Source organism: Meriones unguiculatus, chromosome 8, assembly GCF_030254825.1.
Source record: "Meriones unguiculatus strain TT.TT164.6M chromosome 8, Bangor_MerUng_6.1, whole genome shotgun sequence".
NCBI lineage: Eukaryota > Metazoa > Chordata > Mammalia > Rodentia > Muridae > Meriones > Meriones unguiculatus.
Genome location: NC_083356.1, coordinates 57,342,946 through 57,487,124, shown reverse-complemented (window position 1 = coordinate 57,487,124; position 144,179 = coordinate 57,342,946).

Below are 144,179 nucleotides of genomic sequence, written 5' to 3'. Positions count from 1 at the left end.
CCAGAACCTGGAAACAACCCAGATGTCCATCAACAAAGGAATGGGTACAGAAATTGTGGTATTTTTACACAATGGAATACTACTCAGCAATCAAAAAAGAGGAAATCATGAAATTTGCAGGCAAATGGTGGGATCTAGAAAAGATCATTCTGAGTGAAATATCCCAGAAGGAGAAAGACAAACACGGGTATATACTCACTTATATAGACCTATAAGATATGACAAACATAATGAAATCTATACACCTAAAAAAGATAATCAAGAGAGTGGACATGGGGTAAGATGATCAATCCTCGTTTAGAAAGACAGATGGGATGTGCATTGAACGTATGACAAGAGTCTACTGAGGGCATCTGAAAGACTCTAACTAGCAGTGTTGTCAAAGCAAAGACTCATGACCAAACCTTTGGCAGAGTACAGGGAATCATAAGAAAGAGTTAGTCTGATGGGGAAAGGATAGGAGCTCCACAAGGACCAAATATATCTAGGCACAGGGTCTTTTCTGAGACTGACATTCAACCAAGGACCATGTATGGATATAACCTAGAATCTCTGCTCAGATGTAGCCTGTGATAGCTCAGTAACCAATTGGTTTCCCAAAGTGAGGGGAACAAGGACTAGTTCTAACAGGAACTCAATGACTAGCTCTTTGGCCTCCCCACCCCTCAAGGGAGGAGCAGTCCTGTTAGGCCACAGAGGAGGGCTTTGTAGCCAGTCCTGAAGATACCTGATAAAATAGGATCAGATGAATGGGGAGGAGGTCCCCCCATCAGTGGACTTGGAAAGGGGCACGGTGGAGATGAGGGAGGGAGGGAGGGACTGGAGGGAATAAGGGAGCGAGGCACGGCTGGGATACAGAGTTAATAAAATGTAACTGATAAGAAAAAAATAAAATTAAAAAAAGAAATAAAAAAGTTAATTTTAATGAAAAAAAACATGAATCTAAAAAAAGTGATAAAATCTTTAAAAAAAAATTCCACAGTAACTATGGTACCTAGGGTTGGAGCCCGTATTTCTACATCTTAAATAAGGAATGATGAGGTCAGCACTTCCACTTAAGAATCACTGTTGGCATTTTCATAATATCAGATTTAACAGCAAATATACTGCTTTGTGGGTATTTGTATATTCATTTAAGTATGATTTAACAAATCATTATAGCAAATATCTCTGGCACCAATTATAATAATAGCGTGTTTTCATCTAACACTGACACTCCTCTGTTCATTATAACTCTTTCCATCCCCTCAGAATTAACTTCTGTCACAATTTTTGTAGTAAGAACTTCTGGAATTTTTGTTCTAAATTCATAAATCAAATATGTATGTTTGGTCACTACAATTTAGTTGTAAGCATATGTTTTAAGTATGTGCTTTCAACCTTTCTCTAGTATACGAATATTTTATTTTTAAAAGTCTGGGTTGTTGAAGAATTTGGAATATTTTGTTATTTTTATTTCAGAAACAATATATGAGATGAACACACTTTTACAAAGAAATAAAAACATTGTAATATTATCCATATAATCAACCTATGTGGAAAAAACACATATTATTAAACAATGAGATTAATAATGATGTTTTGAGCAATGGTATTTAATTGGCTCTCAGGGTAGCTATTAGTAACAATTCTTTTCAGCCCATACTTGGTCAAGAATGATGTAATTATGTTAGCTATTTGAATATTGTGTTTTAAAAGTCTCAAATAAGATATAACAATGGCTTTTCCTTCAACCTTTTCTTTTTGTTCAATCTCATGATATTTTCCAATCAAATTATTTAAAAAAAATCAAATTCTGATCATTATGTAGGATCACAGAGCTATTGTTTGGGGTTAAATTTCTATCTCTTTCAATTCTGTACTCCAGCCAGAACAATTTTGAAAACCACATGTCTTAGGGTATGATAAAGAAATTAAACTTTTTATCCTTTTGAAGTTGGCAGGTGAGTTGATTGCCTGGAAATCTGAGTACTGCTCAAAACCCACTTATTTGATGATTATAATACCAATACATATTCATTAGAATGAACTTTGGTGAAAACAGAAAACTACAAAAACATCTACAGAATAAATGCCTTCCTTATCAATAGTCTATTTTAATTTACCTTCTCAGAATGTAGATTATGTGTCACTTTCAGGAACCACATACTGTCACCACTGTCTAAATTTGCTCGCTTTGCCCTAGCCAATGCTGTTTTTTTACTCTGTATATGTTTGTTTTCTTGTCTCTTACCATTTTATTATGTGTCATCATATTGTTTAGCCTATGTGATTATGCATCTATTGTGGTGGCTGAATGGGAATGGCCCCTGAAGGCTCATATATTTGAATGTTTTGCCCCCAGTTGGTGGAACTGTTTGGAAAGGATTAGTAGGTATTCTCTTGTTGTAGGATGTGTGTCACTGGGGGTAGGCTTTGAGGTTTCAAACATCCAGCCAGGCCCAGTTAGTTCTACCTCTCTTTGCCTGCACCTTGTGGATCGGGTGTGATGTTCCAGCACCATGCTTGTCTGCCTGGTACCATGATCTCAGCCAGGATGGTCATGGGCTAACCCACTGAAATTGCAAAGAGTCCTTCAACTAAATGCTTTCCTGGTAAGGTACCTCAGTCATGGTGTCTCTTCACAGCAATAGAACAGTGAACATGACATCCACAATAGGCTTTGGTCCATGTGAATGCAAGTTCCTGGGAAGAAATACGCTTTAGAGAGAATCTTCTGTTAGGCTCATTGACTAATCAGAATTTCAATGATGTGGAGAGGGTATGACACTGCAAGTCCAGACCCAAATGACCTTTGGCCATCTTTTACCCATTAATGGCCACTTATTGTCCTCTCTGTATTTGACCTAACATCTTTTTAAGGATTGGGTTAATCTGTGGAATGTACAGTAATCCCATTGTGAGAGAGCAAGACCACTCTCATATGATTCCTGCACTCTACCAAAGGTTTGGTTATGAGTCTTAGTATCTGCTTTGATACACTGCTAGGAAGAGTCTTTCAGAGGCCCTCTGCAGTAGGCTCCTATCCTGTTACTTGTATCTCCTACATCCAATACCCATCCCATTTGTATTTCTAACTGAGGATTGATCATCTTACCCAGGGTTCTCCTCCTTATCTCCTCTATTATCTTCTTTAGGTGTACAAATTTCAGTATGTTTATCCTATTTTGAACCAAAATTTTTGAACCAAAATTTTAAGCAAGCTTTAATTAACTACGGACCATGATGATGGGCTCTGGCCAAGTCCATTCTGGGGTTCCCATAAAATAAAGATGTTACATTTTGGAAAGGAGTATCAAGGCAAACCCATAAAACTACAAATTCCATATCAGATTCAATCAGGGGCAAGCATATATCCTGATATACTTTCTACCTGTGTACTTCCTGCCTATATATTCTAACATACTTCTTGCCTATGTACTTCTTGTCTACAAGTAATCAATCACAACTGATGCAGTTGAGTCAAACAAATTTGTTTAGGGGAGTGAAAATCTGTGGCTTGTTATCTCCAATAAACAATAGCCTTCAGTATTTCTGAAAGTATCTGTCTTGGGCAAGGGGCTTACAGACTAAAAGCACTTTTGTTTTATGGATTTCTTATACACAATGGTTGAAAGGTAAATTCAGTTAGGGCTTTCACAACAGAAACTCTAGTTTCTACCAACCAAGAAGCTAAGAATGTTGTCTGATAGTATATGAGACCTATGGTTGAGATTTCCTAACTTTTTTTCTCCCAATGTGTTTAATAATTTTTTCATTTATATTTTTCTTTGTTGTTACTGTATCACTTCACATAACTGTTTTCACATTGGAACATGGAATTTGGTATAACCAGAATCTGTGTTTCTGGACCACAGTCAATCATATTTGGCAACTACCTCTTGTCAACTTCTTGTCTACTTAGAAACAGAGTTTAGATTTTAAATGAACATTCTTAATCGTTGGGTTGTATTATTTGCATCGTTCCACAAGGGCTTTGAATTATGGTGACCATTCTTTCAAAGTGGGAAGACCTGTGATCACAACAATCTACATGGTCAAGAAGCAAAATAAGGTTACTGGACACAGGATCACAAACTATGTCCCAATAAGCCGAGGTTTCTACTGATCCTTGATACTTTTAAAAGCCAAATTAATAGTGAAAAGCAGAAATAAAATTTACTCAATATCACCACAAGAAGAGGGTCACTGAGATCCACACGTCCAAACTCTATCTTTAGCATCTAGATGAGGGTAAGGTTTAAATAGAAGTAAAACTTTTATTTTGTTTTATTTTTTATTTTTATTGTTAGTTACATTTTATTAACTTTATCCCAGCTGTATCCTGCTCCCTAGTCCCTCCCAAACCCATCCTCCTTCCCTTATCTCTTCCCTGCCCCTTTCCAAATCCACTGATAGAGGAGGGCCTTTCTGCCCTTTCATCTGACCCTGTTTTATCAGGTATCTTCAGGACTGGCTGAAAAGTCCTCCTCTGTGGCCAAGCAGGGCTGCTCCTTATTGGGGGGTGGGGAGGTCAAAGAGCATGCCATTGAGTTCATGTCAGAAATACTCCCTGTTCCCCTTACTAGGGAACCCAATTGGTTACTGAGCTACCACAGCTACATCTGTGCAGAGGTTCTAGATTATATCCACACATGGTCCTTGGTTAGAGTATCAGTCTGAGAAAAAGACTCCTGTGCCTAGATATATTTGGTCCTTGTGGAGCTCCTATCCTCTCCACATCATACTAACTCCCCCTTCTTTCATATGATTCCTGCACTCTACCAAAGGTTTGGTTATGAGTCTTAGTATCTACTTTGATACACCGCTAGGAAGAGTCTTTCAGAGGCCCTCTGCAGTAGGCTCCTATCCTGTTACTTGTATCTCCTACATCCAATACCCATCCCATTTGTATTTCTAACTGAGGATTGATCATCTTACCCAGGGTTCTCCTCCTTATCTCCTCTATTATCTTCTTTATTTATCTCCTATCCTGTTACTTGTATCTCCTACATCCAATACCCATCCCATTTGTATTTCTAACTGAGGATTGATCATCTTACCCAGGGTTCTCCTCCTTATCTCCTCTATTATCTTCTTTAGGTGTACAAATTTCAGTATGTTTATCCTATCTTTTAGGTCTATATAAGTGAGTATATGACGTGCATGTCTTTCTCCTTCTGGGATTCCTCACTTAGAATGATATTTTCTATATCCTGCCATTTGCCTGCAAATTTCATGATTTCCTTGTTTTTGATTGTTGAGTAGTATTCCACTGTTTAAAAATACCACAATTTCTGTATCCATTCCTCTGTTGATGGACATCTGGGTTGTTTCCAGGTTCTGGCTATTAAAAATAAAGCTGCTACAAACATGGTTGAGCAAATGTCCTTATTGTGTACTTGAGGATCTTTTGGATATATGCCTAGGAGTGGTATAGCTGGGTCTTGAGGAAGCACTATTCATAATTGTCTGAGAAAGAGCAAGATAGATTTCCAGAGTGGTTGTACCAGTTTACATTCCCACCACAATGGAGGAGGGTTCCCCTGTCTCCACAACCTCTCCAGCATGTGTTGTCATTTGAGTTTTTGATTTTAGCCATTTTGATAGGTGTAAGGTGAAATCTCAGGGTCGTTTTGATTTTCATCTCTCTGATGGCTAAGGACGTTGAGCATTTCTTTAAGTGTTTCTCTGCCATTCTATATTCCTCTACAGAGAATTCTCTGTTTAGCTTCATACCCCATTTTTTAATTTGCTTGATTTATTGCTTTTTAACTTCTTTAGTTTTTTATATATTCTGGGTATCAGACCTCTGTCAGATATAGGATTGGTGAAGATACTTTCCCTTTCTATAGGCTGTCATTTTGTTCTGACGACAGTGACTTTTGCTTTACAGAAGCTTTTCAGTTTCATGAGGTCCCATTTATTGATTGCTGCTCTTAGAGCCTGTACTATTGGTGTTCTGTTCAGGAAGCTGTCTCCTATGCCAATGAGTTCTAGGCTCTTCCCCACTTTTTCTTCTAACCAATTTAGAGTATCTGTTTTTATGTTGAGGTCTTTGATCAACTTGAACTTTAGTTTTGTGCAGGGTGATAAATGTGGATCTATTTTCATTTTTCTGCAAGTAGACATCCAGTTGGATCAGCACCATTTATTGAAGATGCTGTCTTTTTCCCATTGAATAGTTTTGGCTTCTTTGTCAAAAATCAAGTATTCCTAGATGTGTGGGTTTATTTCTAGGTCTTCTATTTGGTTCCATTGATCCTCCTTTTTGCTTCGATGGCAATACCATATAATTTTTATTACTATTGCTGTGTAGTACAGCTTGAGACCGGGATGGAGATACCTCCAGATGATCTGTTGTTGTACAGAATCGTTTTGGAGATTCTGGGTTTTTTTGTTTCTCCATTTGAAGCGGAGAATATTTCTTTCAAGATCTGTAAAGAATTGAGTTGGTATTTTGATGGGAATTGCATTGAATCTGTAGATTGCTTTTGGCAGGATGGCCATTTTTCACTATGTTAATCCTACCAATCCATGAGCATGGGAGATCTTTCCATCTTCTGATATCTTCTTCAATTTCTTCCTTCAGAGACTTGAAGTTTTTTTTCAAACAGATCTTTCTCTTGCTTGGTTAGAGTCACCCCAAGGTACTTTATGTTATTTGTGACTATTGTGAAGGGTGTTGTTTCCCTGATTTCTTTCTCAGCCTTTTTGTCTTGACTTTTTTGAGTTGATTTTGTATCCAGCCACTTTGCTGAAGGTGTTTATCAGCTGAAACACATCTCTGGTTGAATTTTTGGGGTTGCTCATGTATACTATCATATCATCTGTAAATAGTGACTCTTTGACCTCTTCCTTTCTGATTTGAATCCCCCTGATCTCCTTTAGTTGTCTTATTGCTTTAGTTAAGACTTCAAGTACTATGTGAAGAGATATGGAAAGAGCAGGCAGCCTTGTCTTGTCCCTGATTTCAGTGGTATTGATTTAAGTTTCTCTCCATTGAGTTTGATGTTGGCTATAGGCTTGCTGTATATTGCCTTTACTATGTTTAGGTATGTGCCTTGTATCCCTGGTCTTTCCAAGTCTTTAAATATGAATGGATGTTGGTGTTTGTTAAATACTTTTTCATCATTGAAGGAGATGATCATGTGGTTTTTCTCCTTCAGTTTGTTCATATGGTGGATTACATTGATGGATTTCTGTATGTTGAATCACCTTGCATGCCTGGGATGAAGCCTATTTGTTCATGGTGGATGATATCTTTTATGTGATCTTGGATTCAGTTTGCCAGTATTTTATTGAGTATTTATTGCATCAGTGCTCATAAGGGAGATAGTTCTGAAGCTCTTTCTTTGTTGGGTCTTTGTGTGGTTTAGGTATCAAGGTAACTGTGGCTTAATAGAATGAGTTTGGTAATGTTCCTTCTGTTTCTATTTTGTAGAATATTTTAGAGAGAATTGGAATTAGCCCTTCTTTGAAAGTCTGGTAGAATTCTGCACTGAATTCATCTGGCCCAGGGCTTTATTTGGAAGGGAGACTATTGATGACTGCTTCAATTTTCTTGGGGGATATAGGACTAGTCAATCTTTCTACCTGATCTTGACTTAATTTTGGTAGATGGAATCTATCAAGAAAATTGTCTATTTCTTTTAGAATTTCAAATTTTGTGGCATATATGCTTTTTAGTACGACCTAATGATTATTGGGAATTCCTCAGTGTCTGTAGTTATGTCCTCCTTTTCATTTCTTATTTTGCTGATTTGGATAGTTTCTCTCTTCCTTTTACTTTGGCTAAAGGTTTGTCTACCTTGTTGATTTTCTCAAAGAACCAGCTCTTGGTTCCATTGATTCTTTGAATAGTTTTATTTGTTTCTAATTGATTGATTTCAGCCCTGAGTTTGATTATTTTTCGCCATCTGTTCCTCTTGTGTGTATTTGAATCTTTTTTTTTTCCTACGGCTTTCATTTGGGCCATTAAGTTGTTTGTATGAGATGTCACAAATTTCTTCTTGAAGGCACTTAGTGCTATGAATTTTCCTCTGAGCACTGCTTTCATTGTGTCCCATAAATTACAGTATGTTGTACCTTCATTTTCATTGAATCATAGGAAGTTTTTAATTTTTTTGTTTATTTCTTCCTTAACTCAGCTGTCATTGAGCAGCAAGTTGTTCAGTTTCCATGTGCGTGTAAGATTTTTTTCTAATTTATTTGTTGTTGAGGTCCAGCTTTAGTCCATCGTGGTCAGATAGACTATAGCGGATTATTTCCATCTTCTTGTATGTGTTGAGGCTTGCTTTGTGACAAGCTATATGGTCTTTTGGAGAAGGTTCCATGAGGTGCTGAAAAGAAGGTATACTCTTTTGATTTTGGGTGGAAAGTTCTGTAGACATCTATTAGGTCCATTTGATTTAGGACCTCTGTAAGTGCCGTTATTTACCTATTTGGCTTCTGTCTAGATGATCTGTCCCTTTTTGAAAGTGGGGTGTTGAAGTCTCCCACTATTAAGGTGTTGGGATTGATGTATGATTTAAGTTTTAGTAATGTTTCATTTATGAATGTAGGCGCTCTTGTATTTGGGGCATAGATGTTCAGAATTGTGATGTCCTCTTGGTGGATTGTTCCTTTGATGAAAATGTAATGTCCTTCCTCATGTTTTTTTATTTATTTTGGTTGAAAGTCTATTTTATTAGATATTAGGATAGCTACCCCATCTTGTTTTCTGGGTCTGTTTGCTTGAAAGACATTTTTCCAGCCCTTTCCTTTGAGGTAGTGTTTATCTTTTTTGCAGAGGTGAGTTTCTTGGATGCAGCAGAATGTTGGATCCTGTTTCCGCACCCATTTTGTTAGTCTGTGTCTTTTTATTGGTGAGTTGAGTCCTTTGATATTGATGATAATAGTGACCAATGAATGTTAGTTCCTTTTATTGTGGATTTGGTGGTCATACTGTGTTTCATTGCTTGTTTTTTTTTTTTAATTTTTGTTGGGATATTATCTGTATGCTATGTTTTCTTGGGTGAAGTTGTTTTCATTGGATTGGCATTTTCCTTCTAGTATCTTTTGTAGGCCTGGTTTGCTCTGTAGGTATTGCATAAATTTAGTTTTGTCATGGAATATTTTGTTTTCTCCATCTATGTTCACTGAAAACTTGGCAGGGTATAGTAGTCTGGGTTGGCATCTGTGGTCTCTTAAAGTCTGTATGATACCTGCCCAGGCCCTTCTGCCTTTCATAGTTTCTGATGAGAAGTCTGATGTGATTCTAATAGGTCTACCTTCATATGTTACTTGGCCTTTTTCCCTTGCTGCTTTTAATCTTTTCTTTGTTCTATAGATTTAGTGTTTTGACTATGTTGTGATGTGATGCTTTTCTTTTCTGGTCTAGTCTATTTGGTGTTCTGTAGGCCTCTTGTATATTTATGGACATCTCTTTCTTTAAGTTGGGAAATTTTTCTTCTAGGATTTTCTTGAAAATATTTTCTGGTCCTTGGAGCCTGAAGTCTTCTTTTTCATCGATTTCTATTATTCTTAGATTTCGTCTTCTCATGGTGTCCTTGATTTCTTAAATATTTTGTCCTTAGGACTTTTCTGATTTTACTTTTTCTTTGAGAGAAGTATCAATTTCTGTGATTGAATCTTCAGCACCAGAGATTCTTTCTTCCATCTCTTGTATTCTGTTGGTGATGCTTACCTTTGTGGTTCCTGATCTTTTCTCAAGTTCTCCACCGCAAGGGTTTTCTCAGTTTGTGTTTTCTTTATTGATTCTAATTCTGTTTTCATGCCTTGCACCATTTCCTTCATGTGTTTGAATGTGGATTCCTGCCTTTCTGTGATGGTATCTATTTTTTTGTTCATTTCCTCTCTCTATACCACTAATTGTATCTCTACTTGTGCCTCTATTTGTTTGGCTATATTTGCCTGTGTTTCTTTGAGAATTTTGTTCATTTCCTCTTTCTTTGCCTCCAATTGACTGGACAAATCTTTGATAGATTTGTTCATTTCCTCTTTAACAGTCTGAATTTGCATGGCTATTGTTCTGAGAGATTTGTTTGTTTCCTCTTTATGAGCCTCAAATAATTGGGTAAGCATCGCTTTAAAGTAATTTTCCTGTGCTTCTGATGAATTGGAGTATCCATCAATTTTGGGGGGTGCTGGTGAAGCCATAATGTCCTGATTTATGTTGGCTGGATGTGTTCTTTCACCTACCCCTGGCCATTGGCTTATCTGAAACCTTCCCTGTTTGTTTCTGGATTCTGCACTTCAGACTGGTACTGTCTTTCTCTAGTGTCTGGAGAGTTCTTCAGGAAGCTGAAAGAGGTCCTGTGGCCTCAGCGTGTGCATTGGTGCTTTAGCTGTACCTGTGGAAGGAAAGTCCGCTGGCGAAAAAGGCAAATGCAGGCTCGTGAATGCATGTGCGTGTGCATGTGCATGTGTGTGTGTATGGTGTGTGTGTATGTGTGTGTGTGTGTGTGTGTGTGTGTGTAAGTGAGCGTGGAAGTGTGCCTCAAGCGACAGAGTGATAAAGAATGTTGAACCCTTGAGTGTGTGGGAGGGGCTCTGCCTTGCAGTCTTCTAGGGGCTTACTTGTGCATGCACTGTAGATGGAGCAGGCGCTGGTGATAGTTGCCTGCAATTTCCGTCATTATGCACCTTAACTCCTCAGTTGGACCTGCAGAGCAGGGCCTTCAATGTCCCAAGTGACCCTCTGTTTCCTACAGTGGGTATGTGTGTGGGAGGGGTCCGATGCCTGGCTTCTAGTTTAGAAGGACCCTGGATCTGGGGCTCTGCAGACACTCAATGGCACACTCACTCTCAAGCAGGTCACATCGGCAAGGATAGGGGTATCTGGGTTCTCTACTCTCTGGTTTGGTCCTGCTTGGTCTTATGCAGGAGGACTCACATACTCTGCCAGTTCAGTGCTGCTGCAGCCACCAGGTTAGGAAATCCAGCTACAGCTGGAGACTGGGATGCTGGTCCAGCTGCCTTCTGGGAAGTCCTGGGGGCCCTCCACTGTGCTCTCCAGGCCTGGGATGCCAGTGCCTGGTATACCTAGTTTGTATGGTGGGTCTGCTTGGCTTTGGTGGGCATATAGCATATTATTTGTCACCGAGAGTTTGGGCAGGCTGTACAGTCAGTGGCTAGGAGACCCTGTGGAGTCAGTATGGCAGCTAGCAGACCTGGTACCCTGGGAGGATGTTGCCGAGGATCTGGAACTCCAAGACAGGTACAGCTGGCAGTTGCGGCTAAGTTGTTAGGAGCCTCTGCCTCAGCCGATGCAGACCCCAGGCAGTGAGCTCTGAGCTGAGACTCTTGTTGAGCTGGCAGTGCCAAGGAGGAGGGAAGACTGAGAAAGGGAAGTGACAGGAGATCAAAGGATCGTCTCTCTCCTTCCCCAATCAAGTCCAAGGGTGAGCCAAGACCAAAGTTCTCACCTCGTGGGATGTTCCCTGTTGTTTAGGAAGCCTCACCGTCATTTCCGTCATTTCCCTGGCATCAGAAGTCCTTCCACTCACCAACTCCGGCATTCAGCTCCTCTGCAACTCAGAAACTGTGCATGCTAGTCGCTGTCTTGTCTTGGCTCTGTCCCTGAAGTAAAACTTTTAAACAACAACAAACAAAACAACCAACCAACAAAAAAGAAAAAAAACAACAACTAAGCAGTTTGGCCAAGATGTTTTTGTGCTCTAAGTCTCTCCAAGGTCATCTGACAAGTCAAGTTGTAAAGACTTTTCTAGGAGACATGTTCCTATTTTAGCTACAGATTCCTCCTCTGGCTGTTTTTGTTTGTTTGTTTGCTTGCTTTTTTTTTTTTTAATTCTGGCAAATATTCCTGTATAACTCAATTTTTTTTTTTTTTTTTTGGAAACCATTGTTTCAAAAGTCTGGTAACTAAAGGAAAAGACACAAGGTAGGACAGTTAAAATAGCACTAAGCTCATGAATCTGTAGCCCGGGTCAATAATCTTTTTTTTTTTTTTCTTAACCCTTTGTGCTTAAATGCAGGTTAAAAGAGATCTGAGTAGGAGTTCATTGTGTAAATGTACCACATTATCTTTATCCATTCTTCAGATGTGGGACATCTGGCTTGTTTCCAGAGTTTGGCTATTACAAATAAAGCTTCTATGAACATAGTTGAGCAAATGTCCTTGTTGTATGGTAAAGCATCTTTTGGGGATAGGTCCAGGAGTGGTATAAATAAGCATTGAGGTAGAGCTATTCCCAATTTTCTGAGAAAGTGCCAGATTGATTTCCAAAGTGGTTGTACAAGTTTGCATTCCTACAAGCAATGGAGTATTCCTCTTTCTCCACAGTCTCACCAGCATGTGCTGTCACTTGACTTTCTCTCCATTCTGATGGGAACTGGAGGGGACAAGAGCTCCACAGAAGACCAACAGAGCCAACTAACCTGAGATCAAGGGGTCTTACCCAGACTGATGCACCAATAAAAGACCATTGATGGACTTGATGCAGGGCCCTAAACATATGTACCTGGTGGGTAGCTTGGCCTTCAGGTGGGTCCCCCAGAAAGGGGGGAGGTGGCTGCTTCTGCCATGGATTATGTTGCCTACTCTTTGATCACTTCCTCCTGGAGGGGTTGCCTCCCCAAGCCACAGTGGAAGAGGACATTATCAGTCTTGATGCAACTTGATGTGCTGGGTTGTATTCAGGGGGGGCTCCCCTTATCTGAGGAGTAAGGGAGGGAGGATAGGAAGAAAAAGGAAGGCAAGTGAGCCTGGAAAGAGAGGAGGAAGGGCCTACAATCATGATGTAAAGTGAATAAATAAATAAATGGCAGAGCTGAAAGACAATGGATTTTCCAAACTTTACTACACAGTTGTGTCATTGAAGGAGCACTGAATTTCTCTTGTGAGAATGATGTTGGCTGGGTATAATGATGATATATAGCTTATATTATCTGGTCTAGTAAAAATGACATGAATGTTAGTTAATAAATACAATGACTTGTAGTTGAAAACGGAAAGAATCATGTATCATTCAAATGAATATGACTAACACACAATTAGAAATAAAAACTTATTGAGAAAAATCCAAGTATTTAACTACTCAAATGATAAATGGTCTGTCATCAATAGCTTACATCACACTTTAAGGCCATTGATAAAGCTGGAACATTCCAAGAGTCTGTTCAGTTTCATCCTGAGTCAGAATACATATAAAACTAAACTTGCTCATTTCCTAATAGTTTGTCATGCAGAACTGATTTGTGTAATGATTTAGAATTAATTTGATTCAGCTATTTAATGCATTTCTTCGGAATAAGAATGCACTTTACTTATTTAACAAGCTCCTAAAACACATAGCAGAAAATCCTACAAACAGGTAGGTTTTCAAGAAATGGTTACTGAATGAATAAACCCATAGCTGTCCAGTGGAACACTGCATGACATCTCTCCCCTTAGTTCCCATAAGAATGATTTGGGGCTCAAAGCAATACTAAATCTAAAGTTGTTGAATTCCTTTTAGGAATCATTACAAGTTCCCTACTCTAATCTGAATGATGACCTCTTGAAGCTGGAACAACAATCTGGAAGACAAAACATTTTTTTAATTTTTTATTAATTACACTTTATTCACTTTGTATCCCCCCTCTAGTTCCTTTCCTCCCCCTTCTCCATGCATGCCCTTCCCCAAGTCCACTGATAAAGGGGATTTTCTTCTTTTTCTTCCTTCTGATCCCAGTCAATCAGATCTCATCAGGAGTGGCTGCATTGTCTTTCTCTGTGGCCTGGTAAGGCTGTGCCCCCCTCAGAAGGAGGTGATCAAATAGCAGGCCAATCAGTTCAGATCAGAGACAGTCCCTATTCCTATTACTATGGAACACACTTGGAGACTGAACTGCCATGGGCTACATCTGTGCAGGGGTTCTGGTTATCTCCATGCATGGTACTTGGTTGGAGTATCAGTCTCAGGGAAGAGCCCTTTGCTCAGATTTTTTGGTTCTGTTGCTCTCCTTGTGGATCGGCTGTCCTCTCCAGATCTTACTATTTCCCACTTCTTTCATAAGATTCCCTGCATTCTGCCCAAAGTTTGCCCATAAGTCTTATCATCTGCTTTGATAGTCTGCAGGGCAGAGCCTTTCAGAGGCCCTCTGTGGCAAGCTCCTAACTTGTTCCCTGTTCTCTTTCTTCTGATGTCTATCCTCTTTACCTTTATGAATGGGGATGTAAACTTGCACAAACAGTATGGAAATCAATCTGGCGCTTTCTCAGATAACTAGGAATAGTGCTTCCTCAAGATCTAGCTATACCACTTCTAGGCATATATCCAAAAGAGGCTCAAGTACACAATAAGGACATTTACTCAACCATGTTTGTAGCAGCTTTATTTGTAATAGCCAGAAGCTGGAAACAACCAAGATGCCCCTCAACTGAGGAATGGATGCAGAAATCATGGTACATCTACACAATGGAATACTACTAAGCAATAAAAAACAAGGAAATCATGAAATTTGCAGGTAAATGATGGGAACTAGAAAAGATCATCCTGAGTGAGCTATCCCAGAAGCAGAAAGACACACACGGTATATACTCACTCATATAGACATATAATATAGGATAAACCTACTATAATCTGTACACCTAAAGAAACTAATAAAGAGGGAGGACTTTAATGAAACATTTCTTAATTCACTTATTTATTAATATACTCAAGAAATGTTCATGGTTGTTCTCTGTACTCCTATCACCATTTCTAATACTAATAATAAGTAATCAGAATATAAGGTAAAAAGCATAGCTTTTTTCTTATAGAAATTTTAATTCTATGGAGAAGACAAGATATTTAATTTGGGGAATATGCAAAGTATTATAGTTTGGGTCCTCACAAACTCATGTGTTGAAGGGTTGGTTGAGAGCAGACAGTACTGTAGAGAGAAGATGAGCTCAGGAGTGCCCTGACCTCCCCATTGGGTTACTTCATTGGGTTTTTAGATGCATGGATGTAGTTGGAGGAAGTGGTTTGTGGGTTGCACCCCCTTGAAGGGTGTGTTTTGCCTGTGTGATCTTTCTCTTTGCTTCCTGGCTGTGCGAAATGAGCAGCCTCTGCACCATATGTTCTATGAGTTTTAAGGGATAAGTCTAATTAAAGAACTTCAGGGACTGGCAACAACTTCAACAAATGCACTTGCTGTAAACCCAGACAAGCAGTAGTTAATCCCTAAAATCCTATAGTAGAAAAAACAAACTTCTATTAGTTGTCCTCTGATTACAGCCACACTGGGGCTTGCACAGGCATGCACATGCACACACAAAGATACATGTACATACACTCACACACTAAATAAATAAGTAAAAGAGATAAATAAATAGATAGATAAATGTAAAAGGAAAAGAATTTTAAAGTTTATACATAAGAAATATTTGTTAGGCTGGGCATGTCTAGTGAGTTCTGGTCTAGTGAGTTCTAATTCTTTATTAAATAAATGACTATCATGACATTGTCATACTATCTAAATACATGTGAGCTAAATACTCTCTTTAGCATTTGTGATACAGTGTACTCAGGAAGAACCAGTGCAATGCTCTGGTTGGTGAACAAGTTTCAGAAACAACCTAGTTAAATTCGAATATGAAATACCTGGTCCAATATCTGGACATTTTGTACCTAGTTTTGTATTTGGAAAGTGAACATAAAATCAGTTCCTATATCTTGGAGTTGTCCTGCAGATTTAATAAATTATTGCAGAGGCCTTCAGTGCCGAGATTCAACATTAGTGACAACATGAGCTTTAGCCACTTTGTGTGGGTGTGTATCAAAAGATTGAGTTTCAAGTAGACAAGACTGTCTTTTAGGGCATATTCCCCTATGAGCTTGGAGTTTTAAAAGAACCCCTAGAAGCCTAGAATGTGTTAAATAATGATCTCAGGGCTGACTACCTCAGAGTCTGTATACTGTTCACCAGCACTGGGAGCAACAGTTTTAACATTCATATAGAAATACTCTCAAGATATTTACACATTGGCTAATATCATTGCTCTTGGGGTTTAATGCTGTCTTTATTCATTTTTGTCCTTCATGTCTCAGACTATAAAAATAGTTTTATCTGACTTAAAAGAAATCACAGCATACCCACACCTCCCTCCTCCACTCAATTTGTGAACCACAGACTATATCTTGACAATAACACAGGGGTGGTTTTCCCCTGGCTTATTTCATCATATTAAACATATGTACATTTCATTTTAACTAGGATTATAGCTGACTTTCTTAGTTACAGCACACAGAATACACTTTTCTCCAAACAAGCTCTGTTTCTTGTAACTCACCATTTCCCTTTTGATTCTTTAATTCCACTGGCAATTTGGAGTGGTCTGCTTGCTCGTGTTGTATCTCAGTTTCAGTCTTCAGTACTGAGTCATCTAATTTCAGAAATCTTTGCCTTCGCCTTGTGTATTAGAAGCAATCAGTCAGCCCCAAAAGGCCTTCCTGGAAACATCCCAAAATATCTCAACTTTTATTTCGGTTTTAGTTTGAAAAAAAATTACAGGCAAATTGGCCTTGGGTTTGTAATTTTGACTGGACACCCAACTGAACACTGCCTTAGAGATCTGCTGGAGTTCTTGGCAACAATCTGTAAATACCTTATATTTCACACAATCAATTTGTCATATCAAGGTTTCTAAAATGCATCATGTTATTTAAAGAAAAAAAATTCTGTGACCAATATTTAGAGTGACTATTTTCTTTTGTTCCCTGTTTAACTTATCAATGAAATGTGGTTCCTAATGTGGAAAAACAAATAGGTATATGTGGTGGTTTGAATAGCTATGGCCACCAGAGATTCTCGTATTTGAATGCTTGCCCCCACTATTAGGAGATGTGGCCTTGTTAGAGAAAGTGTGTCACTGAGGGTGTTTAGTGATGCAGTCTCCTTCTGCTGTCTGAGGATAAAGATGTAGAAATCTCTTGGCTTCTCCAGCATCATGTCTGCTTGCATGTTGCCATGCTTCCCATCAAGATGATAATAGACTGAACCTCTAAAACTATAAGCCAGCCTCAATTAAATGTTTTCTTTTATAACAGTTGCCATGCTCATGATGTCTCTTCACAACAATAAAACCCAAAGTAAGACAGTATAGCACTGACAATTCATTAAGAAGGCATAGTAATTTGGAAGTTTATGGAATATTTGGCAGTATATTCATCATATTTGTACAGAGAGGATTTATTGTTACATCACAGAGAAAACAAGTCAACTGAGATCCATTTTTCCTCCATAAAAAGCTTACAATTGGGGTTGAAGGCATAGAAACAAATAGGAGGATTCAATGGTTTGTTAAGCACTGTGTTACACCTGAGTACTGAGCATACGAGGACGAAGAACAAACATCAGGAATATTACAATAGTCTTTGTGGCTAGAAGCAAATTCTTGGAGGAGGTAACATTTGAGCTAACATAAGGAGATAAATAATTTAGGCAGGAAGAGAAATGTACATTTTGATGATTTTAAATTGAGAAAACAGTTGGTCCAAAAGATGTCAATCATCACAACTATTTCTAGACTATTCTAAAGGTCTCACTCACATATTACTCTAGTTGTAGCAAATAACAAGAATCACAGTTAATCTTGACCTTATTAGATTCAGAGTGGTAGAGGCATATGTAGGTGTGTCATTAAGGGTCTTTCCAGAAAAAGTTAGATCATGAGAGATGAGATCTACTCAGAGGAGGAATACCTTGTGGATTTATTCTATGATGACATTATTGCAACGTGGCAAATGTTAGTACTTGAGGTTTAGTTGGAGGAGTAAGTAGCTGGGGTGTTTTTTTACGGGGCATATCTTCTCTTGCCCCTTCTCTGCTTCCTGAGTCTAAAAATAAATCTTTCTTCTTTTAGTTAGTCTTCTTGGGTATTTAGTCATAGTAAAAAACAAAACAAAACAAAACAAAAACTAACAATGTGCTGTTACACTTGTCCCATAAAGAGGTTGAGTGGATATCTGTTTCTCCAGAATCTGCGTTGTCAGTTTGACTTGTTTAGATCAAGGAGAACGAATGGGTCAGAGGACAGACACCTGTTTCCTAACCTTGGTCTAACCTGAAAGAACTAGCAAACAAGTTATTAAAAAGTATCTTTGGAAGGCAAAATAAGCTCCCCATTCGCCCAAACATATCCAGATCTTAATCTCAGAACCTGTAAATATCTTACTCAAAAGATGCTTTAGATTAAAGATTTTGAAAGATCATCTTGATTCCTCTCACTCAGTTTCTTAAAATCCACAAGGAGAGAGTCAGACTAAATGTTCACAATGTAGAATCTTCAACCCTTTCTCTCTTTCCGACTTCTTTAGCTTCCAGTAGACTTATGACTGCCATAACTGTAAGGTAATAAATTTGTGTGGTTTTAAGGCACTAAGTTTGTGGTAATAAATTACAGCAGCAATATGAAACTAATATACTATGCAAGATCACCAAGTTGTCAGAAAACTGGCCAAGTGACCACAGCACATGTCAGAAGCCAGTGTATATTAACTGTGTTGGCACAGACCAGAAGAACCAATCAGGCTGTCCACAGAAAACATGTACTATAATAATAAACAGCTTTTTATTATTGGAAGTGATTTTGAGGTTTGTTTTTTACATATAGGGATGGTTTCTTATACATGAACAGCCACCTACACATATCTCTTTAAGTTCAAATCAAAAAGTAAAATAAAATAGAATTCACATACTGTTACTTAGAAATAAATGTGGGGGCCAGTGACATTTGGGGACTCAGCAGGTAAAGGTGCCTATCCCCAAGCTTGATGATCTCAGATGGAGCCCTGGGACTCAAACAAAGACAACTGGGTCCTTCACGTTATTCTTTGACCTTGCACATGTACTGTGGCACATGTCCACTATATATTACAACACACACACAATGTAATAAAAAAAGAAAGAACAAAAAAAGAAAAGTTTAAGAATTCGTATGGACTCCTAGGTGGACTCTTCACATCTGAAATTATAAATGAAGGCTTATGCAGACTGACTGCTGCTACCTCTGTAGCAATGGCAAAGACCCCACAACAGGAGTCTGAGCTTACTGCCACTTTCAGTGTATATACAGTTCTTTACCTAGAAGGCCTCTCTTGAGCATATGATGAAATCACATTTCAGAATCCATGTTTTCAAAATAAAATGCAGATGAAAACACCTAGCTTAGAGGACTGCTTTGAGGTTGAGAAGTTTACAAGATTTTGATGTTAACATGACATTCATAAAGTATTCAGTCCCATGAACCAAATAGCAAGGAGAAGGGGGGAAAGTCAATGGTCAACGGCTATATGAAAATTGGTAGTAGCCCTATGGTGTAGATATTACAAAATATCACTATTTTGTAAGGGCCTATGTTGACATCTCAGGGGTAAATTCTATTTTTCCTCACACAAGCAGTCAATAGCTCTAGGTCTCTAATTCAGCATTCTCTGAATCTAAGGTCTTTCTAATCTTATGCACATTGATATTTTGCCTGCATATACATCTGTGTGAGGGCATTGGATCCTGGAATTACAGACAGTTTTGAGCTGCCATGTAGGTGCTGGGAACTGAACCTTCATCCTCTAGGAAGAGCAGCCAGTGCTCTTACCCTCTGAGCCATCTCTCCAGGTCCTCAAGACAGAATTTTTTTCCCTAAAAGATATCATTCATTAATTTTGTTCTTTTTAAACTATTGCTTATTTAAGTTGACTCATAGCAGTTGCATACAAGGACAAGGACATGGTACAGTATGTCATGGTCAGTCAGAGAATGCACACTTTTGAATTACAGCCTACGTGTGGGAAAAGGTCAGTGGTGGCTATCCATTGACTGAAGGTTTTTCTGAGCCATTTGTCTAATTTCTACTAGTTTGGGTCTCTGGAAGTGTTTTGTGTTAAAACGGGGAGGTGATCAAAGAACAGGCCAATCAGTTCATGTAAGAGACAGTCCCTCTTCCCATTACTATGAAACCCACTTGGACACTGAACTGCCATGGGCTACATCTGTGCAGGGGTTCTAGGTTATCTCCATGCATGGTACTTGGTTGGAGTTTGAGTCTCTGGAAAGACCCCTGTGCTCAAATTTTCTGGTTCTGTTGCTCTCCTTGTGGGGTTCCTGTCCTCTCAGATCTTACTATTTCCTACTTCTTACATAAGATTCCATACACACCGCCCAACAGTTGGCCATAAGTCTCAGCGTCTGCTTTGATAGTCAAGACATTTTTTAAAAGGCCAAATTTGGGGCCCTGGTGAGCCATCTCAGTGGTGGTGAGCATTTAGTGCTGTTACAGAGGACCTCTGTTCAGTTCCTCTCAGCTCGCAGGAATCTATAACTTCAGTTCATACCCTCTTATGGAGGTTTAGGGCACTCCATGCATACAGTACATGTACATACTGGCAGGTATATACACAATCACATAAAGAAAAATAAATGAAAATGATTTTTAACAATCCTCATCTAATTTCACCAGAAATTATTTTTATAGCTTCTACAAGTCACTTTCAAAATCTCAACATGGCTTGCATAGATTTTCAGTACATAGCTTTCTGACTTTTTACTGTTCTACTCAGACTATGACATCTACCTTTGTGGCCAATATGTTAGACTCTTAGCACTTCTGAAATCTTGGTGATGGCAGATCTCCCTCTTTGATGCTTTTTTTTTTTTTAACTTTCTTCGATTAGATAATTTTCATACATTCTTTCCTTCAGTTTTGTAACTCTTTTCTTACCTGAGGACTTATATTGCTTCTAATACATAGCTATCCTAGATGATGTGCTATTGCTGTGAGGAGGCAATTTATAAATATAAAATGTTTCTTCTTGGGCTTGTTTGCAGTTTCAGAAGATTAGTTCATGGTTATCATGGAATGGTGATGGGCTGTGGGCAAGCAGACAGGCATGGTACTGAGAGCTTATATCCATATCTGCAGGCACCAGAAAGAGAAAGTAAAACTGGACCCGGCGTGGGCAACTGAAACCTCCAAGCTTACCCATAGTGACACAGCTCCTTTAAAAAGGCCATAACTCCTAATCCTTCTCAAATAGTTTCACTAACTGAGGACCAAGTATTCAAACATTTGAGTTTATGGGGGCCACTATCAAACCACCACAGTATTTGATTTAACTTTCTCGTGTTTCTTCTCATTTCTCACCTTGGAAATTTCATGTAGTAGAATTTTCTTGTCTCTGATTTAAGACTTCCTCTTGGGCTGGAGAGATGGCTCAGCAATTAAGAGCACTGTCTGCTCTTCCAGAGGTCCTGAGTTTAATTCCCTGCAAACACATGGTGGCTCACAGCCTTCTATAATGTGATCTAATGCCCTCTTCTGGCATGTAGTTGTACATGAAGACAGAGCACTCATACATTAAGTAACTAAATAAATCAGTCTTTAAAAAAAAATAAGAGTTCCTCTTTTCTAGAAACTGTCCCCACTACAGGAATGATCCCTTACAGCTACATCACTACATCTCTATTTATAAACTTCATTACTACTACACACACACTGTCCGTTGTCACAGGGTAGGCATCTGATATAAGGTAAAAGAGTCCTTTTAATTCTGTCAGCAACTTGGAATTGTGTAAAACTAGGTGTAGACCCTGGAAGAAGATAGACTTGAAACATGTTGACAGTTCTATGGAGCAATAATTCAGTATTCTTTGGTGCCCTTTCAATGCACTCCACTTTCTCTCTAAACAAGTCAGATTTGGCTTCTGCTACTCCTAATATGTCAGCTCTGTGGATGTAGCTTAAGACTTCCTTACTCCTCATTCATTAACGTCTTGATATTTCAGAAGTGTTATAGGATAGACATTCATTTGTTCTAGCTTTGATTTCTTAAATCTTCTTTTATATAAAGTATTAATTAAAAATCTTAATGATTATGATTCCATTAAAACAAGTCTACATAAAGGCAGGTCTGCTTACAGGGACTCTCTATGGGTCAAGGCCACAACTTCTTTTGTGCTTCCATTTACTTAGGCTAAGTCATCTCTTTGGAATGTCATGAGAGGACATTCAATCCTTTGTTAAGAGACTTGACCAACCTCAATTATTTTATTCTGCCTATGTTTGCTGAAAAATTCCAGGGAACAACAGACAGAATCACATGGGATTTTGGCTTGAACCAAATAAAACCAGTGTGGAATGTAAAAAGCAAAGATATTTTGTCAGAGTGGTAAACTAAATGTCACAACTATGGAACATAATCATTTTACTATGAAGTTTGTTCTTATTTAAATGTCCTATGTATTGTTTATTCTATATATTACATGAACTTCTTTGGTTAGTGTGAATATGGATCTTTATGTCAAAAATTATGATTTCTGTTAATAATATGTATAAGTAATACATACTGTATGTATTATTAATAAATATATTATGATAATAATTACAATATTATGTATAATAATAGCATAATAATATGTAGTTCATTTGAGTTCTACTAACTACATCTGTTAGATAATTTTTTTGTTCAATTCGGGTTCTATAGCTATCAATTCTATAATACCCTCACTGGAACCATTCATTTCTACCACCCTTTACTTTTCCCACACCACTGCAGTAAATTTCTAAGCTTGAAATTTGGATTTTTCTTAGCTCATAAGGTATTAAAGATGGTAAGATCAAGACTTTATTTATATCCACAATATACTTAGAATGTTGAATTTTCAAGGCTGGCTGGGCTCTCAGTAGTGCCTGATAATCTTTCCATTTTGTAATGATTAACAGCTTTATAAACATTTGTCTCTAGGGAAATAACTTCAACATTGACAGGAAAATAGAGATCACCAGATGCATACATTTCCCTGTCCTAGAGCTTGAAAGTGCACACTGCAGCGCCACCTTTCCTTTCTGTGTATGTAAAGTTGGTCAATATCTACAAGCTGCATGCCATCTATGGATGAACCTTTTCTCAGATCCCTCAATCGTGGTTATACCTACTAAACATCTCTACTGCATATCCAGTAAGCTCTTAACATTTGACTGGAAATGATAACATTAAGTGAAATAAGTCAGTCTCAGAAAGACACATAGCGCAAGTTTTCTCTCATTTGGGCCCTTGATGTTATAAATGTATAACATCATATATGTGCTGGAGACATGAAGGTATACGTGAAATTGGGGAGTAAAGGGGATCAATGACAGGGGTGAGAAGGGGGTAGAAGGATATAGTGAGAATACTCTCAATGTGCTTTATATACTTGGATTATAAAAAAAATTAACATTCCAAACAAGCAACTACAAACACAAATCTCTCAACTTTTTGGACAGGGGATTTTCTGCACTATTGGTGAGAACAGGAGATAAACATTGTTCAGGAATGCATGGACCCCAAAGCAGCAGTTCTGAAAAAAAAAAATCTGTACTGGAGGCCAGGAATGGCTAAAGAAAGATCTGGTTCCTTGTCCCTGGTCCCTGGTCCTTGGTTATTTCTTTCCCTCGCCCAGAAGCTATGTGAGGATGTAACCAAAGCAGACAGTTGGAACTTCCAGGCTAGACCAACTGGTTGGATCATCTTTTCCATCGCTCACCCCAGTTTCTGCAATAAGTCTTTTTAAAATGCCCCTAGACCTGCACCTCACTGTCACCCTATTTCCTAGGATCTGTTCCTACTATTCCTGAACCCTTCCTCTTTCCTTATCTTAAACTGCTACTTATGAATTTATATGTTTCTTTCTAAAATTTACCTTATGTAATCTGAATTTTATTTTTTGAGTTCATGAGATAAACGCTCTGGAGGACACTGATTCTAGAAGATTTGTATGGCGTATCTGGAATCCCAATTCCTGCATTAAAGCCAAGCCAAGCACCAAGAAAGAGCCTGCCATGCTCAAACACACTTTCCATCGCTATCAGAATATTTACACCGATAAGCGTCAATTTCTTCTGTTTTAGGTTTCAATTTTGTAGTCATTCTTGCTAGCCAAGTCAGTAACATTTCTGGCTGAGATTATTTCAGTTCTCTTGGTTATCCCCTCTCTTCCATTGTTACTCTACAATCTATTTTCAAGACAGTATCTAGAATCATTCTGTCGAAATGATTGCATGCGGGTTGATGCCCCAGGTCCCGCCTCTGAGAAAAAGGTATCAGACGGGTCTGATGCTCTTTGGGTGGATGACACCTAAATGAACATCAGTACAAAGTCCCAATTTATATCTAATATCAGAGATCAGACCTCTACTCTTGCCTGATGCGTCTAAAACAAAAAGGGGGAACTGTAGAGAGCTGCGTAATGCCGCGCCTTAAAGATGGAGCTGGTTTCTGCCTTCCACCTTCCCGATGGTGAGTGCTCTCTGTCACGAACAACTCCACATTTGGCTAAGGCTGAGGATCTGGCTTGCTTCCATGTATGTGGACCTATCTGCATTGCCCACGTGGCATGCTGGGGCTGGCTACCCAGAGGCTATTTAAGCTGTGGGCTGGCTTTCCCCAGGGTCAGATGATTGTTCAAGGTTCCTGAATAAACTGCATTGAAAAAAAAATATGAATCAGATTATGCTCCCTGCTCTACATTTTCATTGTCCTTTCATCAAAGCCAGTGTAGGCTCTTTCCTGTGAACCCTGTGATCGTTGCGTCCAACTCCTCCTGGACCTCACAGCCTCTATTGTCTCTCCTCTCTCTTCCTGATATCACTGGAACATGTTGACCTTGTTTGCCCTTAAACCAAACCTGGAAGCGTATTGTTTATATTTGTCTACCTTGTCCCTTATTTATTTCAGGCTCAAATGTTTTGCTCTCTTTGAGTCTCCCTGATCTCTTTATTAAAGGTTGCTTGATACCATTGACTATTGTCTACCTTTTCTTTTCTCCTTTAGCTTTCTCATTAACACTTACCAGCATTGAAAATTTTGTATAACCACTTGATTCGCCCATTGTTTGCCTTCTCCCACAAGAATATAAATTTTAACAAAAAATGACTTTTTCTTCTTGAGTTCAGTGATGGTGTAAATTTTTTGAAAGTACTTAGCAAGTGGCATTGCAAAGAGAAAACCATTCTTGGAAAAAGAAATTGATGCACAGTCCTGAAAACTCACCTGCATGGAAATTTGTTCTTATTCCTCACCATCACCAAACACTACTTTGCATAACAGACAGCCCAGTTTAGGGGTAGGCTGGTAGTTTTGAGAGTGGTGGGAAATGGTCTTGTATCCTTCACCTTTATTTTTCTTTCATTGGATTTGTCTCCTTTCTGTCTCTTTGCCCTTTCTTCCCTAGAGTTGCAAAGTGACTGAAAAATTAGCAGGTTTTCCAGGGAAACCTGGCAAGTGTAATTATTCTCACTTGAAGTTGTCTGCCTGATTGCAGAGAATCTGCTCTGGTAGACCATGTGAAACTTGCTGGAGAAGGCATTGGATTGCCTTTCCCTCACAGACTGAGTGGGTGAGTGTGCTTCTTCACTCTAAGGCTCTGAACCAGGAAGTCCATTTATGCAGCTCTCTTGTTGCCCTCTTTTGAGCTCCATTTATGTTACTCTGCTGTGTTTCAGGGTTAGTTTATAATTAAAGAGGAGAAAATAGTTATCCTAAATTCCAGGGACAGAAAATTCTCACAGGACAAACCCTATCACCAAATGCAACTGCATAGTGTATGAGGCTGCACTTTAGAGCAGGAGTCATTATCTTACAGGAACAAGGTGAGGACCCTCAAACAATGTCAGCACAATAATTCGTTCTTACTATCCCATGGAATTGGAACCCAAATAGAGAGCTAATATACCATACTTTGATGCACACTGATTTATTGTGAGTGGTTTTTTCACCTTATCTAAACTATTCCTTTGTATAAACATTTAAACTTAAGACTGATGTCAGTATCCCAAAATGGACATGGGTTCACTAGATACCTTTGTTCACTTTTTCAAGGAGCTGAGCCTAGTGTTTTGGTCCTCCCAGACTAAAATTTTTGACCTAAAACTCTAGTAGCAACTCTTTTTAAAGATTTTTTTTAAGCTGAGTTTCTTTGTGTAGCTCTGGCTGCCATGGAACTTGCTATGTAGACCAGTGCACCTATGAACTCCAAGATCTACCTTCCTCTGCCTCCTGAGTGTCAGGATTAAAGGTGTGTGCCACCATGCCTGGCTTTTTACAGTAGTGTCAATTATCATTTTATAAGCATGTTGTTCTATGTGTGGTTGTTAGTTTCTGAAACCTTTGACTTGAGCGATGTAGCTACTCTTAGAATGATTGCATTGTCCTGAAAAGACAAATGGATACCCCTCTGGGATTACATTCACTACATCCATGACAAAGTGACATATTCAGCTGCAAATTCTGTGATTAAATATATGTGGGTCCTATTTTGAAGTGTAAATAACAAAGTAAAGAGCATGATACCATCTAAAAATATACAATTAAAACTAGAGACATAACCAAACTTTCTGCAGAGTGCAGGGAATCATATGAAAAAAGGGGGAGTTATTATGACCTGGAGAGGGTAGGAACTCCACAAGGACCAAATATATCTGGGTACAGGGGTCTTTTTTAGACTGTTTCTCCAACCAAGGACCATGTATGGATATAACCTACAACCCCTGCTCGGATGTAGCCTGTGGTAGCTCAGTAACCAAGTGGGTACCGTAGTAAGGGGAACAGGGACTCTTTTTGACATGAATTCAATGGCTGGTTCTTTGACCTACTCCCTCCCCCGAGGGAGGAAAAGCCTTGCTAGGCTGTAGAAGAGGACATTGCAACCAGTTCTGAAGACACCTGTTAAGCTAGGGTCAGATGGAAAGGGATGAGAACCTCCCCTACCAGTGGACTTGGAAAATAGCAGGGAGAAGATAAGTGAGGGAGGGGATGAGGGAGGGGGCTACGGCTGAGATACAAAGTAAATAACCTGTGATTAATATTAAAAAATGAAAATTATTTTTTAAAAAAAAAAGACTAGAGACAAGTACAACAGAAATCCCCATTTCTTCTCTGGAAAACCAAATTTATATAATATCAGATGGATGTCTACTATTTTAAATTTTTTTACAGATTCGGTTTAAATGAAAATCAATTCCCTCCAAACTCAAGAATTTTTTATTTTTTTTAGAAATCATTATAAAAATGGAATTAAGCTCGGAATCCATAACAAATGAAAACCTTTTTTTTTCTTTAGGGTTTTATGACTATGTAATAGCCATAAAATGCATTTTATAGTATTCACTTGAGACTATTAAATGTTACACTATTTTAAAGACAATTCCAATCAGTATACTGATTTACATGTAAAGGAAATGTTGACTCATTACAGTTTACAAGGAGAATGTCTGGCACAGCTAAAAGCTGAAACTCTAAGGTCTAGCCAGCTTTATTTTGTAAAGATTTACTAACTACTAAGCATGACGTATGGTGCTAAAACATGGAGACTTCCAAATGATAATCAGAATCAGTGTCCACGTCTCTTCCACTTAAGCTGGGAAGAAAGACATGAATTCAATTGACTAAGTATGTGCCTTTCTTCTGAGGGATGGGGGTAGATTGCCCAGGTATTGGCCACATGAATTAGAGATAAATTTGAATTGCAGAATCCTGAAGCTTGGGCTGGCAAATGCTCTTAACTATCTAGGAATGGGCCAAATTACATGGTAAGAAAAACCTAAAATATAACACAAAATGTCCTTGGAGAATACCAAGATCTATTATTTTGAGATGTGGATTTTAATCACCATAAATTAAAATTCCAGGGACCAGCAGTCTGGTAGTCACTAGGAGCAGGTATGGAATGAAATCAAGATGAAAGAATATGAGACTATCATATACATTACACAGAGCAGGATGGCCAGCTGGTGACTAATTTCTGGTGGCGGCTGGCCAGTTATGCTAAAAGTGTAATGTCTGAGATAGAAAGATACCAGCAAGCAGCAGATGATCAGAGTGCAGAGAAAGACATGGGTTCTATGAAATTATATATAAGGTTAATTACTATTTTCAGCAGTCTCATTTTGGTGAACAGGAATTCTCCCAGAAGCAGCAGACTGATATAAAAGGAGTGTCCTAAAAGAAGCTTAAACATACCCATACACACTTTAACTTACTTTATTTGCTCTTTTAATCTCAAAAACTTGTCTTTAGACCTGAGGGTAAAGCCAGATCTTCTGGACATTAAAATGAGGAAGAGGGGAGAATTTCCAAAGTCAAAACTAAGCCGGGCACTGTGGTGCACATCTGTAATCCCAGCACTCAGGGAGGCAAAAACAGGTGAATTTCTGTGAGTTTGAGGTCAGCCTGGTCTACAAGTGAGCCTAGGACAGTCAAGGCTACACAGAGAGGTCTTCACTTTGCTCAAGTTTTCTAAAGCAACTTATAACACCTATTCAGTTTCCTTTCCTAGAAAACTTTCTTCCTTTTATTCTCCTGAAATGATTCTCTCTAGATACTCAGCCTTACTTCATCTTTACAGATTTCCTTGTCTGGGCACCTCCTACCTGCTGGTGGTTGGCTTGGATCTTTTCTTCCCATATACTTCTTGAAGACTTTTTTATTCTCTTGGCTTCCATTTGCACTTAAATGTTGGTAAAGTCCAAGGAAGGTCTCTCGAAGGAAAGACTCTTCTAAGTCTACTCTAAAACTATGGCATCGGCTTGCTTAACTAACATCTAAGCTACATGATTTTTAGTCCTTCAATCTTAGTATAAGTATGTTATTCAGCTTTCCATTATTCTTATTATTTTTTTTTTAATTTTGTGACAGTTTTTTATATTACAATTTATTCACTTTGTATCCTGGCTATGACACCCTCCCTCATCTCTTCCCAATCCCACTCTCCCTCTCTTTTACCCCTCTATGCCCCTCCCCTGGACCACTGATAGGATTATACCTGCCCCTCTTCTGTCTGACCCTAGCCTATCAGGTCTCATCAGGACTGGCTGCATTGTCATCCTCTGTAGCCTGCACCACCCGCAGGGGAGGTGATCAAAGAGCATGCAACTGAGTTCATGCCAGAGACAGCCCCTACTCCCCTTACTAGGGAACCCACTTGTAGATTAAGTCTATGGGCTACATCTGAGCAGGTGTTTAGGTCCTCTCTATGCATTGTCCTTGGTTTGGGTATCAGTCTCTGTAGTGCTCCAAGGGCCATATATATATATATATATATATATATATATATATATATATATATAGGCTCTGTTGGTGTCCTTTTGGAGCTCCTGTCCCCTCCAGGTCTTTCCTTTTTTTTTTCTTTTCTATTCAACTTAAGGCTTTATTTGTTATTCTCAAATAAGGTTAAGGTTAGCTTTAACTGGTACAGAATTTTGTATATTGATGCAAAAATATGTTTATTTTTAATACATTGCTATAAATTTTAATATATTGATACAAATTCAAGATTATTTTCTTCTTTATATAATTTTTTTATTAATCACAGGTTATTTACTTTGTATCCCAGCCATCCCCTCTCTCATTCCCTCCCAATCCCACCCACCCTCCCTCATCTCTTCCCTGTTCCTTTTCAAGTCCACTGGTAGGGGAGGTCCTCCTCCCCTTCCATCTGACCCTAGATTATCAGGTATCTTCAGGACTGGCTGCACAGTCCTCTTCTGTGGCCTAGCAAGGCTGCTCCTTCCTCGGGGGGGGGGGGTGGTCAAAGAGCCAGCCAGTAAGTTCATGTCAGAAATAGTCAATATTCCCCCTACAGGTCTTTCTATCTCCCCCTACTTCATAAAATTTCATGCACTCTGCTCAATGCTTGGCTAAGAGTCTCAGACTCTGATTAGATACCTCCATCAGTAGAGTCTTTCAAATACCCTCTGTGGAAGGCTTCAGTCATCAGAACAAAATCACAACCAACAGATGGGGAAATGATCTTCACCAACCCTATATCTGACAGAGGGCTAATATCCAGAATATATAAAGAACTTCAGAGGTTAAACACCAACAAACCAAGTAATCAAAATTAAAAATGGGCTAGCAAGCTAAACAGAGAATTCTCAACAGAGGACTATCAAAGGGCAGAGAAACACTTAAAGAAATGTTCAACTGCTTAGTCACCAAGGAGATGGAAATCATAACAACCCTGAGATTTCACCATACATCCATCAGAATGGTTAAGATCAAACTCTGTTCAGTGTCTTCTCTTTCTTTCAATGTCTATTGCGTTTGACTTCTGAATGAGGAGTGAGCATCTTCCCTAGGGTCCTCCTTGTTGTTTAGCTTCTTTAGGAGTATAGACTTAAGTATGTTTATCCTATATTATATATCTAATAACCACTTATGAGTGAGTATATACCATGTGTGTCTTTCTGCTTCTGGGTCACCTCACTCAATATCATCAGTTCCCAATATTTGCCTGCAAGTTTCATGATTTCCTGTTTTTAATAGCTGAGTAGTATTCCGTTGTGTAAATGTACCACAATTTTTGTTTCTATTTCTCAACTGAGGGGCATCTGGGTTGTTTCCAGCTTCTGGCTATTACAAATAAAGCTGCTACAAACATGGTTGAGCAAATGTCCTTGCTGTGTACTTGAGCATCTTTTGGATATATGCCTAGGAGTGGTACAGCTGAATCTCAAGGAAGCACTATTCCTAATTGTCTGAGAAAGTACCAGATTGATTTCTAAAGTGGTTGTACAAGTTTACATTCCCACCAGAAATAGTGGAGATTCCCCTTTCTCCTCTCCAGCATGTGTTGTCCCTTGAGTTTTTATCTTAGCCATTCTGATGTTTATAAGTTAAAATCTCAGGGTTGTTTTGATTTGTGTCTTTCTGATGACTAAGGACATTGAACATTTCTTTAAATGTTTTCCTGCCATTCAATATTCCTTTATTGAGAATTCTCTGTACCTCATTTTTTAATTGGATTACTTAGATTGCTGGTTTTTAACTTCTTGGGTTCTTTGTATATTCTGGATATTAGCCCTCTGTCAGATATAGGGTTGGTGAAGATCCTTTCCCAATCTGTAGGCTGTTGTTTTGTTCTGATGACAGTGTCCTTTGCTTTACAGAAGATTTTTTAGTTTCATGAGGTCCCCTTTATTGATTGTTGCTCTTAGAACCTGTGTTGTTGGTGTTCTGTTCAGGAAACTGTTTCCTGTGCCAATGAGTTCTAGGCTCTTCCCCACTTGTACTTCTAACAGGTTTAGTGTTTTTGGTTTTATGTTGAGGTCTTTGATCCATTTGGACTTTAGTTTTGTGCAGGGTGATAAGCATGGATCTATTTCCATTTTTCTACCTGAAGACATCCAGTTAGACCAGCACCATTTGTTGAAGATGCTATCTTTTTTCTATTGTAAGGTTTTGGCTTCTTTGTCAAAAATCAGGTGTCCATGAGTGTGTGGGTCTTCTATTTGATTCCATTGATCCACCATCCTGTTTCTATGCCAGTACGATTCAGTTTTTACTACTGTTGTTCTATAGTACCGCTTGATAACAGGGATGGAAATACCTCCAGAAGATCTTTCATTGTAGAGGATTGTTTTGGTGATTCTGGGTTTCTTGTTATTCCATAAGAAATTGTGAATTTTTCTTTCAAAGTCTATAAAGAATTGTATTGGTAATTTGATAAGAATTGCATTGAATCTCTAGATTGCCTTTGGTAATTTGGCCATATTTTCTATGTTAATCCTGCCAAGCCATGAGTATGGGAGATCTTTCCATCTTCTGATAATTTCTAATTCTTTCTTAAGAGACTTAAAGTTTTGTGTTTTTGTTTGTTTGTTTGTTTTTTCATACAGATCTTTCACATGCTTGGTTAGGTTCACACCAAGGTACTTTATGCTATTTGTGGCTACTCTAAAGGGTGTTTCCCTAATTTCTTTCTCAGCCTTTTTGTCTTTTGTATACAAGAAAGCTACTGATTTTTTTTAGTTAATTTTTTATCTAGCCACTTTGCTGAAGGCATTTATCAGATGTAGGAGTTCTCTGGTACAATTTTGGGGGTCACTCAGGTATACTATCATATCATCTGTAAATAGTGATACACTAACTTCTTCCTTTCCAAACTGAATCCTTTGATCTCTTTTAAATGTCTTATTGCTCTAGCAAGGACTTCAGTTATCATATTGAAGAGATATGGAGAGAGTGAGTGGGTAACCTTGCCTTGTCCCTGATTTCAGTGGGATTGATATAAGTTTCTCTCTATTTAGTTTGGTGTTGGCTACAGGCTTGTTGTAGATTGTGTCTACTATGTTTAGGTAAGTGCCTTGTATCTCTGATCTCTCCCGGACTTTAAGCATGAACAAATGTTGGATTTTATCAAACACTTTTTCAGCATCTAAGGAGATGATCATATGGTTTTTCTTTCTGTGTGTTTATATGGTCGATTACATTGATGGATTTCCATATATTGAAGCACCCCTGCATGCCTGGGATGAAGCCTACTTGGTCATGTTGGATGATATCTTTTATGTGTTCTTGGATTCGGTTTGCAAGTATTTTAATTGAGTATTTTCGCATCAATGTTCATAACAGAGATAGATCTGAAGTTCTCTTTTTTTTGTTGGGTCTTTGTGTAGTTTAAGTATCAAGCTTACTGTAGTCTCCTTGATTGAGAGTTCGATAATGTTCCTTCTGTTTCTATTTTGTGGAAGTTTTTGAAGAGTATTGTCATTAGCTCTTCTTTAAAGGTCTGGTACTGAAACCATCAGGCCCTGGGCTTTTTTTTTGGCAGGGTGACTTTTGATGATTACTTCTATTTCCTTGGTAGACATAGGACTTTTTAATCTATTTACCTGATCTTGGTTTAACTTTGGTAAATATAATCTATCAAAAAAAATTGTCAGAGCTAGAGAGATAGTTCAGAGGTTAAGAGCACCAGCTGCTCTTCCAGAGATCTTAAGTTCTATTCCCACCAACCACATGGTAACATTCAACCATCTATAATGAGTTCTGGTACCCTCCTTTGGCACAGACATGTACATGCAAATACAACATTGCATACATAATAAATGAATAAATCTTTTAAAAAAAAGAAAAAAATTGTCCATTTCATATAAATTTTCAAATTTTGTGGTGTATTGGCATTTGAAGTAAGACTTAATGATTATTTGAATTTCCTCAGTGTCTGTTGTTATGTCCCTCTTTTCATTTCATATTTTTCTCTCTGCTTTTATCTAGTTTGTCTAAGGGTTTGTCTATCTTGTTGATTTTCTAAAACAACCAGCTCTTCGTTTCATTGATTCTTTGAACTGTTTGATTTGTTTCTAATTTATTAATTTCAGCCCTTTTTTAAATTATTTCCAACGTCTACTCTTCTTGGGTGTGTCTGCTTCTTTTTTTCTAAGGCTATCAGGAGTGCCATTAAGTTGTTTGTATGAGATGTGTCAAACTTCTTTCTGAAAGTACTTAGTGCTATGAACTTTCCTCTTAGCACTGCTTTCATTGTGCCCCATAAGTTGGGGTAAGGTGCACCTTCATTTTTGTTGAATTTTAGGAAGTCTCTAATTGTTTTTTGGTTTTTTTTTTTTCATTTCTTCCCTGATCAAGCTGTCATTGAGTAGAGATTTGTTCAGTTTTCATGTGTGTGTAGGCTTTTTGTTATTTCTGTTGTTGTTGAGGTCTAGTTTTAGGCCCTGGTGGTCTGATAGGATACAAGGGATTATTTCAAACTTCTTGTATCTGTTGAGGCTTGCTTTGTGTCTGACTATATGATCAATTTTGGAAAAGGTGGGGTACTGAGAAGAAAGTATACTCTTTTGAGTTTGGGTGAAAAGTTCTGTAAACATCTATTAGGTCCATCTGATTTATGACTTCTGTAAGTGTCATTTTTTCTCTATTTAGCTCTGTTTAGATGATCTGTCCCTTGATGAGAGTGGAGTGTTGAAGTCTCCCGCTATTAAGGTGTTGGGATCTATGTGTGATTTAAGCTTTAATAATGTTTCATTTATGAATGCAGGTACTCTTGTATTTGGGGTATAGATATCCAGGATTCTGATGTTCTCAAGGTAGATTTTTCTTTTGATGAGAATGAAGTGTTCCTCCTCATCTTTATTGATTAATTTTGGTTGAAAGTCTACTTTATTAGATATTAGGATAGCTAGTCCAACTTGTGTTCTGGCTCTGTTTGTTTGAAAACCCTTTTTCCATCCCTTTACTCTAAGAATGTCTATCTTTGTTACAGAAGTAAGTTTCTTGGATGCAGCAGAATATTGGATGCTGTTTCTGCAACCATTCTGCTAGTCTGTACCTTTTTTATTGGGGAGTTGAGTTCATTGATGTTGATAGATAATAGTGACCAATAAATATTATTTCCTTTTATTATGGAGTTGGTGGTGATATTATGTTTGTGTTCTTTTTTCTTTTTTCTTTTTTTTGTGAAGTTATTTATGTCCCATGTTTTCTTGGGTGTAGTTGATTTTATTAGATTGGAGTTTTCCTTCTAGTATCTTCTGTAGGTCTTGGTTGCTGTGTATTTATTGTATTAGTTTCATTTTGGCATGGAATATTTTCTTTTCTACATCTATGTTGACTGAAAGTTTTGTTGGGTGTACTAGTCTGTTTTGACATCTGTGTTCCCTTAGAGTCTGTATGACATCTGCCCAGACCCTGTTGGCTTTCATAGTTTCTGTTGAGAAGTCTGGTATGATTCTGATAGGTTTACCTTTGAATGTTACTTGGCCTTTGTCCCTTGCTGCTTTTTTTTTTTCTTTGTTCTGTAGATTTAGTGTTTTGAGTATTATATGACGTGAGGAGTTTCTTTTTTGGTCTAGTCTATTTGGTGTTCTGGAAGCCTCTCTTATGTTTAAGGTCATCTCTTTGCTTAAGATGGGAAATTTTTCTTCTATGGTTTTTTTGAAAATATTTTCTGGACCTTGGAGCCTGGAATCATCTATTTTGTCTATTCCTATTATTCTTAGATTTTTGACTTTTCATAGTTTCCTTGATTTCTTGGATGTTTTGTGTTTGGGACATTTCTGTTTTTACTTTTTCTTTGAGAGATGTATCAATTTCTGCAACTGTATATTCAGCGCCTGAATTCTCTCTTTTGTCTCTTGTATTCTGTCAGTGGTGCTTACCTATGTGGTTCCTGAACTTTTCTCTAAGTTCTCCAGCTCCAGGCTTTTCTCTGTTTGCGTTTTCTTTATTGATTCTGTTTTCATGTCTTGCACCATTTCCTTCATCTGTTTGAATGTGAATTCCTGTCTTTCCAGGATGGCTTCTATTTTTTTGTTTGTTTCTTCTGTATGTGCATCTAATAACTGCATAATCAAAGATTTAAGATCATTTTCTTGTGTGTTAGCTGCATCTATTATTTTGTTCATTTCCTGTCTATGTGCCTTTATTTGTTTGGATGTATTTGCCTTTATTTCTTTGAGAGCTTTGTTCACTTCCTCTTTTTTATTAAATTTATTTATATTTTTATTAATTGTAGTTTATTCCCTTTGTATCCCACCTGTAACACCTGTCCTCATCTCCTTCCAAACACATCCTCCCTTCCTCTTTTTCTCCTATGCCTCTTCCCCAGTCCACTCATAATGGAGGTCCTCCTCCCCTTCCATCTGACCCTAGTGTATTAGGTCTCATTAGGACTGGCTTCATTGTCTTCCTCTGTGGCCTGGTAAGGGGAGGTGATAAAAAAGCCAGCCCTGGAGTTCATGTCAAAAACAGTCCCTGTTCCCATTCCTAGGGAACCCTCTTGAACACTGAGCTACCATGGGCTACATCTGCGCAGGGATTCTAGATTATCACCATGCATGGTCCTTTTTTGGACCCCTGTTCCCACCTTTTTTGGTTCTGTTGCTCTCTTTGTGCAGCTCCTGACCCTTCCAGGTCTTTTTATTTCCCTCTTCTTTCATAAGATTTTCTGCATTCTGCACATGTTTGTTTCCTCTTCATGTGCCTCTGACAACTGGATAAGCATAGATTTTAAATCATTTTTCTGTGTTTCCAATTAATTAAAATATCCATTGATTTGGGGGCTTGCTAACAAAGCCATGATGTCCTGATTTTTTTTGGATGTGTTCTTACGCTGGCCTCTAGCCATCTGTTTCACCTTCCTGGAGGCATCTCAAGTTAGATTATGACCTCTCCAAGCTGGGTTCTAACCAGCCAGTGAGTAGAATGACAACACAAATGCCCAAACATTTTGGCCTTCCTCAGGGCAACTCTTTTTTTTAATTTATTTATTATTTATTACAGTTTATTCACTTTGTAGCCTGACTGTAGCCTCTTCCCTCATCTCCTCCCACTCCCACCCACCTGTCTTTTTCTCCCCCTATGACCCTCCCCTAGTCCAATGATAAAGGAGGTTCTCCTCCCTTCTATCTGACCCTAGCCTATCAGGTTTCATCAGGGCTGTCTTTTTAATCTTCCTTTGTGGCCTGGCAAGGCTGCACATACCCCGCCCCCCACCACACACACACAGTGGGAGGTAATCAAAGAGCCAGCCTTGAGTTCATGTGAGAGATAGCCCCTGCACTCCTTACTAGGAAACCCACTTGGAGAATGAGCTGCCTGTGGTCTACATCTGAGCAGGGGGTCTAGGTCCTCTCCAAACACTCTCCTTGGTTGGAATATCAGTCCCTGCAGGACCCTAGGGCTCAGATTTTTTGGCTCTGCTGTTCTCCCTGTGGAACTTCTGTTCTCTTTCTATCTCCTTTCTATCTCCCCTTTCTTCCATAAGATCCCCTGCACTCTGCCCAAAGTTTGACTATGAATTTCAGCATCTTTTTTGATACCCTACTGGGTAGAGTCTTTCGGGGGTCCTCTGTGGAAGGCCCCTGTCCTGTTCCCTGCCTTCTCTACTTCCAATGTCTATCCAGTTTGCCTTTCTGAATGAGGATTGAGCTTGGGGCAACTATTCTGGGCTTTCTCCACTCTAGATCTTGTGTAGTTAACTAAGGCATTGTTGGTCTGACCTTGCTGTTTGCCTTCGTCTTCATGTCTCTGCTTTTACAACCTCCCTTCTGTTGAATCTGATCTCTAAAGATAATCCAACTGGCATATTTCTGTTTTAGTATCTACTTCCAAAGAACACAGCTATAACCTCCCAGTCATCACTTGTGTTTCAAACCAAAAATCTACATGTCATATCTACCTTACCCTTTCATCCACCTGTTATTAAAAATCTGACAATTCTTTCTCCTATTTTTTCCCTAGTTTTCCAGTTACTTCCTCTATTGTTCTCATCTTGCTTCTGTTGTTCTAATTTAGTTTGCACATCCATGACAGTCTTGTTTAATAAACTTGAAGGGTGCTACTTTGCTCAATCAGCAGATCCAGAAAAGCCATTGTTCTCATCCTCACTGAATGGCAAACTCACAAATCTTCCTCCTGTAACTGTCTGCTCCTTTAAGAGAAAGAACACTACCACAGATCATTGTTTATTGCTTACAGTTTTAATTTTATTCAGCAAACATTTAGAAGTAAAACCTTACTCACATTAGTATACAACTTCCAAAGGAAACTTAGAATTCAACATTATACCAGAAACCTCATGGAGCCTGACATAAAAGAACCTCTTCAAATGTTTGGTTAATTTATAAATGAATAAAACTGAAGAAATTAAGATGTAAACACTGCCTAGTGTTGTCATTTGAACCTATAAGTCAGTACTTGTAGCTTTGGAGTGCTTGTTTATCAAATGTCTTAAAGACATCATTCCTTTTTATTAATTATTTTTTATTAATTATTTTATTAATTAGAGTTTATTCACTTTGTATCTCCCCTGTACCTCCCTCCCTCCTCCCATCCCAATCCCACCCTCCCTCTTCCCCACCCATGTCTCTCTCTCAGTCCATTGAAAAGGGAGGTCCTCCTCCTCTTCCCTCTGACCCTATTCTATCAGGTCTCATCAGGAGTGGTTGCACTGTCTTCTTCTGTGGCCTGGTAAGGCTGCTCCCGCCTCGGGGGGAGGTCATCAAAGAGCAGGCCAATCAGTTCCTTTCAGAGACACTCCCTGTCCCCATTACTATGGAGGCCACTTGGATACTGAACTGTCATAGGCTACCTCTGTGCGGGGGTTTCAGGCCATCTCCATGAGTGGTCCTTGGCTAGAGTATCAGTTTCAGAAAAGACCCCTATGCCCAGACTTTTAGGCTCTGTCTTTGTCCTTGTCAAGCTCCTGTCCTCTCCAGGTCTTACTATCTCCCACTTCTTTCACTCTTAGCTCATAAAGTTGCTGCTCTGAGGTCCTTTAGTTATACTTCATTGTGGAACATTAGCTGTTATTTCCCCACTGAAATTATTTAGTGGAGGTAGCTCCGGTCAGTGGGAAAAGAGAACAGATTGTAACCACTGCCCATTCCTTACATGTGTAGCTCCAGCTTGCTGGGATTGAAAAGGTTGTTATCATTTTCCCATATTCTGTGTATGGAGCATAGACAACTGTGGTTAAGGAATAACTAAAACAAATTTGGGGTCCATCTTTGTGATGAAATGTGGTTTGGTATTAAAATAAAATCCTTATCCCCAAGAGATTTACCAAGATGTTATTGGGAAAGAGTCCCACAAATTTAGGTCCTGAAAAAATTTTACACAAAAATCTCCTCTGCAACCTGTCCCTTCGATTATGATTTGGATACATTTTCATTTTCTTTAAGACTTTCTGTCTTGGAATCACCTAGTCTAAGATTCTCAAATCAGGGGCAAGAGAATTGTTGGCCAAAGTTACTGCTTCCATTATACAAATAGTTCTTTTTAATTATAGGATTTTCACTTAAAAGTGGATTTCTGTGGTCAAGATGTTTTCAGTTTCGGATTGTGCAACAACTGGTTTGTGATTCTGCCCCAGAACCTGGTCTTTTTCCTCCTGCCTTGCATCTCTTGTCTTCTCTCTTTTCTGAAGTCATCATGAAACACAGACAGGCTTATACATAATTATACAATGAACTTTTTTGTTTGCAGTTTAAGGTTAGAGCATTTTTAAAAGAGAAGCCTTAGCACAGATCACTGCTTATTGCCTAGAATTTCAATTTTACTCAGCAAACATTTATGGAATACTAGAATACTAGCTGTGAGCCATCATTGGAAGAACCTACCTATGTCTTCACTTTTCTAAGCTGTGTCTGAAGGGAGATGGCAATAAGTTTGATCACTGTGCTATGTGCTATAAAGACAGGTTAACTTCAAAAGCACTAACTCAAATCTGACTAATTCAAATCTGACTATGCACTGATGCTTTTGCTCCCCTTTCTGGCTGGGTGACCTAGTCCTTAGAAGACAAATGCTGGTGAACCAGCCAAGAGGCAGATGAGGTAGAATACACAAGAAAAGGGCCTTCTGGGGAGGCAGGGGTTTGTGAAACTAAGGATTTCTATGTACCTTATGAGGCAAGTGCAAAAGACAAAGTAATAACAAAAGTCAACATTGGTGGAATAAATTATTCCATTATAAGCATTTACCGTCATTAAACCCTGAATTCAAGGTGCTAGTGATTATAGACACCTTTTCTGAGTGAGGTAAAAATATAGTGGTACACAATGAAAGTAGCTGATGATTGCAAAAATATATTTTAAAAGGTGGGTGGACCCATGGGGAAGACTTGAGAGATACAGCCTTAGACAGTCTGGTTAGAGAAAGAAGAAAGGTAGAAAGTACAAAGGCAGTGGTGAGAGTGAGAAAAGAGAAGCACTAGAAGAGGAAGAAGACGCACCTGCTGTAATTATACATTAAAAGAGACCACACACAGGATAGGGACTCCTAGAGAAAAGGGCACACGCTGGTTGATAACTAGACCCAACTAGATACCATTTTTTCCTGGACCCAAATGGATAGCATTTTTTTTTTCCTGATAAACAGTACATGACCTCTTTTGCCAATCATCAAACCCCTTGATGTGCCCCACTTTCTCACCTATTTGTTAGGCACAAATTTCTAGAGATAATGAATTTCAGTGGGAAAGGCCAGGCTGAGAGGTCTTCTTCCACGGTGATGAACATCTTCTGTGGCAAAAATAGAGTCAGTTGCACATAAGGATAATTCCATTGTACAAGTAATATACATAAGTGAGTGAATTCATCGTTATACACATACCACAAGCAATCCAACAGTTTTAGGTGGGGTGTTTTCTAATGGGGCAATCTTTATTTTAATTGGAAAGATAGTTTTAAATTATGAGTGAGAACAAGTGGTACTCTGAAATATGGATATACAAATAGGCATCCAGGAAAAGAGAAGCAGAGAGGAGTTACCCCATCCCGGCATCACCAGCAGTGACATACCCTGGGATAAGAGGATCACAGAAACTAAACCCATAAAAGAAAGGTCTTTGTCTCAACAATTTCTGTATTAGCGCCAATAATATAGAAACTCAGATATTAAATATGAAGGAAGAAAATAATAGCTCAACTCATAGAAATATTACACTGTAATCTCAAAGGATAGTAAATCAAGGCATTTCAAAGCATGTACATTTAAAGTTTGGAGTAGTCTTAGAGACCACTAGCTGAAGTCTCAGTGTAGGCACTGATATCAAGATTTAAAGAAACAATATTGCCAGCTTTTAAAGGAGAACCAAGGCTTAGTACCTCCTTACTGAGTTTGTAGCTGTAGTATTTATATTAGGGGATGATACTGAAGCACTTAGCTCTAGATACACTGTTCTAAGCAATGTCTGATTCACACAAGCAAGTATGAATGTCCACTGGAGCATAAAATACCTGGGTAGTTGTAAGAATATACTACACTATTAAACTAGGCATAAGAATTAAGTAATCATTTTCATTTGCAAAGTGATAACAGAAGCAACAACTAAACTCTTATGCCTTTACTACCTCTGTGTTAATGAGAAAATAATGAAGGAGGAAAGAAGAGCCTCACTACATAATAGAGTATTCAAATAGTAAAGCAACTAGACTTTTCAGATGCAGTATTACTACTTGTTTGAATTAAATAGATCCATCAATTGAAAATACTGGTTATAGAGTCTTCCCATGAGATACCTTAAAATAGGTTTTGTAGATTATCTGATAATCAGAGAGGCATTATACATTTAAATTACTATCAGCACAATAGATATTATTATATTATTTTCTTGATAGCCAGTTCACCATGTTGGATTTATGGACATAAGCATATTTAGTGTTTTGACACAAATATCTTGCCATGTTCTCTAAAACATTTTAAATACAACCTAATAGTGAAGGAACAGATCATGACTTTTTAGGGTTTGAATATTGTTTCACTGGGTCATCCTTATTTTCCTAGCCAAAATCCCCTTTAAGGATTTTACATGGGACCACAGTTGTAGAACTGAAGGAAAGCTCTCATTTGTCTATTTTACTGCATAAAATCATGCTAATGTGTCCCCATGGCAACTTTTATTGTTATCAGCTCAGTGTGCAGAGACAGGAGATTGCAAAACAGAAGTACATTAATAGATTATCATACAAGTTGTGATTAAGTCCTATCTCTTTGCATAAACTTAAGAGACTTGGAATTTTCAAGGTTTGATAGCTTAAAACCAACCAAAAAAATAGAATCCAAACCAAACACCCTATTTTGTTTACCACATGAGAGAATATAGTAACACAAATAATTTAGCCTCAGTGGCACTTCTCCATGCAAATAATGAACTCAGGTCATTTTCCAGCACTAACTTTGAAGGTTTTACTTATTTTTTATACAACTTTGATTAATGTTTAACAGGTTTCATACATCATTTACATAAAATATCAAGTTTTATGCTGTGCTCATATGGTCAATTCCTGTTTCTAGAATTAACAGTTGTAGAGAGAAATCAAATTGATTGTGTGTGTGTGTGTGTGTGTGTGTGTGTACCCACTTGTGTGCATGTGCATACAAAATGAAAGAGTCTAGGTGTTTTTCAAAGTGGCCATTATCACAGTTGCTAGAATTGAAAGGGATATGTAATATATAAACACTATGTTGTTATGGCTCATTTTCCTCTCAAAAAAAAAAATAGACAGTTAAAACAGTGTTTAATGTAGCAAGTAAGAAGAGAGCTTATGTTATCTCTGCCTTGAAACTCCTCCTCTAGACCTGTGCGTCAGTTTCTGCACAGCTATGATTGTCCAAAGCTCACCATTGAGGGGTAGCCTTAGGAAAATAGCATTGATGGAATTCCTTTGGAAAACAGCCAATCAGACTCGTTGATGGGCAGATCAAAGAAGGGGCAACATATCTACCCCTTGGTCCTCCCTTCTCCCTGTGGGATATTCGGACCTCCTGCTATATGTGCATTATCCATGACTTTGTGTTTCTGTTGAGCAAATTATTGAAATACTTGACTGCTGTGTTAAAACAGGTTTCAAGATTCTTCTTGGGGTAGGAGATCACTTATCAGTTTCACAGTGCTGAAACCATGGACACTTCAAAGGGATTTGAGTTTCACTAGCTTATACTTTTTCAAAGCTTAATATTTCTTTTACCCTCACTAGATTGCTAAAGAAATGACTTCAGTAAGTGAAATTCAAATACCTTAGGTGTGTCAGTGTTTAATTCATTTTCCCTTAGTGTACATGATTTATAAAAATAGCACTCCTAGTTGTTATTCATTCTTGGAATGAGGATTGTAGAGCCCACACCTCTTCCCACCCATTCCATTACAGCTTTATACTTTCTCCTCTTTAAATTGCACATCTACTACCTCTCCTTACAATTTCAAGACTAATGCAGTCATCTGACTCATTTTATGACACTAGTGATTTTCCTGTAGAGGGATAACTGTTGATTAAATATTTTCCATTCTCTTCACATTTTCTGGTCCTGTAGCTCCTGTTTCCCTGACTTAAAGCAAAAAGTATTGCGTGGTTAAAGTAGCATGCTCTATTTCAAACTAGTTTGCCACTTAATTCTGGCTATTGGAGTATCATTTAAAAAAACAAACTTCCAGTGTTTGAATATTATTCACATGACCAAAAATGAGGTAGGCGTCTTCTTGGTTAGGTGATGATTTTACTGGGCTGCTTTTTAAATTAAGACTTTTGTTACAATACTCCTTTAGAAATTACTTTTTGAAGAATATGATTGCATAATTTGCCCTTTTACTCCTTAACAATCCTACCATGCCCCCCCAACCTTGCTATCTTCCAAATTCATCTCTTTTTCCATTGGTTGTTTTTACATTCATGTATGTATGCATACATTCCTAAAAGCATGCATACAACCTGCTCAGTCTGTATGTTACTTATATGTATTTTAAAATACTCTTTATAAACATGGAATACCTACATTCATTTCTAAACAATGTCAAATGTACTTCTCTCTCTCTCTCTCTCTCTATATATATATATATATATATATATATATATATATATACATATCAATATGTAAAAATACACTTGAGCTTTTTGTAACATTTATCATTCCTGCTTTGAGAAAGTACGTCTGTTAACCACTGTTAAATAATAATCCTTGGTGGAACTCAGAGTCATCCTGCCATTTTTGAGATACATCTACAAACAAGTGAAGAACTGAAGCAGAAATAGCATAAACTAGGATCTAGTTCTACTCTTATTGGCAATTCTCTAGCACTGGTTGTATGAGACAAGTTGATGGCAATTGCCATCATAATGATTAGGTTACTAAGGCTGAGCACAAATCAATGAGGTATTCATTGTCAAAAGGCACACTCATAGTGTAAACAAGAAAACCCAGGAGCTTTTCAAATATACACATTTGGGAACTATTCATTTTCCCTTAATGTGTGTACACATTCACACACACACACACACACACACACACACACATATATATATATATAAAGAAAGTTTTCCTTTTTACCAAAGCAAAATAAATACGTACCAAATTACCACTTTAAATGCAAAAAAAAACGATATGAACGTATAAAAGGGACTTGTAGTGAGGAGGAGGGGTTACAGGGGTGGAGAGAGATGAGGAGCAGAAGGGTGACAGTAATCAGAGTGTGACAGCCATCAGAGTGTACTGCATCCATGTTTGACATTGTCAGAGAACAAATTCAATAAACAATTTCTTTAAAATATTTGAGGCAGAAACCTTACCATTCTTGGTCGGTTTGATGAGTTTGTCCGATCCTCCGAAGCTTTGTGATCCTGCTTGTTCTAAATCATGGTCAATCATATTTAGTCATCAATCTCTGCTGTTATGTTAATCTACTTTACACAGTAATCTCAAGTCTGGAATTCTGCTAGTTATGTGCCATTCTCAAGCACATAGTATTTTGATGATCCATGAAGCCAGGGTCCTGGCTCCTTACACAGCCTAGAGAATTATCTTTACAAGTTTTGGTACCTGTTTGATGACTGTGGCATAGAACACAGAGCCATTGATCAGGGATTTTACAGATTCCTTCCTCTCAAATTCAGGCCCTCTTTTTTTTTTTTTTCTATCCAGAGTTCCTGAACCTCAAGAATCACTTTTGCTTCTCACTTTCCTAAAACCCCTAGGCTTTCTTTAAACAAAACATTGGCTATCTGCATGAGAGAAAGTGAATATAAGTGGTACACGCCCAAATTATCTTGTCAAACACATTACTACAAAAGGTAATCATCATTGGCATTTTAGTACTTGAAAGACTTGCCAAATCCAAAGTATTCTTTTTTCATTTGAGCTGAACTTCAGAGGAAATGTGGTTGATGATATTTCTAGTTTGCCTAAGACATAAACTATCTGTCCTCCAGTGTTTAATAATAAGTAGAAAGAACTGGTGATAACTGATCACAATTCTGATTTAGAACCTAAAGGCTAAGGGCTATTTTCTTTTTTTTTTTCCTTTATTTTATTTTATTTTATTTTATTTTATTTTATTTTATTTTATTATTAGTTACATTTTATCAACTCTGTATCCCAGCTGTATCCAGCTCCCTCATTCCCTCCCAAACCCTCCCTCCCTCCCTCTTTCCTCCCTGCCCCTTTCCAAGTCCACGGATTGGGGAGGACCGCCTCCCCTTTCATTTGACCCTGTTTTATCAGGTATCTTCAGGACTGCTCCTCCCTTGGTGGGTGGGGAGGTCAAAGAGCCTGCCAATGAGTTCCTGTCAGAAATAATCCCTGTTCCCCTTACCATGGGAAACCAATTGGTTACTGAGCTACCACAGGCTTCATCTGAGGAGAGGTTCTAGGTTATATCCATACATGGTCCTTGGTGGAGTGTCAGTCTCAGAAAAGACCCTTGTAAGGGCTATTTCCTAACTTTAATAAAATTCAAACTTTGTTCTCTTAAGACAGAAGGAAACACACTCAGAGGAAATCACATATATTTCTATTGATTTTTTTTTTTTTGTCAGCCCACCAATGGTAGCCACAAATTAGACAAAAGAAATAATTTTCTCCAATGTGAAAGAACAGATCTTTTGTGGCTGTGAGATAGCTCAGCAGGTAGAAGGGCAGGCTGAGTAAGCCTGATGAGCCAAGTGTGATTCTAGAGTCCACAAGGAAAGGACAGAATGAACTCCTAAGTTCACTCCCAAGGTTGTCTAACCTGCCCATGCCTGCCTTGATCATGTATGCGAGTGCACACACACACACTTATATGCACATACTCAAACAATAAATACATATTTTAAATGTTCTCTTTAGCAGAAATGAGAAATGTAACTTCCCTTCACATCAGTTTTTCTTATACTCAGGAAAATATTGAACATAAATGTTTATTCTGAATTAAGATAAATTATTTGGTCTATTGTTAAAAGTCCTTTCTTTGCTTCATGAAAAAGTATGGATTATTTACATTTTATTTTAGCTCTGTTGCCAAGATCCAAGCATTACAGTAACTTCCCTGCTGTGTTCAGCAGTTACTGTAGCACTCTGCTCAGCACTGATTTAGAAGCATCCTTTGAATGCAACATCCTGCCAAGTTTTGGAGAGAATGGAGTATTTCATGTTGGTTCAGTTCTATACCTTGCACAGACAATACATGAATACTTTGGGTTAGATTCAGATTCTTAGTGTTATGTAATCTGCAGAGCTATGTGGCGGTGACTAATCTTAGTGTACCATATGATAACTCTTCTCTATTTTAAAACCAAACAGAAATAGTAGTAATTCGTTTTGAGGCTTACCTTCGACTCTCTTACTCACTTTTTCAACGTCTCTAATGAACAGAGAAAGTGCTCAAAGAGAGGGGACAGGATAGGAGATGGAGCGCTGAGGGAAATGAGAATTGGAATCTGATATGGGGAGAGCGGGGTTAGAGTTAGGGACGAAAGACAGAGGGCATACAGAGAGAAGAAAAACCATGGTTTGGGGCATCTCTGAGACAGGCTGGAGACCTGCAGAATAGTCTTCTGGGAGGATTTGGGGGTGACTCTAGCGGAGACCCCTACTAGCCGGGGATATGAACCCTGAAGAAGCCAACCTCTAACCAGACAGGACTCCATGTAGAAGGAGGAAGACATCAACCCACCCACAAAAACTTTAACCCAAAATTTACCCTGCCTACAAGATGTGCAGAAATAAAGACAGAGCAGAGACTAAGGGAATATCCAGCCAATGCCTGGGCACACCATAGAAGAGTGCCAACCCCTAACACTATTTGTTTTTAATTTTTATTTTATTAAAGAAACACAGACTAACAGATTGATTGTGGAAACAGGACCCAATATTTTTAACAATTTATTCTCTTTGTGTCCCAATTGTAGCCCCTTCCATCATCTCCTTCCTGCCCCTAACATTATTTTTTAATTACTTTAATTTTTTTAAATTTTTCATCAATTACACTTTATTCATTCTGCATCCCCCCATAAGCCCCTCCCTCCTCCCCTCCCAATCCCACCTTCCCTCCTCCCTCTGCATGCATGCCACTCCCCAAGTCCACTGATAGGGGAAGTTCTCTCCTTTCTGATCTTAGTCTATCAGTTCACATCAAAAGTGGCTGCATTGTCCTCTACTATGGCCTGGTAAGGCTGCCCCCCCCCCCCCCCGCCCAGGGAGAGGTGATCAAAGAGCAGGCCACTCAGATTATGTCAGAGGCAGTCCCTCTTCACATTACTATGTAACCTAATTGGACTCTGAACTGCCATGGGCTACATCTCTGCAGGGATTCTGGGTTATCTCTATGAATAGTCCTTGGTTGGAGTATGAGTCTCTGGGAAGTTCCCTGTGTTCAAATTTTCTTGTTTTGTTGCTCTCCTTGTGGAAACCCTGTCCTCTCCAGCTCTTACTATTTCCCAGTTATTTTACTTTATTTTTTTCTACCTCTTAAAAATATTTATTCTTCTCCCATTTATTACATCCAGAATTCAGTGTCTCTCCCCCCCGCCGCTCCCGCTCCTCCCAGTCTCTCCCCACCCACGTCTCCGATCCTCCCACTTCTCCTCTGCTTCCCTTCAGAAAAGAGCAGGCATCTCAGGGATATCAATGGAACACAGCATAGAAAGTTACAATAAGACTAGGCATATACCCTAATATTAAGGCTGGATGAAGCAGCCCAGTAGGAGGGAAAGGGTCCTCAGAGGAACCAAAAGAGTTAGAAAGAACTCTCTCTCCCATTGTTAGCAGTCCCACGAGAACACCAAGCTGCATACATGCACAGCATTTTTTATTATTATTTTATTCTGTTATAATCACAGACCGGAGTCTAGCACAATTGTTGTTGGAGAAGCTTCATCCAGTAACTGATGGAAGCAGATGCAGAGACCCACAGTCCGGTGGAGCTGGGGTAACCCTGTGGTAGAGGAAAAGGAAGAATTGTAGGAGTTGGGGTATTGGGTAGGGGGTATGTCGAGGAGACCGCGAAATTCTACCTTCAATTTGCACAGGAAAATAGTGTTTGTTAGAGGAAAAAGTTTCTGTCAGAAACAATTTATGCACCTAAAGAAACAGGGGAGGAGGTCCTCCCAATCAGTGGACTTGGAAAGGGACAGGGAGGAGATGAGGGAGGGAGAGTGGGATTGGAAAGGGAATGAGGGAGCAGGATACAGCTGGGATACAGAGTTAACAAAATGTAACTAATAAGAAAAAATAAAGCTAAAAAAATATGAATGAGAAGTTAAAACAGTCAATAGCTGCGTAAAATGTAGTCTCCATGCTATAGAAAATGTCATAGAGCTGATTGAGAAAGAAACAAATGTAAGTAATAATGGTTTGGAAAATCAAAAATGATACCAGAAAGATCTTCCTAGTAAAAACGACTTTTCAAAAATTAGAGGAAAAGTATTTCCTTTGGTGTGAAGGAGAACCAATTCAGGGCCCAGAAAACAGTTTCAGATTTAACTTGTGGGTTTACTATTGGTAATGATTGGATGCCAAATATTTCATGCTGATGAAAGTAATTTTACTTTATTAATTACACTTTATTCACTTTGTATCCCCCATAAACCCCTCCCTCCTCCCCTCTCGGTCCCACCCTTACTCCCCCTTCTTCATGCATGCCCCTCCCCAAGTCCACTGATAGGGGAGGTCCTCCTCTCCTTCCTTCCATCTTAGTCTATCAGACCACATCAAGAGTGGCTGCATTGTCATCTTTTGTGGCCTGGTAAGGCTGCTCCCCCCTCAAGGAGGAGGTGATCAAAGAGCAGGCCAATCAGATTATGTCAGAGGCAGTCCTTCTTCCCATTACTATGTAACCCACTTGGACACTAAACTGCCATGGGCCACATCTGTGCAGGGGTTCTAGGTTATCTCCATGCCTGGTACTTGGTTGGAGTATGAGTATCTGGGAAGACCCCTGTGTTCAAATTTTCTGGTTCTGTTGTTCTCCTTGTGGGTTTCCTGTCCTCTCTAGATCTTACTATTTCCCATTTCTTACATAAGATTCCATGTACTCTGCCCAACAGTTGGCCATAGTCTCAGCATCTGCTTTGATAGTCTGCAGAGCAGAGGCTTTCAGAGGCCCTCTGTGGCAGGTTCCCAGGTTGTTTCCTGTTTTCTTCTTCTTCTGATGTCCATCCTCTTTGCCTTTCAGGATGCAGATTGAGCATTTTAGTCAGGGTCCTCTCTCTTGATTAGTTTCTTTAAATGTACAGATTTTAGTAGGTTTATCCTATGTTATATGTCTATATGAGTGAGTATATATACAGTGTGTGTCTTTCTGTTTGTGGGACAGCTCACTCAGGATGATCCTTTCCAGATTTCACCATTTACCTGCAAATTTCATGATTTCCTTATATTTCATTGGAGAGTAATACTCCATTGTATAAATGTACCACAATTTCTGCATCCATTCTTCACTTGAGGGGCATCTGGGTTGTTTCCAGCTTCTGGCTATTACAAGTGAAGCTGCTACAAACATGGTTGAGCAAATGTCCTTATTGTGTACTTGAGCCTCTTTTGGATATATGCCTAGGAGTGATATGGCTGGGTCTTGAGGAAGCACTATTCTTAGTTGTCTGAGAAAGCACCAGATTGATTTCCAGAGTGGTTGTACAAGTTTACATTCCCACCAGCAGTAGAGGAGGGTTCCCCTTTCTCCACAACCTCTCCAGCATGTGTTATCACTTGAGTTTTTCATCTTGGCCATTCTGAATTAGTTTATTTTTTATTTATTACAATTTACCCAGTTTGTATACTAGCTGTAGCCCCCTTATTTGTCCCCTCCTACTCTCTGCCCCTCTTCTCCTCCCATGCCCTTCCCTGAGTCCACTCATAGGGGAGGTCCTTCTCACCTTTCATCTGACCCTAACCTATCAGGTCTCACCAGGACTGACTGCACTGCCTTCCTCTGTGGCCTGGAAAGGCTTATCTCTTCATTCATTCATATGTGGATATTAGTTGTTAAACCATGTGATGATAACCAAGCTACAATACATAGAAGCACAGAGGTTAGGTATAGAAGTAAGGAAGTAGAGGAAACAGACAGACTTCATTAGAAAAATGAAATAGAATAGGTGTGGATGGATAGACATAGGGGTCTGGAATGGGAGGATCAAGTATGAATGGAAAGGTGAGAAGGGGTAGTGGGAGGGAATTTGAGGACAGGCAGTAAAATTAAGGGGCATTTGAGGGATAGTCATGGAAAGCTAATACAGTAGAGACCTCTTGACATGTATTCATGTATGAAGGGAAATTAAATGAAATTGCCAAATAATAAGGGAGACAGAGAGCCAGCTGGCAGTCTTTTGTCATCAAATGAAACTTCTAGTACTGGGATTGGGTTATATCTAATTGAGTTATTGGCCAAAGAGGTACCACGGGACTCTTCAAACAGCTAAGGCTGTTGCCAAGACTATAGGTAGATCTCTGCAAAATGACTGTAAAGTCCCATTGCTGAAAACGACAACTAAACAACTCATTGAACATGAAGATGTCAGTCTGGTGCCAACATAAAGCCTTTACACGTATGTTGCAATGCCTTTGTTACAGGGAGGTACTGTGAATGCTATCAAAAGAAAAATATAAAAACCAAGCCAGCCACTCTCTGCATGATATACTAGGGCAATGGTGGAAAAATTGTGCAGGAGTAACCAACCAATAACTGATCTGACTTAATGCCTACCTCTCAAGATAGAACTCATACCTGACACTGCTTGGGTGACCATGAACCTGAGACTAGAAAGGCCAGGGACATAGGGCAAAATAATAATAATAATAAAAATAATAATAATAATAATAATAATAATGATCAAACAAGAATGAAGGAAAGAAAACGAAATAAAAATAGTAATAAAATGATTACTAATGATATTCTGCTGTAGTTATAGATCATGCCTTGTTCAGACATCATCAGAGACACTTCCTGCTGCAGCAAATGGAAACAAATATGGAGACCCACAGCACAAAATTGCACAGAGTAAGAGACGTTGGAATATTCATCCCTAAATGGGATGTCACCTTCAAATCCATCTCCTCAGAATGAAGGAAACCCTGAAAAAAGAGAGGGTGGAAAGAATGTAAGAATGAGAGGGGATGGGAGTACCAAAGAAACAAGCCCCTCTAAATCAACAAGGTCAAAGCTCCTATGAACTCACAGAGCCTAAAGTAACATACATAGGGCCTGTACCAGGTCCTCTGAATTTATATTATGGCTTCTAATTTAGTGTTTTTATGGGATCCCTGAGCATGTAAATGAGTGGGTTTCTGACTCTTGTATACTCCCTTGGGCTCTTTTCTTTCTGTTGGTCTCCTTTGTCTGACTGCAGTATAACAGTTTTAATCTTCTATTTTATTTTTTAATTTAAAAAATAAGTGAATGAATGAATATAGAGCTTAAAAGAAAAATATCATAATTTCAAAATTGATTCAAGATGAAGTTAAAAAAATCTGAAGAGCCTTATATGTAGTAAAGAAATGAATCCATTCATTATAAGGAAACTCCAAACAAATATGACTCTCAGCCCAAATGATGTTATTGGTGAATTCTGCTAATATTTAAGGTGAAAAGATGCTCCTATTACACAGACTCTTAGTCCTAGCAATAAAAGCATTATAAGAAAATTGCATACCAATATCCTTCATGAACAATTACATAAAAATATTAGCAAATTGAATCCAGAAGTATATAAAGAAAGATGATACATCATCACCGAAGAAGATTTACTCCAGGAATTCTAGGCCAACTTAACTTTCACAAGTCAATCAATGAGGCAGGCATGTTGGCCCAGACTTGTAAGCCCAGCATTCTAAGGCAGAGGCAGGAGGAATAGTTCAAAGCTACATGTTGAATTCTAGACACCTCTAGGACACTACATAGGACACTGTTTCAAACAAACAAGATGAAACAAAGTCAATCAATTAAATTTTGCATGTTAACTATATATATATAACAGCAACAAATAAATAAAAATCTCCAGCCAAGCTGCATCAGGTTCCCAGCAAATGACCAGTAATTGTGTTAAGAAAGAAGCCTGCTAGAGAAAAAGCTTAGCGTGACGCACCGATGCTTAGTGAGATGACGGCTTGCAGTCAGTGAACAGTCGGATAAATCAGATATAAAAAGTGTTGTTAATCCTGCTAAAACAGTGATTTTTGAAACAGAGAATAACCTAGGATCTGATAAGTGTGCCTAGAAGCCTTAGTCAAATGCGCTTGTAAGATATATAAGCTGAACTCAGCAGAAATGTGATGGTCAGCACTCGCTTCTGAAAGTAGTTTCTTCTATGTTTGACTGACACTAGCTTAAACTAGCGTAAAAAGATGCTCGAACTGGTCTCCAAGTAGAGTCTAATGTTCAGTACCAGCTCAGGCTCCTGAAATGCCTTGGCTTTCAGGGTAGCATAAAACCAGGCTTCTACCTGATCTATATGCCCATTGATCTGTACCACCACATTTCAGGTTTAGACAGTCTCCTGTGCCAAAGGCAACCTATCCTCATTTTTTGTTTGTGGTTCCACTGAAAGTTTTATCATGGTCAATGACCCATGTGACCCAAAGAGAAGCAGGTGAATCTGAGGTTAACACAATATGGAAGTGTTTAAGAGGATTTCCTAAGCCAAGAACTCTTCGAGGGCCTGGCCCTTCGAAATGTTGAGTCCTGTTTTCCATGGCATAGTAGAGCTGATGTTGTCACCCTGTGGTCGGGAACAGGGAAGCTGGCAGGGTGGAGAGAGATTAGTGGGCCACAAATATGTAACTGGTATTGCACAGCAGCTGGGAGTTGACAGTCCACAGGGACCACAAACAGGAGAACAACAGCTCAACTAAATCAAAGCCATTCATGACTTAAAGCATAAGATAGGAATGCATTTGAGTAACTAAGAGTTTGATCATTTACCTTATAGACAATGTTTATATTGATTGCCTTAAAAAATAAAGTGTTAAATGAGAATAATACTTGCAAGTAGGTTAGCATGGTGCTAGGATCAGAGTGATTAGTCAATTAAAAACCCGGCAGCTTTTATTATTTTCCTGTGTGTGGGAGTAGGCCAGAAAACTTAACCTTAGCAGCAGGACTATGATGTTGGCATTCTCCCTTCATTGCACTAGAGAATTTTGATCCTTCTTTGGGTTTCTGTACCTGACATTGCGGGTGGAAATTCTCCACTCATAAATTTGGAAAGGGCAGGCACATTGCTACAGCAGCAGCCATCCAATGAAGTGTGGTTAGTTTGTGTAATTGAAGCCAAGTGAAGTGAAGGCAATGCTGGCATGTCAGTCTTTTGATGGTGCTAAATAAAGAACTGTGAGCCCATTTAAAGTGGGCAGGGGAGAAGAAAACGTTCCTAACAGTAGGGAATGACTTCATCTAGGGCCTGCAGGCTATTACCAAATATTGAGATAAAGCCGTACACAATATATTTAGTTGTCCAGATCTATTGCTTTGATATTTATGAAATTAGGAAAAGCTAATATACTCTTCGTTTGGAACAAGGTTAACAACTTGGCTTTTTATGGCTACCTAGTGGATTGTTCTGTGAAAGGTTATGTCATGGATGCATACTGGACCAGTGGAGCTGCTTTAGAGGGTGCCAGCCTGCAGTCAGGGATGCTCTCCAAAGAACTTCTCTGTGTGCCACGCACATAGAGATGTGGGTCCTCTGCCATTTGTTCATTGGTGTAGGGCAGTCAATTTTGGTAGTGTTTCAATTCCAAGGATTAAAATATACAAATAGATGCCTCTAACTTTCCTCATTTTTCCAGACCTATGTGAAAAATATCAGTGCACAAGACATCTTTAGATGTTAAAGGACAACACAGCTCTTAAAATGCACAATCTCATTCCTTTCACCTTCAGTGAGCAAGTGGTTCAAGGATGTTGGTTTTGCTTGGGACAATATCACAGAAAATTGATGGTCCAAGACAGGTTCAGTATAAGGTGCCCCACAAAACAGGGCTTCCAAATGCTGGCTCAGAGAAGACTGAACTAAAGAAGAAGAAGAAGAAGAAGAAGAAGAAGAAGAAGAAGAAGAAGAAGAAGAAGAAGAAGAAGAAGAAGAAAGACAGAAAAGAGAAGAAATGATTCAACTTAAAAAAATTAACTTTTGTTGGAGTATCAGACTCGAAAAAGACCCTTGTACCCATATTTTTTGGTTCTGTTGCTCTTCTTGTGGAGCTCCTGTCCCCTACAGGTCCTTCTATCTCCTCCTTTCATAAGATTCTCTGTATTCTGCTCAAAATTTGGCTATGAGTGCCTGCATCTGCTTCGATGCCCTGCTGGGTAGAGGCCCTCTGTGGTAGGCTCCTGTCCTGTTCCCTGTTTTCTCCCTCTTCCAATGTATATCCCATTTGCCTTTCTGAATGAGGATTGAGCAAGAAGGGTCCTCCTTTTTGCTTAGCTTCTTTAGGTGTACAGATTTTAGTATTTTTATCCTATATTATATGTCTAATATCCACTTATAAGTGAGTATATACCATGTGTGTTTTTCTGCTTCTGGGATACCTCACTCAGGATGATCTTTTCTAGTTCCCACCATTTGCCTGCAAATTTCATGATTTCTCTGTTTTTAATTGCTGAGTAATCCATTGTGTAAATGTACCCCAACCAAAGACCATGCATGAAGAGAACTTAACATCCCTGCTCAGATGTAGCCTATAGACTCAGTCTGCAAGTGGGTTCCTAGTAAGGGGAACAGGGGCTGTCTCTGGAATCAACTCAGTGGCTGGCTCTTTGATCACCTCCCCCTGAGCAGGGAACAGCCTTAGCAGGCCTCAGAGGAAGACAATGCAGACAGTCCTGGTGAGACCTGATAGGCTAATTTCAGATAGAAGAGATGAGGACCTCTCCTCTCAGTGGACTGGGGGAGGGTAATGAGTGGAGAAGAGAGTGGGAGAGTGAGAGTGGGAGGGGACAAGGGAGGAGGCTACGGCTGGTATACAAAGTGAATAAATTATAATAAGTAAAAATAAATTAATTAAATTAAAAATAAAACATTAAATTTCTGATGTAGCAGAAACATAAATAAAAAATTCTGACCACAGTATTCTAAGGACATAAATTCAAATCCTAGGACAATCACTATCTGCTGGTTTCAGTTTCCTCCACAATCCCATGAATTTTTATAAAGTCAGGTGTTTGTAAAGAGTTACTCATAATTCAGAATGGATGCTTAAGAAATTTGTTATTTCATCCAGTTGATTTTGTGTCCATTTTAAGGGAGGTTTTAGAAGTATATAGTTTCAACATTCAGAGCAACAGATAGAAAATGGAAAAGCTAATATTTTGGGCAGGACTAATTATTAGGATACACTCCATTATTCTTATTTATGATCACATCTTTAGATGGACAATAAAGCTGTGGATGATGCATTGTGGAAAGTTGTGGCATTCCTGTGCTAGGAAAGTGCTCTAACACCAAGCTCCTGAGACCTTATGCCATAAAAGGTGTAGCTGTACAAGACATTATGCTATTTTAAAAATCAACTAATTCACCTAACAATCCTATGAAATCACTTTATTGTTTTCATACCAACTGGGAAGTTTATTTCAAGAATAAAATCTGTTATATTCTGTTTTAACTGGTACAATAGGTAACTAAATGGAATACTCAGTAGCTACTTGAAGGACTAGTTTCTGCTTTTAATATTGCATGACCTAAAATCCTGGGCCTATCATGGTAAAGAACCGTGTGATAGCCTACTTTGGAAGCATCCTGACATTGTGAAATGAGAAGGCTTACTTTGGGTACAAGTCCCAGTCTTCGACAACTCTTCAAAATCCCCAGAAATGAATATGGTCATCCTATGGAAAACTGTCAAATCTAGAAGAATCCCTTTGTGATGAAAACATTAGTGGACACTGTTCTGCTCGGTCTTTAAGTCAATAGACAAGTACTTTTATCAGAACTATATTGGCTTATAAGTAATACCTTGTTTTAAGTTTAGGTCTGAAGAATTACATATTCTTTTTTGAGAATTTCATTTATGAGTACACGGTATTTGCATGATTTTCACTCCACTCCCTCATATTTTAACCACTACCCCTTTCAAATTCATGGCCTATATTTCTATAATTATTGTAGTGTGTGTGTGCCTGTGTGTGTGTTCTAAAGTCAGTATGTAGGCTAAAATATTTTCACAATTTCCTATTGTTTTCACAAAGTACTAAATTAAACGTCCTCCCAGTTGGGATTTTTCTGAGGCATGTGTTTTTACACAAATACCAGAATTCTCATTGGGAATTCATTCCAGTTGTCACTGTGGTAGATGGTATAATAACACTTTCCTATGTTTTTGTTAGACATGAATGCTCGAACTGGATGACTCAACTTGACCATTACAGTTAAATACTAATGCTTGCATGCAAAAAACTTAAATACTCATTAATCCTCCAAGATTTATTTTTTGAACTAAGGTGTTGTTAGGAATGCTAACTTCTACCATAGTTTTCTGAATGTCAAATGCATGAATTACGTGAAGACTTGATACTATGTGTTTGTTGTTCATGTGACAATACGCATCTCCACACATGGAGTGACCCAAGGATTGATCTTTTTCCACCAACTGTGAAAAACTGTGGGTAAGAAGTTGAGCAGAATTAATCATCCCCACCCCCAGGGAAAGAAAGAGCTCTTAAAAGAATTTGGAAGTTGGTGGAAATGCATTTCAGCTCCCTTTCCTCTTGGTTGGGATAAATCTGACATGTGTGTTTTATACTAATGTCATGTGGTATAAATATACTCTGGTATACGTGACACAATATACTGTGCTGAGTGGTACAACAGCACATCCTTACCACTTCTTCATCTACGCACTTTCCTTCACCACCTGACAAATTATTTAAGCTGTAATCCTTACCTCAGGTTTTCCTTGGAGATCTAAAACTAAAACAAGGTTTAACTCAGATTTGCTTAGAAATTTCTAGAGTGTGGCTGTCACTATGGTTGCTCGGGGGGTATTTCTTGTTTATTCAAATTGGTACAGTGGTCCTTAATAGCCATCATAATGCAATGAGTGTTCCTGAGAACTCTAGCAAGAAACTTTCTCAACTATCACATATAGTAATTGAATTAACAATTTAAAATCCCAATTAGTGGAACCCAATGAGTAATCAGGTATTTAAATGAATATTGCTCTGTTTCTACCCAGTAGTATTATAAGCTCTGTAAAATATGGCTACCACCTTATTCTGTTTTTCAGAGCACATGGAAATAAAATTAAAAAAAAAATTCTGTTAGCCTCTCATGGAACTAAATGGGAAAAAAATGTATTTAGAAAAAATGACACAGCAGTCTAGAGGTTAAAATGAATTAGAATGGGATCTTGTGGATCTGAAGCCAAGCTGCCCATACTTGTTGAAAGATTCCCATTCCAGAGAATGGAAATTCCAAATGTCATTTATTTGGAAATTACTGGGAATATACAAAATTGATGTAATTCAGTATGGGGAATTATGAAACTTAGGTAATATCATTCGTATTAATACTTTTTTAAAATTTTATTTTTTAATATTAGTTACAGTTTATTAACTTTGTATTCCAGCTCTATTCCTCTCCCTCATTCCCTCCAAATCCCACACTCCCTCCCTCATCTTCTCCCTACCCCTTTCCAAGTCCACTGATAGGGGAGGACCTCCTCACCTTTCATCTGACCCTTGCTTTTCAGGTATCTTCAGACCTGGCTGCAAAGTCCTCCTCTGTGGCATAGCAGAGCTGCTCCTCACTTGGGGGGGGCGTGTCAAAGAGCCAGCCATTGAGTTCATGTCAGACATAGTCCCTGTTCCCCTTTCTAGGGAACCCAGTTGGATACTGAGCTACCATGGGCTACATCTGAGCAGGGGTTCTAGGTTATATCCATACATGGTCCTTGGTTGGAGATACAATCTCACAAAAGACTTCCTGTGCCCAGATATATTTGGTCCTTGTGGAGCTCCTGTCATCTCCAGCTCATACTAACTCCCCCTTCTTTCATATGATTTCCTGCACTCTGCCGAAGGTTTGGTTATGAGTCTCAGTATCTGCTTTGATACACTGCTAGGTAGAGTCTTTCAGGGGCCCTCTGTGGTAGGCTCCTGTCCTGTTACTTGTTTTCTCCTACATCCAACATCCATCCCATTTGTCTTTCTAAGTGATGATTGATCATCTTATCCTGGGTCCTCTTTCTTGTTTATCTTTTTTAGGTGGATAGATTTCAGTATATTTATCCTATCTTATAGTTCTAGTACCCACTTATGAGTGAGTTTATACCCCGTGTGTCTTTCTCCTTCAGTGATACCTCACTCAGAATGATATTTTTTAGATCCCACCATTTGCCTGCAAATTTCATGATTTCCTCGTTTTTAATTGCTGAGTAGTATTCCATTGTATCCATTCCTTTATTGATGGACATTTGGGTTGTTTTCAGGTTCTGGGTATTACGAATAAAGCTGATATAAACATGGTTGAACAAATGTCCTTGTTGTGTACTTCAGCATCTTTTGGATATATGCCTAGGAGTGATATAGCTAGATCTTGAGGAAGTACTATTCCTAATTGTCTGAGAAAGTGCCAGATTGATTTCCAAAGTGGTTGTACAAGTTCACATTCCCATCAGCAATGGAGGAGGGTTCCCCTTTCTCCACAACCTCTCCAGCATATGTTGTCACTTGAGTTTTTGATCTTAGCCATTCTGATGGCTGTAAGGTGAAATCTCAGGGTTGTTTTGATTTGCATCTCTCTGATGGTTAAGGGCGTTGAGCATCTCTTTAAGTGTTTCTCTGCCATTCTATATTCCTCTACAGAGAATTCTCTGTTTAGCTCCGTACCCCATTTTTTTAATTGGATTGCTTGATTTATTGCTTTTTCACTTCTTGAGTTCTTTATATATACTGGATATCAGCCCACTGTCAGATATAGGTTTGGTGAAAAAAACTTCAAGTCTCTAAAGAAATTGAAGTAGATATCAGAAGATGTAAAGATCTCCCATGCTCATGGATTAGTAGGATTAACATAGTGAAATGGCCATCCTGCCAAAAGCAATCTATAGATTCAATTCAATTCCCATCAAAGTACCAAGACAATTCTTTACTGACCCTGAAAGAAAAATTCTCAACTTCATATGGAATAATAAGAAAGCCAGAATCGCTAAAACAACCCTATACAATATGAGATCTTCTGGAGGTATCTCCATCCCTGATCTCAAGCTGTACTATAGAGCAACAGCAATAAAAACTCCATGGTACTGGCATAGAAACAGAATGGTGGATCAATGGAATCAAACAGAAGACCCCGAAATAAAACCACACACTTTTGGACACCTGATTTTTGACAAAGATGCCAAAATCATACAATGGAAAAAAGATAGCATCTTCAACAAATGGTGCTGGTCTAACTGGATATCTACACGTAGAATAATGCAAATAGATCCATACTTATCACCCTGCACAAAACTAAAATCCAAGTGGATCAAGGACCTCAATATAAAAACAAACATACTAAACTGCTTAGAAGAAAAAGTGGGGAAGAGCCTTGAACTCATTGGCACAGGAGACAACTTCCTGAACAGAACACCAACAGCATAGGCTGTAAGATCAATAATCAAATAATGGGACCTCATGGAACTAAAAAGCTTCTGTAAAGCAAAGGATACTCTTGTCAAAACAAAATGACAGCCTACAGACTGGGAAAGGATCTTCAACATATTAATTCTTAATCAAGATGATAATTAAAAGAAATAAAACAAACAATTTAAAAACTCAGAGAACAAAAGATCAACTAGCCCTTAAGAAGGAGCTCTAAGTCATAAGACTTACATAAAATGTGAGGCAATATTAAACGTAAATTATTGAAATGTGCTATTACGTTACTATGCAGAAAAAAAAATACTTTAGCTTACAATTCCAGGGCACAGTACCTCATATCAGAGAAACCAATGCAGGAGCTACTTATCGAAGAGACAGGAAAACACCAATATTCCAGTCTGCTTGTTTTCAACAAGCTTTTTTTAGTCTCACACAGTTTAGGAACCACTGCCTAGGGAATAGTGTCACCCATAATGGGCTAAGTCTTTTCACATCAAATAACGATCAAGACAATACCCTCACATGTGTCCACAGACCAACCTGATTTAGATAACTCCCCTTTAAGAATTTCCCCCTATGTGATTATAAATTTAGTAAAGTTGGCAGTTTTTAATCATTATAAGTACTGGAGAAATGATCAGCGGGTAAGAGTGCAAAGTCTTTTGAAGAGGGGTTGTTATCCATATCAGGTGGCTCACAATTGCCTGGAACTTCAGCTCCAGGGGATGAAACACCTTCTATTAGTCTCTGCTGGAGCTTGCACTGATGTGCATATGTATCCATAAAAAGAAAATCATACACATATGTAGTGAGAATTTTAGAATTTTTGTTTCTTTAAAAAAGCAGAAATTTTATAATAATATGTTTTTGTTTTAATTCCATGTATGAGAGCACAAGGGTGCCTCTCAGCAGATGACTATGATTTGCCTCCTGCTTTGGCAGGGGCGTGATTTTAGCAAGTATCTGCAGATAGTTTCTGTGACTCTGTGACATTTAGAATTCTGGGGACTTTTCAGAGGGTGTATAAATGCTAGGACCATGAGAGGTAGGGTTGGGTTGTTGGTTGTAGTTTTGTTTATTTTAAGCAGTTGTTCACACAGAAGAAACAACAAGAAGAAAATCGATATCGTGACAGCAGAAATCAAACTTGCCCCTAATCAGAAGGAAGTCTTCTAAAGTCACCCCCATTCCAACACCGGACTTTACTCAGGGATCTCTTTCCTTTCCTATCTATCCTTTTTTCTCCCATATCTAGTGTTAAGAGATTGAAAGGGAAGAAGAAAGGGAGAAGAGAAGGGTGGAAGAAAGAGGAATCCACAAAGATGCAAAAGACTTGCTACACACATTTTAAAATAAGATAAAGCTTTAAAAAACTAATCATACCAACTATTTGGGGGAAATATCTATGTATTTTTAATGTAAGCAAAAAGATCGAGAGTTCTCAATCAGAACTGCCTCAGTTATATCACAAAGTTTGGTAAGGTATTTTCATTTGGCTTTAGGTATTTAAAATTTTTTATTCCTGATTTCTTCAGTGACACACTGGTCAAAAGCGTATTATTTTTGTTTTCAGGTCCTAGGTAGCTTCCAGAGTTTGACTAACTATTGGTTTTTAACTACATTTAGTATGATTCTCTAACATAGAATAATTTCAATTGTATTGTTTGCTAAGATTTATTTTAACTCTGAATTTGGTCTAATTTTGGAGAAAGTTCCATGGTTTGCTGAGAAGAATGTATATCCCATTTTTGTTGGATAAAATCTGTAGATATCTATTAGTTAGAGTTAATTAATGATGTATTTTAAATCTGAAGTTTCTTGGTTGAGGTTCAATTTAGATGACTTATCTAAAGGCAAGTTTTGGGTAGTAAAGACATCAACTATTGTATCAGAATCTATGATAACTTTTTTAAAAAAATTAGTTTTTTAATATTAGTTACAGTTTGTTAACTTTGTATCTCTTCTGTATCCCCCTCCCTCTTTCCTTTCCATTCCTACCCTCCCACCCTCATGTCCTCCCTGCCCCTTTCCAAGTCCACTGATAAGGGACAACCTCCTCCCCTTACATCTGATACTGGTTTATCAGGTGTCTTTAGGACTGGCTGCAAAGTCCTCCTCTGTGGCCTAGCAAGGGTGTTTCTTCCTGGGGTGGGGGGGGGTCAAAGAGCCCGCCATCAAGTTCATGTCAGAAACAGTCCTTGTTCCCCTTATTAGGGTACCTACTTGGATACTGAGCTACCAAGGGCTACATCTGAGCAGGGGCTCTAGGTTGCATCCATACATGGTACTTGTTTGGAGAAACAGTCTCATGAAAGACCCCTATGCCCAGATAATTTGGTCCTTGTGGAACTACTGTCCTCTCCAGGTTATATTAACTCCCCCCCTTTAATTCTCAGTAGAGGAATACAGAATGGCAGAGAAACACCTAAAGAAATGCTCGATGTCCTTAGCCATCAGAGAGATGCGAATCAAAACAACCCTGAGATTTCACCTGACACCCACCAGAATGGCTAAGATCAAAAACTCAAGTGACAACACATGCTGGAGAGGTTGTGGAGAAAGGGGAACCCTCCTCCATTGCTGGTGGGAATGTAAACTTGTACAACCACTTTGTAAATCAATCTGGCATTTCTCAGACAATTAGGAATAGTGCTTCCTCAAGATCCAGCTATACCACTCCTAGGCATATATCCAAAAGAGGCTCAACTACACAAAGAGGACATTTGCTCAACCATGTTTGTAGCAGCTTTATTCGTAATAGCCAGAACCTGGAAACAACCCAGATGTCCCTCAGTTGAGGAATGGATACAGAAATTGTGGTATTTTTACACAATAGAATACTACTCAGCAATTAAAAACGAGGAAATCATGAAATTTGCAGGCAAATGGTGGGACCTAGAAGTGATCATCCTGAGTGAGGTATCCCAAAACAGAAAGACACACATGGTATATACTAACTTATATAGTCCTATAAGATAGGATAAATATACTGAAATCTATCCACCTAAAGAAGATAAACAAGAAAGAGGACCCAGGATAAGATGATCAATCATCACTTAGAAAGACAAATGGGATGGATGTTGGATGTAGGAGAAAACAAGTAACAGGACAGGAGCCTACCACAGAGGACCTCTGAAAGACTCTACCTAGCAGTGTATCAAAACAGATATTAAGACTCATAACCAAACCTCTGGCAGAATGCAGGGAACTATGATAACTTTCATGCCTATCTGTATTTTATGAAATTGGGAATCCCAACATTAATTGTTCTCTTTATTATATATAGTGATAATCTTTACCTTTTCTGGCTAGTTTTGTTTTGACATGTACTTTATCAAATATTAGAGAACTGTACCATATTGTTTTCAGCTTTTGTTTGAATGATAGACTGGGTTCCAGCCTTGACTGAGTCTGTGGTGTCTACCAGAGAGTTGTCTTTCTTGGAGCCAAGATGTGGTTGTAGCTAGTTCTGTGAGCTTTTGTTTTTCTTAGTTAAGTTTTGCTTTGTTATTTTTGTTTTCTGTCTTTTGGTTTGCTTTGTTTTAGGGTGGGAATCAGATCCAAAACTTTAAGCATATTCAGCCATTGGTACTGAACCAGCTCTAGGTTTGGATTTTGCTGGTTAACTTAGGTGGACATGATGGATTCTGTCCTCACTGCCTTTGTTCATTTATTTCTGTTATGAAATTTATTTTCCCCTGTTCTTAATATTGAGACTTTCTTCATCGTCTGTATACAGTATTCCTTTACATATGTTCTACAGTGCTGGGTTGGTTGTTATGATCTGCTATAGTTTGTGTTTATTTTGAAATGGCTTTTATTTATTTAGGATTTTTAAAGAGAATTTTGTTGGTTATAGTTGGTTGGGAGTTACTATTTTCACTGCTTGAAACATCATTTTGTGGTTTTTTTGGCTTCTATACTCACTGATGAGAGCTCTAATATTATCATTATGTGTTTAACATTTTTTTCTTAGAGCTTTTGATATTGTTTCTTTGCTTTTTTTAATATTTTGGCTACAATACATCACAGAGAAGTTCTTCCGTTGTTGTATTTGTGTGGGGTTCTAAATCCCTATTGCATTTGGATGTCTATTTATTTATTTATATGCAGAAAATTTTCTGATGTAATTTTATCAAATAGATTCTCTATGTCTTTCATTTCTTCTTTCTTTTGAATTCTCAAGTTTAGTCTTTTGATCTCAGGGTTCTAAGATACTGGAGTCCTGCTTACTGTATCTCTTAATGTTTCTAAGTATAAAATGTTGTAAACCTTGTATTTAATTCCACATATTCTGTTTTCTGATTGTTTGAGCCTTTGAAACTTCATTGATCATTTCTACTAATAATGTTTTCCATCACCCATTTTACCCATTTCACATATCTTTGATTGCTGCAGTTGAAGAGTCACATTGCCTTGCCTTTTCATATTTCTTATATTTTTGTGATGCAATTTTCTCATCTGTTGGTTTGTATAACTCTTCCAGCGTTATTGAGGATATTCTAAGAGAGTAGCCTCATAACAAGGGTTCAATGCTCAACTCCTCTTAATGCTTTGGAAACTTTTATGGAAACAGTATTAAAATGTGCAAGACATAGAACTATACTTAAAATCATTTAAAGCTCACAAATTTATCACCACTGGTCATTAACCAGAGAATGTGAAAATTAACGCAAAATGTTCTCTGAAATTAAATGTGTTTAGAATGTGGGAATTGTAACTTAATGAGATAAATGAAGAACAGGAATGCAAGAAATAAAAAAGAGAAACAATAAAACCAAACAATAAAAAAGAAAAAGAGTATAAAATGATATGCAGGAAAGAAAAAAAGTTATAGATTAGGAAAAGAAAAATACTTCCTAATATTGGGAAGTTCCATGAAAACTTATATAATTATAAAAAGGAGATTAAAATAAACCCATGACTATTTTTAAGCAACAGCAGTAATAAAAATCATTGATACTATAATAAAAAGAGAAAAGCAGGGGAACCACACAAAGGTAAAAGAAATATTGAATAAAAAAAGATTAAAAGGAAAAAATATTGTTCAATAATAAGAAAAATACAGAAATTCCATGTAAGGAACTGTATTGAGCTTGGCTTCTTTTCTATGTGAATTATCTGTTTTGCAATTGTCCTTCCGATTTGTGGGTCCTATAACTGCCCTCATTAGTTTCTGATATTCTTCTTGAAATCCCTTTGGAATAAAGTCTGTTTTCTTTTGATTCTTCTCCTTTACTAAGTTACACATAGGCAGCTCCAAGTTCACCATTTTATCCAGAAATCATACCTTGTCCCCTTTTTCAAGTCACATTTTTTTTTGCTTTCTAAAAGAATGTGTAATACTTATTATGTTTAACTTTTATTTAATTCTTCTTGTTCTACTAGATGGAATGTAAACACTCTGAAAGTTAGAATGTCATAATTTTCAGCCAATATTTCTCAATATTATAGAATTGTGCTTGACATATAATGTGTACCTCAGGATTATTTGTGAAACAACTGAATGAAAATATTATTCCCATTGTTGTCACTTCCTGGCACAAAGTAGTTACTGAATATCTAAACAATAGAGCCAGAAAATATTAATGGGTTTGACAAGCAAAGTTGTACATGTTGAGGGGAAATTTTAGCATAGTCTTTACTATGGACACAAGCCCCCAAAAGTAAGTCAAACATTATTCAAAGGGTGACTAATTATTTCCAGTCACTGGCACTTGTAGTTCATTCCTCGGCTGTGAAATAAGTCATTATAAACTTTGTATCTCTCTTTCTCACACTAGAAGTTAAAAATCATACTTAAACAAAATTGTGTTTCAAATACAATTTCTGGAAGATAATTTCTAGTATAGCTGTACTTGTCTTAATGTTAAAAAAAGGGAACAGAGTCTAGATTTTTTTTTCTATCAGTAATTCCAAACAGTCATTTAAATCCATGTTTTCAGAAGATGTTAACTAACGAAACAGAATATGTAAATAGTGACCATGACCATAAAAATATTAATCATCTCTTTAAAAGCTTTTATTTTTAAATGGTGAATTAACATGTAAATTGCATTATGCATATCAGTGAGCTAGAATTAAGTTAGAATTAAATACTTTAAAATATTTGAAAATATAAGATCTTACATTTAATGTGAAAATTTTACTTTTGGCTGAAGTGAATTTTTAAACAGTCTTGGTATTCTGACCTTTTCCAAAACAAATGAATCATGGGCAATCTGAATGAACGGATGACATTTTTCCAGAAATATATCAAACTGTAGCCATTTTTCCACCAGTACCTTGTGGCAACAAGGGGTATTGACAAAAATAATGACAGCTACTTTAACTTAGTGATTTTGCCACAATATTCATCTTTCTGTACTGAATAGCATTTTATTTTCAGTTGGGCCAAGAGACAGTCTGGCTAATTAGGTTTGGAGCCATGAGGTTGGATCAGCTTGGGTCATTTGCAATAAGACTTGCACCTTCAGGAATATTTATATAGATGAGTTCTTATGAGTGACTGGGGCCCAGGGCTTAACTTGTATTGTTTCTAGCCCACCCTGTTCTGGTCCCCTGCCCTAATTTTACTATATCTTTGAAAAGCCTGCAGATTTTCCTTTGATCATGGCCACATGTAAATTTTAATAATGAAGCTATTTTTTAATGCTGCCTTTCTCCAGAAGCAATGCTACTTAATAAAAATGTTGTTCAGCTATTTCCTGTGAATTCAAATATCCTTTCTTAGAGGAAAAAGGAGGGTTCATAAGTGTGGAGCTTTTTAATGAGAATGCTCCCTATAGGATAATATGTTTGAATTCTTGGTCCACAATTGGTAGAACTGTTTGGTTGTGGCCTTGTTGGAAGTGGTATACCATTTCAAAAGCCCACACCATTCCTTCCCAGTTCTCTCTCTCTCTCTCTCTCTCTCTCTCTCTCTCTCTCTCTCTCTCTGCCTCTAACATGTAGATAAGACAGAAGCTGTCAGTTACTTCCCTAGTTCTATGCCTGTCTGCCTGCTGCCATGCTTCCTACCATGACGATTATGGACTCACCTAAAAACTGTAAGCAAACTGGCTATTTAAACATTTTCTTTTATAAATTTTCTTGGTCATGCTGTCTTTTCACATCAATATAAAAATAATGAAGATGATAAGACTTAGGAAGCTAAGAAGAATAACACACAAAGCTGAGAAAGTTGAAAAGGTCACAGGGACCCTTCCTCGAGTTATGTAAACAGTAATAATTGCTGGGAAGAGGAGAATTTCCACCAGCTTAGTTGCATGGAAATTGTAATGGAGTTCCAGGGATGCAGCCTTTGTGAGTTCTTAAGCCTGCTGTGCCGGGCTCTTCAATGAAACTGCAGCCTTTGGGCCACCCATGCTCTTGTAAGTAACCCCTCACTTAATGGCTCTGTAAATAACTCAATACATATTGTAACTGAATGTCCACATCCCAAGGAAGAATGTCACTACAGCCACGTCTGTTTTCCTCTTGAAACAAAGCCTTGTAACACAAAAAAACATGAATCATTATCAACATTTTTCAAAGGACTACAACATTCTGTAACTTTTAGCAGAATAATAAATGAAAAGTTATGATGACAGTAAAATAAAAATCCCATTGTATAATATATATTATATATAATTTGACATTGATAATTTGATAATAACATTGACTTTGATAAATTGTATTAGATGTCTTAATTGACCTGTCTAGTGTCCTTCTCTACTTTTGATACTGTCATTATTGTCTTTATCATCATCATCCTCTCCAGTTTTGTTAGGTTGTTTTACATAAAAGCTAGTTAAACTTATCATTAACTTCTCCAGCAGACCATGTAAGGCAGACTAGAAAACTGCAAAGGCATAGCAAAATCATCCTTTTCCTTTCCACACCCAAGTCAGTTCATTCAGTGAACTGTGAGGAAGCTGGAGCACAGCAAGGGTTGAGGGTGATAAAGTATATGTTTTAATAACTGCAAAGTCAAATGATGATATTTCTAAAGAGAGAGAATTTAAATGTTAAGCACGCTTAATATCTTTAAGCACGCTCAAAGGAAGACTGTGACACACTGAATAGTCCCGAAACTAAAGAGAGACTGACTTTGGGGCAATATTTCTTGTCCTAATAAAGACAGTGACTTACAAAATTATTTTCTAAGAGAGTGCTAAATTTTTTTAAAGGTAGATATAACTTGAAACTTCTCTTTATGACTGTCTTTAAAACAATCCAATGCAATTTAATAACTTATCCTTTAGTTTATACACTTTAAAACACACTGAGCATGATTATTGTCTACCCAATCATAATTCACTGTTTTGTTTTGATATTTTTATTTGTTCTCTAAAAATGTCATATATGTATGAAAAGTATTTTGATTACATTAATCCCTACTCTTCTCTTCCAGTCCCTCCTCGGCTCCCATCATAACATCTTCCATGAACACCTTATTTATTTATTTATTTTTCATAACCCATCAAATCCAATTAGTGCTGAACATACATGGACTGTTTTTCTATCCACTGAAGCACTGTTAACCTAGAAGTGGCCACACCTCCATAGAAAATTATTCCCTCTCCCCCAGTATCTATCATTTACCAATTGCCTTAGCTCATGAGCCTTTCCATGATCCATGCTGGAAGTCTGACTGGCTTGAAATTTCACAGGTCTTGTGTATGTAACCAAGCCACTCTAAGTTCATGATACAACAGCTACATCATGCTAGCATTTCACAGCACTCCACCCCCATCTCCTCAGTTTTTTTCTTTTCTTTTCTTTATTTACTTTACATCTTGATCACAGTCCCCTTCCTTTTCTTCTCCTGGTTCTAGGTTCCATCCTTCCTTCTTTTCCCATATCCCTCCTCCCTTACTCCTCAGATAAACAGAGCACCAACAACCCACACCAGCACATCAAGTCTCATCAGGAGTGCATCTTCTTCCCTTTTGGTCTGGCAAGGCATCACTGCCAAAGAGAAATGATCCAAAAGCACCAACAATATCCATGTCAGGGACAGCCCCCCTCCCTTTTTCAGGGGACCCTCATGAAGACCAAGCTTTTCATCAGCTACATATGTTTTGGGGGTATAGATCGAGTCCATGAAAGACCCTTGGTTGGTGCATCAGTCAGCATAAAACCCTCTCCTCCCAGGTTAGTTGGCTCTGTTGGTCTTCTTATGAAACTTCTGTTCCCTCCAGGTCTTTCTACCCTTCCCCCCACTCTCCCACAAGATTTCCTGTTCTCCACCTGATGCTTGGTTGTGGGTCTCTGTATCTGTTTCCACTGCTGGATAGAGCCACTCAGAGGACAGCTATGCTAAGCTTCACATCAGCAGCATAGCAGACTATCATTTATAGTGTCAGGGTCTTGTCCTGTTTCCTGGTTTCTCCTTCCATCACAGAGGGCCTCTGAAAGACTCTACCCAGCAGTGTATAAAAGCAGATGTTGATACTCATAGCCAAACTAAGGCAGAGTGCAGGGAATCTTACAAAAGAAAGAAGGGGGAAATAGTGAGACCGGGAGAGGACAGGAGCTCCACAAGGAGAGCAATAGAACCAAAATATCTGGGCACAGGGATCTTTTCTGAGACTGATACTCCAACCGAGGATCATTCATGGATATAACCTCTGCTCAGATCTAGTCCATGGCAGCTCAGTATCCAAGTGAGTATCCTAGTAAGGGGAGCATGGATTGTCTCTTACATAAACTTAGTGGTTGGCTCTTCAACCAGCCTCTCACACCTGGATGGGGAAGCAGTATTGCCAGGCCACAGAGGAGGACATTGAAGCCAGTCCTGATGAGACCTGATAAGCTAGGGTCAGATGGAAGAGGAGGAGGACCTCCCCTACAAGTAGACTTGGAGAGAGGCAGGGAAGAGATGAGGGAGTGAGGGGTGGGATTGTGAGGGAGGGAGAGAGGGGGTTATAGCTGAGCTATAAAGTGAATAAACTGTAATTAATACAAAAATAAAAATTTAATTAAAAAATTAGTGTCAGGGGCTGGCTCTTTTCCATGGGGTGGGTCTCAGGTTCGAATAGGCATTGGTTAAAAATTCTCTCAACCTCTGTTCTATCTTTTTATCGTGCAGGCAGGGTAAATTTTGGGTTGAAGTTTTGTGGATGGTTTGGTGTTCTCCTCCCTCCACTAGAAGTCCTATCAGGCTAGGGGGTGGCCTCTTCAATCTCCATGATCCCTGATACTAGGAGTCTCAGCCACAGTCACCTCCATATACTCCCAGGAAACTATCATGCCTTAAGTCTCCAGTTTGTCTCAGAGATGCCCCCAGCCACAGTTTCTCTTCTCTTGGTAAGTCCTTTATCCTCCCACTCTGCTCTTCCCAGGTCTGATTTCTACCCTCATTTCTCTTTTTCCTCCCTCTACTACCGTGTTCCCTCTCTTCAACCACTTCGGCTGTCTATTCTGTTTCTCCTTTTGAATGAAATTTAAGCACCCTTCCTCAGATCATTCTTATCTTCTTTGGCTTTGTGAATTGTAGCATGGTTATCCTGTACCATATGACTAATATCCTCTTTTTAAAAAATTATTTATTTATTATGTATACAATGTTCTGTCTGCATTTGTGCATGCAAGCCAGATGGCACCAAATCTTATTATTGATGGTTGTGAGCCACCACGTAGTTGCTGGGAATTGAACTCAGGACCTTTAGGAAGAGCAACCAGTGCTCTTAATCTCTGAGCCATCTCTGTAGCCCCTCCCAAGTAAGTAGCTAATGTGTGTCTTTCTAGGTCTGGGTTATTTCACTCAGGAAGATCTTTTTTAGTTGCCTCCTTTTACCTGCAAACCTCATAATTTTCTTGTTTTTAACAGCTGAGTGGTATTCCATTTCGTAAATATACCACATTTTCATTATCTGTTCTTCGGTTGAGGTACATCTGGATTGTTTCCAGTTTTTGACTATTACAAATAAAGCTGCTATAAACATAGTTGAGCAAATGTCCTTGTTGTATGGTCAAGCATCTTTTGGGTATACTCTCAGGAGTGGTATAGCTGGGTCTTGTCATAGTGCTATTCCCAGTTGTCTGAGAAAGTGCCGGATTAATTTTCAAAGTCGTTTTTACCAAGGTTTTAAATTCTTCTGGCTTTTCCAGAATAATGGGTTGAAAGTCACTAACCCATTATAAACAAAAGCTTTCCCATACATCCCTTCTATATACTTACAATGATTGCTAAAGGTTTGCAGAACTTGACAAAATCTAACTCAATCCCAGGTCACTCTAGCATGGCGGCTCTTAAAAACGTTCACTATAACATTGGAATACTACTCAGCAATTAAAAAGAAGGAAATCATGAAATTTTCAGGCAAATGGTGGGATCTAGAAAAGATCATCCTGAGTGAGGTATCTGAGGAGCAGAAAGACACACACGGTATATACTCACTTATATAGACCTATAAGATAGGATAAACATACCAAAATATGTGCACCTAAAGAAGATAAACAAGAAAGAGGACCCAGAGTAAGATGATCAATCCTCACTTAGAAAGACAATTGGGATAGACAGGGGAAGTAGGAGAAAACAAGTAACAGAACAGAAGCCTACTGCAGAGGGCTCTGAAAGACTCTACCTAGCAGTATATCAAAGCGGATGCTGAGACTCATAACCAAACCTTTGGCACAGTGCAGGGAATCACATGAAAGAAGGGGGAGTTAGTATGACCTGGAGAGGGCAGGAGCTCCACAAGGACCAAATATATCTGGCCACAGGGGTCGTTTATGAGACTGTTTCTCCAACCAAGGACCATATAAGGATATAACCTAGAACCCCTGCTCGGATGTAGCCCATGGTAGCTCAGTAACAAAGTGGGTTACCCTAGTAAGGGGAACAGGTACTATTTCTGACATGAACTCAACAACTGGCTCCTTAACCCCCCCTCCGGACCCCTACTGAGGGAGGAACAGTCTTGCTAGGCCACAGAGGAAGACATTGCAGCCAGTCCTGAAGAGTCTTGATAAGCTAAGGTCAGATGAAAGGGGAGGAGCACCTCTCCTAGCAGTGGAATTGGAAAGGGGGAGGGAGAAGATGAGGGAGGGAAGGTGGGGTTGGGAGGGAATGAGAGAGGGGGTTATGGCTGGGATACAAAGTAAATAACCTGTGATTAATAATAATAATAATAAAACGGTCACTAAAGTACAAACAACTCCCACTAATGCAGGGGCAGGAGGACATGGGTGGGCATATATTAGGTAGAGTATAAAACAACTTTAATGAATAGAATAGGAGTTTAGTAATTTATTTTGCTCACTAACTATATTAAAGAAAATGAAAAATGATGAAATAACTGGGGATATAGAATTCAATAAATCTCTTCAGACTGCCATAAACAGTAATAACAACAAAACAACAATATAAAAATCATAAAAATAAAGAAAATAGAAGATTCTTTTGTGAAATTCAAATTATTTAAATGATTCAGGAAGAAGAAAAATTGAATACAACAATAACCATATTAATAATCTACCCCAACTAAAAAAGAAAAGAATTTATGAGTCAGATCTGTTTGTCTTTTAAGTACAGTTTCTGGTAAATAAAGTTTCCAAAGAGTTCAATATGTTAAGAACCTTCAAAACTCATTCAATTAAGCTCCACAATTTTGTTACAAAACCAGAAAATAAAAACCAACAGTGACATAGATAAATCTTATTTATAAACATAAGCACAAAAAATTAAATAGTCACAACTTAAAATCAGTACTTTTTCAGAAAATAATACAAATTATCAAATGGCATTTATTCTAGAAGTACATATGTAGGATCGGAAGTGTATTAATAATTTCTAAAAATTAAGCGATAGAAAATGTTATGCGTTGTTACAAAAGGAATTGTTTCGGCATCTAAAGAGATGATCATTTGGTTTTTCTCCTTCAGTTTGTTTATATGGTGGATTACATTGATGGATTTCCTTATACTGAACCACCCTTGCATGCCTGGGATGAAGCCTACTTGCTCATGCTAGATGATATCTTTTATGTGTTCTTGGACTCGGTTTGCAAGTATTTTATTGAGTATTTTTGCATCAATGTTCATTAAGAGAGATAGGTCTGAAGTTCTCTTTTTTATTGGGTCTTTGTGTGGTTTAGGTATCAAGGTGACTGTGGCTTCATAGAATGAGTTTGGTAATGTTCCTTCTGTTTCTATATTGTGGAATAGTTTGAGGAATACTGGTGTTAGCACTTTTTCAAAGGTCTGGTAGAATACTGCACTGAAACTATCTCCCTTTTTTTGAAAGGGAGATTTTGATGACTGCTTCAATTTTCTTCGGCGATATAGGGCTATTCAATCTTTCTACCTGATCTTCACTTAATTTTGGTAGATGGAATCTATCAAGAAAATTGTCCATTTCTTTTAGATTTTCAAATTTTGTGGCATATAGGCTTTTGTAGTATGATCTAATGACTGTTTTGATTTCCTCAGAGTCTGTAGCTATGTCCCCTTTTTCATGTCTGATTTTGCTGATTTGGATAGTTTCTGTCTGCCTTTTAGTTAGTTTGGTTAAAGGTTTGTATACCTTGTTGATTTTCTCAAAGAACTAGCTATTGGTATCATTGATTCTTTGAATAGTTTTATTTGTTTTTAATTGATGGATTTCAGTCCTGAGTTTGATTATTTCCATCCATCTGCTCTTCTTAGATGTATCTGCTTCTTTTTTTTTCCCCTAGGGCTTTCAATTGGGCCATTAAGTTGCTTGTATGAGACATTACGAATTTTTTCTTGAAGACACTTAGTGCTATGAATTTTCCTCTGAGCACTGCTTTCAATGTTTCCCATTAATTTGGGCATGTTGTACCTTCATTTTCATTAACTTCTAGGAAGTCTTTAATTTCTTTCTTCCTTAACCCAGCTATCATTGAGTATCAGTTTGTTCAGTTTCCATGTGTGTGTAGGCTTTTTGCTATTTCCATTGTTGTTGAGGTCCAGCTTTAGTCCATGGTGGTCAGATAGAATATGGGGGATTATTTCCATCTTCTTGTATCTGTTGAGGCTTGCTTTGTGACCACCTATATGGTCTATTTTGGAGAAGGTTCCAAGAGGTGCTGAAAAGAAGATATACTCTTTTGAGTTTGGGTGAAAAGTTCTGTAGACATCTATTAGGTCCATTTGAATTAAGGCCTCTGTAAGTGCCTTTATTTCCCTGTTTGGCTTCTGTCTAGATGATCTGTCCCTTGGTGATAGTGGGGTGTTGAAGTCTCCTACTATTAAAGTGTTTAGATTGATGTGTGATTTAAATTTTAATAATGTATCATTTATGATAATTTATGAATGTAGGAGCTCTTGTATTTGGATCGTAGATGTTCATTTGACAAAATCCAATTCATGTTTAAAGTCTTGGAGAGGTCAAGGATACAAGGCACAAACCTAAACATATTAAAAGCAATATACAAGAAGCCTATAGCCAACATCAAACTCAATGGAGAGAAAATTAAATCAATCCCACTGAAATCAGGGACAAGACAAGGCTGCCCACTCTCTCCATATCTCTTCAACATAGTACTTGAAGTTTGAAGTCCTAGCTAGAGCAGTAAGACAATTAAAGGAGATCAAGGGGATGCAAATTGGAAAGGAAGAAGTCAAAGTGTCACTATTCACAGATAATATGATAGTATACCTGAGTGACCCCAAAAATTCAACCAGAGAACTCCTTCAGCTGGTAAACACCTTAAGCAAAGAGGTTGGATACAAAAATACCTGAAAAAATCAGAAGCCCTCTTGTATACCAAAGACAAAAGGCTGAGAAAGAAATCAGGGAAACAACACCCTTCACAATAGTCACAAATAACATAAAGTACCTTGGGGTGACTCTAACCAAGCAAGAGAAAGATCTGTTTGAAAAAAAAAACTTCAAGTCTCTGAAGGAAGAAATTGAAGAAGATAATCAGAAGATGGAAAGATCTCCCATGCTCATGGATTGGTAGGATTAAAATAGTGAAAAATGGCCATTCTGCCAAAAGCAATCTACAGATTCAATGCAATTCCCATCAGAATACCAATACAATTCTTTATAGACCTGGCAAGAAAAATTCTCAACTTCATGTGGAGAAACAAAAAACCCAGAATTTACAAAACGATCCTGTACAACAACAGATCATCTGGAGGTATCTCCATCCCTGATCTCAAGCTGTATTACAGAGCAATAGTAATAAAAACGGCACAGTATTGGCATAGAAGCAGAAAGGTGGATCAATGGAACCAAATAGAAGATCCAGAAATAAACCCACACACCTAGGAATACTTGATTTTTGACAAAGAAGCCAAAACCAGTCAATGGAAAAAAGACAGCATCTTCAACAAATGGTGCTGGTCCAACTGGATGTCTACATGCAGAAAAATTAAAATAGATCCACATTTATCACCCTACAAAAAACTAAAGTCCAAGTGGATCAAAGACATCAATATGAAACCAGATACTCTAAATCGGTTAGAAGGAAAAGTGGGGAAGACCCTAGAACTCACTGGCACAGGAAACAAGTTCCTGAACAGAACATCAACAGCACAGGCTCTAAGAGCAACAATCAATAAATGGGACCTCATGAAACTGAAAAGCTTCTGTAAAGCAAAGGACACTGTTGTCAGAACAAAATGACTACCTACAGATTGGGAAAGGATTTTCACCAACCCTATATCTGACGGAAGGATGGTATCCAGAATATATTAAAAAAAAAAAAAACTAAAGAAGTTAAAAGGCAATAAATCAAACAATCCAATTAAAACAATGGGGTACAGAACTAAACAGAGAATTCTCTGTAGAAGAATATGGAATGGCAGAGAAACATCCTTAGCCATCAGAGACATGCAAATCAAAACGACCCTAAGATTTCACCTTACACCCATCAGAATGGCTAAAATCAAAAACTCAAGTGACAATACATGCAGGAGAGGTTGTGGAGAAAGGGGAACCCACCCCTACTGCTGGTGGGAATGTACAATTTGTACAATCACTTTGGATATCAATCTGGCACTTTCTCAGACAAAGAATACTGCTTACTCAAGATCCAGTTATACCACTCCTTGGCATATATCCAAAAGATGCTCAAGTACACAATAAGGACATTTTCTCAATCATGTTTGTAGCAGCTTTATTTGTAATAGCCAGAACCTGGAAAGAACCCAGATGTCCATCAATGGAGGAATGGATACAGAAATTTTACTTTAACACAATGGAGTACTTATTCAGCAATTAAAAACAAGGAAATCATGAAATTTGCAGGCATCTGGTGGGATCTAGAAAAGATCACCCTGACTGAGGTATCTAAGGAGTAGAAAGATACATATGGTATATACTCACTTTTAAGTGGGTACTAGACCTATAAGATAGGATAAACATATTAAAATATGTACACCTAAAGAAGATAAACAAGAAAGAGGACCCAGGGTAAGATAATCAATCCTTACTTAGAAAGACAAATGGGATGGACATTGGAGTAGGAGAAAACAAGTAGCAGACAGGAGCCTACCACAGAGGGCCTCTGAATGACTCTACCTAGCAGTGTATCAAAGCAGATACTGAGACTCATAACCAAACCTTCGGCACAGTGCAGGGAATCATATGAAAGAAGGGGAGTTATTAAGACCTAGAGAGGACGGGAGTTCAACAAGGTTCAAATATATCAGGGCACAGGGGTCTTCTATGAGACTGTTTCTCCAACCAAGGACCATATATGTATATAACCTAGAACCCCTGATCAAATGTAGCCTATGGTAGCTCAGTATCCAAGTGGATAAGGGGAACAGGGACTATTTCTGACATGAACTCAAGGGCTGGTTCTTTGACACCCCCCTCCGAATGCGGAGCAGCCTTGCTAGTCTACAGAGGAAGACAGTTCTGAAGATACCTGATAAGCTAGGGTCAGATGGAAGGGGAAGAGGAGCTCCCCTAGAGTGGACTTGGAAAGGGGTAGGGAGGAGATGAGGGAGGGAGGGTGAGATTGGGAGGGAATGAAGGATCGGGTTATGAATAGGAAACAAAGTAAATAACCTGTGATTAATATACAATATAAAAAATATAAAAAAAGAAACCTGTTATCTGGAAATTTGTAATTGTCCTTTGTAACCCTGTGATGAATATATATGCTACAGTAAATTTGATAGAGAAAACTTGATTCAAAAAAAGGAATTTTTTAAGATCAAATTCTAGTATAACATCAAACTAGAAGTAAATAATTTCTTTATTGAATGAAAAATATGACATTTAGTAAATAGTACACATAGTAGAAAAACATGAGATGTATTTCCACCAAAGTCTTGAAAAAACTTGTAAATTTAAATTTATTTTTAACTCACATATAAAAATGCTCGACTATTTCATAGTAACTATAATAAGAATCTTATTTAATCCAATAAAGAAAAGAAATTTAGTTGAAAATATTGAAAAAGTTAGCCAAACATATTGTTTGATCAAAGTGGAATAGTATGACAAGAAATCAATGGTATCAATTCAAGGCCATTACATAAAACTCAATAGAGCTAGCTAATTAGAAAATTTGAAGACAAAAATCCAGCTCAGCAGCAATAAAATTATTTTAAAATCTATGAATCAGTTTAGTAGACTTGTGAGACTTTTATAGGGAAAATTTTGTAATTCCACTGGAGTGCAAATAATTAAACTTGACTATGGTTTGGTTAATGGAAATTCAATAGTGTAACAACAATGTTAATTTAATCCAAATCAATCTGTAAATTAAATGTAACTCTACAATATATTTTAATGACAGCTCTTGTTTTAAAATTCATTTGAAAAGCAAGCATTCATGAACCACTTTAAACTTGAGTCACAGGAATAATGAGACAATAAGCCATTAGAGATGTCATTTATTTATTTCATAGTTTTCCTCAGAAAAGAGTGACCTTACTCTTTCTAGAGGGAAACATTTTGAGATGCAAATCCTCCAAGAATATGGGTTTAAGAATATAGTAGTCTTCTCTGAACTGGTTGAGTAATTGACCAGTAGATCATCCCTTCCCATAGTCAGTGTCTAAGATGTTGATTTGATGGGAAGAAATAAGGAATATTGTCTTGGCATCACCAAGCTATATCTTTTTGCCCAGTATCCTAGATGTTCTACATTTTGAGGTATTAGTGGACAATGCCAAGATAGTGTCAATGTAAAGCTGCACATTTTATTCTCATTTGAGTCTACATGTCTATTAGCAAGATTTGAAGAAATCCAGAGACTGGTACATCTTGAACACCACTAACTCTTCGGTTACTAGGCATATATCCAAAAGACACTCAAGTATACAAGGACATCTGCTCAAGCATGTTTGTAGCAGCTTTACTTATAATAGCCAGAAGCTGGAAACAACCCAGATGCCCCTCAGTTGAGGAATGGCTACAGAAATTGTGGGACATCTACACAATGTAATATTACTCAGCAATAAAAAACAAGAAAATCATGAAATTTGCAGGTAAATAGTGGGAACTGGAAAATATCATCCTGAGTGAGGTGTCCCAGAAGTAGAAAGACACACAAGGTATATACTCACTCATAAGTGGATACTCGACATATAATATAGTATAAACATACTAAAATCTGTACACCTAAGGAAGCTAATCAAGGAGGACTCTGGCTAAGATGCTCAATCCCCATTCAGAAAGACAAAGAGGATGGACATCAAAGGAGGGAGCAAACAAGGAACAGGACAGGAGCCTACCACAGAGGGCCTCTGAAAGGCTCTACCCTACAGGGTATTGAGGAAGATGTTGAGACTCATAGCCAAACTTTGGGCAGAGTAGAGGGAATCTAATGAAAGAAGTGGGAGATAGTAAGACCTGGAGAGGACAGGAGCTCCACAAGGACAGCAACAGATCCTAAAAGTCTGGGCACAGGGGTCTTTTCTGAAACTGATACTCTAGCCAAGGACCACTCATGGAGATGGCCTGGAACCCCCGCACAGAGGTAGCCTATGACAGTTCAGTATCCAAGTGGCCTCCATAGTAATGGGGACAGGGACTGTCTCTGAAAGGAACTGATTGGCCTGCTCTTTGATGACCTCCCCCCGAGGCGGGAGCAGCCTTACCAGGCCACAGAAGAAGACAATGCAGCCATTCCTGATGAGACCTGATAGAATAGGGTCAGAGGGAAGAGGAGGAGGACCTCCCTTTTCAGTGGACTGAGAGAGGGACATGGGTGGGGAAGAGGGAGGGTGGGATTGGGATGAGAGGAGGGAGGGAGGTACAGGGGGAATACAAATGAATAAACTGTAATTAATAAAAAGAAAAATAATTAAAAAGAAAATATAAAAAAACAAAAAACAGGACCAAAAAAAAATTCAAAAACAACCCAAAGGGCCAAAAGGCACTGTCAATTAAAACACTCATACACAATTTAAATTCTACTCACTTTCTAATAGCTTTTACATTTTCTTTTTCTTTGTGTGTGTGTCATTGTGTGAATATATTTGTGTTTATATAGTCATGTCATAGTTACAGTTGAGCAGCAAGTACTCTTAACAGCTGATCCATCTCTCCAGTGTCATACTCAAGCCAAGAATGCTTGGTTGGCTACAACTCTTAGGTTCTACTCATTTGTTCAGCTTACATTTCTCAATCATACCCCCAAGAACCCTGTGTCAGCAGAAGATTTAAGTCTTGGCACCATTCTATGACAGTATGGACTTAGTTTCCCCAAAAACCATGTATGTAAAAGTTCAAGAATTATTTCATGGTTGCAAAAAAGTAACAGAAAAGGAATCAGGGGGTGTGAAAGTCTGAATATGTATCCTAAACAGTTGCTCTTCAGCAAACTACAGAGCATGTGTGTTGGCCAGAAGAATTCATACTTATGCTTGAAATTTTCCTCACTTTTAGCTATGGGTTCACCAGTTTAAAACAGAAGAAACAAAATTTGTGGATACAAAGAAACATGAACAGTTTCCAGGTAACTCTTGTAGAGAGAGTTGGCTACTAGTCCAGGGTGGAAAAGTGACTTTGTTTCTCATGCTTAGTTTCACCTTACAGATTTCAGTGTTTTGATTTGCCTTACCCCTTAAGTAGGTTTCCTGCTATTCACTGAGGAGACTCTGAGGGCACTGAATTTCCTCAAAGTGGCTCTTTTGAGGGTTACTTTTTCAGAGCCTCCTCTAGACTCTGCAGATGTACACACCTCTTTTAGAGCAATGAGTTCTGTGTACAGAGGAAATGTGGCTGTTGATAGTCAACCTCATGTGACTTACAGCCTAGTACTCTCCCCATAAACAAGAGTGCAGCCTGTTCCTTCACTCAGGTCACTCCAGTGAATCTTCACAGAAGGCCCAAATGGCTACAGCATTATTCTTCTTTTCCTTTGAAAGATGTACCTGGTCAATCATGCATTGGAGGACAAAACCCCACAATTCTATCAATTAGTCTCCCAGTCACTTGGTGGCCGGCTGTCTTTAGAAAAGAGAGACATCTGAAACAATGTAGGCAAGTGTGAAATGTGTTTTGTCCTCTTCTGGTGAAAGGGTTAAGGAATGACAACCTCCATGGGTTCTTTATCCAATTAGGAGAGTGGGCACTGTTTTCACACTAACAAACTGCAATTTTTCTGCTCCACAAAATTCTAATGCTGTCAAGTATGGTAAGACAGATGATCCTACTTAAAATGATATTTTACAAAGCAAAACAGATATAACTCAGTAACTGTGCATCTAATTGCCTTAATTGCCTCATTTATCACATGACTTAAGTGAGCTGATGTTTTCTACTTTGCTTCACCCATGTAATTCTTGTAATATAAGAGCTGAGATGTGGTGCCAAGCATGAGCGAGAAATACTCTCTCCTGAGAAAAGATATCACGGAGGGATGTTGGATTTGGGTTCCAGTTTATTGAAAAATCAATGTCCATTTGTATGACCAACACATATGGCTTTCTTCCAGGCTGATGATGGCTTTGGGAGTCTGGGTATCAACTAATGAAATCAGATCATTTTACCTAGTACCCAAGTTACACTTGGCAAAGTGACTTTGTCATTAAAACCTGGTTTATCATTCCTGTTGGTGGTTTTCTTCCTATCTCACTCTCCTCTCCATTTCTCCTGCAGTTGCAGAGTTGTTTTCCTCACACACAGATAACAGATTAAGGCACCAAATTTTAACATTTAAAAGGGACTCGGTATGAAGTTTGTTTTTCACAGAATAAATACTTTTCTCATCTTTGTTTTTCATCAGGGCAAGAACACACATGCACACACACACATACTTTTGTACGGTCCTGTTCAGCCTTCACTCAAAATTGACATTTGAGTAGGTCAAAGCTAGCTTTATAATAAATTGAAATTTGTCAGCTTAGCTGTCAAGAGTGAATCAACAAGGATGAATTTGTCTACTGTGTTGATACATTCCAATAAACAGTCCAACTATTTTATATAGTGCCTTCTTAATAAAAAAATACCCTAATTCCTCACAAAGTAATAATATTTCCTCATTATGAAATGGAATGACAATCTAAATTGCAATGCTGTTCTCACCCCAGTGTTCTTTTTCCCTGGAGGATCCTGTAGCACATAGTCACTGGCAACAGGGACAGGCTCTGGCCAGACAAGCTATATTTCCCTCCCTGGGATCTGCCAGGATTAACAAAATATGCTTGCCAAGAAGTGCCTACTCAGCTACAGAGCATCGTTCCTGGGTTCTTATTTGGATCTACCATGTAGAGATCTTCATTTACAAAGACACGAAGAAGTCACAAAACCATTGGAGGAGAGAGAACCAGGCAGAGAGACAGTATACAGAACCATACTGCTTTGCCAAGTGGAAGGAGGTCAAGATACTTCAGCATGAGAACTACTGGGCATATGGGACTCTAGAAATGCTGTTAGAGAGGGAACTAACAGGCCTCTTTTGTCTCTGTGTTAAATGCACAGCCCGCTGTTTCCTGGTACTGGGAAATTTGCTCTAGCTGTTTTATTATCACACCTCAGTAAATGAACATCTTTACTGTTCGAAATTTTAAGTGAGCCTGAATAATTCTCTTTGGTTGCTCAGTCCGAGAAATGCTGTTTCTAGAGAACTGCCGTTTGTGACAAATGTCATCTCTAGTCTAGAGATGGGACACTTAAATTAGATAGTAATGAAGCTAGAGTTTCTGACGTGTTCAAGTGTGATTAAGGTGACTAAAACTCATGGTCAAACAAGACACAGGAGGGAAAGAAAAGTGCCGAGTGGTTAAGAACATTTAGGGATCTTTCAGGGGTCAGAGTTTTGGGACCAATATTGGGTGGCTCAAATCCTCTTGTAGTGAAAATTTCTGAAAATTCAATGCCCTTTTTTTGCCTTCTGAAGTCATCTTATATGCACACTGTGCGCATAAACATGCAACATACACACAGATATATAATAAATACAAATATTTTAAACAAATTTTAAATAGGAAATACAAAGCATGTATGGACATAATGTGTTTGACATTCTTAAAGAGTTGTTCAGATATAAATATCTTGGTTTTCCATTAGCTGTATCTATTTAATATATATATCATGTATTATATAGATATGTAGATTATAGAGTAGAAGTAAGCATAAATAGCTTGAAAAATTCAGACTCACAATTTTGAACAGTAAAGATGTTCACTTACTGAGATGTAATAATAAAATATGTTAAGTGGTTCCTATACAAAGTTACTAACTAGGACACCAGTAGGTAGGAAGAGTAACGAGCTAAAAAGTAATTTCCAAGGTGAAGCCTCAAAATTTGGTCATAAACTCAATGCTTTCCATGTGTAGTAACGCATAGCACCAGATATTAATTGGAAACACAGTTCTACCTGTATATGAGACCCTGACTCCTCCTCCTTCTCTCCCATTCCTTCCTGTCCCATCTTTCCCCTTCCCCCTTCTTCTTTTTTTCTTGCTTTTGAGCAAATAATTTGCTCCTCCTATGTAATCCCTGTTTAGAGATAATTCAATACTATATATTATTGTATAAATGCATCTATACTCCATACTATGGCATTTTATTCTAGCCAATACTCTGTTTGATAGTGAGAGCCTCAGTGAGCTCCAGTAGCTGTTTCACTCTGGTCAGAATCAGAGTGGGGTTACTTCCCCTGTAGGCCCATCAGAAAGCCCGTTACAGGTACAAACATAATCTTTATGTGCCTGATTGATTCAAAAGGCCATTTTCACATTACTCATGGTGGTTATATAAGTACAACCATGAGCTTACTTTTCTAGTCACTCGGGAAACACCTTCTTTTGCTGCCCTCTGGTATTGAAAATTATATCTGAGCCAGCCACTGTGGTGCATGCCTGTAATCATGAGCGAGGGCAACTGTTACAGTGTCAAATGTGTTGACATCATGATCCCAAGATATAACACAAGACATTGTTGAAACTGGGGGCACTAAACCTGAGCAGCTGTCCTCCCCCAGGCGCTTTAACTCCAGAAGGCACTGTTTGGTGCTGCCTCTTACTGCTACTGAAAGGTAAGGATTGTCTTGGCTTCCCAGTGTTAGGGCTCCTGCTGGTTCAAGCAAAATGCTTTCAGCCTGACTACTGACAGCTATATATGTCTGGATTCTAAGGCCTGCAACAACAGACATCTAGCTTTTAGAAGTTCAAGTTAAAAGTTTCTGGGTTTGCTCAGGTAGCCCCTAGACCTTGGAGACCTCATTGGTGCAGGACTAGTAACACAGGAAAATCTTTTCTTTTTCATCTAGGGAAAAGGGCCCTGGCCAGGTGGTAGTAATGGATTGACTTTGAAGAATTTGCAGACATATATCAGGGCACAGAGGTCTTTTATGAGACTGTTTCTCGAACCAAGAACCATGTATGGATATAACCTAGAACTCCTACTTGGATGTAGCCTATGGCAGCTCAGTATCCAAGTCGGTTTCCCTAGTAAGGGGAACAGGGACTATCTCTGACATACACTCAATGGCTGGCTCTTTGACCTCCCCCTTCCCCGACTCCAAGGGAGGAGCAGCTCTGCTAGGCCACAGAGGAGGACTTTGCAGCCAGTCCTGAAGATATCTGATAAACCAGGGTCAGATGAAAGGGGAGGGGGTCCTCCCTTATCAGTGGACTTTGAAAGGGGCAGGAGGAGATGAGGGAGGGAGGGTGGGATTGGGAGGAAATGAGGGAGGCGATACACCTGGGACAAAAAGATAATAAACTGTAACTCATATTAAAAACATTTTAAAAATGTAAAAAAAAAAAAAGAATTTGCAGACAACAAAAGTGAATTCTGCATTTACTAAATGTGAATCATGTTCTAGGCATTTTCCATGTAGTATCACTTAAGTTTTAAACCCTGAAGATAGTATATGAGCTGTTCCAGTTACAGATTTTAAAAGCAACCAGTCAAGCAAATGGATATTCTTTGCCCAAGTTAACAAAGAGAAATGCTGATTTTGTGCAGCTGTGTATGTAAGGGAGTCGCTGTGCTATTATAGTCTCCGTGCTCACACTCAGCCTTGCCCCTATCAACAGATTTCCAGTAATGATACCATAACAACTCTTCAGGTCATCTTCACACAGATAAATTTAGTAGAACATTTTTCACCCTCCTTTACCTTCAGGCTCAGCAACTGTCAACGATGAAACAGTCTCTTCCTTGGGTTAAACAGTCTCTTCCTTTTCTTTTACCGACCTTACTCTTCCCACATTTCCTCCCTTGCCTCTACTCCTGTCTTTTGGTTCTTCCTACTACTTCCAAATCATCTTATTACTGAGAAGCCAAAATAGTGTGATTATATTGCCAGACCAAATCTCTAATTTTTAAGTCTACTATAATAAAATGTCAATTTCATGCCAATGGAATACCAATACGATTATCAATAACATTTCAAAATTAAAACCTAAAAGTGAACTGATTGATTATATTCTACAACACCCCAAGCACATCTAATGAACTAAAACAAATACTCATTTTTATAGTAACCTGTATTACAAGAAACAATACTACCATGGTTCACATTTGCAATTTACATTCATTTGCACAATTAACCATTCAGTAAAAAATATAAATAATGTAGATTCCCTAATTGTTAGAGATTCATTCCACAAACAGTGAGAAGTAGCTGTGAAATAGTCAGGTAAATTTTCTATTGTCAAAGAAATGAAATATGGTAAGATGCTAAGAACTATAGTAAATGCAGTAGGGGATAAATGAGGAAGGTGCTCTCATGAAGTATACCTGCTATGAGGAGGTATCAAATAATTTGAGACTTGAATGGTGAAACTGAGGAAATCATGTGAATGTGTTGAAAAAGAATATTGAAAATAGAAGGTACTGCCAATACATTCTTATGTATGCTAGTAAGTATGTAAATACAAATAACTATAGTATAGCTGGGTTCTGTGAAGAAGGATGCAGCTGCCCACAGAGGCAGTTTCTTATAAGATAAGGACAGTCCCTGCAGATCTGTGAACAACAAAACCATAAAAGAAAGCTGAATTAGCAGCTGGAAAAAAAAAGCCATACTTACAAGAAAAGCTAAACAAATATTGGAAAAGAAACCTGTCTGGGACTATTCCACACACATACCATAGTCTTTTTTAGGAGAGAGAGAGGTAAGATGTAGTAGACCTTTATCTGAGGAGTCTAAAATCACTCTATGGTAAAAAAAAAAAAAAATGATGATTTCAGAAAATTGTTTGGCTAATATGGTCCTTGTATACAAAAGATTGAGCATAGAAATTCTATTGACATCTAATTGCTGGCATGTGCAGGCTGATAAGTGCTACCAAATGCCTTCCTAAATAAGTATGGAGTGGTGTGGAAAGAAACGTGTCTCGGTTGGCTAAATGGTGAAAGCAGCAACCTATTAAGAAAATTATTCTCAGAGCTTGGATGTAAATTGATTTTATGAGCATGTCAAGAAGTCAATCAATGGCAGACTTGTAGCAAAATAGCAGAGCAAAGAATAATATACGAAGCAGATTCGAGTCAAATATGAAAGCTCTGATCTTATCACAGGGAATGTCCAGTTTAGTGACCACACAGCCGTTCTTCTCTACAGTACGCCACTTAGGAATTCCGGCAATGTTGCTTCCGTTCCGTTCTGAACAATTACACATACATGAAGTGTATTTTCTTCAAAAAGAAACCAACTTTATAACTTCAAAACCTTATTTTTTTTATATTAAGTTTATGAACCAAAAATAATCACCTATCTTAAAGTCTACAATCAGGCTTATTTAGTTCATTCTCAATGTTGTTCATCTTTCATGTCAGTCTAGTTCCAAAAAGTAGAAAGAATTTAAATTCTATCACTGAACAAATGAACAAATGGTGATATAGCTGTAAAATAAAATATATTTAACCACAGAAAGGAATCAATGCTGATGCATGTTGCCAAATGAATGAACGGTGAAAAACATGCTAAGTAAAAAAAAAAAAAACAAAAAAACAAAAAAACACAAATTTTCACATATTCTGTATTTTTATTAATTTGAAATGTCATATGCTATGTATTAATACTATGTAAGTACAACTACATAAAAGAATATAGATAGACATACATTTTGCTTGCAGGGAATTATAAGGTTTGAACCTATCCAGTATGGAAGCATTAGAAACAGATGATGTGGTGTTTAGGTTCTTGAGTTGCTGCTGGAGTCTGATGCCTACAGGCATGGCTAGAAAGATAAGGTGGTTTGGGGAATGGCATTCCAGGACAAGCTGGAACCTGTGGATCTGAGCTGGAGCCCTACAAAATGTGGTTTCCATCTCCTCCAGATTCCTAGCTTTAATAATGAAGTTTTTTCTTTCTTTCTTTCAGGAAGAGCTTGTACCCTGTCAGAGAGGTAATTGTTACCTGTCTCAGAGTTAGAGAACCCAGGGCAGGAGATGGAGACCTAGATGCCAGCACTCCATGTCTAGGAAGTGAGAAGAGGTCAGAACAAATCTTAGGCCTCCAGAGCACAAAGCTCTGAGCTGTGTCAACCTTCACTGCTAAGATGAAAATATCTGGGTTTGAACTCACTGACAAAAGGACTAATATATCTGGAAAATAAGTTTCCAGCTTAGCTAAAATGATGTGAGACAAATCCTTTCTGGCCCCCAAGGATGCTTGTAGACGCAAAGAGTAAGCAAGTGTGAGATGAGGTTTTGGCAAGCATTTTAATAGTACTTGTTCCTACACAATCTGCAAAAAGTATTCTGTAAATAACTTATATAGATCAGAAGATAGATTTAGAATGCTTCCAAGACTTTGTTTCATTATGTCCTCACAACAGCTCTACAGGATTTTCAATATTGCTGATAGCCATTACAAAAAATGTGGCACATAGGTTTAAGTTGCTAAATAGCCTAGTTGGGAGTTGCAGAGCAAAGAAATCAACTTTGGATCTATCTCATTACAATGTCTATGTTCTCTCCACTCCACTACGCTGCCTGTGTACCCCCATCTGACAGTCTCTGTTTTGTGTATAAGAAAGCTTTATCCTTCTCTTTCTATCTTTTCCTTTCTCCAAGAGCAAGTTGGACTATATGCTTCTTCTTTCATGTGGCTATTAAGAAAGGTAAAGCTTGGAGTTTGTACTTTTTCTGGGATTGTATGACATTTCTCAGTTAAATAGACATTTATCATCTGCCACTCATAATCTACCCAAAGCAACAGACAAACAAATTCTTAGGTAACTTTAATTTACATGTTTGTTGGTGAATGTTCGAAATGAATCCCAACATGTTCTATTTTGAAATGAAAAAAAAAGTTTAATACTATCTTTGTACATAATTTACATAGCCAAAGAAGCAAATTAAACAGTAATATATAATATTTATCTATAATGAAGCAACAAAGTGATAATAGCTAATATTACTTAGAACTATGTGCACATTTGTGTGAATTATTTAATGAATATTAATGATCACTGAATGAAAGAGGAAAGTAAGTATTTTGATTAACATAAATGAAGTTTTAAAAACTTGCTCAAAGGCTTAGGCAGTGACCTAACCATATCTATTTAATTGTGAAGCACTTGATCTTAATTACTGCATCATTTAAACCTCATTAGTGATATTTCTTATTATTTTACAAGTATCAATGGAGTGTCTATTAGATGTGCAAATAATGACACCAAATACAAACAGTGTAGGATAGGATAAAATGAGGAATATAATTACAATCATAGTTTTGTGTTCTAATAACTATTCTATTTTCAAAGCCATTTTCTGAAAAATATACTAACATGTGGCAGATGAAAGCAGAGTATTTGAAAGGTGTCCCTGAAAAAAGCTGGGTGTATGGTAATCCTTCCCACAAGGACATTGAAATTGCTGATCATGTTTTCACAGACAGCAATTAACTATAATCTTATAACTGCAACACTGATTGATTGAAAATTAGCACAATTTATGAACATGAAAACAAACTAGCAAGACTAGTCAATCATTTTCTCTTTTTATAACTATACATACAGGATGGAAAGTACAAACTATGGTAGCAAAGAGCTCATAGAAATTGCTGCTGCAAGTAAGGCAGATGCCATCTTAGGCTATTTCAGACTTTTCTTTTGCTACTGTGCTATTGTCTCTTTTCTCTTAATTTTATGCCATTTCATCTCTGATCTTTGATATTTCGGAATTAGAAGAGTTATGAGGCACAGCTGGACTGGGAAGTTGCAATTCTTAGAGAGTGTGAAGGATGGGAAAGAGAAGCTAGGCCACATTGCTCTTATGGAAGATTGGCTATTTCTTTGCTTTCCTACATCACACATTGAACTTGTGGATTTGCAGTTGGCCCGGTTTTCTTATAAGGAGTCTTTTAATGAAGAATCTCAGCAGAGGCAGAGGTTCTTGTTATTGGGCTTACCTAGATGATTCCTCTCAACATAGGATGAGAAATGTATCTGTGTAAACAATTTAGTGCCATATAACCTCAATAAATCCTTTTATAGTTTTAGAGTTTAGAGGTTTTAGTGTTGATTTCTTCATATTTATTGCCATGTGGACAGTAAAAGCAAAAAATGTTAAATACATCCACATACTATATTTATGTTTGTACATATGCATTTACACAGTACTTTGTTGTACTGGAGAGATGGCTCAGTGGTTAAGAGCACATACTACTCTGGAAGAGGACCAGAGTTCAGTTCCCTACACATACAGTGAGCAGCCCACAACTGCCTGCAACTTAAGCTACAGGCATTCAGTGCCTTCTTCTGGTCTCCAAAGTCACCTGCAATCACATGCACACACCTGATTCCAGATATACACATAAATAAAACAAAATATTTTCTAAAAATTAGTGTTTTCCAAGTTATTGTAATAGTGTTTTTCTTCCACACTATGTTCTTAAATATCAAGTAGAATAGTTACCGATTTCTACACAACATATGAAGTAGACTCTTCTTATAAAACCCTATTCCTGGAAAACAATCTTGGCTTGGCTTTGATGCCTCTAAATGTGAGGATTAATCCAAAATTGACTCTCTGGAAAGGCTGACCTTAACAAATCACCCACGTTCAGAAAAAATTCCCGGACAAACTGGGCAAGATCTGAGTTCTTCCCATAAGTATCTAGCCAGCCACTGCCTTTTGTTCTCGGAATCACTGATCTCCCCTCCCCTCCTCTCTTCTCCTCTCCTTTCCTTTTCCTTTCCCTTTCCTTCCCTCCCTTCACCTCCTCCTCTCTCTCCCCACTCTTCATTCTCTCTTTCTCCCCTCTCTCTTCATTCTCCCTCACTCTTCATTCTCTCTCTCTCTCTCTCTCCCTCTCCTTCCATCCAAAATGGCTAAGTGGAGTCAATCTTTTTAATAATTTATTTTTAATTTTGTGTACATTGGTGTTTTGCCTGGATTTATGCCTGTGTAAAGGTGTGGAATACTCTCGAACTGGAGGTACAGACAGTTGTGAGCTGCCATGTGGTTGCTGGGAACTCTAGTCCTCTGGAAGAGCAACTAGTGCTCTTAACCATTGAGCTATCATGCCACGTCCTGAGTCAACCTTTAAAAAAAAAAAAAGACCGTCACTTGTGTGTGGGGGGGGGGGGTGCATGTCACAATTCATGTGTGGGAGCAGAGGGGGCATCTTGTGGGAGTCTGTTTTCTCTTTCCACCATTTTGATCTTGGGAGTTAAACATTGGCATAGTGGCAAATGCTTTTACCAGCTGAGTTGTCTTACCAGCCCTGATTCAACATGTGAGAAATCAATAAATTAACATACTTTATTACAACGAGCTAAAGAAGAAATCACATAATCATAATACAAAGTAGATGACAAAATCCAGCATCCATTCTTGATTAAAAACTCCTAGCAGATGAGAAATAACTTCCTAAGTTTGATAAAGAACACCTACAAAGACAACCTTACAACTAACACTATAGTGTAAAGAAACTTAGAAGATTCTTTGTTAAGATCAAGAAAACCAAGTTGTTCTTTGTTCGCCACTTCTTTTAGCATCGTACTGGAAACCCTAGAAAACGAAACAGGGCCAGAAAGGGAAATAAGAAGTACAGATCGAGAAAAATGGCATGAAATTATTCTTGCTCACAGATGACATGATTAGCCATCTAGAAAATCTTGAAAGAAATGGGAAAACAAACCCACTGGAACTAATAAACAATTATAGAAGAGTGCCAAGATACATGATCAGTATATAAATAGTTTTCTAAATGTTAGCAATGGAAAACTAAAATTTAAAATGAAAACCACAATACTGTCTATATGCATACCTTTTCCAAAATGAAATAGGTACAAATATCACAAAATGTGTATGATACCTGTTCAAGTAAACTTACAAAATTCAAATAAGACAAATCAAATAAGAGAAAATAGGGATTTTCTGTGCTCATAAACAGAAGACTCAGAGTTGGAAAGATTTCCCAATTCAGCTAGTAGGCTCTATGAAATTCCAACTAAAATGCCAGAAGTTAGTCTACAAAATATTGAAAAAAAAATAGACTGTATTTTTTTGTGAGGGAAAAAAAATCAAGAATAACTAATATAAGATGAACATTCAAAAATGTATAACTAAACCACTGACAGCACCCAACCTGAAGACTTAAGAAAACTGTCATTATTAGATAGCATTATTGGCCAAAAAATATAGACAAATAGATCAATGAAACAGAGCAAAGAGTCTCAAACAGATATATGGAAGTGTAGTGACTAGTCTTTGGTAATGGGAAAAAAGTGAACAAAAACAAGAAAAATTAGTCTTTTTGACAAATGTTGAAACAACTGCTTAATAGTTTGAGAGGGGGAGAAGGAGAAATGAAAATAGAGGAGACATGGATAGAGGGAAAGAGAGAGAGAGAGAGAGGAGAAAAATGAATAAGACTACCAGGTAGAGATATTGTATCTTTTATACAGAATATGGATTTAGAACTAAATATAAAGAACAGAATTGTTAAACTTCTATATGATAAAAGAGGGGGATATAGTTTATCCTGTAGGGGTGTGGGGATAAGAAGGTTGGTATAATGTCAAACATATTATCCATGAGTGAACTAATAGGTAAGTTTAGTTTTGCTGTGTGCCTAAGATAGTTCCAAACATCTAGTCTCAGTAAAAAGTACTATGAACAATCACTGGATGATGTTGATAGTAAATGAAGGGCAGCAGAAGCTCTGAAGAGAAGGAATCTGTGACCCGTCAGATGTGAACATTGGAAAAGCAGCAACCTCTCATCCTTATCTCTACAGAGACGATGGGTGGGATCAACTATTACAAATCAACCTTGCTTCTCTTGTTTTTGTTTTGTTTTTTGTTTTTTTGTTATTTTTTTGGAACAAAACAAACAAGGTTAAGTGCAAGGAAAGTGACATAGGTGGTGGCATTCAAGGGCAGCTGAAGAGGTGGACCCTCTGCTCCCCAGGCATCATTTTAGTACCCCGGCTGTCTCGTATCAGTTAGACTTATCTTTGCGGTGAAGTTTACCTCATGGTACACATGAATGCACAGCTCAATCCCATTCTCACTCTTTGCCAGGATCCAGTTAGTTGGTGTAAAGTTTGTCTATAATAGTAATAAAAACTGTATGTGAGGTGTTCAGCATATTTGTTAAGTAAATATATGGGTTGAAGCTGCTTATATACAGAACTGAGTTAGGGCCACAAAAACAGTGGTGTAGAGAGACCAAAGATAGGTTTTCCCATTTTACATATGTGTCTTGGGGTAGTTATAGGATTGCATCATGCCTGTAATATTTATAAGTAATCAGTTTTGAGTGCCAATAAGTACTAAAAACTGTGCCTAACATCAAGGATTGCATTGTGAGTGAATAATAGAAGGAATTAAATTTCTTTTTCGTGAACTATATGCTAGTTCTTCATAAAATGTCTACACAGCAAAGCGGATGTCAGGATTTCCACGGCTTTTCCTAGTCTTGACATATACAAATACACAAACTGTTTAAATGTCCATTTTGTCTAGCTTAGTAAGACTTAGTAAGGGATTGCTAGCATTCTCTAGTATGAATAAATGCTGCCCCCTTCTGGATCATTGGAAAAAATATCAAGGGCACTGAAAGTTCTTGGACTGTAAAATTGGGATTAGAAGGACCTCAGTTAAACTTTATTGTTTAAGAAACAAGGAATTCTGTGCTTGAAAATTTCCACCCGCCTGACTGTGTCTGAGAACTGAAGATAAAAGCAACAGAGAAAGGTAAAAGGAACCAGAACCTGTGATATGTTTTCCAAATCCACCAGACCAGAGACAGGAGTACAGATATGCTTATTGAATTGCTACACACACACACACACACACATTTTCCTTGCATTTTCATGATCGTCTTGTTTTTAACTCCTTTTCGTGTCTACTCAGTACTACACACTAATAGATTGGCCTTATGGACACAAAGAAAGGGTAGAGCTGTAGCAACCACTGCCTCTTAGAACTTGTGTATCTTTTAAATGTTTCTGTGTCTGTCAGAATACACTTGGTAAATTTCCAGGGAAGAGGGTTTACAACAACACTGTCTAAAAAATTTGATCTATGGAAACAGATTTACTTTTTTTTCCACTTAAGACAATCTTTTAGCAAACATTTATTGACCATCCACTCTGTGCTAAGATGCCATGAAAGCAATAACAATGAAGAGTAGGTCTCCTCTGAACTCATTCAGAAGATAAAAATGCAAATCAATGATTAGAGACAGCACTTTGCTGACAGAATATCTCTTCTGCTTATGGAAGGATTCACCTACCTCAGACTGAAAGGGATCAAGAAAGATTGTTCAGAGGAACTCCTATCTCGCTGCCCAGGTTTTCAAGATTCCTTATAAAGTAAAAGGAGCACAATGCCAAACTGCAAGCATAGATTGATAACACTCCTTTTCAGCTATTCTCCCAATGAGAAACTGCACAGATCTTCATAGTTCAAAGTAAAAATGTTTACTCTGATCACTACAACATGTGATGCAACAGGCGAGAGCAAATCTAACAGGTCAAAAACCATCTAGAAACATTATTTTAATGACATTGTGACAGCATCTAATTTTCTTTGCACGTCCTTTTGAAATTGATGTTCACATATTTACATAGATTAAATCAGTTCCATGCTTTGTATTTCACTTTGCATTACCAAGGATCCAACTTTACTTGTGATAAACAAACTAAAGATGTCTAATAAAGAAAATGCCCGAATGACACTAGAAAAAGACTTATTGGTGGGATAGAAATTGAACTTCATCTATACAAAATGTTTCGAAAATGAAGAGTACTTATCAATCTGCTTATGTTGATAATAGAAACCCATTTTAGTGTATAATTAAAATCAAAACTTAATTAAGAAAATTATTGAATAAGAGATAAAAGGAACTGCAAAGGAGCTGTCTCAGCAGGCAAAATGCTTGCTATCAACGCGTGAATACCTAGTTCATGTCCTCAGATCTCCTGAAAATGCTGGGTGGGTGATGTGGTCTACCAGTAACTCCAGAACACTGAAAGCAGAAATAAGGAGATACTTGGAGTTAGCTGGTTGCCTAGCCGTCTAGCCCAGTCAATTAGTTCTGTGTTTAATTAAAGAGCCTGACTCAAAGAATAACCAATCCAGGGAGACTCTGTCAACCTCAAGCCTTCATAAACATTTGCATACATGTGTGCACATACAGACACACACACACACACACACACATACACACAGGATATAAAGAGAGATAGACAAAACGGTGCACAACCAATCTTATCTCTCAGGTGGCTGAGGCAGGAGTGAGCTTTCTAATGAGTTCTAGGTTAACCAGGACCACAGATTCCATCAAGAAACCAAGGAAGGAGAGAGGAGGGGGAAGGAGGTATGAAGAGAAAGAAGGAGAGGGGACAGAGATTATTCTCTTGTATAGGTACAGATCACATGTATCTTTAAATACCCAAGCTCAGACACAGGGCTACTTTTAGCTCATAGAGAAATGTGTCTTTCCTGACACCACTCTGGAATGTAGAGTCCTATGGGCACTCATCTTGGTGAGTTGAAGGAAAATTGTACTGTATTGCAGCTTTTCTTGTACCTTAGTTTGGTCTCTTTATGTACTGATTAACCCATCACCTGCCAACTACAGACAGATAGCCTGTCAGGAAACTTAATGATAAAATGGAGCTCATGTCAGTTCTGTATATCTCACAAGGTGGATGAAAGGATTTCATGGAAACTAGTACACACACACAACACACACACACACATTCATGAGCTAAATCATATGAAATACAATTCTCATTGTTTGGGAAGGGGTGGCTCAGAGAGCTCAGAGAATATTCTAGCAATAATCACAGATTCTCCTGTAAGAGACGCTCCTGAGAGTAGAACTTGGAGTTGCTAATTAGACACCTGTTATAACTGCTACTCAGAATGGCCGGAGGATGTTCGTGTTTTATGAAGCATAGAAACACTGATTTCTTGGAAGCCTTTCCTTAATTTACCAGATTTACAAATAGCAAACTCACAGCCTGTTCAGTGGGTTGGAAGCCCTGTTGCCTAAACTCCCAGGTGGCTGGAAGCTGAGGACCCTGCTGGCAGGGGGATGGCAGCAGATGCTGAGAGCCGTCACTGTTCTATTAAGCCCACCAGAAACACAAGCTGAGCCAAGGGCTTTTTCTCCCTTTGAATGGATTCATTCGCCAAGTATTTGCTACTTCATTTTTTAAAATATTAGCTCAGGCTGTGTCTGTTTCAAAATATGTCTATTAACTATGTCTTAAGTTTTCATGGTTCAAATTAAGGAAGATTCAAATTATGGAAGTAGAACAATTTAATTCAGTCTCTTAGAAAAAGCCACTGATTGTACTTTAATATAGACCCCAAACCCAAACACGAGAGGTGTATGCCTACCTCAGGATCTTTGCATTTACAGAGCTTCCACAGGGGATGCCTTTCTGGGCATGGCTGCATGAATAAATTGTTCATCTCTTTTAAGTTGGTGTGGTCAGGCGCAAGGATGATGGTGATTTGTATGGTTTTATTCTAAATGATGTGGGGATGTTTGGAATTTTCTATTGTTATGATCGGACTTTGCCTTTAAAAGGCTTCTTCTTCAGGTTGTTCTGTAAATGGACTGAAGAGCAGTAGTGAGAAATAATGTACCACAGATCAATAATGCATATTAAGACAGCATGTGATTATATGTTACAAACACTTGTGTTGCAGTATGCTCACATTTATGATTTACGGAGGCACACGACTGAAAAACGTTCTTTACTGCAAAAAGAAAGCCCCTAGATGAATGGTACTAATGGAGAAGAAAGTAGACTTCCAAGCATTCCGTTTCAAAGAGATACCATCTGCTAGAGGCAAAACAGGTGTGAGAAGCTAGGAGCTCTGCCACACTAACAGGTGGGAGAGGCGCAGGTGGGATGAATCCTTCATCAGTCAAGATGTTCAGCACAAAGACCTGAATGCTTAAATGTTAGCTTGTGCCCACTAAGTTAATGGTATTTATTCTTTTTGTTCCATTTGACACAGGGTATCATGTAGTCTAGGTTGTTCTGACATTTGTTATGTAGCTGCAGATAGCCTTGAACTTCGGGTCTTTTTGCTTCTTGCTTCTGAGCTCTGGGATTTCATGCATGTATGCTATACATGGCATTAGCAATCAAATTCAGGACTTCCAACATGCTAGATAAAGGCATGATTAAGGGCATGAGTCTCCACCACATCCTGATTTGATCTATCAACTGACCTGCATCCCCTGACTTGATGATCTTTACACCAATGCAGTGGTTCTCAACCTCTGGGTCCCAACCATTTTACAGGTCAAACAATCCTTTCAAAGCCTATTGGAAAACACAGTTCATAAAAGTAGCAAAATTTGTTAAGAAGTGGCAAGAAAAGTAATTTATGGTTTGGGGTCACCACAAAATGAGGAACTGTATTAAAGCGTCACTTTTTAAGCACTAGGTCACAGCACTAGGTCACAGCACTAGGAAGATTGAGAACCACTGTTCTGATGGATCATGAAAACTACACTGAGCTGATCAGCATTTAATATGTATGATGTTCAAAATGTGACATCAATATGAAGATGACACTATTTCTTTTCTTTCTTGTGATATCTGCATAGTCTTTATTCATTTTTTAATATTTATTAATTACAGTTTATTCACTTTGATCCCATCTGTAACCCTCCCCCCATCCCATCCTCACTCCCTCCTCTCCTATGCCTCTCCCACAGTCCAATGATAGGGGAGGTCCTCCTCCCCTTCCATCTGACCCTAGTTTATCAGGTCTCATCAGGACTGGCTTCTTTGTCTTCCAGTGTGGACTTGTAAGGCTGCTCCCCCGTCAAGTGGAGGTGATCAAAGAGCCAGCCCATGAGTTCATGTCAGAGAGGGTCCCTGTTCCTATTATTGGGAAACCCTGTTGGACACTGAGCTGTCCATAGACTATGTCTGCACAGGGGTTCTAGGTTATCTCCATGAATGGTCCTTGTTTGGGGTATCAGTCTCACAAAAGACCCCTGGGATTTTTTTGTTGTTGTTGTTCTGTTGCTCTCCTTGTGGAGCTCCTGTCCCCACCAGGTCTTTCTGTCTCCCCCTTCTTTCATAAGATTCCCTGCACTCTGCCCCAAATTTGGCTATGAGTCTCAGCATCTGCTTTGATACCCTGCTGGGTACAGTCTTTCAGAGGCCCTCTGTGATAGGCTCCTGTCCTGTTCCCTGTTTTCTCCCTCTTCCAATGCCAGTCCCATTTGCCTTTCTTTAAAAAAAATCAAACAATAAATAAAAATGAGATAATGAATAAAACATACCCATATTCAAAACACATATATGAAATCGTACAGAGATGCCTTTGTGTCTGTATAGTCTCTCAATATATGCAAAGTGTCCCAATAAAAATTACACAAGTCATTAGGATGTGTTTTGACAATGCACTAGATTATAGATAAGTAGGTTCTTAGTCTATAATTTTTTGTCTTCATACATAAAAAGGACATTAGCTTTGAAGTTCTTTGACTCCCTTTATATAGTTCCTAAGGACATATTCTGGTGGAGAGAAATTTATTTTTAAACTAGAGATATAAACATTTATACAAATGAATTATATCTGTGTTGATTTATTAATTTTGTTTATTTAGTTAAAATGATTGATACATAACGATTGATTGATTATGTCCCTGAGGCAAGGTTTTATGTATTTCAAGCTGGTCTTGAACTCCTTATCCTCCTACCTATGTCTCACAAGTGGATTTCAGACATGAGTCTTCACCAGATCCTGATTTCACTTTTAAATTAACCAATAATTGTATATATTTATGGAGTGCAATGTAACATTTTAATGCTTGAATATATTCTGGAAGGATCCAATTAAGCTTATTAATGTCTCTATGCCTTAAATACTTCTCTTAAATGACAGCATTTAAATCCAGTCTGTTAACTGTTTAGAAGTACATGTTCCCATTAGCTAGAACTAATGTAGTCATCAGCTGTGCGGTGGAAGATACCCAGTCTCCTCTTGCCTAAGGGTTCACCATTTACTGACATTGTTTATAAAGCCCACCTTCACGCTTGCTCTAAGTTCGCACTTCTCTAAGTTGGGCTCTTTTAAGGCTGCACATGTAAATAAGATGACTCACATCAGTGAACCACACATGTAAGTGAATATTTGTCTTTGTGCACCTGGCTTATTTTACCTTGAATATTTTAAATATATGCAGTAAATTTGTCTATCATTTTTGGTAATTACTATTTTAACCATTAGTTTTGATATTAGCATTGGTAATACATTCTCACAAATGTTTTGAATAGCAATATGGCACTACATAAAGGCAGAATTTATTGGACAAATTCTCGATTTTGGCAGTAGAGAATTTCATTTTAAAGACCACATTCATTGCTGTCCTTGTTGGCAAACCGTTATGAAGTTGCATAATTGACTTCATGCTCTCTGGTGATCTAGTGAACATGGTAATAGAATAGGATGCAAACCATGTGTACATTTTATATAGGAATATAGAGTCCCTGAAACATTTCACGATATCAGCAGACTTTGAGAGTCAGGAAGTTTACCAACGTACCAGTTGATAAAGGCGCATAAGAAATCATGCCTCTTTACATTATCAAAATTTCAGTTTGAGAAGTTTTTAGGATATATATAGTTTTCCACAACAAATGCTATGTGCATTGCAAAATTTCCCACTAGAAATTTTATATCATGTTGCCTGATATCTATAAAAACATTTCAATGACTTAGTGGATGGTATAATCTTCCACTACTAAACTATTTGGAACTATGTGTTAAAAAGAAAAACATGTGAACAAATGTTTATTTAAGTTTCTATTTTTTTCTTCCTTGTGATATTTATGTCATGATCCTGAGATTTTGTTCACATAAACAACCTATTCAGTATCTGAGATAATTTTCAGCACACATAATTTTGTTCTTAATTCTCAGACTTCCAAAAATACACAAAAGTTAAACTAAATTTCAAAATCATTCTCCAAGGGTGATCAAACCAGCTGTGCCCAAATTTTGTAAAATGTGTTTATAAGTATCTAAATATATTTTAACTGAAAGCATCACATTCTGCATTGACTTTGAAAAAAAAAAAAAAGAGAGATCTCACAGCTCTTCATACAGCTGCCAGCCCTGCTACAGAGGAAAGTGAAGGCTGACTCCTGTGGAGAGCAGGAAACTGTTAGGCGGGCAAGGCTTTGGGAAATCATTAAATAGCAGCCCAAATTTAATCCTGGATTAGAAAACACAGGAACAGGAACGTTGTATATGTTATCATACCTGCTTGTGAGGTCAAAGCTATCAAGTCAGGAGACGATGAGGGTCACAGGAGGCCAGCAGGTTGAAGAGAACTGAGAAGTTGTAAGCAGACAAGACTCGGCTTGTTCACCAGCACAGAGGCTGCTGAGCAAGCAAATACCTACAGGCATCAGGCACATGCAGGGACACACAGACTGAATATACACAGATTGTATACAGGCTTATGAGCCACACATATAGACCTACACAGGAAGGCTGGCAAAAGGTAAAGGGGAAGGCACATGCCTCTATCCTCAAGTCTTTATGTAGAATTTGTATAAAAATCATACAAACATGGCTTTTTGCAAGGAATAGTTATTGCTTTGCTCCATGTGGCTTCTCAATTCATCTGTCTGTCATGGTAGGGCATGAAGAAAGGACAAACACAAGGACACATAGACACAGAAACTGAGACCCAGTAGACTAGCTTCTCTGATGGAGAAGCCACAACACCCTGGAAGCTCAGCATCTTTATTACATACAGCTGAACAGTGAGGTGGGGTTACTGCATACAGATAATCAAGGAGGCTGGGTTGCCATATACAGCTGAACAAGGAGGCGGGTTTAGTTAATCCCAGTAGTAGCTGTCCTTGTAATGGAGCAGTCTCAGGAAAAAAAAAATCTGCAGGGAGAAAGCTATGGTGAACATTTTCGGCAATCACTTGATAGCATCTGCACAAGGGCCGAAGGAAGGCTTTGGTACCCCTATGAACCTCATTTGGGGATGACTTTGGTACTCTCATGGCTTTGTGGCATTGAGAACCTTGACAAGCCATGCTCATGTCAAACAATAAACATCCATTCAATGCCTACAAGTTTATGAAAGATTATATCATTACACACTTTTGATCACTGGATATCTCGTGCCAGCCATTTTCGCTCATTCTTAGCCCTGTAGATGTTCAGTGGCAGGCATCTTATGTCAAGATAAATATTCACATCCATACCCTGTTGTCTGAACATAAACTGGCAAGTACAGCCTTCAATAAGAGGTGTCTTCAGATATTTATTTTGAAGTTCATTTGAATGCCTTTCTTGTGACTTTATATCTGCTCATACTTTATGAACAAATGGTTTCATATTGGTTGACATTATGCAAATGTTATAAATGTTTTAAAGAGGTGGTTAAGTAGATAAGCTGATTTAAATTAGCCAAACCACATGAGCTCTGGAAGCTCCCTCTTTTTTACCTTCCATGTCTAGCATACATTTGTCAAAAAGAATAAATCCAACACATGGATCCTAATAGAGACTTCATTTTAAGACACAGGATTAATTCACTTCAGGGATGATTTTTCTAGTCCACTAATAATCAATATTCATTGGAAGTCTCCTGTGAGGACCCTGGAGCTATGGCTGTGAATGAAGCAACATTGCAGTCTCAGATGCTGCTGATGCAGATGAGTTACTCAAATTCAACTCATCCTTCCTCAAGAAACAGAGATGGCTCAATTTGTACATATTATGCAGGCAAAGGGGCCTAATGCAGACTTGAGCTTTGTAAAGGGGCGTGCACCTGTAATCAGTGCTGGAGTTAGAACGATGAGGGTCCCTGAGACGTACTACCAGCCAGTCTAGGAAACTGTCTCAGAAAGTAAGGTGAAGAGTAATTGAGGAATACACCGAAGTCACCATCTGGTCTCCACATGCACATATATACTATGTACTTACACAAACATATACATACACAAACACGTACATACAAATACACCTCAAACACACCCACAGAGACTCACACATTCCGCATCAGCCAATTTCTCTCAATAGAATCTTATAAAAGCCAGGATGGATTATATAATCATGAAAAAATTTCCAGAGACTTATAACTGTTAAAGTGATGACTGTTGAGTGCTCAGTCCTAAATGGATCACCTTTATGAGCTCCACATCCACACATGCCCCAGGATGTGTGAACATCAAAGACAGTGTGGAATGGATGAGGAACAGTGCTGTGAATGTTGCCATCTGGCCATGACACGGCCATTGCCCTCATGAATCACTGCAGCTCTGGCCATTGCATAAGGTCAAGCAACAAGATGAGTCAACATTCCAGCAGGTAGCACTAATTGAAGTAAATGGAGTATTAGAAGTTGGGGTGGGGAGTACTGTGGCTAGAGAGATGGCTCAGTGGTTAAGAGCACTGGGTGCTCTTCCAGAGGACCCTGATTCATTTTCCAGCAACCACATGGCAGCTCCCAACTGTCTGGTCTGTAACTCAAATTCTATCAGATCTGACTCCCTCATCTTACTCATCCTCCTTCTTGCTTAGCTTCTTTGGGTGTACAGATATTAATATGTTTATCCACCTATAAGTGAGTATATACCATGTGTGTCTTTCTGCTACTGGAATACCTCACTCAGGATGATCTTTTCTAGATCCCACCATTTGCCTGCAAATTTCATGATTTCCTTGTTTTTAATTGCCGAGTAGTATTCCATTGTGTAAATGTACCACAATTTCTGTATCCATTGCTCAACTGAAGGACATCTGGGTTGTTTCCAGGTTCTGGCTAGTATGAATAAAGCTGCTACAAACATGGTTGAGCAAATGTCCTTCAATCAATAAATGGGACCTCATGAAACTGAAAAGTATCTCTAAAGCAAAGAACACTATCATCAGAGCAAAACGATAGCCTACAGATTGGGACAGGATTTTCATCAGCCCTATATCTGACAGAGGGCTAATATCCAAAATATATAAAGAAATTTAGAAGTTAAACACCAACAAACCAAGTAATCCAGTTTAAAAAATGAGGTACGGAGCTAAACACAGAATTCTCAATAGAGGAATATTGAATGGCAGAGAAACACTTAAAGAAATGCTCAACGTCCTTAGTCACCAGGGAGATGCAAATCAAAACAACCCTGAGATTTCACCTTACAGCCATCAAAGTGGCTAAGATCAAAAACTCAAGTGACAACACATGCTGGAGAGGATGTGGAAAAAGGGGAATCCTCCTCCATTTCTGGTGAGAAAGTAAACTTGTACAACCACTTTGCAAACCAATCTGGCACTTTTTCAGACAATTAGAAAGAGAGGCATTTCACTTTTTATTCCAAGCAATCAGGATCTGTTGCCACCTAACATTAATTTCCTAGAAATGTATAAAAACTGAAGTATATTAAGTATTCAAGCTATTTCCTCAGCAAAATTATTTTGATACTCTTCAAAGTCACTTTGTAACAATTTTCAAATATTTGATATTTTCAAAAGCTACATTCAGGCCTAAGATTAATTTTGACATTCAGGCCTAGTATTATTTTGGCATTACAGTATACCTTTGTGGTTATATTGAGCCCATGTGGTTAATCTGCAGTCTCCTTGTTTCAGGATCTCTGGCCAAATCATATCTGCAAAATACCTTTTGAATTTTGAGGTGTCACACTCACAGGATCTTGTGGCTGGGATGCTGCATTCTTGGGGGAAGGAGCAATCCTACTTGCCATGAGTGGACCTCCACTATCAGACATACCTAGGCCCTTGTATTACATGGGTAACCATCAAGTTTTTTGCTCTAAAATGGCGTACTATGGTGAACAACTTAAAGACAAGAGTTCAAGAATTAACCACTGAGAAAAACTTTCATACTTTGCCATGAAAATCGTATTCAGATGTAGTGAAGGAGTACAGACTTTAGAGATAATGGGATTTGGTTTTTATTTTGTTTTAATCTCAAGGTTTTCAGTGTTTTTGCTATGTGACCTTGATCAATTTTGTTTAAGTCTGTAATCATATTACTATTTCAATAATAGACTATGACTGCTTTGTGGATTATTTGAAGAGTAAGCTATAACAAACTAAAACTCCAAGAGGTAACTGGGACATAAAACATACAAAGAAGGTGGTTTCTGCTTCTTCCCCAAACATTTGCTTCCGTTGGATTGTATTTTTCCATGCAATAACCATGCCCCGCTCATTCCTGATGATAATGTTGTTGACTAATCGTAAACCTTCATTCTAGTGCCATGGCTAAGACCATGTTAATTTGAGCTAAGATGAGAGATCCCCGCCTAAGTCACCATGTTCCCACAAGGTGAGATCAGGGCATTTGTGCTCACAAGTATCCTATATAGATTAGGAAATAAAATTAGAGCTACCCACTTCATAGTGTTAGGCCTAAGATAACAAAGTTGAAAGTACAGGAAACGCCACAGGACTGAGAACAGATTGTTGGCTCTGTGGTGCAGTAAGTTAATTTAACCCCTAGAGGGAGCTATAAGCGAGTAGGAATCCAGGAAGCAGATGAAATAAATATATGGTGTTTTCTCTTGGATTCTGTTTTTAGCAAAAGTGATTAAGGGGTGATTAAATTGCACAGATTCATTGCTATGTGATATTATTTATGCATTCATTAAGTTGTGAGCAGAACATTAATTTAGGTTCAGTCTGGGTTAAGAATAATTTGAATTATTTCACAAAATGTTCTTAACGTCCTTGGCAATATTGAAAAATTCAAATAATTTCACATACCAGAGAAACCTTCAGTGACTGAACAAATTTGTAAAGCTCATAACTTATGATGCATATATATATATGAATATGAATTTGATTACCCTAAAATAGGCAAGGCAGCAATCACTTTAAATCTTACAACCCATAACCTTTCAGAGAAATTAATTCTTCCTGCGACAAAGATTGCTGAAGCAATAAACTATAAATGGCTTTCACTGAAGCAAATCCAAGCAGAACAGAGTTACAATTAACGTCAGAGCTCCGGATAAATCAGAGTGGCCCTAACTTCATTTTCAGCTTATGGAAAATGTGCAATAAGAAAGATGAAACATTCAACATCAAATCTAACATCTAAGATTAATGAATATGGAGAGGGATATGAAAGACAGTGATGTGAAATTTACTCTTTACATTACAAGAAAGAGATAACATAGTTTCCAAAATGGCTTTCCTGAAAAAAAAAAAAAAGTTCAATTTTTAAAGCAATTGTACATGAGCTATTTTCAAGTGAAGAAAATAATTTTGTGGTTGTTGTGAATTTACCATAGAAATCATTTGATAAATTCCCGATGGCTTAATGAGGTATGGTTCTGAGTTTGAGATTCACAGTGATGTTTGCCCTTTCCCTAATACAACATCAGCTTTGAAAGTGAATTTCTTTGGAGAGTTTGTTCATTGGATGGTCCCTTCTCTCCATTACTGACTTCTGTCAAGCCTCTCCTTAGGCTTTGGGCAGAGTCCAAATACTCTCTTTTTTATCCTTGGGAAAACTCATTCATTCTATCTACATCTCTTCTATGCTATACTTAACTTCCTTTTAGGAATCTCAGCGCACGCGTTCAGTCCTAGTTATTACTAGTTCTAGACTTTGTGTGTGAACACTGCTTAAACTTCATTTTCTCTGTCATCCTGAGAACCCATTAGAGTGTTGCATAACTGATATTAGTGAAATTGGACTTTTGTTGGCAAGGGAGTCATGGTGCTTTGTATCATATGCCTGGTCCACTATGTAAGAGTAGGACACTAATGCTAATGATATTGATGAAAGTGTGCAGGGAACAGGATTGAGACTAAAATGTATCCTTCCCTCTCTTTCCAGAAATAATGTAACTTATCTTTACGGCCATTATACAGAAGACAGTTAAAATCTGTGTATAATTTTTTAAGAAAATGAAGAACAGGTTTAAGTTACTTATTTTTACATAAACTGTCTCAGTTACTGTTCTATTACTGTGAAAAGACACCAGGGCAACTTATATGAAAAAACATTGAATTGGCACTTGCTTACAGCTTCAAGTTATCATCATGGCAGGGAGCACGGTGTTAAACAAGCAGCTGAGAGTTATGTCTTGGCTCTCCAGCAGCAAGAGGGGAGGGGGAGAGGCCATGGGCCTGACATTGGCTTTTGAAACCTCAACACCTACCTCTAGTGACAAACCTCCTCCAAGCAAAGCACACCCACTCCAGCAAGGCTGCACATCCTAATCCTTTCCAAACAGTTCTACCAGGTACCAAGCACTCAAACGTGAGCCTTTGATGATGAGCCTCATTCAGACCACCACATAGATTAGATTGGCAATGTTGTTTATCCTCAGAAAAAGTTCATGTGTTCAGAACTCAGTTCACAGTGAGGCAGTATGCAGAGGTATTGTGACCTTTAAGAGGTGGGGCTTAATGGTAAGTTTTTATAGGTGGGTGAACCTTCAAAAGTCATGTATGTCTGGTAAGTTATTCCTAAGAGTTAACTATGAAAACTTGACCCTGGCCCCACCCTGTCTTCTTTGCTTATTGCACGAAGATTCCACCTTTCATCCTGCCCTGGCCTAAGCCTGTGCATTGCCTTTTGTAATCATCTTCCAAAGTTGTGAGCTAAATGTGCCACTTTTTCTTCATATGTAGCTTTCTGGTAGTATTTTGTTATAGTGATGAAAAGTTGTCAATCACAGGCATATAAAGAAGAGCTCAAATATAGTGGAACTTTTGGTTTCTTTAAGAAAAAACACTCAGTTTTGTTATGTAAACAGGTTTTTGTTTTAATCCCAAGTATGGAATATAGAACTGCTTTTAGTTTGTTCACAGTTAATAAGCAGCTCAAAGAAGGGTGTAGTCTTTGCTAGCTGCAGATAGCCTAATTCTGAGGACTCTGAGAGGATATAAATACCAGAGCACAGGGAAAGAGAGAGGACATTTTGAGATGCTTCTATGCTTCTAGGACATTTCAAGGATGCTTTGAGGACACTTCAAGGGATGGATGCTCTGAGAGAGAGAGGCTTCAAGGAGACTGTCAGAGAAGGAAGAAGGCTGCTGCTGCATATCCTGACAATTGAAATATGAAGACACTCATATATATATATATGAAAAAGTCATAGACCATATAATTTACCAATTAATTCTCCCTGGAAACTTCTGGATTCAGTAAGAATAAAACTGGATTCTTTCTTTAATGCCATGCCTCAGTCCTAATAATGCTACTTTTCACCAGTATCCTCCATTTATAAGCTACCCTGTATTTTCTTCTTTCATTCTGACTTCCAGCTGTTGAATGACTTCTCTCCTGGAACATTCTTTCCTTACTTCTCCAAGAAACTCATTTCTTCTCATTGTTTAGAATTCAAGGCTATTTCTTTTTTTAATTTTTTAATATTTGTATTAATTACAGTTTATTCACTTTGTATCCCCCCTGTACCTTCCTCCCTCTTCCCCTCCCAATCCTACCCTCCCTCTTCCCCACCCCTGTCCCTCTCCCAGTCCACTGATAAGGGAGGTCCTCCTCCCCTTCCCTCTAATTCTGGTCTATCAGATCTCATCAGGAGTTGCTGCATTGTCTTCTTCTGTGGCCTGGCAAGGCTGCTCCTTCCTCAGGGGGAGGTGATCAAAGAGTGAGTCAATCAGTTCCTGTCAGAGACAGTCCCTGTCCCTATTACTATGGAGCCCATACCTCTGTGCAGGGGTTTCAGGCCATCTCTATGAGTAGTCCTTGCCTGGAGTATCAGTTTCAGAAAAGACCCCTGTGCCCAGACTTTTTGGATCTGTTGCTGTCCTTGTGGAGCGCCTGTTCTCTCCAGGCCTTACTATCTCCCACTTCTTTCATAAAATGCCCTGCACTCTACCCAAAGTTTGGCTATGAGTCTCAGCATCTGCCTTGATACCCTGCAGGGTAGAGCCTTTCAGAGGCCCTCTGTGGTACACTCCTGTCCTATTCCCTGAGGGTATACACTCACTTATAAGTGGATATTAGTCATAGAATATAGGATAAACATACTAAAATCTGTACACTTAAGGAAGCTAATCAGGAAGGAGGACTCTGGCTAAGATGCTCAATACCCGTTCAGAAAGGCAAAGACAATGGACATCGGAGGAGGGAGAAATCAAGGCTATTTCTTAGCCTTTAAGGATTGATTCATCTAGAAAGCTCTTCAGGCCTTTATAGCACATTTGCTGCTGTATTTGCTCCCAAAGCAAGCTGTACCACTAAGTGGTACCCTGTGTAAGAACAAATGATCTGTGTATCTGTGTGTCCCATGGTTCCTAAAGACAAACAGGGCCTGAGCATTTATTACTCAAACAGTTAATATATGTTAATATATATAAAAGATAATATTTCTTAGGAATATCTTTTGGTATTCTTTTAAAACATTTCTTGAGGACGTTGAGATAGAGATTGTAATCAGCTAAATTATTCTAAACATGCAGTAGGTTATTAATAAGTAGAAAGAACCTGTATCTTGACAAATAAACATTGAGCACCCTTTCCCTGATGTAGCCAACAGCAGGTATTGCAGATATACTAAAACTGAGTAGGCATGGAGAATATCATATTTCTCAAAGAATCTTTCTGGAGATTCAAGAAAAGATAAGAAAGGAATAGGGCCAAAAGAGAGTCTTGCTTATTTATTTATTCATTCATTTATACAGGTATTGCTATACAGCTCAGACTACAGAGTAGGTACTAGCCCCTATGTTATGTTCCAAGTGTTAGAGTTACAAGCATGTTGCCCTCATAACCTGCTTGTTTTTATTATTTTAATTTATTAAATAATAAAGTATAAATATAATGTTTTATTAATTATTTGTTTATTTTGATTATATTCACCTCCAACTCCTACTCCCAACCCTTCTAATACTCATTCTCTGTTCTATAACCTCCTTTTACATGGTGGAAACTGTAGTGTGTCACAGTGATTGCCGCAGTATACTCTTTTGTCCATACATCTTTACTTGCAAGTGTTTGTTGCACTGATTCATTGGTCTGGTTCCAGGCCCCTGGCTTCTGCTATACCATCAATACTAGATCCTCATCAGGACTCCTCCTGATTACTCTGTTGTTGCTCTGTGTCACAGAGATCCTGCAGCTTTGATTCTGTGAGACTGGCCCCTTCCCACATTCCAGGAGTTCATGTATGAAGTAGAGTTTGGAGTGGACCAACCTAAAGCCCTGGATCTGGGCCTGGGTGGCAGCTGAGTTGGTCAGCCTGTCAGCTCTCCTGCACCCATACAACCAGGGCACGCTCTCCAGGACTGTCCTGGCCTGCTCATCCAATGCTGCAGCTGTCAAGGGGCGAGGGTCTCATGACCAAGTCACTGCCTGCTACAGGTGGCGAGAGGCAGGGATGGGGCTGAGGAGGGACATTGTCCCGTGGCTCCCATGCCCACACCTCCTCACTGCAAATGAGTGGTGGGGCTAGCTCTCCCAGACTTCGTGGTCCTTTCACCCATGCCCCCTCCATCAGGACCTGCTCTACTGGGCTGCCCAATTGAGGTGCAGGGTCAGATCTTTCTGCTCTTTCTGCTGTCTCCACTTTTCATAGTGCTTAAAGCTCTCTGCTTCCCTTTCTCTCTCATCTGCCCACCAAATACTTGCATATTATGGTGGCTCCTGCTGTAGGCAGGCCGCATGGCTAGTGGGCCACTGGCTATCCTCTACTACCTAGGTTGCAAACTTGGCTGCAGGCAGGCCTCTGTGTCTCTATAGCCTGCCCATGCCACATGGCAGTGGGCTGGCCTCTGGACAACGTCAGCTCAGACAAAGGGCTTCATGGTGTGGAAGCAGGCTGGCCTCTGGGTATCTCTTTCTGCCTGATCACATGGTGACAGGTCAGGTTTACTTTTCTTGTGTTTTGTATAGTTTTTTTTTTATTTTTTTCAAGGCAGGGTTTCTCTGTGTAGCCTTGGCTGTCCTGGACTCACTTTATAGAACTAGGCTGGCCTCGAGTTCACAGAGATTCTCCTATCCCTACCTCCTCGAGTGCTAAGATAACAACCTGTCCCACTGCGCCTAGTTTGGATAGCCTGTAAGGTCTATGGTAGGTCTACAAACTTTGTGACTAGTGGAACTTTGGCCAATTTCAGAAGTAAAACTACTTAAAATCAGAGCTAAGTCTGTAAGTCAGAGCTGAGGGTTCAGTTAGTTTCCGTTCTGCCTAGAAGTCCTGTGCGAAGTTTGCCACCTCTTTCAAGGCTGAACAATACAGGTAACACATAACACAAATGGGCAAGGTAAGATTGCACAACATTCCCTGATGAGATCATACACGTTATACATGGGAAGAGTGTAAAGACAATTTAATATAGTACCTTTTAAGAAGTGATATGTAGCCTTTATGAGATAGTAATCAATATGATGTAATAAATGACTTCCATGATGAAATAAATGTATAAAATATTATCTAATATATTTGTTTAGGAATTTTTCAAATCTTATCAATGCAGTAAATTTATCCAAAAATTCATTAGTAAAACCTATGCTAATTTTTATCTTCCCTCCCTTAGAAAGTCCACGGTCCATGAAGAGCTTACTGACTTCTTACTGACATCATTTGGTATCTAGAGCTCCCTAGAGGTACCAAATGAAATGCACACATATAAAGATGGAAAGCTGACAAACAGAAACAAGAGAAAGCATACACTGTTTTTCTGGGTCTGAATTACACCCTTTAAAATGACTCTTTCTTCCTCCATCCATTTTCCTATGAATTGTCTTATTTCCCTTTTCTAAACAGATGAATTATATTCTCTCGTGTAAATATACTACATTTTCATTATCCATTCTTCAGATGATAACTATCTTGATGGTTTCTGTTTCCTGGTTATTGTGAATAGAGTAGCCATGAACATGGCTGAGCAGTAGTAGGATAGTAGGATATAGAGATCTTTGGTTATATGCCCAAAAGTGGCTTAGCTGGATCATGTGGTATATCTACGTATAGCTTTTTGAGGAATTGCCACACTGATTTCCGTGGTTGCTGAAACAGTTTGTATTCCCACTTGCAATAGGTAAGTATTCACATTTTCTCACATCCAAGCCAGTGTTTGTCATCATTAAACATTAGCGTGAATTTCATAGGTATTAAGTTCCTACCATGTTCTCAGTTTTAGGGGTTATATTACTGCCAGAACAGACAAATGACCTGATCCTTATAGAGCTCAATATGCTGGCATGTTGAAATGAGGAACAAACAATAAAAATAAAATAAGAAATTTCTAAATTATGTCAGGAAATGGTAAATGTCATCACAAGACCTATATAAGTGTAAGACGAGGTAGGAGGGTTTATGCAGGTTAGGAACAAGCCTCCTCCAAGATTGCACAAGCTGTCCCTGAGAGGCGTCATTTAGAAGACGATATCTGGAAAATGTACTTGAAGAAAGGAAAGGATTAAAATACATAGATTATTGATGGGTAGAATGGGATTTCCAGCAGAGGAAAAAACAGCTCCGTGATGTACTTCCTGTGTCTCCTTTGTGATCCATCCATGCCCAACTAACTAAGTTCTCTTTCTCTCTCTCTCTCTCTCTCTCTCTCTCTCTCTCTCTCTGTGTGTGTGTGTGTGTGTGTGTGTGTGTGTGTGTGGAATGCATGTGTGTAAGATGTACTGACTAAACCAAAGTCACTGTAAACAGTGTAAACAGTCTTGTTTCCAGCTTCAAAATGGAGGCTACCACTGTGTACCATTTCTGAAGGACAGAAGATCCAAAACTCCAAAACTAGTGGGGGGGGGGGCAGCTGAAGCCAGAGTATCGACTTTGAGGCTTCCTGGGCTAGAGGGGACAACTCATACTCTGGGACAGATCCGATCCAGGCTGTTGAGAGTGGCAAACTGTCGACCTCTGCACTTTCAGCTGCACCTTCCCTTGCTCCACTTGCCCCTGCAGCAGCACAGCAGCCATGGAGAATGCATAAGCCCAGGTAAGGGCCGTACTCTAAAGGCCAAAAGCAGATCCAACTCTGAGAGAGAAAACTGTGGGCTCTCTGAGATCACTGCATGGGCCTGCAAGTGAGTTCACTGTACTTCCCACACACCTGTAAGTGAGTTCATGGGCCCTCTGTGTTTTCCACACAGCCTGCAAGTGAGTACTTCTGTGAGAGAGTGATTAGAGAGACACAGATCAGGTTCCCTGTACACTACCAGCCAGACAATGGATACCTCCTACCCACACCCATACTGTGGGCAATATAGGGATCTCTGGGACAGCATTCTCAACGTTGACACCCCTGTTCTGTGGTTCTCCCAGTAGAGTCCAGGCAAACAATTCCTAGAACCAAGATGGTGCAGCTCAGGTAGATCTGAAAGTGCTTGGAGCAAAATACCTAGAAAGGCCTCTGGGCCACTGAGCCACTCAGGGCACTGCACATGCACACTGGCCTGCAAACAACAAAGGGCACATGTACCACAAGCTGTGCTTGTCCTCTCTCCTTACATTTCCTCCTTCCAGGAAGGCACACCTCCATGCACACTCCTGCACTTGCACACTTGCACCTTCGACCTTCCTCCCTTAGCTGCATCTGAAATACCAACGCCCACTCACAAACTGGATGATCTCTCTCATCTTCCTGAAGAGTACTCCAGAGTCCAGAGACAGACAGAACCAGTCTGTAGTACAGGTTCCAGGAACAAACAGCAAAGGCTACTGACCATCAGATGGCTAGAAGCAGGCATAAGAACACATCCAACAAAAAGAAGGACATCAAGGCTTCTGCAGAAACTCCCAAAATCAATGGGTATTTTAATTCATTGGAAACACAGGAAAATTATTTTAAATCTATGCTTATTGAATTACTAGAGGCACATAAAGAGGAAACATACAAAACTCTCAAAGACTTACCGGCAAATATAGTCACACAAATAGTGGCATATGAAGAGGAAATGAATAAAAGAATAGGGCCTCTGAAAAGCTCTGCCCTACAGACTATCAAAGCAGATGCTGAGACTTATAGCCAACTGTTGGGCAGAGTGCATGGAATCTTATGTAAGAAGTGGGAAATAGTAAGATCTGGAGAGGACAGAAACTCCACAAGGAGAGCAAAAGAACCAGAAATTTGAACACAGGGGTCTTCCCAGAGATTCATACTCCAACCAAGTACCATGCATGGAGATAACCTAGAACCCCTGCACAGATGTAGCCCAAGGCAGTTTGGTGTCCAAGTGGATTCCATAGTAATGGGAAGAGGGACTGTCTCCGACATAATCTGATTGACCTGCTCTTTGATCACCTCTCCCTGAGGGGAGAGCAGCCTTACCAGGCCACAGAAGATGACAGTGCAGCCACTCCTGATGAGATCTGATAGACTAAGATCAGAAGGAAGGAGAGAAGGAGCTCCCTATCAGTGGACTTGGGGAGGGGCATGCGTGAAGAAGGGGGAGGGAGGGTGGGATCAGGAGGGGAGGAGGGAGAGGCTTATGGGGGATACAAAGTGAATAAAGTATAATTAATAAAGATAAAAATAAAAAAATAAATAAAGAATCGAAGTTGTCATGGAAAGACAGGAATCCACATTCAAACACATGAAGGAAATGGTGCAAGACATGAAAACACAATTAGAATCAATAACAAAAACACAGAGAAAACCCTGGAGCTGGAAAACTTAGAGAGATCAGGAGCCACAAAGGTAAGCATCACCAACAGACACAAGAGATAGAAGAAAGAATCTCAGGCCCTGAAGATACAAATATAGAAATTGATACATCTCTAAAAAAAAAAAAAAAGAAAAAAAAAGCAAATTCAGAAAAGTCCCAAACACAAAATATCCAAGAAATCAAGGACACCATGAAAAAAGACAAAATCTAAGAATAATAGGAATTGAGGAATTGATGAAAAAAAAGATTGAAGCTACCACATGAACTCAGTGGCTGGCTCTTTGATCTCCTCCCCCAGAGGGAGGAGCAACCTTGCCAGGCCACAGAGGAGGACAATGCAGCCAGTTCTGATGAGACCTGATAAGCTAGGGTCAGATGGAAGGGGAGGAGGACCTCCCCTATCAGTGGACTTGGAGAGGGGCATAGGTGGAAACACGGGAGAGAGGGTGGGTTTGGGAGGGAATGAAGGAGGAGGCAACAGCTGGGATACAAAGTGAATAAACTGTAATTAATATAAAAATAAAAATTTAATTAAAAATTAAATTCAAGGTCCAGAAAATATTTCCAGGAAAATCATAAAAAAAATTAGTCCCAACTTAAAGAGATGTCCTTAAACATACAAGAGGCTTACAGAACACCAAATAGACTAGACCAGAAAAAAAATCAGCACTGAATTTTACCAGACCTTCATAGAAAAGCTGACACCAATACTTTTCAAAGCAATTTACAGATTCAATGCAGTTCCCATCAGAACCAATACAATTTTTTAAAGACCTTGAAATAAAAATTCTCAACTTCATATGGAGAAACAAAAAACCCAGAATTTAAAAAATGATCCTGTACAACAACAGATCATCTGGAGCTATCTCCATCCCTGATCTCAAGCTGTACTACAGAGCAAGAGTAATAAAAATGGCATGGTATTTGTATAGAAGCAGAAAGCTGGATCAATGGAACTGATTAGAAGAACCAGGAATAAACCCAAACACCTATGAATACTTAATTTTTGACCAAGACGCCAAAACTATTGAATGGAAAAAAGACAGTATCTTCAACAAATGGTGCTGGTCCAACTGGATATTTACATGCAGAAAAATGAAATAGATCCATATTTATCACCCTGCACAAAACTAAAGTCCAAATGGATCAAAGACCTCAACATAAAACCAGATACACTAAATTGGTTAGAAGAAAAAGCAGGGAAGAGCCTTGAACTCATTGGCACAGGAGACAACTTCCTGAACAGAACACCCACAGCACAGGTTCTAAGAGCAACAATCAATAAATAGGACCTCATTAAACTGAAAGTCTTCTGTAAAAATCCCTGTCATCAGAACAAAAGGACAGCCTACAGACTGGGAAAGGATCCTCATCGAATGTATATCTGACAGAGGCCTGATATCCAGAATATATAAAAAACTAAAGAAATTACAAAGCAATAAATCAAGCAATCCAATTAAAAAATGGGGTACAGAGCCAAACAGAGAATTCTCTGTAGAGGAATACAGAATGGCAGAAAAACACTTACAGAAATGTTCAATGTCCAATGTCCTTAGCCATAAGAGAGATGCAAATCAAAACGACCCTAAGATTTCACCTTACATGCATCAGAATAGCAAAGATTAAAACTCAAGTGACAACATATGCTGGAGAGGTTTTGGAGAAAGGGGAACCCTCCTCCACTGCTGGTGGGAATGTACATTGTACAAACCCCTTTGGAATTCAATCTGGTGCTTTCTCAGACAATTATGAATAGTGCTTCCTCAAGATCCAGCCATACCACTCCTAGGCATATATCCAAAAGAAGCTCAAGTACGCAACAAGGACATTTGTTCAACCATGTTTGTAGCAGCTTTATTCGTAATAGCCAGAAATTGGAAATAACCCAGATGTCCACCAACAGAGGAACAGATACAGAAATTGTGGTACTTTTACACAATGACATACTACTCAGCAATTAAAAACAAGGAAATCATGAAATTTGCAGGCAAATGGTGGCATCTAAAAAAGATCATCCTGAGTGAGGTATCCCAGGAGCAGAGAGACACACAGGGTATATGCTCACTTATACGGACCTATAAGATAGGATAAACATACTAAAATATGTGCACCTAAAGAAGATAAACAAGAAAGAGGACCCAGAGTAAGATGATCAATCCTCACTTAGAAAGACAAATGGGATGGACAGTGGATGTAGGAGCAAACAAGTAACAGGACAGGAGCCTACTACAAAGGGGCTCTGAAAGACTCTACCTAGCAGTGTATCAAAGCAGATGCTGAGACTGATAACCAAATGTTTGGCAGAGTGTAGGAAATCATATGATAAAAAAAAGGAGTTAATATGACCAGGAGAGGACAGAAGTTCCACAAGGACAAAATATTTCAGGACACGGGGGTCCTCTATGAGACTGTTTCTCATGTGTGGATATAACCTAAAACCCCTGCTCGGATGTAGCCCATAGTAACTCAGTAACCAAGTGGGTTCTTCCTAGTAAGGGGAACAGGAAACTATTTCTGACATGAACTCAACAACTGGCTTCTTTACTTCTCCCCCATTCCCTAGAGAGAGGAGCAGTCTTGCTAGGCCACAGAGAAGGACATCACAGCCAGTCCTGAAGATACCTGATAAGCTAAGGTCAGATGGAAGGGGAGGAAGACCACCCCTAGCAATGGACTTGAAAAGGGGCATGAGAGGAGATGAGGGAGGGAGGGAGGGAGGGTGAGATTGGGAGGGAATGAGAGAGGGGGCTACAGCTGGGATACAAAGTAAATAACCTCTGATTAATATAAAAAATAAAAATTAAAAAAACCTATTCCACAAAATAGAAACAAAAGGAACATTACCAAACTATTCTATGAGACCACAGTAACCTTGATACCTAAACCACACAAAGACCCAACAAAACAGGAGAATTTCAGACCTATCTCTCTTATGAACATTGACGCAAAAATACTCGATAAAATACTCGCAAACCCAATCCAAGAACACATAAAAGATATCATCCACCATGACCAACTAGGCTTCATCCCAGGCATGCAGAGGTGTTTCAATATATAGAAATCCATCAATGTAATCCACCATATAAACAAACAAAAAGAGAAAAACCACATGATCATCTCCTTAAATGCTAAAAAAGCATTTGACATAATCCAACATCCATTCATATTTAAAGTCTTGGAGGGATAAGGGATACAAGGCACATACCTAAACATAGTAAAGACAATCTACAGTAAGCCTATAGCCAACATCAAACTAAACAAAACCAATCCCACTGAAATCAGGCAAGGCTGCCCACTCTCTCCATATCTCTTCAACATAGTACTTGAAGTCCTAGTTAGAGCAATAAGACAACTAAAGGAGATCAAGGGAATTCACATTGGAAAAGAAGAAGTCAAAGTATCACTATCTGCAGATGATATGATAGTATACATGAGTGACCCCAAAAATTCTATCAGAGAACTCCTGCAGCTGATAAACACCTTCAGCAAAGTGGCTGTATAAAAAATTAACTAAAAAAAAAAAAAGTAGCTTTCCTATACACAAAAGACAAAAAGGCTGAGAAAGAAATTAGGGAAACAATACCCTTTAGAATAGTCACAAATAATATAAAGTACCTTGATGTGATGCTAACCAAACATGTGAAAGACCTGTATGAAAAAAAAAAAACTTCAAAGAAAAAGAAAGAAATTGAAGAAGATATCAGAAGATGGAAAGATCTCCCATGTCTCCCATGGCCATGGATGGGTAGGATTAACATAGTGAAAATGACTACCTCACCATCTTACCAAAAGCAATCTACAGATTTAATGCAATTCCCATCAAAATACCAACACAATTTTTTACGGAACTTGAAAGAACAATTATCAATTTCTTTTGGGAAAACAAAAAAACCCAGAATTGTTCAAAAAAATCCTGTGCAATAACTGATCTTCTGGGAATATCTTCATTTTGAGCTCAAGCTGTACTACAGAGCCACAGTAATAAAAACTGCATGGTACTGGCATAGAAACAGAATGGTGGATCAATGGAATCGAATAGAAGACCCAGAAATAAACTCACACACGTATGGATACTTGATTTTTGACAAAGAAGCCAAAACCATTCAATGGAAAAAAGCATATTCAACAAATGGTGCTGGTCTAACTGGATGTCTACATGTAGAAAAATGTGGATAGATCCATATTTACCACCCTGCACAATACTTAAGTTTAAGAGATTCAAAGACCTCAACATAAAACCAGATACACTAAATCAGTTAGAAGAAAAATTGGGGAAGAGCCTGGAACTCATTGGCACAGGAGACAACTTCCTGAACAAAACACCAACAGCACAGGCTCTAAGATCAACAATCAATAAATGGGACCTCATGAAACCGAAAAGCTTCTGTAAAGCTAAGGACACTGTTGTCATAACAAAAGGACAGCCTACATATTGGAACTGGATCTTCACCAGCCCTGTATCTGACAAAGGGCTAATATCCAGAATAAATAAAGAACTTAAGAAGTTAAACACTAACAAACCAATCAATCTAATTAAAAAATAGGCTACAGAGCTAAACAGAGAATTCTCAATAGAGGAATATTCAATGACAGTTAAAAACTTAAAGAAAGATTCACTATCCTTAGTCATCAGGGAGATGGAAATCAAAACAACCCTGAGATTTCACCTTATACCCATAAGAATGGCTAAGATCAAAAACTCAAGTGACAATACATGCTGAAGAGGATGTGGAGAAAGGGGAACCCTCCTTCACTGCTGGTGGGAGTGTAAACTGGTACAACCACTTTGGAAATCAATCTGGCGCTTTCTCAGACAATTATGAATAGTGCTTTCTCAAGATCCGGTATACCATTCCTACGTATATATCCAAAATATGCCCAAGTATACAGCAAGGACATTTTGCTCAACTATGTTGCTTTATTTATAGTAGATAGAATCTGGAAATAACCTAGATGTCCCTCAAAGGAGGAATGGAAACAGATATTGTGGTACATTTACAAAAGTGATTACTAATCAGCTATTAAAAGCAAGGAAATCATGAAATTTGCATGTAAATGGTGGAAACTAGAAAAGAACATCTTGAGTGAGGTAACCAAGAAGCAGGAAGACACACATGGTCCATACTGACTCATAAGTGTTTATTAGCCATATTATATAGGATAAACATACTAAAACCTATACTCTTAAAGAAGCTAAACAACAATGAAGACCCTAGGGTAGATGTTCAATATTCATTCAGAAGGACAATCGTGATAGACATCAAAAGTAGAAGATGAGAGAGAACAGGACAGACGCCTACTTCAGATGACCTCTGAAAGACTCTACTGGTCAAGTTATGGAAGCAGAGGCTGAGACTCATAGCCAGGGTGCATGGAATTATATGAAAAAAGAAGGAGATTTAAAGACCTGGAGGGGACAGAAGCTCCAAAAGGAGACCAACAGAGCCCTCCCCCCGAAAAAAAACCTTGAGCCATGGGCCCCCTAAAAAGACCCAACCAAGGACAATGCATGGAGAGGATCTAAAACCCAGCTCAGATGTAGCCCATATACTCAGTATCCAAATGGGGTCACTAGTAAGGAGAGTAGGGGCTTTCTCTAGAATGAACTCAGTGACTGATCACCTCCCCCAAGGGAGGTGCATCCTTGCCAGGCCACAGAGGAAGACAATGCAACCAGTCCTAATGAGACCTGATAGGCTAGGGTCAAATAGAAGGGGAGGAGGTCCTCCCCTATCAGTGGACTAGGGGAGTGGCATGGGGGGGAGAACAGGGAGGCAGGGTGGGATTAGAAAGAGACAAGGGAGGGGGACACAGCCAGGATATAAATTGAATAAATTGTAATAAAATTAATAAAAATATATATTAACATAAAAAATAGTCCTGTTGCACTTTTAACACAAAGGCACTACCACAATAAAAGCAAATTCCCCCATATACACAGAAGTCAAAAGCAGTATGTAGACATAAACTGATAAGATCTGTTTGTAGCTTGGTATGCTTTCCTCAGTCAATGGGGCCAGAAAAACTATTTCCCTCATGTGAATCACCTATAAATGTTTGATTAAGAGAAAAGTTTCTCACTACATTCTAAAATTGTATTTTCTGTATGTAGAGAGGATGTCCTATGTTCAAGAGGACATATTAAAACTCTTCAGAAACAAATCAGGCCTACCTGTGGGTAAACAACTTCAAGGACCACGTTCTTTATTTCATGAAGAGATGCTTTGTAAACTCAAGGTCAGTACCATTTTACCATCTCATTAGACACAGAAAAGGCATTTGACAGGGGGAATCTAAGGATAAAGAGGACATGTCTCAACATTTAAAAAAGGCAGCATACAGCAAGCCTACAACTAACATCATACTAAAGAGACAAAAACTTGATTTCTACTAAAATTAGAAATGAGCAAGGATATCCACCCTCTCTACTTCTGTTAAATATAGTGCTTGAAGTCTTGGCCAAAGCAAAGTACAGAAGATAAAGGGGATACAACTAGGAAAGAAAGAAGCCAAAATATCCTTATTTGCACATGATATGATTTTATATATACAAGACCCTAAAGATTCTACCAAGAAAATGCTACATCTGATAATCACATTCAGCAAGATCATAGCACACACAACTAACACTCACATACACACACGGACACAAACACACAAATTAGTGGCCTTTCTAAATATAACAATAAAAAGCATACCAAAAGAGATTAGGGAAATGATATCATCCATAATAGCTTCAAAAACAATCTTACAATAAATCTAACAAAGGAAATGAAAAACTTGTTTGATGAAAAGAAACTGGGGAATCCACCAGAAGATGAAAAGACCCCCCCCATGCTCATGAATTAAGTAGACTGACATTATGAAACTGGCCATCCAGTAGACAATCTATAATTTTAATGCAATTCACATCAAAATTTCAATGCAATTCTTTACAAAGGTTAAAAAAAATCTTAAAATTTATATGGAAATACATAATACCCAAGATGGCTAAAATAATCTTGAACAATAAAAACACAGGACATTACCACCTTTGATTTTAAGATATATTATAGAGCTCTAGTAACAAAATCATAATGGTATTGGCATTAAAACATATTCAGTGAAAAATGCAATGGAATTGAAAATTTATATTCAAGCTCACTCACATGATTTTTGACAAAATGCCAAAAAAATTCATTGAAGAAAAGACAGAATGTTTAACAAACATGTAGAAATATGAAACTAGATTATATTATCTCTCATTGTGACCCGCGCAATCGTCTCGCCAGCAAGAACGCACGCGGATCCTTCTGCAGTAACGTTTATTACGATGAATAGAGGAAGACGATAACCGCCAGAATGGTGCTGCTTAAATACACCCTATGGCGGCGTGTACTCCGCTGGTTGGCTGCTTGCCCATTGCCCGTGTGACGCCCCGGACTGGGCAGTAACGCCCCCGGGCTGGACAGTGGCTTGGCGTGCTTTTGCAACTTGCAGACGTGGTCTATTGTTTGTTCATTAGGGTCAGGGCCGGATGTCGGCGCCATCTCATAATGGCGATTGCACTCTCTCGGCTCTCCACATCTCATACCACACAAAACTCAACTCCAAGTATGTCAACCACATCAACATAATACCTAATACCATAAATCTGTTAGAAAAAAAAGTAGGGAATGCTTTTCAATTTATAGGCACAGGAAAGAATATTAGCTCAACAGTTTATATATGAAACCTCATTAAATTAAAAAGCTTCTGTACAGTAAAGGATACTATCATTCCAATGAAGAGATAGCCAACAGAATGGAGCTAAGATCATTACCTGCTCTACATCTCATAGAAGGTTAGCATCTAGAATATGAAAGGAATTACAAAAAGAAAGAAAGAAAGAAAAGAAAAAAAGATAAAAGAAAAACACTTAACACCAAGGAAACAAATAATCCAATTAAAACATGGGACATTGGACTAAATAGACAGTTCTCAAAACAAAACATGCAAATGGCTGAGGGATATACTTTTAAAAATATCTGTCAACATCCTTAGGCATAAGAAAAATACAAATGAAGGGTACTTGAGATTTCATCTTACCCAAGTCAAAATGGCTAAGATTTTTTAAAATGACAGTCAATGTTGACATGAATGTAGGGAAAAGGAAACATTTACTCATTACTGGTGGGAGTGCAAATATATGGTGCATCCATTATGGAAATCACACTTTTTAAAAACTAGAATATATCTTCTGCAAGATGCAGTTATCCATTTCTGGGCATAGTCCCAAATGATACATCCTACTATAGAGATATTTACTCATCTATGTTTATTGTTCCTTTATTCACAAGAGTCAGGAAATGGAAACAGCCTATATATCCATCACAGATGAATGGATAATGAAAATTTGAACACACAATGAAATATTATTTAGCTGTAAAAATGAAATTATGCAATTTACAGGTAAATGAATAGAGCTGAAAATAATCACCGAGTAAGGTAAGTCAGGTCCAGTATGATAAACAGTATATCATTTCTCATATGTGGATTCTAGCTTTGAATCTTAGATATGTGTGTTTAAATTAGAATACTCAGAAAACTAGTAAAATACTACAGAAGGTTATTTACAGGGAATGGGCTAGAGCATGGGAGGTATGAAAATGGAAAGTGGACTAACGAAACAATGTGACAAACGGGGTGGAAGGTAGAAATGCAGGCTAAAAGTAAAAGTATGAAAAGGGAGAACTAACACTACAGACCTTTGGAAAGGCCATATGGAAATCTACTATAGAAACTCCCTAAAAACACATATATACATACATAAAAAGAAATTAACACTATTGTTCTGATAAATGGATACCGGGGTAAACTGCTTCCTAAGTTTTTATGTTCATACCTGTAGATTAGTTATTCTTCAATCCTCATCAGAAAAGCTTCATTTTGTAGTATATAGTGATTTGTACAGAGATTCAGAACTGATCAAACACAGATAATAGGAGACTGTGGAGTGCTCAACTCTAAGCAACAAACATCTATTATCATACCTCATTCCCTAAGACACAGAGATCAACACAAAGACGAAGTCCAGAATATTGTAAGAGCCAGAGGGAATAACTGTCTTGTTGTGTCTGATTCCTGAGACCCCCAAAAGACTGCCCAGGAGTCGAGCCCATGGCAAAACACATGAATGAATCTTCATTACAACCTTGAGCTTGGGCCCACACTCACCAATGCAGTAGTTAAGAGTAGAGCCCTGAACTCAGGGTACATGGGTGATTTGTGGACCCCAGTCCCTTCCAGTGATCCCAAAGTAGGGGAATTCCAGCCTGGCAAGCACAAAAGGGGGTATTGTATTTTGAATTGATTGGCTGTAGGAAGGCCCCCAAACCATTAACGGTCTGGCTTCCCTTGTTTGGCTGTCTCTAGTGGAGAAAGGTGAGCTGGGTCAGTTTCCTAGCAACTGTATCTCTAGTAGGCAGGAAAGAATGCAGTAAGACTGGTTCCTCTTCACAGGTGGCTTCACATGTCTCCATCTGTCTGGCCTTTGTTCAGGCTTGTGCTTTAAACTTTAATCCAATAACCCAAAAATCTAATTTTTAATTCTTTGGTCTCTCCGTCTGAAGTGGAATAGTAATTGCTAGGCCTGACAGGACGGCAGCTGTGAATGTACGTACAAGTCCTGTACCAGATCACATCAGTACTGCCTTCTTCCATGTTTACCAGGGACTTCCCTGACTAGGGCATAGTGAGGGAATGAAAAATAAGCAAACACATGAACAGTCAGAAATAGCTGCATTTGGAAGTGTTGAGCTTACTGATGCAGAAACAAAAGCATCCTGGAAGATCAGTGTTAATCCTGTAGACGCAGATGCAGGAAGAAAGACCATCCACCCAAACTGGGCAAATTAAAGCAAGTTGTATTCATGTACATGAGAGACCAAAGAATTAAAAATTAGTTTTTGGGTATTGGTTTAAAGTTTAAAGCACAAGCCTGAACAAAGGCCAGACAGATGGAGACATGTACAGCCACCCACAGGGAGGAGTCGGCCTTACTGCATTCCTTTCCTGCCTACTAGAGATACAGTTGCTAGGAAACCAGCCAGATTGCCCCTCTCTCCTAGGACAGCCAAACAAGGGAAGCCAGACCCTCAATGGTTTGGTGGCCTCAATTCAAAATGTAACATCCTTTTTTGTGTTTCAACCAATAGAATCTTGTCAGGCAGGAATTCTCCTGCTTTGGGCACACTGGGAGGGACTGGAATCTCTAAATCAACCACCTACCCTGAACAGGAGGCACTCTGCTCTCAAGCTCTATGGTGGTGAGGAGATGAGTCTAAGCTATAGCTTGTAATAAAAGATCCTCATATGTTTTGCAACAACAACAAAACAAATCAGAACTGTTAGTTCTGAGGTAGGGAAGGCTGTGTGTGGAGCAAGAGTTTGCAGGGAACAAATCAGGAATGAAGTTTTGGGCTTCTTGGTCTTTCATTACCATAAAAGTTGAGACACTGGAAATGGGATTTATTATGAGAGTCAGACATTCAGGAGGAAGGTTTTGAGTTTTACAGACATAGAAGCAATCAAGATAAAAATTATATTTCAAACATGAAATGTGAAGCAATCACCAAGATTCTTTCAAAATAAATTGAAATGTATCAAAGAATCATTGGAAGGAAGAAAGTGGAGAAACCCACAAAGAAAAGAGATGAGTGTCCAGAATGAGAGGAAGTGAATTTTTCCGGTGTGTCACACAAATGAAGTGATGCAGTGGGTGGCTTGGAAAGTTTCAGATGTGCCTGACAGTTAAGTAGGGTGAGAGCTGAAAAGTATACACCACTGTGAGCAATGTGGAGTCATCAGCGACCTTGACAAGCCCAATCCTAGAGGAGTCAGCAGATTTGTCCCTTTCAAACATGGAAGAAGGGGACTCATAAGAGAATGAGAAGGAAGAGATAATGAGACATCAAGAGGAAAACAGCTTCCAAAGGAATTTTGATACAAATGGGATCAAAGGAAATGGTAGAGGGAAAAGAGGGAGTAAAAGTACTTTGTTTTTTAAGCTACAGTAAACCAAAATGTCCCATACTTGCATGCTTAGGATAACAAGGGGGAAGAGAGTGACAAAATATGTACGATGTGGAAGAGGAAGGAGAAACTTGCTAGAGAATTCTCCTCTAGGCCTGTGAGGCTGCATGAATTAACTTTAAGTATTTTAGCAGGCTTTATACATTAGCATAAATAGTTTGTTTCTGGTAACCCATAGAATGATAGTTTGGCAGGAAGAATGTGGACAAACTACTGTCTTCTACAAAAGCCATCGTTTGGTCATGGAATCTTTGTCACTCCCTCTCAACCTCCAGCACAACCTTGACAATATAATCTATTGTGTCAGTAAATCACAGTGCATTGCAAAACTGATACATGCCACCCTTTCATTTCAACACAGTATAAACTCTATCCCTGGATGCAAGTCCTAGCTCACATTTAGTATCAATAACACTTCACTTTCTGACAGAAAACAACAGCTGATTGCTAAGTGATCAACTCACTCCCCATTTTTTCTCTGAGCTGATCAGCACAACAGGCACTGATGTCCTAATTCACAGGCTATTCCTCTATACAAACAGCCTGTGAGGAAACAATGAGTGAAGACAGTCACAAATCAAGTGAATTTCTAAACACAAAACTAGCAAACCACTTCTTTTCACTAATTGTATTAAAGACAATTAAATTTTAAGGTATCAAAATATTTAGAAGGGAGAGTTGTGAACTTACTGCAATTCTTTTTTAATAACAGCTTAAAACAAGACGTAGCTGTTATCACTCAGTTTGGTGGGGTCAGAAATCTCATTTGTCAGCAGGGCTGTCCTTGATGGCTCCATGGAAGAAGCCATCCTCTGCCTCCTGCAGATTATTGGCTCAATTTGGTTTCTTGTGTTTGTGGGGTGAAAGTTCAGGCTTTCTGCAAAGCTTTCAGTCAATGGCTGTTCGTTCCCAATATGTTTGCATATCCCCTGCTGTGTTTTCCATTGAAGCAGACTTTGCCAACACTGGGCCAAGTCTTTCTCATGCTGGGACTTTCTGAATTTGGCCAAAGAAAGATCTTTGCTGTTTAGACTTGTGTGATTAGATTGGGTCAATGTAGATACTCCATTAAAGTCTTACAAAATTAATCACATTGACAAAGTCCTGTTGCCATGTAATAAAAAATGTTTTTTTATTTTATTTTTCTTATTAGTTACATTTTGTTAATTCTGTGTCCCAGCTGTATCCCGCTCCCTCATTCCCTCCCCAACCCCACACTCCCTCTCTGGTCTCCTCCCTGCCCCTTTCCAAGTCCACTGATAAGGGAGTACCTCCTCTCCTTTCATTTGACCCTGTTTTATCAGGTATTTTCAGGGCTGGCTGCAAAGTCCTCCTCTGTGGCCTAACAGGACTGTTCCTACCCTGGGGGTGGTGGTCAAAGAGCCTGCCCTTGAGATCCTGTTAGAAATAGTCCTTGATCCCATTACTTTGAAAAACTACTTGGTTACTGAGCTACTACGGGCCACATCCAAGCAGAAGTTCTAGGTTATATCCATAGATGGTCCTTGGTTGAGTGTCAGTCTCAGAAAAGACCCTGTGTCCAGATATATTTGGTCCTTGTAGAGCTCCTATCCTTTCCATATCATACTAACTCCCCTTCTTTCATAAAGAAATGCTCAACCTCATTAGCCATTAGGGAAATGCAAATCAAAACGACCCTGAGATTTCACCTTACACCCATCAGAATGGCCAAGATGAAAAACTCAAGTGACAACACATGCTGGAGAGGTTGTGGAGAAAGGGGAACCTTCCTCCATTGCTGGTGGGAATGTAAACTGGTACAACCACTTTGGAAGTCAATCTGGTGCTTTCTCAGACAATTAAGAGTAGTGCTACCTCAAGACCCAGCTATACTACTCCTAGCTATATACCCAAAATTTGCTCAAGTACACAACAAGGACATTTGTTCAACCATGTTTGTAGCAGCCTTATTTGTAATAGCCAGAACCTGGAAACAACCCAGATGTCCATCAATGGAGGAATGGATACAGAAATTGTGGTATTTTTACACAATGAAATACTACTCAGCAATCAAAAAGGAGGAAATAATGAAATTTGCAGGCAAATGGTGGGATCTAAAAAAGATCATTCTGAGTGAAGTATCCCAGAAGGAGAAAGACAAACATGGTATATACTCACTTATATAGACCTGCAAGATATGATAAACATAATGAAATCTACACACTTAAAGAAGATAATCAAGAAAGCAGACACAGGCGAAGATGATCAATCCTCATTTAGAAAGACAAATGGGATGTGCATTGAACGTATGACAGGAGTCTACCGCAAAAGGCATCTGAAAGACTCTACCTAGCAGTGTTTCAAAGCAGACACTAAGACTCATAACCAAACCCTCGGCAGAGTGCAGGGAATCATAAAAAATGTTTTCTGTGGATTGGGGCATAGATAACTTTAGGGAGGCCATTCTTTCTACCAATATTTTATCCAAAAGACTGAAGGCATTATGCACAGGTTAGTATTTCCAATATTATCATTCTATTTAGGAAAGCAAGAAGAGAAGTAAGCAATCACAATTTCCTAAATTTAATTCATTTGATTGGGAGCCCTTCTCTTTCCTTCTCTGTCCCAATCCCCCCTTTCTTTCCATCCATTTCAGTTCCTGAAACTGAGAGCTAGGTGCCAGACAGTAGTACTCTGGGTGCAATGGATGTGAAATGGAACTCATTTCTTCAGCTCAGAAGGAGCTGAAGTCAACCTCCTAAACATAATTTGCAACAGCAGATGGGTGGTAATAAACATGAGTAGATAAAGAGTTTGAGTTAGAACTGTTGCGAGCTACTTTATACATCCTGTTATCCCCAGGGCTAGACTGCGCAGCAGCCATTCTTGCGGGAAAACAAGATTCCCCACCCTAGATCCTGACCTGTCTTTAAAAAACAATTCTTTTTTTTCACCTCGTCTTCAACTGCCCGAATTAAAACTTTATGAACATTTCCTTGAAACTAAAAAGGAAAACACTTCAAAGCTGACAGGAGCTCGCTTACTTTTCTGTATCATAATCTTACAAGGTCAAACAAAAGCCTATAAAAATCAAGGCTGCGAATCACGATTGATAGGAGGAGGAGCTGAGCTGCCAAGCTGGCCTGGCGCCTGCCCATATGTCTAAGTCCTTGTGGGACAGTTGCCGACCTTGGCAGTTCTCTTTCTGCACACCGCATAAGGTTGCTGACGCACGCATTGGCAGAGCCCTGAATATTTAAATGGTAGCAGTTTGTTACATGGATCCTGGCCTCTGTCTTCCATAGAGGAAAAGAAAGACTCAGGTTTGGACATTTCTGAGCATCTAAACAAGTCTGTCAGAAGATAGGAGAGGGTTCTGGAGATTCCTGTTGAATCTGCTAAGGTGTTAAGTCCCCAGTTCTTGGAAATGTTAGCTCCTGTGAGCCCTGGGAGTAAAGACAAAGGCATTTCTAGGGAAATAACTTTTTTGAATAGAATTCTGCTAATTTCATTTTCCTCCTCCATCATCACTGTGGAAATTTCATTAGTGAGGACCCTCTAATGAGCACTCCCCACCTCTGTGTGTGTAGACCAGATAAAAGATATCCAGAGTCTTCCGCAATGACCCTCAACCTTTTATACTGAGATATGTTGAACCTCTCACTGAACCTGGAACTGTTGATACACGCACCGGAACTAGTGATGCACTGACTGACCAAGGCCCAGGCATCTGCCTGTCTCAGGTCAACAGAACTGAGGGAGGAGTTTGATGTCAGAGCTGGGGTTGAACCCAGGTCCTCATGTTTGGGGGGAAGTGCTTTACCACTGGGCCATCTCTCTAACCTGGTAAGAGAACATTTTGATGTTCAAATCGACTGTTCATTCGGCCACAGGGAACAATGTTATGTTGACCCATTCACTCTAAAACTGTGTTCAAGAGTTCTTCGACCATCCCCAAACATCTTAGTAATCATGTGGAAAGTTTAATTTTTATTGATCTCTCTATTTATTTATTTACTTATTTATTCATCCATTTATTTATTTATTTATTTATTTATTTATTTAGGTGTGCCAGGATTTCGTTACCTACTCAGGCTGATCTCAAATTCACTATCTCCCAGACTAAGCATCCTGAATAGTAGGATTACTGGAATGCTTTACCCTAGTTTTACTGTATTTAAAAATATATATCCAAAATGTAATAAGTGTAGCTGATAACAAGATAAAAATAAAACTTAGACATCAATGTAGAAAATCAAAAGTTAAATCATTTGCCCTATATATCTACCTTTAAAATGATATTATAAAAACACCTATTTTTCACTACTTCAGCAATATTAAGTATTTACTCTTGTGGCTACATCTATAACTAAACACATACTTTTATGTCAATAATTATAAACAACTTTAAATGAACATATTTAATTGTGAGGTGTTTTAAAAATGTAGAGTTTACTAGCCACACTTCCCCAGGAGAAATCTATCCTCGTCTTGGATATCTAAACATTTAAGAAAGGTCAGCTGTGACTGTTTTGTTCAACCAGAGTTAGATATAATCTTATATGGATGGGCAGTATGGATGATAACATGATTTTGCCTCTATAAAGTTCTTTGCTTGGCCAGCATAGTCCTGCTTGGCATTTTTGATCCTAATACTGGTGAGATTCTACAACATGGAAGATCCTTTTCATACTGAAAACATATTGCCTTGTGTTTGTTGCTTTTATTCTTTCACAGTTCCCCTGTCCCTCAAAACCACATTTTACTGTCAACTCTATGCTTCCTGCTTTTATCCTGAGAGTCAGAGAATTGAACTGATTGGTGCCTCAATTCATCATCCAGAGAAGATGCATGCAGGAAAATGTCATTAAAATTGTAGAAGGCAAGTTCTCAAAACAGATGATCAGAATTTTCTGGGAAACTGTATAATCTTATGATCAATTAATAGGACACATATTTTCAATAGTTGGAAACTCAGAATATTGATTTAACATAGCAGTTTATATTTAGTAAAAATTACTCACCACACTAGGGAGTATAAATTCCCTGTGCATAATTCTGCCTGCCAAAGTATTTAATGCAGCTTCAGTCATTTATAACAAGGTGCTGAGACCTCAAATAATAGGACAGCTAAATCAATAGGAGTGCTAGGTGATAGACAACCCCCTATGATAGACAACCCTGAATAGGACACTCTGCTTGCTAATGATGACTTCTCTGGATGTTAAGCCTCCTCACCACCAATATTCCTAACACAGGTTTCCACACTATGTTCTGGGTTACAAAGTGTTCCAAATCATACCATCTTAGTATGCTGTTTACTTTGAACTTAACTGTCAAGATAATTTAAATTTACTCATTACTTCCTATGAGAGGACTTGCTATTTTAATTTTTAATAAAAGATCCACAGGGCAGCCATTCCTGAAAAATCCATGTCAGGTTAAAAAAAAAAAAAACCCCAACAAAAACCAAAGAGATATGTTTGTGGGTGGGAGCTAATACTTTCTTCCTGCCAACTTCTCTGATTTAGAAAGCAACAAAAATTTTTCTGAGACCAGATGCACCATTTTGGATTTTGTATTTGGTCCTCTTCCTCAAGTTGCCTTTATTCCAAAACCTGTCTTTGGCCAAGAGCCACAATACCTCCCTCCAAATAATCTTAGACAATGAAAATTAACTGGAAATTAAGAAATGAGTAATATCCTGTAGAAAATCTTTGAAACCATAATTTATTATGAGATTAAATTAAAAAAGATACACACTATTAATTCACAAAAAAAACTTGCCTTAAAAAGAGAAGAGGAAAAAATTAAAACTTAAGTATGTAGAAGAAAATACAATAATACGGAGATTCAGTATCCAGATGTCCATTTCCCTTCCAACTTTATGTGCATGTATATGTGCAGGTCTCTGTGTGAATGTACGTGTGTGAGGCTGTGTTTTTCTGTCTTTGTATGTATATAATTGAGTATTGCATGAACTATGTACTCATATATATATATAGGAGTGTCTTTGTGTGGGCATGTTTGTGTGTTCACATGTGTGGATCTGGAGTTGTATGTGTGTTTGTATCTGTGAAAGCGTGACTGTGTGTTTGTGTGTCTCTGTGAGTGTGTTTGAGGTTAGACCCATATGTATATGTGCATTTATGCATGTGTAATTGTGCAGCTGTAAATGTGACTTTGTATAAAGCATGTGTGCTTGGATCAGTGAACATGGATATGTGATTACGTCCATGTAGGCATGCACGTGTTTGTAAATCTGTGTTGTAGTGTTAAGGAACATATCTGCATGCACATGTTTGTATCCATGTATGCATATAAAAGTATATGTAATCACTGGTATGTGTGCATATGTATGTTTGTGTGTTATTTTGCGCATGCATTTGAATGTGTCTATGGGTGTGTGACTGTGTCTATAAGTATATATAAGTGTTAGTGCTCTGTAAGTATGAGTGTATATATATTTGTGAGTTTGAATAAAAATGTGTGAGCTTACATAGATATCTGTGTATTTATGTATGTGTGTCCTTGTGTATGTGTATGAATATGGACATGAGTGTGTTAGTGTGTGAGCATGTGTATGAATGCATGAAATTCTGTTGAGAAATATGATTGTTTATGTGTTTAAGTATGTGAACAAATATGCAGGGTAATTGCATAAGTGTGTAAGCATGTGAGTATTTGTATGAGTGTGTGAGAAAGTGTGTAAGTGTATGGTATGTCTGAGTGTAGGTATGTAGCCTTTATATTGTGTATGTGTAATTATATTTGTATATGTCCTTTAGTGTGAGAGTGTGTGAATTTGTAAACATGTATGTGAATACATGCATGTTTTATGTGCATGTGTACATTAGTGAGTGTTTGCAAACATATGTGCCTTGTGCATGAATGTGAATTTGTGAGCGTATATGTATGCAGGCATAATGTGCATAAAACTGGATGTTTATGTCTATACAAGGAGCACGTGCTCTACAGAACAGAATCAGTAAACTACGAGAGAGAAAAAGTTCCCATAGAGAGTCTAGAAATAGACTGGCATATATGTGGTGAACTTATTTTCAGCAAAGTTTCCAAGTGATTCAATAACATAAAAGGCATTTTATGAATGGTGCAAGAAAAACCATATATATTCATTATGAAACACTTCAACCTGTCTTATTACATACTCGACATGATTAAAAGTTATAAAGTAATAAAGGATAAAGTAAATCTTCTAAGACAAAGCATAGTTAAATATTTTCATGAACCTGAAGTAGGCTGAGCTTTTATATGTAAATGATTTAATAGCAAATTAGAGTTAATTAGAATAACTTCTCACCGGAAGATACCATTAGGGAAAAAAATAAATAAGTAATAAGGTGAGGAAAATATAAATGGCAAATGAGTCTGAGAAAGGGCTTGTATCTACAACATAAAAGGAATTTCTGCATTTCAATAATAGTTCGACTTACCACATAAAATAAATGAAATATTTATGTAAACACTTTTCAAGTTAAAAAAACTTAATAGCTAAATAAATTCAGTAAAATGCTCAACATTGAGGCTAAGAACACTTTCTGTTCTTCCAAAAGTCCAAAGTATGCTTTCCCTCACCTATATCAGCAGCTCACATCAGCTTGTGATCACAGCTCCTGGAGCTCCAACATTGATTTCTGACCTTTATTGGCACTCACACCCATATGGCAGACACATGTATATAGGTAAGCATAACTGAAACAAATCTTTAGTAAATGCATAGCATTATTAATCCTCAGAGAAATGCAACATAGAGGTCACTTTTCTAAAAGGTCAATTCAAGCAGAGATTGTGCTCTAATTTTTTTCTTATATGGTTTGTGAGAGTGAAAGCAGGCAAACTTACTTTGAAAATTTGTTTGATGAGTTTCAAGAGTTTTATGACCCACACACATAGTTCTGTGCATTTACCCAAAAAAGACTGTAAACAACTATCCACAGAATCTTCATTCTATAATGTTCAGAATGACTTTATCCATAGTTACACCAATATGAAAAGCCATCAAGAACAAGAATGGTTAAAGACAAATAATATTATCCACAATGAAATGAAAATAGAGAAAAGAAGTACACACACACACACACACACCCCAATGTAATAAGTCTCACAAGCTCAAAGAAACTAGAAACAACATATTATTATTTCATGGTATTGTTTAGAAGGAATTTGAAATAATCAAAAATAATTTATGATAATAGAAATCAAATGGCTGGTGAATAGGGGAATCAAGGAAGCTTACTACTGAGGGTAAGAGAGCATTTCTTCATGCTGTAAATGTTGCACATCCAGACAAGGCTACAGCTTGCACACATGAACTAACTTGTTACATCGAAAAACTATAAACTTAAAGTCAGTGCATTCATTGACTGTACAGTCAAACCTAGTAAGACATTAGAAAGTACCTTCCAATTTGTCCATTACTGCTTAGTTCATGCTGTGAATGCTCGTACATATTTTACATAAGAAGTAAGTAGTTCTTTAAGAACAGAACTGGACTGCATCCCCTGGACTCTACCCAGCAAAATTTTTAATCACCCTAGATGGAGAAATAAAAATATTCTATGATAAAACAAAATTTAAACAATATCTACCCACAAATCCAGCCCTACAGAACATAGGAAGGAAAACTCCAACCCAAGGATGTTAAATATAGCCAAGAAAATATAGAAAATAAATAATTTCACACCAGCAAAACACACACACACCATTACCACCAACATCAAAATAACAGGAATCAATAATCATTGGTCATTATTATCTCTCAACAATGGACTTAACTCCCCAGTACAAAGACACAGACTCATAAAATGGATATAAAAACAGGATTCATCATTCTGTTGCATACAAGAAACACATCTCAACGTTATGTCAGAGTAAAGGGCTGGAAAAAAATTCTAAGCAAATAGACCCAAGAAACAAACTGGAGTAACCTTTCTAATATTTAATAAAATAGACTTTCAACTAAAATTAATCAGAAAAAGAGGGAAGAGCACTTCATACGCATCAAAGGAAAACCCACCAAGATGACATCTCAATTGTGATATCTATGCTCCAAATGCAAGGGCACCTACATTTGTAGAAGAAGCATTACTAAAGCTTAAGTCACATATTTGAACCACACATATTAATAGTGGGAGATGTCAACACCCTACTTTTACTAATGTACAGGTCTAAATTCAGAAAATAAATAGATAAATAATAGAACTAACATATTATGACTTAAATGGATGTAACAGATACCTACAGAACATTTTTCCCAAATAAAAAAGAATATACCTTCTTCTCAGTATTTCATGGAACCCTCTCCAAAATCAACCATATCCTTGGTCACAAAGCAATTCTCAAGAGGAAAAAAAAATTAAAATAACAGATTCTCATGGATTAAAGCTGGCCTTCAACAACAGAAACAACAAAAAGCCTATAAACTCATGGAAAACAACGTTCTACTCAGTGACCTTTGGGTCAAAGAAGAAATAAGAAATATATTAAAGACTTTCTAGAATTCAATGAAAATGAAGGCACAACATGACCAAACTTTGGGATACAATGATAACAATGCTAAAAGGAAAGGTCATAGCACTAAGTGCCTTTATAAAGAAATTGGAGAGATCTCATACTAGCAACTTAACAACACACCTGAAAGCTCTAGAACAGAAAGAAGCAAAAACATCCAACAGTACTAGACTGTAGGAAATAACCATACTCAGGGTTGAAATCAATAAAATAGAAACAAAGAGAATAACACACACAAAATAATCTATGAAACAAAGAGTTGGTTCTTTGAGAAAAATCAACAAAACAGGCAAACTCATAGCCAAACTAACTAAAAGGCAGAGTAAGAATATCCAAATTAACAAAATCAGAAGTGAAAGAATGCACTAAACAATGGACACCCAGGAAATCTAAAGAATCATTAGGTCTTATTTCAGTAACCCATACTCCACAAAACTGGAAAATCTAAACACAATGGATTATTTTCTTAATAGATACCACTTACCAAAGTTAAATCAAGATCAGATAAACAAACTCAATTGACCTATAACCCCTAAGGAAATAGAAGCAGTCATTAAAATTCTCCCAATAAAAAAAGGCCCAGGGCCAGATGGAAGAGCTAACACTAATACTCCTCAAATTATTTTACAAAATAGAAGCAGAAGGAACATTGCCAAATTCATTTTATAAGGCTATAGTAATCCTGATATCTAAACCACACAAAGACTCAATGAAGAAAGAAAATTTCAGGACAATTTTCCTTATGAACAAAAACACTTAACAAAATATTCTCAAACAGAATCCAAGAACACATCAAAAACATGATCAAGTAGGCTTCATCCCAAGGCTGCATGGGTTGTTCAATATATAAAAATCAATCAATGTAATCTACCATATAAACAAACTGATAGAAAATAAAGCCACATGATCATCATATTAGATATTAGAAAAGTCTTTGACAAAATTCTACACCCCTTCATGATAATTGTCTTGGAGGGATCAGGGATAAAAGATACTACCTAAACACAATAATCACAATATACATCAATCTGATAGCCAACATCAAATTAAATGGAGAGAAACTGAAAGCAATTTGACTCAAATCATGTACAAGTCAAGGCTGTTCATTCTCCATATCTATTCAGTATAGTACAGGAGGTTCTAGCTAAAGTGATAAGACAACTAAAGAAGATCAAAGAGATACAAATTAGAATGAAAAAAGCCAATGTATCATTATTTGCATATGATGTCAAAATTCCATCAGGAAATTCTTATAGTTGATGAACACTTTCAGCAAAATAGTTGGAAATAGAAAATTAACTCACAAATATCAGTAACCTTCCTATATACAAATGATAAATGGGCTGGTAAAAAAATAAGAGAAAGAACACCCTTCATAATAGCCATAAAGAATATAAAATAATGTTGTGTAGGTCTAATGAAGCAAGTGAAAGACTCGTGTGACAAAACTTCACATCTATGAAGAAAAAAATTGAAGAAGATATTAGAAAATGGAAATATCTCCCATGCTCATGATTCAGTAAAATTGACATAGTAAAAGTGGCCATCTTACCAAAAGCAGTATACAGATTCAATGCAAGTACCATCAAATTCCAACAATATTCTTTACAGACTTTGAAAGAACAATACCCAACTTCATATGGAAAAAAAAAAGAAAAAAACAGGATAGCTGAAATAATCCTGTAATATAAAAGAACTTCTAGAGGGATCACCATCACTGATGTACTACAGGGCAATACTAATTGAAAAGCAGATGTTATTAGCATAAAGACAGAAAGGTTTATCAAGGGAATTAAATAAAACACCCAAAAATAAACCTCCACACCTATGGACACTTGATTTTTGACAAATAATCCAAAACCATACAATGGAAAAAAAGAAACTATCTTCAAAAAATGGTGCTGGTCTAACTGGATGTCTGTATGTAGAGAATAAAAATAGATCCATATCTATCACTCTGCACAAAACTCAAATCCAAGTGGATCAAAGACCGCAACATAAATCCAGATACACTAAGCGTGACGGAAGAAAAAAAGTAGAACATAGCCTTGAGCTTGTTGGCACAGGAGACAACTTCCTGAACAGAACACCAATAGCTCAGACACTAAGATCAACAATTAGTAAATGGACTTCATGAAATCTTAAAAGCTTCTCTAAGGCAAATCTCACCCACTGTCAAAAGGAAAAAATAGCACATTATAGAATGGGAATTATCTTCACCAACCCTATGTCGAACAGAAACCTGATATCCAAAATATATAAAGAGCTCAAGAAACTAGACATCAACAAACTAAATAACCCAATCGGACACTGGGTACAGATCTAAAGAGAGAATTCTCTACAAAGAAATATCTAACGGCCAAGAAACACTTAAATGTTTTACCATCCTTAGTATTCATTGAAATGCAAATCAAAACAACTCTGAGATTCCATCTTACACCCATCAGAATGTCTCAGATAAAAAACTCAAGCAACAACTTATGCTGGTGAGGATGTGGCGCAAGAGTCATTCTGACTTTGGTTGGATCCTGGGCCTGGTCAGATGCTCTCCCCGGAAGTTTGGGCCTGTTGAGAACCAAACCGGAAGTGCACTAAACCAGAAGTGCAAGCTCCTCTGAAGGAAGTTCAGGGCTGTGTCCAGGCAGAAAAGATGGAACACCAAACGAGATCCATATCCCAAGATACTCCGTTAGGCCAAATATTTAAGCAGGAGAAGGGTTAGGCGGGAGAACAGTTTATCTTACAGCCAAGTGTTACAATTCCTTTGATAAACCTTCTCTGTCATGCAGTGAATAGTCATAGCCCTTTTTGCTAAGCTGCCAGCCCCAAGCCAGACAGCAGCCAAACCAAGTGGCTTGGGGAGCCTGAGTTGGCTCTGGTGAATCTGGTTGCTTCATTGGAAACAGCCAGCAACCTGCCATAGCAGATTAACTGTGGCAGGCAGTGTGGGAAAGGTGACGAAAGCTCAGTGTGTCTTGGTGAGTGTCAGAGGTGGCTACCGGGGTGACAGGAAGTGGTGATCAAGACAAGGGCCTGTCCAGCAGCAGCAGTGGAATGGATGAGGTGGGAGGTTGTGCTTCTAGCAAGCCTGGCTAGGCAGGTGAATTCGAATGTTCAACAACAGAACAGTGAAATTTCAGGTGGTCATGCTAAGGAATGGTGTGAGAATTTATTTAGTGAATCAGCGACAGTGGGAGAGGTTTCAGGGGTGAATGTGTTGGATTCCATGGAACTAGGAGTGGCAGGAATACTTCATTTACATGCAGCACCACAGTCCTATCATAAGATGGGGAACGCAAACTTAATTACCCCATAGACATTGGGATGAGGAAAGAACTCCAGGTACAGTTAGAGGTATGGAAAAAGGTCACTGGCTACAAGCTAAGGTACCAAGACATCATTAGCATAGGGAGGGTTTTTCCCGGCATCTCCAGGTACACACTGAACACGGGTTTCTTATAGGGGTGTGGGTGGGAGGAGATTGGACCTGTAATTTTCCTGAGGGCTATATGATATTCCTTAGAGAATCTGGGGTTTCTCCAGATCAGGGGGAAGAGGAGGAAACCCACCTGAGGAAGGGAGTCTATCATTTAGCACCGAGGTTTTCCAGTAATGCCAGACTTTGACCTTAATAGCAGGAACCAACTTGTTTCTTTGGAGTGCAAACTTGTACAGCCACTTTGGAAATCAATTTGGTGGTGTCTCAAAACTTTGGGAATTGATCTACCTCAAGACACAGCTTTACCACTCCTGAATATATACCGAAAAGATGCTCCACCATACCACAAGGACACTTGTTCAACCATGTTTATAGCAGCTTTATTCGTTTGTTTTTTTAATTTAATGTATGATTGTCCTATCTGCATGTACACATGTGTGCCAGAAGAGGGCAACAGATCCTAGTACTGATGATTGTGAGCTATGATGTAGTTCCTGGGAATTGAACTCAGGACCTCTGGAAGAACAGACAGTGTTCTTAGCCACTGAGCTATTACTCCAACCCCAGCAGCTTTATTTGCAAAGGCCAGAAACTGGAAATTAAATAAATGTCCTTCAACAGAAGAATGGATAACGCAAATGTATCACATTTACACAATAAAATATAACTCAGGTATTTAAAAAAAATAGAAAAAAAATCCCAACATTATACAATTTGCAGGCAAATGGATAGAACTTGAAAAGATCATCCTGACTGAGGTAACCCATATCCAGAAAGAAAAACATGGTCTGTATTCACTTGTAAGTGAATATTAGCCCCAAAGTAAAGCATAACCATGCTACAATTCACAGATCCAAACAAAGCTAAGTAACAAGGAGGGCCCAAGGTGGGAAGCTTGAATCTCACTGAGAGGGGGAAATAGAATGGACATTGTGGGGGCACAGAGGGAGGGGTTTGGATGGGGTAGGTGTGAGGATCAGGAAGGATCTGGTTTGGTCTGGAGAGGATGGAGGGAGAGAGTAATGGGAGAGACAACTGGAATGGGGGGGTGTCATCTCTGGGTTGTCCTAGAAACATAGGTCAGTGGAAACTCCCAGGAATCTATGAGAGCAACCCTAGCTTAGGCTTCTAGCAATTGGGGATATGGAGAATCAATCGGCCATCTCCTGTGACCAGGCAAGATTTCCAAATAGAGACCTTAGGACACCAACCCAACCACAAAACATTCAACCCACAATTTGTCCCACTTAGAAGATATGCAGGACTAAAGATGGAGCAGAAATTGAGAGAACGGCAAACCAGTGACTGGCACAGCTTGAGAGCCAGGCCATGAGAGGGAGCCCGCCCCTGACATTCTTAATGAGGTTCTGGTAAACTTGGAGATAGGAGCCTACCATAACCATCATCAGAGAGGTGGCACCCAGAAACTGATGGAAAATGATGCAGATACCCACAACCAAGCATTAGGCAGAATTCTGCCTGGAAGACGGAGAGGAAGGATTATAGGAACAAGAAGGGTCAAGGATATCACAAGAAAACCCATAGTATCAACCAATCTGAGCCCATAGGGACTCACAGAGTTTCAACCACCAACCAGAAATCCCTCATGGGAGTGACCTAGGCTCTCCACACATATGTTACAGTTATGTAGCTTGATCTTCTTGTGGAACTCCTAACAGTGGGAACACGAGCTATCTCTGACTATTTTGCCTACCTTTAGGACAATTTTTACCTACTGGGTTGCCTCATTTAGCTTTAATAGAAGAGGAGGGGCTTAGTCTTACTGCTTCCTGAAAAGTCATGGCTGTTTGATAGCCATTGAGGCTGGACCTTTTCTGAAAAGAAATAGAGAAGGAGTGGATTGGCAGGGGAAATAAAAGGTTGGAGGGAGGAACTGGAAGGGGAAGAGTTAGAGAAAACTTTGGTCAACATGCAACACTCTTCTATGCTTGTAGACAGGAGCCTCACATAACTGTCCTCTGACAGGCTTTATCTAGCAGCTGATGGAAACAGATGCAGAGACCCACAGCCAAACAATAGGCTGAGCTTGGGGAGTTTTGTGGAAGAGTGGGAGGAAGGATTGAGGGAGCTGGAAGAGTCAAGGACACCACAACAAGATGAGCAAAGTAAACTCACCTGGCCCCATGGGGCTCACAGAGACTGAACCAACAACCAAAAAGAACGTATGAGCTTGACCTACACATATGTAGCAGATGTGCAGCTTGGTCATCATGTGAGTCTTCTAATAATGGAAGTAGATGCTGTCTCTGACTCTGTTGACTGCCTTTGGATCTCTTTCTCCTAGCTGAGCTGCCTTGTTTGGCCTCAGTGAAAGGGAATGTGCTTAGTCCTACTGAGACTTGAAGTGCCATGGTGGTAACTCTTGGGGGTCTCTCCTTCCCTGAGAAGAAGTAAAGGGGGGAACAGGGCATGTGAGGGTGGGACTGACAGGAAATGAGGAAGGGTGCTGGGATCAGCCTGTAGAGTGCATAAATAAATAAATAAATAAATAAATAAAGGGGGTCACAAGAACAATCCTAATTTTATTTAGAATTGTAATTTTTATCTCAATCTGCCAATACTGTAGTTTATAATTGCACATTAAATGAGGATTTAATTGATATTTGTAACTATCATGTTGATTACATCACATCATAGCAAAAAAATTTTTTTTAGTTGATAACCTCAGCTTAAAGACTGAATGGCAGTCACCCAAGACCTGCCTAATAACGGTTTAACTTCATTGTCAACTTACGTTTAGAATCACCTATGAGATTGTTGAGGCATGTCCTAAGTGCATCCAGCGGAGTTTAGCTGAAGGTGCGTGGGCAGCACAATTCTAAGGGATGAGGACCTGTAATGAATAAACACTGTGAATGAAGAAAGCTACTTGATCCTGAGCCACCCCCACCTCCACCAATCCCTCTGGCCAACAATGATGCAAGCTGCTCTGTTCCATCAACCCTGAACCGTCTGTGTTAGGTAATTTGGTTCCACAGCTGATGTCACCATACTCCAACCTCCATCAGTACGTGCTATATGTTCCTAAGACTCTCTGCTGCAGCCCTCTGCTTGTCTTCCCCATACTTAACTGTCACAATATGGTACCGCTTTAGACTGCTAACAAAAATAGTACCTTAAGTTGTTTTCAAGTGGAATATTGTATGATTCTTGGAGTCAATGCCTTACGTGGCCATTATTTTTGATGATATGTTTGTTTCTAGATATAATATTTGTGATAGATTTGATTGATTAATATGCCACTCTGATATTATTTATCCTTTATTCATTAATATCAGAAAAGGTGCAATATTCAATTCCAGAGAGATCTCAGTTACTCTCTCTCTCTCTCTCTCTCTCTCTCTCTCTCTCTCACACACACACACACACACACACACACTCACATACGTATCTTCAGCCTTTTGGAAAACAGAAGCTGGATGAGTCAAGCGATTTCCATGGCTCTCACAACAAGTCTAGCTGCATTGATGTAGGACACAAATTTTCCTTAAGTATGGACCAATCAAATGACTACGGCACTCCTAAGCCTCGCAAAACTTTCACCAGCCTTTTGTTATTATATACACAAGTATATTATTCACATATATGACTTTGCTGGGCTGTGCGACTATAATTTTGTATGAGTTTGCTAAACAACATCATAAATCTACCTTGATTTACACTCATTATAAACCAGGATGTCAATGTGGTTTTATAGTTTCCTCACTACTGATGTTTCTCTCTAGGATCATTTCAGTGCTTGATTTTTAAAATGTGTTTTTAAAATAAAATAAGAGTGTCAATAATTTCTGAAACCCTCTTGTCATTTTGCTTATGTCCTTTGAAGTATCTACTTCAAAAGGCAGCAAAATGTACTAGAAATACCAAACAGAATGTCAGAAAATGGTGGGCTCATGTCTGGCTCTGACACTCTATGTATATCAGGTCTCATGACTGGCTGCATCCTCTTCCTCTGTGACCTAACAAGGCTGCACCACCCAGAGGGAGGTGATCAGTGAACCAGCCACTGAGTTCATATCATATATGAAGAATGACAGGAGGGTGGTAAGGAAACTAGTGGAAACTACAAAGCCATATGTCAATATATATATATATATGATTTCTTTGTGTAGCCTTGGCTGTCCTGGACTTGCTTTGTAGACTAGACTGGCCTCAAACTCACAAAGATCCACCTGCCTCCGCCTATCTGAACTCTGGGATTAAAGAGCTTGATATGTTTTTTTATTGTTTTTTTTTGTTTGTTTGTTTTTGTTTTTTGCCTGTGGCTCAAACCTAGCTTTTCCTTGACTGACTTAACATTTCTTTATGACTGGCTTATCAAATCAATTTGACAAAATTGTGGTTCTGTAGATAAAGTATCACACTGAGTAATTGTTCTTTAGATTTGGTTCATTCACTAAAGAGCATAGTGTAATTTTAGTGTGTATAACCTAAATTTTAACACACTTTCAAAGCTTCTTTGTATATCAAAATTATTTTGACTTGATACTTTCGTTTTTAATTTTTATTTATTTATTATTTATTGCAAATTTATTCACTTTGTACCTCTGCTTTGGGACCCTCCCTCGTCTCCTCCCAGTGCCAGTCTACCGCCCTCTTCTCCCCCTATGGCCCTCTCCTAGTCCACTGATAGGGGAGGACCTCCTCCCCTTCTATTGGACCCTAGCCTAGCAGGTCTCATGACTGGCTGCATCCTCTTCCTCTGTGGCCTGGCAAGGCTGCACCACCCAGAGGGAGGTGATCAAAGAGCCAGCCACTGAGTTCATGTCAGAGACAGCCCCTGCTCCCCTTACTAGGGCACCCACTTTGAGACTGAGCAGCCATTGTGCTTCTCTTAAACAGGGGTCTAGGTCCTGTTTATGCATGGTCCTTGGTTTGGAGTATTGGTCTCTGAAGGCCCTGTGGGCCCAGGTTTTTTGGCTCTGTTGATCTCCTTGTGGAGTTCCTGTCCCCTCCAGATCTTTGTATATCCTTGTTCTTCCGCAAGATTCCCTGCACTCTCCCCAAAGTTTGACTTGAGTCTTAGCCTCTACTTCGATACTCTGTGGGTAAATTCTTTCAGAGACTTTCTGTGAGTGTTGAGAAAGACATAGGAATTCATGCTCTCTCCTTGACAAAATAAGGGGAAAAGGTGATCTGTGTTGGCTAGATATAATTTAATTTCTGCATTTATACATCAATACAACTTCAAGAGAACAGTGCAACAGAATTCAGAAAAGAATGTTTTAAATAACATTTGTTCAAAGAAATATGTTTATTTTCCTTTAATTCTAGAACTTAAAAATTTATTATCTATATTTCTAAGAAGCTACTTCAATCAAAGGGGGCTGATATTTTTTATCTGCATCTCCCACCCAAACCTGCTTCCCTTGCTCTTTCACCTTTTCAAATCTACATTCTTATCTTGTTCTCAGTCATGCTAAGTGGACTATAGTATGTTTCATGTTGCGGTAACACAATATGAAGCTTCTTTAAGGTCCAAATTTCTGTCAGGAAAGAGGTCACAAGCGGCTAGGAAATTGAACAGATTTTAAGACATACTGTATTTACTTGGGGTGAAGGCCACTAGTCAGCCACCAGCAAGCATTCATTGGCATGTTTAAGTAACACACAGGCAGCTGTGGACACAAGTGTATACCAGCATACAAATCACAGGTGCTGGGTAGACACACAGGCCTGCAGAAAATATACACAGGCCGGAAGCAATGGTGCCGGTCCAGACATGGCCCTCTGACGTCTAACCTCAAGGGCATATTTAGACAAAATCACACAAATAAAGGTCACTTTTCAAAATATAGTTGTAAAACAGATTGTGTTTCCGCTTCTTTGGGGGTTCCCTGACACCAGTGTTAGCTAGTCTCTCATGATCTGTTGCCTCTCTACTTCACTTATTCTCCTGGATGTCTAGTGTGAGACCATGCCCAGTCCCCATAGCTGAAAAAGTTTATGTAGATTGTAGTTTGTATAATGAAAATCAAATATTGAGTGGTCCCAAGTGTTCAGTTTTTGAGGAGACCCCTTTGGGCTGCTCACAAGATGGCAGAGAAGTTGCATTGCTTCATGGCAAAAGGATACTATGAGATTACAGGAAATCAAAGTTATTCAGGATCCAGTTTTGTTCTTTACAAAACCACCTGTTCTAGCAATAGCTAGGCAGGTTTCTGAAAGAAGTACAATAATGCACCCCTAGCCCAGCATTCCCAATGTTTTAATCACCTCTCACCAGGCCCTGCCTCCTAGCAGTTCACTTTGAGATTGCTGCGCTGGGGACACATCTTCTGGCATGTGGACCCATGGTGGAAATGCTCCAGCCATATCCAAACCAGTAAGCCTGCAAACTGGTTGCTCTCTGCTTCACTGAATTTTTTCTGAGAAAGTGGCATATAGTCTCTAAATTGATAACCAGGAACACCTGCCAATTTTGATTCTGTCATGTAGCCACTGCTTACATTTCACACTAATTGTAATCATAGAAATTTTGCATCATAATTTTCATAAACTGTGGCTTTTACTGCTATGGTTTTAGTAGCTTCCCCTCTATGACTACCTTTTTTTTTCACTTATTTTCCACAAATCATCACCATCAGGCTACTGTTTTTCTCAATGTCTTCTGTCTTGAGATGACTTCTAGTTTTAACCATGGTCTAAGGGATTATGAAGAAATTCAGCCTCCTCCCCCCTTCTAACTGAATGTAATAAATACAGAGCCATGCCACCTGTTCTTCTCTACTTAGAGGCTTTGGTAGCATCCATGTTGGGTTTCTGAGCTATTCAGAACACGTTTTTCCTGAGTGTGGCTGCTACCCTGCTAGTAGTCTCCTTTTTCCATTTCTTTTTTCGTTTCTTATCACATGACTTTTACCTTATGTGGAGTATTAGGATGTTCAGCTATTAAAATTACATATCAAAATGTGGCCAACACAAAAATAATAATGTCACCTGTGAATCCTAGAGAGTTCACTCTTTCTAACACAAGAATTAGCTGTTCCTCTGTTTTCTTCTTTCTTAAACCCTAGAATAAAAATGGAATGTTCAATAAGCATGCTGCAATAATAAAGTGGCCATAAGGTTAAGAACTATTTAGTAAGGGCAGGAGGCCAGAAAAATAGAAGTAGCTTGCCTCATTGTTGTAGCAGCCATATATTCTTGGATTATTTAGACATAATTTCAGCTGTGAGAAAAATATCTCAAAATAATAGTGCTAAAACAAGATAGAAGTTTGTTCCCTTTTCATGTAAAAAATGTTCAAGAATAAATGAGCCCAAGGATAGTCTGTCTATTCCTTGGTTATTCTCACCCTTTCTCTGCTATGTATGACTTTGGAATAAAAAGCTTAGTAAACTGTAATATACAGCCATCACATCCCCTTTTAGTTTATGGCTAAGAAAGTAGGACCCGAGAAGTTATGCTATTTCCTTTAAAATATACTCACCACAAGTTACATAGCAGACTTCTATTTATGTTCCTCAGCCAGAAATTAGTCATGCATCATACTCAAGTGTTAAGATAGCCATGTGTTCAGCTAGAAATAATGAATGTTAGAGTGAAGGAAGAGGCGGTAGAAACAGAGGAGGGTAACCAGCTGTTTCTGTTCCAACTGGTCACCCTAGACTTCTGAACACATTGAAAAGAATTCTATGCTTCACTAAGTCTCTTTAATTACAAGTCAGTTTCATGTGACCCAATGAAATCTCTAACTAATAATAGGTCTTAATAATAGGTAAGGTACTTAAATCACAGAGGCCGAGCATATGATTTATGGGAAGAATACACTGACCAAGGAGGACATGGATTGATGATTGGAAATTGGTGATGATTGTCCTGCTGGGTTAGCTCACCTTGTTGTCTTAAGTGTGACTGAGATTTTGGGAGGGATGCCTTACGTTCACTTGGTGTATAAGATTAAGAAAATGGAAGAGAAATATGGGCTGTTGGGTTATGTGTCTGTTTGCTCTCATTCTCCGCAGCCCATCCTGTGAGCACTGAGTAAAGAGTGGCTTTAATTAACTAGAAAAACTCTGCATTCATGTTCTGGTTAACCTGAGCAAAAAAGTTCATGGGATTGTTATGATGAAAAAAAAATTTTGGAAAACCCGAATCATAATTCAAAGAGGCAAACATATAAATCACAGTGCATAAAACTAAGCAGTGAAGTTGAGCAATGGAGCTCCCCTCCTAAGAGAGAACTATAAGTGAGGGAGAGTTTCTGATCCTGGTCTTTCCACATAAAAACAAACCAAGCAGGCTGCAGTGTTTTGGTGCATGTAATCACATAATAAACTATTTTCTAACAAAATATTGATATTAGTAACACAACATTCAGCTTGTTCTTAACCTCTATGAAGAAGAGAGAAGGGATGGAAGTAGGCAGGAACAGATACATGATTTAATTAAAAGGAAAGATATGCATTTTCAGTTTGAATGGTTTAGGTCTACACTTTAAACTTAATGTCAAGTGCTTTTGTATCAAGTAATACATAATAAACTCTTATTTTATTTTATATGTAGGTCTGGAACAATGCCTAAGGTAGACCAGTAAAGAAGGTAGCTTCTTTGGGTTGCATAGCTTGGTCATAGTTTATGCCTATGGGCCTGGCAGAATTGTTTAATGTATGGCAATTGGCATTTGTGAATCAGCCCAACAGAAACACTAAGTTACAGGTTTCCTTATTGGTAAACAGAAGATG